This window comes from Callionymus lyra, chromosome 17 (assembly GCF_982586985.1).
Source record: "Callionymus lyra chromosome 17, fCalLyr1.hap1.1, whole genome shotgun sequence".
NCBI lineage: Eukaryota > Metazoa > Chordata > Actinopteri > Syngnathiformes > Callionymidae > Callionymus > Callionymus lyra.
Genome location: NC_141834.1, coordinates 19476002 through 19620180, shown reverse-complemented (window position 1 = coordinate 19620180; position 144179 = coordinate 19476002). Strand labels below are relative to the sequence as shown.

Here is a 144179-nt window from a genome sequence, read left to right as displayed (position 1 = left end):
ATGTAAACACCCACACACACACATGTACAAACACACACACACACACACACACACACACACACACACACACACACAAAGACACGCATGCAAAAAGAAACTACATTCATGAAACAAAACAAAACATGAGTTTTATTTGTATTTTGACTTAATTCAAAGAAGTCGTTCTCAAGATGAATCTCCAGCCTTTATATCAACAAGTACCAATAAGTACTTTCCTACGATGTTATTGTTCGTTTTAAGTATCCAGGTATAAATACACCTCTGAGAGAAAATCACAGCGACATTTCAAAGTAGCATTTACCTGTTCAAATGTTACATCAGCGGGAAAACGTGTTCCTGGAACAGAAGGAAATACAAGTTTATAAAGCGAACTGTAGCCTGTTTGGATTTTAGGTTTTGAACCTTTTATCGGGAGAAAAAAAGTGAATTAATGTTGAAATACTGTCACTGAAGAGCAGGAGAATAATTGATGGTCGACGACGACGAGCTTCGCCCTCGAGGATGAGTTTCTGTTCAAAGTCGTCATGATCTCATCAAGAAGAAGAACAGATGCTATATTAGTTTACTCTCTTTTTTTCTCTGTTCACCTCTTGGCGTGAAGCTCTGCTGATGCAGTGTTTGGTATTCCTGCAACCTTGCTGTGCAAATATTGACGCAGCTCTGGCTGCAGGTGATAAAGAGCGAGAACACGGAGAATGTTAACACTCGCGTGAATCTAAAGCGGGGATTTGCAAGAAACATTTAATGGACGACCACAGAACACTCCGACGAAAAGGTCAGACTTTGCCTCGGCGTCTTCGGCGCCTGCAGCCTCGTGCTAATGGAGTCCAGTTGTGTTTAATGCTCGTCCGTTCATCAGCGTTAGAGCTTCACGTCCAATATCTTTGTTGCTGACTCGACGCAGTTTTGGCGAGTAGAAGGAAATACTTTTGTGTTTCCCTCTTCGTCTCTTCGCTCTCTTGTTGATGTGGCCGCGATGGTTTGTGATGCGATTCTTTATTTTGAAAATGTGGTAAAACTCAAACTCAACTCTCAGTTATTTGAAGTGTACTTTATGAGTATATACTCTGATATACTAAGATATAAGTAGTATACTACGATTATTTTTAATATATTTTCGCACAAATAAGTATATTCAAGTGTACTATATGAGTATACTTATGATATACTAAGATTATTTTTAATAGTCTTAGCGCATATAAATATATTTAAGTCTACTATATGAGTATACTTATGATATACTACATTTATGTTTAATATATTTAAGCACAATTCATTATATTCAAGTATACTATGAGTATACTTACTTTATACTAATATTGAAGTAGTACACTTGGATTATTTCTTATATATCTTAGCACAAATAAGTATATTCAAATGTACTATATGAGTATACTTATAATATACTACATTTATGTTTAATATATTTAAGCACAAATAAGTATATTCAAGTATACTATGAGTATACTTACTTTATACTAATATTGAAGAAGTACACTTAGTTTATTTGTAATATATCTTAGCACAAATAAGTATATCCAAGTGTACTATATGAGTATACTTACTTTATACTAATATTTAACTAGTATACTAAGATTATTTTTAATATATCTTAGCACAAATAAGTATATTCAAGTATAATATGTGTATACTTACTTTATACTAATATTTAAGTAGTATACTTAGTTTATTTCTAATATATCTTAGCACAAAGAAGTATATTCAAATGTACTATATGAGTATACTTATGATATACTACGTTTATTTTTAAGATATTTTAGCACAAAAATGTATATTCAAGTATACTATGAGTATACTTATAATATACTAAGATGATAGTAGTATACTAAGTTTATTTCTAATATATCTTAGAACAAATACGTATATTGAAGTGTACTATATGACTATACTTTGATATACTAAGATTGAAGTAGTATACTAAGTATATTTTTTATATATTCCAGCACAAGTAAGTATATTTAAGTGAACTATATGACTATACTTATGATATAATAAGATTAAAGTAGTACACTAAGTATATTTGTAATATATTCTAGCACAAGTAAGTATATCCAAGTATACTATAAGTATACTTAATTTACTACTAATATTGAAGTAGTATACTAGTTCTATTTCTAATATATCTTAGCACAAATTAGTATATTTAAGTGTACTATATAAGTATACTTATGATATACTAAGATTGAAGAACTATACTAAGTTTATTTTAAATATATCTTACCACAAATAAGTTAATTCAAATGTACTATGAGTAAACTCATTTTTTATAATAGAATTGAGGTAGTAGACTTCAAGTTTACTTTTTACACCCCTTATAAAATATATATAGAGTATATTCAAGTATACTATGAGTATTCCAAACACTTGCTTTATACTCAATTTGAATTTGTATAGTAAGTAATTATACCTGACTATACTATTGACATATTACGCATCAAAATAGTTCACTGTACTCAACTTGTACTCAAAGTTGCAGGTTTGCTTCCTCCGGAAATCTTTTAAATGTAGTGAAAAACACGTACTAGAAGTATATGCCTAGTTAATTTGTAGTATAGAGAATAGAGTACTTGGGTATATCATAAGTGTACTTCTGTAAACCTAACTATAGACCTATGAGTATACTTATATTATACTATGATTGAAGTAGTACACTAAGTATATTTTTAATATATTCTAGTACAAGTAAGTATATCCAAGTATACTATGAGTATACTTACTTTATTACTAATATTGAAGTAGTATACTAACTTTATTTCTAATATTTCTTAGCACATATTAGCATTTTTAGCATTAGCATCAAGTATTTTCAATTGTACTATATGATTGCTGATTTACAAATGAGAATCTCATTTCACAAACATAATTGTTGGTTTGAAAAATGTATTACAAATGAAAATCCTGATATAATGATATATATGTATATATAAAAGTCTTTATATTCGTGGAGATCCAACCATTGACACTTCAGTACATTTACAAATCCTAAAGACACAAAATGAAGCTGAATGAAAATGAAAGATTACAGTACGAGTCGCCGTCACGTCATCTGTGAAATACAGTTTAATTCTTCCAATTAGAGGATAAAAGTGAAGGATCCGTGCTTCTCCGGAGCCGCGAGCATCTTCGGACGGTGATGGAGGCGCCGATGTCGCCCCGTATTAATCCATCCTCCTCCAAATCCCCGGCGTGGGAACCATTGTTCACGTCTCGTGTCGATACCGTTTTCATTTCACATATGAAAATGTGACAGTGAAGAACGAATCGATAAATACGTCAGTCTGCTAACAACCCCCCGGGCGCCCGTAACCACGGTCCACTGACTTAATAGTTCCATCGCTAATGTGAGCGCTAAGTGCAAAACTGGAGTCTCGGCCGCGGAAGTGAAGGTTATTCAAAAGACTCTCAGGTGGCGATAACATCTCCGCGGGAACAAATGTGTGTCTTGAGCTTCGTATACGAGCGTCTTTACTCTCTGTGTGAGTTGAACCGTGTCAGCGTCGGCTCTGACGCCGCCGGTTTCATTCATGCGGGTCAAGAATTTGGGATTTTGGATCCGAATTAGTTTGAATCAAGGACTAAATATGTTTGGCTCAGCACTTTTTGATCAAATGTTGTGAGATCCGACAACTTTACTGTAATCGATCATCTAGATCTAACACACATTTCAAATAATCACTTGATTAACTGACAATCTTTCATGTTTAATTCATATTAAATCATCATTGCCTCTTTAGAATCCACTTGCTCAGCGATTCTTCAGGTCAGGTCAAGTCAAAAATCACACTGAGATACAAAACAATCTGTAGATGATGCCAGCTAGTCTGGTTCCAACATGGACAAGGACAGACATCTGCGTAAGTCAAGTGATAAACAGATTCTCTCTAGACGACATCAAACTGCGGTAAAATTCCTCACCCAACATGTGGCACGGCCATCTTAGAAGTGTTTAGAGTATCTGACCAATCATACGTGCACAAATTAGGCGTTTACCTGCATATTCGTACTATAAAAGATCCGCAATTTCGTTAGAACTTTGCACTCAAAGACGTCTCTGCGATAAATCTCTGCTTTGCTAAGAGCTCATGATCATGTGAGTAGTTTCTCTGACTTTGTAAATTTCACCAAAAGAGCATTTTCTCTTAAACTCAATACTGTGTCCTTCTGTACCACCACTACGTATCAAGACTAATATGATGTGAAAACTTAAAAAAAAAAAAGGACATAAAGTGTGATGACTAGATAAGAGTCTGATGACTCACACCCTGAGTGAGGCAACAACAAAAACTCGCAAAAAGGGAAAATACTCACAGGTTTTGAGGAGTTATTTTCCAATTCATAAAAAAGCTTCCAAGACGTTTTATCACAGTCGCAATACTTAAAAATGTGTCGCTAACCAGGTGGAGATCAAATTCAGGACAAAAAACTCAATCACTCAAGAAAAAAAAAGGCACATGCACCAGGTAAAAATGAAAAATCGGTAAAAGAATTGTAGATGATTTCAGGCGGTCCAGTTTCCTGGTAGGGTTTTTGTTTTCTTCTGACAGAGGTTGGGGTTCACCGGCTGCAGGCGATTCCAAAATCAGCGCTGAGCAATTCGAGCTGTTCCTGTACTCAGCGACAGAGGATCCTTTCTTCAGAACTTACAACAGTCGTTTATTATGCTTGTTTCTTTGGTTATTCGACTTTCTAGGAATTGCCAGTTTGAAAGTTACCGTTTTTTTATTGTTCACTTTTTTTTCCCGTCTGGATTTTACTTTACTGATCGATCAGTTTTGGATTTTATCCTTTCGCCTGTTCGTGTTTGGAGTATTATCAACTTGTACTTGTACTTGTAATGAGTTGGCTTTATAGTCGGCAGCTGTTGTGTTGATTATTTGAGAAGAGGCAGCTACAGGCACAGCAACAGGCGCCAAATCAGGGAACCAAAGGGAAAGTAGTGTACATAGGACATGATGTCATAGATATAAGATCCTCAATGAAAAGAAAATGTTTGCGAATTCCTTAAGAAATATTTAGTAAAATGTCGAGATAAAATTGTGTCTGAAAAGGAGAAAAAACACTTAAAGGGAAAAAAAAGGAAAATAAAAAACAAGTAGAAAATGCTTTATTTAGAATGGAAACTGTTTGTCGGCTGCACTTTTTCCTGGCCTGCTTTTAAAACAATACAAATAAGTTTATTAACGAAACAAAACTGTTGAAAGGGAAACCATGTTTTGTTAAATATTCAAAGTAATTTAAAGTAAGTCGTTTTAAAAGGATACAAAAGGCTCCTGAGTGAAAGAATGAGTCTCAAAGTCTTTCCGAAAGAGTGGCCTGCCTCACGGTGACAGATGGCTGAGGGAGGTGAGGGAATATTGGAGAGCAAAGAGATCAGACCTGAATCAGGAGTGAAGGATTGGAGGATGGGATTTTTTTTGGCTCCCTGGGTGAAAAATGGACGACGGGAACTTGATTCATTTAAGTTTAATGGCAGATCCGTGTCTTAAGGAACGTGACTGGTTTCATTAAAAAGCTCTTTTTGTGTTTTGTGATGAACAGTTTCAATGTTAAATAAAGTTCACCTTTTAATACTTTGTTTTATTGTTATTTGAGAAAACATTTATTACTGTCACTAATTATTATTGTCACAGAGTAATACCTCAGTGCCTCAAGGAGTATTAGCATGGCGCCTAACGAAGTAATACCGCGGTGCCTCATGGACTAATACCAGGATGCCTTGTAGAGTAATACCACGATGTCTTGCATAGTAATACCGTGTTGCCTTGCAGAGTAATACCACAATGCCTTGCAGAGTAATACCATGATGCCTTGCAGAGTAGTACCACGATGTCTTGCAGAGTAATACCACGATGACTTGCAAAGTAATACCATGATGCCTTGCAGAGTAATACCACGATGCCTTGCAGAGTAATACCACGATGCCTTGCAGAGTAATACCAGGATGCCTTGCAGAGTAATACCACAATTCCTTGCACAGTAGTACCGCCATGTCTCGTGGAGTAATAACCATAGCTCCTCATGAAGTAATACCATAGCTCCTCATGAAGTAATACCATAGCTCCTCATGAAGTTATACTATAGCTCCTCATGAAGTTATACCATAGCTCCTCATGAAGTAATACCATAGCTCCTCATGAAGTTATACTATAGCTCCTCATGAAGTAATACCATAGCTCCTCATGAAGTAATACCATAGCTCCTCATGAAGTAATACCATAGCTCCTCATGAAGTTATACTATAGCTCCTCATGAAGTAATACCATAGCTCCTCATGAAGTAATACCATAGCTCCTCATGAAGTTATACTATAGCTCCTCATGAAGTAATACCATAGCTCCTCATGAAGTAATACCATAGCTCCTCATGAAGTTATACTATAGCTCCTCACAAATTAATAGCACAGCTCTTTGCTGAGTAATACCATAGCACCTCATGGAGTAATACCATGGTGCCTCAGGGTTTAATACAGAGGTACTGTGGAGTACTACCACATCGCTCACAAAGTAATACCAGAGCGCCTCATGGAGTCATTCAGCAAAGGCAAACTCCATTATAAGACACACTATAGATCTTTGAGAACATTAAAGGATTTAAAATGTGCCTTATAACCCGAAAAATAAAAATGGGCGAAGTCAGCCTCAAGTAGCAGTGGAAATCGTAATTCTCTGGGAACTGGTCTGATACATTTTGCTCTACAACTGATCATCCTTACAAGTCTTATATATTCCACCATGATGGCCCATTTTGAACCCAACAACACACTGATCTTTTCCTTACCTTGTTATCCGAGTGATGTAACGTATGATCAACCAATCTGTGGGAGTGCGCGGCATAAAGGAAATGGATTTTTTCTTATTTGTTGGACCAATATGTCTCACACAGCTGAGGAACCTTTGTCTTGTTTCTCTCACAACAGGAAATGCGATTTTCAATTATAAAAGTTCCACCTCCATCCGTCAAGTACTCACAGCAGGTCAGAAAAATAAAGTATCTGTACATTCGCTAGTTCTTTATTTGACACACTCTTAATAAAAACTGTCTTCACTGAATGTTCCTCTTTTTCTTCCTTGGCAAATGAATCTTCATCCATGAGCCAGACTTAATGAGTTTCCTGATTTATCTGTTTTCCACATCCAACACTTAACGCCATCTGTTGTTCTCAAGCACAATCAACCCTCAAGCCCAAAAACTCGCGACCTGATTCTCCAGCCAAACCGCGGATCTACCCTAATTTTCTACTCCGACGTCCTCAGGGACCCTCGAGTCTGAATGGATCCGGGAAACTAATGTGCTTAAACTTTCTTTCTCTTGCACAGATGAAAACCTTGTGGACATTTTTAATGTAAAGCAAACATGTGTTAAGCTACACATGCGGCTAGTTAACGAATCAAACATCTGGTTAGTTAAATATTAGTCACTGAGATGACTTTATTTAACTATATTTAAGAAAAGAAACAAATGAAATGCTGGTTCATCAGTGACGATTCATTATCTGGGGAAACATAAGGAACTCTTGCAAACTCACTCCCGGGCAAACACTTGGCAACTGTAGCAAGAGGAGGAACGAAAACTCCCTTTAATCGAAATTGGGCGGGCGGCCATCTGCCTCCACCGGTCCGGTCGAGTGAAAAGCAGTCGATGGTGTTTGTTATTAGGATTTTAGTGCATTGAAGAAGGAAGGAAGGAGGGAGAGGATGAGTAAAGAGGGAGTCCATGGAATGATAATCATTTGTGTTCGGAGCAATAAGCTGTAAATAACAGGTTAAAGCTACAGTAGACGGGAACAATGGGGTCTGACTCGGGCTGGAGGAGCGATTGGAAAACCATGATAGACGGAAACCACTCACACATTCAATCCTAGTGAGAATTCATCAAGGAGTCTGTGTGTTGGAGGAGTGCCAGGAGTAAACCTGGAAAAAAAAACACTTTATTATTTAACAGCTTCCAATTAAAATATGATCAGCCAAAGTAACAAATTCACACGTTGGCACATTTTTTTTTTGCTTCAGTGAAAATCAATTACAGCAGAACTTCATAAGTTACTCCAAATATATTTTTTCATTATACTCGATGGGACTGCAGCTAATTTGTTCTCAAATTGTTCTTCAAACGTTTTTATATTCCTAGAAAATAGAAAAGTCTACGATCAAAATCAAACTCTCAAAACTCAAAGGACTGACTGAAAAAGCACAAGTGCAGAGGATTAAACCATGAAGGAATTTGAAAATCATACCAGGCAGTACTGATGACGAGCTGACGCCGGTTCCCAGTGAAGCTGGCGTGTATGAAAGGCGAAGTGTTTTTCCGAATTGCCAGCAGCGATGCGCCGTGAGGAGAAGATTCTGAAACCACCTGCCTGTCAACTGCACTTGTGGTTCTCAAGACGGGTCCCAAGTCTTTTTCTTGGTCTTGTCTCTGTCGCAGTATTTCATGGCTTTACTCTGACACAGTTGTCCAGAAGAAAGTATTAGGAATTAAAGCTGATTGTTTTGATACCAAGTTTTTAAAATAATGGACTCAAATAGTATTTTCTATAACCTTTTAAAATGTTTTATTCTGGAAAGTCTTGGTCTTGACACAAGCTATCTTGGCGTTGTCTTGGTCTTACTTAATCTTCAAAATACCTCCATAGGTAGAGGTGTCTTTTTGGACGAAGACAACTGAGCTACAGTCGCTACATTAGAATGAACAAAGTGCGTCACTAAGATTTTTGTCTATAACTCTAAAAAGAACAGATTACTCTGAAGATACTTCCAGACCTCCATGTTTGACCAATCACAGCAGAGTAGGTGTGGTTATGGCCAACAAGATTTTATCTCCAGAAAGTGTTCTCAGTGGGCGGGGCTTAAGATCATTTTCTAATGTCAATATTTTAATGGAAAGAGAGTTTTGTACAAACACACACTTATGATACAATAGAGTCACACACAACAACACAACACACATACACACTTTAGTTGGAAATAAACCAGTTTAAACAGTGAGTATATCAGTGAAAATAGGGCTTCATGGATTGAAGGCCTTGAGAAGCCACTGATAAAAGAGGTTAATACTGGTTCTTATAGAGAGATCAACACTGTTCTGTTGCTAGAATAGCAAGTCTGAACCCTGGTCAGAAGATCCCGGGGTCAGAAAGATCTGAATCAATGCCGTTTTTCACATCACGGTACGAAGGACTCCGCCAACCCTGGACTCTGAAAATCTAGCATCAAATCCATTGACCTTCTTCGCCGAAGCCATCCGAGTCGTCCGCGAGGCGACCACCGCCGCTATTCGTCAAAACATAAGCGATTATTCTTCCCTTTACGTGACTCTGACCTCAGTCCCGGGAGATTAAAAAGTCCAGCACAACATTTACAATCCTGCCATCAGTCAAGGCCCTCGATTAGTCGCCATAGAAATGTTACTTCTCCAACTGGAACACCACCTCCTACACACATCACCAACCTCCAACTGTTGCTCAATAATCCCGGTTTTACTACAAAAAAAAAGACGTTTCTTTAAAAAAAAATGGTTTCCAGTTTCAAGCGGCTCTTTAGGTCTTTGGAGATGACGAGCGAGTCTATTCAGGGCGGCTCAGCCGATGCTTCTGGTCGCACCGTTTCCTTTCATCGTCTTTCGCGCCCCCCGAATAAAATCATTTTAACACTTTCCCTGCTAATCCTCGCAATGGATGTAATCCTTGAAGCCACAACAATATGAGAGGCACAAGCCAAGAGTTTTATTCTGAGTACAGGAACTCTTCCTGGATCCTTTGTTGCTCGCCATTCTGACATTGAACTGATGTTTTTTTAAACTAGTGACGCACTTGTTTCAGTCGTAAGATTTAAATCACTGCCAAACTCTGAGAGTGTCCTTAATACTGCATAACATGAGTTACAATTATTGATAGTATAGTAACAAGGATATATGTGTAGTATTGTCCAGTACTTGACTCTAGTGTTGCAGTATTTATAGACCACATGACTCTCGACGAAGTCTTAACTGCTTTCATTTGTTTTCAAACCAAAATATGTCCAAACATCAGCTTTAAAAGCAGCTTGACTCACTGTATCCTCTTGTCCTCAGTCATCGCCGGGATCAAAGTTAATTTGGTATTGTATCAATACTGCGATGTTTCTTGGCAAGAATCTAGCAATACAATACATATCATGATACAGGGGCAACGATACAATATTATAGTGATACTGTAGTAACAAGTATATATCTGTAGTATTGTCCAATACTTGACTCTGGTGTTGTAGTATTTACAGACCACATGACTCTTGACAAAGTTTTAACTGCTTTCATTTGTTTTCAAACCAAAATATGTCCAAACATCAGCTTTAAAAGCTGCTGGAGTCACTGTATCTTCTCGTCCTCAGTAATCAAGCTTTAAAAACTGCTGGAGTCACTGTATCCTCTCGTCCTCAGTCATCGCCAGGATATAGTGGGATTTCTTTCTTACCTTGAGGACGTAATGACTGCTGCGATATAGAGGCCAGATGTTTATTAAACACGAAAATGAGCTAACGCTGTAATTATTTGAATGGTAATCATAGATAAGCATCAAATTAATTTATTTTACACGCACTTTATATAAAATATAAGTATGAAAAAAACATGAAATGTAAGTAACCATGCAATATACATTTGCCTGTTGATTGTATAAAGAATAATAACAATTACAAACATTTTTTTAACTATAATAAATAAATATGGTTAAATTATTTGGAAACAAAAAAAGTTTAAAAAATATATAAATATATTTATTTGGATTTTTCTTTATACATATATCCTTTATTACCATATATAAACAGACTTAACATCAACTGAACACACACTTACATCAACACATTAGTTGAACTTTAAAATCCACAGAGAAGCAAAGAAACACACAAACCAATTTGTCTTTGAAACAAACCCTGTTAGAGGGTCGAGTATGTATGACATAGAACTCATTTTGCAATGTAAACAAACACACAAAATACGTTTTTATTTCTATTATTATAGAACAAATCACAAAACTTTTACCGTCTACCTTATACCTTAGGCATCATTTGCTTCTAAGCGGGGTACGCACTATGGTGGCGGTACTATGTCATTAGCACAACAACAAATAAACTCATTAGAAACTGCAAAAAACCCAACAAAACCAGTAGAAGTTTGAAAACGAAGTGTTTTAATTCGTAGCGGCCGATGCTCCCCTACGTTCAACCGTCTGCACAAACAGCCTTCTGAGCTTTATCTGCAGGTGAGGGGGTCAAGAGGAGGGAATTTATTATCCTGGAACATCGATGATCTTTGGCGAGAGGCGAGCGACGCCTGGAGACGACTCGCCAGCTTCAACCTGACCCGCTATCGCCGCAACCATCGCGTGATGAATTGGACCGATCAGCGTGTCGGGCTCATCGGCGAAACAAAGTTAAGGAGGACAAAGACGTAGAGGTGGCGTACACGCAGGATGGAGGTGTTTCTGTTTGAGATTAATTATGTTTGAAGTTGATCCTGACAACGTTTGAATAATATATAAAGGCTGATATTAATGGCACCGAAGTTGTAATGATCCAGACATGATTAATCGTCATGAGAGCGAGGATTGATTCACTGGGTCTTATGAACATGAACAGTCGTTCTCTTGTACTTATTAAATAATGCATGAGTAAATCCCATGTGTTTATATCAGCAGGAAATCTTCTGATTCTTTTCAGTTAAAAAGGTTTTCACTCACTTCCCGATTATTGACGGTTGTGTATTTTGAGGCTTGATATTTATGTTTGTCTTATTTTTTTGTTTGTCAAATAGTTTCTGCTCAGTTTGGTTCCTTTTTATTACCGCTAACTTGCTAGCCACGTTAGCTTGCTGGTGAAGCTAAGTTAGCATGTTAGCTAGTTGAGTTTTGGGGATTTTTTTTCTTGACTCTGGTGTTGTGATAGTGTAGTAACAAGTATATATGTGTAGTATTGTGGAGTACTTGACTCTGGTGTTGTGATAGTGTAGTAACAAGTATATATGTGTAGTATTGTCCAGTACTTGACTCTGGTGTTGTGATACTGTAGTAACAAGTATATATGTGTAGTATTGTCGAGTACTTGACTCTGGTGTTGTGATAATGTAGTAACAAGTATATATGTGTAGTATTGTCCAGTACTTGACTCTAGTGTTGTGATAGTGTAGTAACAAGTATATATGTGTAGTATTGTGGAGTACTTGACTCTGGTGTTGTGATAGTGTAGTAACAAGTATATATGTGTAGTATTGTCCAGTACTTGACTCTGGTGTTGTAGTATTTACAGACCACATGACTCTTGCTGAAGTCGTAACTGCTTTCATTTGTTTTCAAACCAAAATAGGTCCAAACATCAGCTTTAAAAGCTACTCGACTCACTGTATCCTCTCGTCCTCAGTCATCGCCAGGATCACAGTTAATTTGATATTGTATCAATACTGCGATGTTTATTGGCAAGAATCTAGCGATACAATACGTATCACGATACAGGGGCAACGATAGGATATATAGTAATACTGTAGTCAGTTTGGTTTCCTTTTTATTTACCGCTAACTTGCTAGCCACGTTAGCTTGCTGGTGAAGCTAAGTTAGCCTGTTAGCTAGCTGAGTTTTGGGGATTTTTTTTCTTGACTCTGATGTTGTAGTATTTAAAGACCACATGACTCTTGACGAAGTCGTAACTGCTTTCATTTGTTTACAAACCAAAATATGTCCAAACATCAGCTTTAAAAGCTGCTGGACTCACTGTATCCTCTCGTCCTCAGTCATCGCCAGGATCACAGTTATTTAGGTATTGTATCAATACTGCGAAGTTTATTGGCAAGAATCTAGCGATACAATACATATCATGATACAGGGGCAACGATACGATATATAGTGATACTGTAGTCAGTTTGGTTTCCTTTTTATTTACCGCTAACTTGCTAGCCACGTTAGCTTGCTGGTGAAGCTAAGTTAGCCTGTTAGCTAGCTGAGTTTTGGGGATTTTTTTTCTTGACTCTGGTGTTGTAGTATTTACAGACCACATGACTCTTGACGAAGTCGTAACTGCTTTCATTTGTTTACAAACCAAAATATGTCCAAACATCAGCTCTAAAAGCTGCTGGACTCACTGTATCCTCTTGTCCTCAGTCATCGCCAGGATCACAGTTAATTTGATATTGTATCAATACTGCGATGTTTATTGGCAAGAATCTAGCGATACAATACATATCATGATACAGGGGCAACGATACGATATATAGTGATACTGTAGTCAGTTTGGTTTCCTTTTTATTTACCGCTAACTTGCTAGCCATGTTAGCTTGCTGGTAAAGCTAAGTTAGCATGTTAGCTAGTTGAGTTTTGGGGATTTTTTTTCTTGACTCTGGTGTTGTAGTATTTACAGACCACATGACTCTTGACGAAGTCGTAACTGCTTTCATTTGTTTTCAAACCAAAATATATCCAAACATTAGCTTTAAAAGCTGCTGGACTCACTGTATCCTCTTGTCCTCAGTCATCGCCAGGATAACAGTTAATTTGGTATTGTATCAATACTGCGATGTTTATTGGCAAGAATCTAGCGATACGATACATATCATGATACAGGGGCAACAATCCGATATATCGTGATACTGTAGTCAGTTTGGTTTCCTTTTTATTTACCGCTAACTTGCTAGCCACGTTAGCTTGCTGGTGAAGCTAAGTTAGCCTGTTAGCTAGTTGAGTTTTGGGGATTTTTTTTCTTGACTCTGGTGTTGTGATACTGTAGTAACAAGGATATATGTGTAGTATTGTCCAGTACTTGACTCTGGTGTTGTAGTATTTTCAGACCACATGACTCTTGACGAAGTCGTAACTGCTTTCATTTGTTTACAAACCAAAATATGTCCAAACATCAGCTCTAAAAGCTGCTGGACTCACTGTATCCTCTCGTCCTCAGTCATCGCCAGGATCACAGTTATTTAGGTATTGTATCAATACTGCGAAGTTTATTGGCAAGAATCTAGCGATACAATACATATCATGATACAGGGGCAACGTTACGATATATAGTGATACTGTAGTCAGTTTGGTTTCCTTTTTATTTACCGCTAACTTGCTAGCCACGTTAGCTTGCTGGTGAAGCTAAGTTAGCCTGTTAGCTAGTTGAGTTTTGGGGATTTTTTTTCTTGATTCTTCTTAATTTGGTATTGTATCAATACTGCAATGTTTATTGGCAAGAATCTAGAATATTTTTCTTTTATATGAATAGTTTGATGATGGAGACGACAGTCTTGAGTTTTGAGCGAAATAAACTTGAGGAAACTTCGTCAGATGATGATACGACCTTTACTTTGAGCCACTGAAGTTCTGTAAATCCTGTCGCTCTGGGAACATTCAAAGCGCTTCACGAAGTGCGTCGACGTGTTTTGACACTTCCCCGCTGAGTCTGCGTTCCGTTATGAGTTATGAAGACGGCGAAGGATTCCATCTTCACTTGCTGCGGTAATTCGGCGTCGTGTCCGGCTGTGATTACATCCCTCATAACGCAGACAATTCCCTCGGATGTTTGCAACATAATAACAAAAGTACCAGAAAATGAAAAAACAACAGAAGAGATGAGAACAGCTGTCAGGTCGTGTTTACAGCAGCCTTGTTGTTGGATTCAATAATAAGTTGCATTAAATACAGTAATATTTTATTATATTTTCTACTTTCTAGTATTTTATTAAAAACAATTAAAACAGCAATAGTATTAAATAAGATAAAAGTCACATCTGATACCAGAAATAAATTCAATGTAATGGAAGTAACTTTCTTTGAATTAAAATTTCCAATGTAAAATAAAATGTGTAAAAAACAGTCATTTTAAACAAAATATTTAATTTTGATCAAATAAAATGTTGTTTTTTTTTTAATAATCTTGAAAAAAAAAGTACATTTGAAATGTTTCTTATTCTGAAATAATCAATAAAAATCTCATTTAAACTGAATCAAAAGAACAAGGTTGATTTTTTTTAAATACAATGTTTTAAAAGAACCTTCACCAAGTTGAAAAAAGGTCTTGATTTGATGACATTTTCCGCGACCTTTAAAACGAGAGTCACTAAGTGCTTTACTTGGATTCACTTTTTTTTCATTGGCAACAAAAATCCCATGTGTTTATATCAGCAGGAAATCTTCTGATTGTTGGTATTTAAAGAAGAAATATGCAGTTAAAAAGGTTTTCACTCACTTCCCGCCACGGTCGTGTATTTTGAGGCTTGACATTTATGTGTGTGTTATTTTTTCCTTTATCAAATAGTTTCTGCTCAGTTTGGTTCCTTTTTATTTACTGCTAACTTGCTAGCCACGTTAGCTTGCTGGTGAAACTAAGTTAGCATGTTAGCTATTTTTGATCTTTCTGGTGAGAGAATATTTGTTTTATATATGTATAAAACAAATATTCTCACCAGAAAGATATATTTTCTTTTGATTCGGTTTAAAATGAGGTTTATATCGATTATTTCACAATAAGAATTTACTTTTTTGCGTTTATTTATTCATTTTTTACATTCAATTGGATTAAAATATTTAAATATCTTTGCATTGGTTTTCTTTTTACAAGGATTTATTTATATGTATATAAAGAATTAAAATCAGATGGTTTTTTTTAAACATTTTCTCCCTTTTCTAGCTGTGAGAAGCAGGGACACCCTGGACAGCTAGCGAGTACCTCACATTTTATTTACTGCTAACTTGCTAGCCACGTTAGCTTGCTGGTGAAGCTAAGTTAGCATGTTAGCTATTTGAGTTTTGATCTTATTGGTGAGAAAATATTTGTTTTATTTATATATAAAACAAATATTCTCACCAGAAAGATATATTTTCTTTTGATTCGGTTTAAAATTAGGTTTGTATCAATTATTTCACAATAAGTATGTATTTAAATATCTTTGCATTGGTTTTCTTTTTACAGGGATTTATTTGTATGTATATAAAGAATTAAAATCAGATGTTTTTTTAATCGTTTTCTGTCTTTTCTAGCTGTGAGAAGCAGGGACACCCTGGACAGCTAGCCAGTCCCTCACATTTTATTTTGTCAACATCAGCTGTTGTGTTACAAACACACCTGTTACCACATTGTTCCATTGAACCTTTGATTTAAATATTAACAGCCATTATAATCCTGCAGAAGTACCAGTTGATTCCTTTAGTAAAGATAAAACCGTAAATAAACACGTGCTTTTAAATGTTATTTCCGAGTGAAAACAGTTCCTGGATCAGGGTAAGAGTTGAACATGTCGTGTCAGCCTCTGCCTCTGTGTCTACGTGATGGATTTTTCAAGGATATTTTTTTTTGCCAAAGATGATCAAATATTGTTCAACGATGATTTCTTCGCACAGCCATGCTGCCCTCTGCTGGCGCTCGTGTGAATAACAACAGTATTTTTATTATTATTTTTAAAGCATTAGATTTAAGAAAAATAAACGTTTATGGAAGATTTGATGAAGCGTTGTTTTTATTAGACTTTTTGTTTATACATTCTATTCCTTTTAAGTGTAAAAAAGGTTTCAGAAGTCGAGAATTGGTTGAAATTGTCTCTCAAAAATCATTATCATGGATCAGGATCATAACATTTGCAGCGTCGAACTGAAGGACTTGAAAAACTATTAAACCGTGTCAACGATCACTTGTGCTTCAGTGTAGCAGCTAAAAAAAAAAAAAGTGTTAAACTCAACATGTAAAAATGTAAATGAGGACAAATTAAATCCAAACAATTGAATGTTCCAACACTTACTTTCTATAGCATCAAAATCAGACTTTTTAAGTATTTTTTTGCTCTCTATTAATTTTCAATGTATACATAAATAAAACTCCATGTTTAAAAAGAATCAATTAAAAAAAATATTCAGTGTAAAAAAATCAATGTAAATAAAATTACATGTTAAAAAATGTAATGTCTTCTAAGTATTTTTTCTGTATTATTTAAAAATCTTTTAAAGTCCATTTTTGATTTAAAAAAAATATATATTTTGGGTTTTTTTATTTTAGACTTTTTATAAAAGAAATTGAAGAAAATAATTAAAGTGCTCGAAATTTGATGGTTTTTTTATTCAAAATCTGATTTTGATCCTGTGAAATGTCAGTGTTGGAAATGTATAATAAAAATCTGAGTGCACCTTCACTTCATGGACTGATATGTATTTGTAAAGGATCCAGATACTTCCAAGGAATGCTGACGAAAAAGTTCTCAGAGGTCTTGGACAAGTAACGCCTTTGATTATTAACTAACGAATTTGTTTTTATTTGTATTATTCATTCCAAATTTTACCAACACCATAATGTGTCTGGAGGAGTTTATTAAATTATTATTTAGTATTTATTTTTCCTCAAACTAATTTTAAAATAAAGTGTTGTACTTGTATTGCCTTTTGAACAAACTTTTTCATATTTGATATAAATCAAAATAGCAATTGTAGCATTTTGAGCCTTCTATAAAATAAGATTACATCATTTTTAAGTTGGTTGTATCTTTTGAAATCCTTGTGGTTTCATTTAGGAGTAATTCTTCTATTTTCCCCAAAAGATATTTAATATTTCTGAATCTTTTTTGTTGTGTTTTTAACACCAAATGTGTTTGTCGTATCCCTTTGTGTTGTCTCTGGGTCAAGGTGAACAACCTCCCTCACTTCCATAAATAAATATGCAGTGGTGAAGATCGTTCTCCTTGACCCTGAGATAACACAAGGGATACCACAAACTCATTTGTTTTCGAGCCTTCGGGTTACTTTGACCCTGAGATAACACAAGGGATACCAACAAAGTAATTTGTTTCCGAGCTTTCGGGTCACATTGACCCTGAGATAACACAAGGGATACCAACAAAATAATTAGTTTCCGAGCTTTCGGGTCACATTGACCCTGAGATAACACAAGGGATACCAACAAAGTAATTTGTTATCGAGCTTTCGGGTCACATTGACCCTGAGTTAACACAAGGGATACCAAGGGATAGAAGAATTATAAAAGTTAAGTTGAGTTATTCATCTAGTCTGTTGACTTTAAGCTACTTCCTATTGGGGTCTTCAAGAATAAAAAAAATAATGTCTGATAACTACTGGAAGGGCTTTGCTTTAATGGGATTAGGAGGTGCTTGAATGGAGACAGAATCCTCTAGTGGTTTTAAAAGCCTCGACCAATGTGTAGAAAAACTTGAAAATTCTGACATAGCTATTTTAAAGTATTAATAAAGCTTCTCTTAACCCTTGTGTTACATCAGGGTCAAGGTGACCCAGAGATAACACAAGGGTTAAGATATTTCTCCAGTTTCGGCTCCTAAACCACGGTCGTATTTCTTGTATCCTAGTTTCCCTCATAATTTAAGAGCCACTTCTAAAGATTTTCAAACACTTCTGAATTTTAGTCGATCAGATATAGCATCACAAGCAAGAACACGCCATTTGTCCTGGGTTTGATCATGTTTATACGTTTATATCATGTACATACGTCGTGACCTTCACGCATTTAAATCCCGACGAAACCTTGATTTTAAAACATGACGTAGAGAAACATCTCATTGTTTCTCCACCAACTGTCTGAGAGAAGCTGTCGAAAGCACTCGGGTGGAATTGTCGTAACACTTTATTTCAACGTAAATACCACAGAATATTAGTACAGTATCAGTCACACGTATGGACATTCAGGACCTCCTCGCGTCGACTTACATTCCCCCGGCACAGAAAGGCTTCCAGTCGACGCAGCTTTTTTCTCAGCGACGAGCAAACTTTGGGTTATGTGGAGCGCCACCTTCAGGGTCCTTCTGCTGAGGCTGCTAGAAACAGTACAAATCCACATGCGTGTAAACAAAAAAAACAGTATTTACAGAGTTCATTATGCAAAAGCGGAATGTTTTCCACGTCTCTTTTTTTCCCCGACGAAGACGTCGTTCGCCGATGCGTGGATTTTCGTTGGCACGTTAAACACCGTCATGGGAGACGCGAGAGACGAAAGTGTGGATGGTTGTCACCACGAGTCGTCAAACCGAAAACTGTGTTCCCCTCGGATTGAAAAGAAGACAAAAACATTCACACCTTCACATCCAGTGTATATTAAAACATGCGTCGAGGCACACACACATATTTATGTTACAAAATACCAAGTTGTTGTTGTTGTTTTTTTTAACAGTGCAATCGTGTGATGCAAACAAACGAAGAAAAAAAAGGCCAAAGCTGTCGGAATAAATAAAGTTTCTATGGCGCTCCTACACCAGTGAGAGCCCTTCCAGGTCCAAAGAACGAAAACATAACCTTGAACCGTCACATGTTTCCTCCACGAAAATTTAACTTTGGCAGATCAAGTCACAGAAGGATGACGAAGTATTTATAACCGGAGATACACAGAAGCATGTTGCGTTCGGTTGAGGATGTTTTTAATACAAAGAGGCACAATTATACACTTCTTTTTTTTTAACGCTAACATGGGGGTCACTTTTCGTCACTATGGTCACATGACTTTTCTTTCGTGTTCTGACATCAATCAAAATCATTTATCCGGGTTTATACACTTTTTTTGTACATTTAAAACACTTTTTTTTGTAGAAAAAAAAACAGCCAAATAGTGTCCAAGGGTTAAAAAATATAGAAAAAATTCCATTTATTTACTAACAAATTATCTAATTTAATTGATCAACCTTTTAAATTGAGAGTAATATGGTTTAATTTAAATTCTTATCATATTTAAGTTGTTTTTGGAAGTTTATGTAAATCCCCCCAAAATAGTCTTCATAGATTGTATCATTTATATCTTCATAACTGTGTTAAACTGATTAAATTAAATATATTTTCTCATCAGTTAGATTCATTTTGTATATATGATTAATTTAAAAAACAATCTGTTTGGATATTTAAATATATATATGCAGTATATACTGTATACAAGTATGAATTATATTTGCCTCTGGAGTTTACATAACCATCTGCGAGTTAGCAAAATAACCCGAGAAAGTTACTAATGTATTTCAATAAGATCAACAGGAATTGTTGATACTTACAGATTACCATCTGGATCCAGATATCCTTTGAAGGATGTGTCACTTAAGCTTAGTTTCTGCATTTTTTCTGTGTTTCTTGAGCAACTTTGGTTCATCAAATGCTCATTTACAATTGGATTTTTATATTTCAAATGCCAAAAAAAGTGTCAAATTCGACGTATACGACAAATATAGGGCACTCTGAGTTTCTGCGTCTGTTTTTTCGGGGTAACTTTTCAAGAGTAAAACTGAACCAAATCATCTGGAACTGCCTCGATTCACACAACATGCCTCCTGGGGTTCCCCTACTCCCTCTTCTCGGGGAGGCTGGAGCGCACGCGGTTGCGCACGTAGAACGCCGTCATGGCGCTGCAGCAGGTGGTGAAGATGAAGAGCGCCACGGCGTCGTGGGCGAGGTCGCCGTGCAGCCGCTCGTACAGCGGGCGCCGCTCCTCGAAGTCTGTTCGCAGCGCGTCCAGCTGCATTAAAGTGCACATCACCACGAAGACGTGGAAGATCTGGTGGCCCTGCCCGATGAAGTCGCACCACCCGGGAAACCAGCTCTCCGGGTGAGGGCAGGTGAAGAAGTAGGCGCCGATGAGGAAGAAGAGCACGTGGTAGAAGTGGTACGGCACCACCGGGTCGGAGCAGCCGTCCCGGTAGCAGCTGTAGATGCGGTGCACCACGGGGCTGATGTCCAGGCAGTACGCCAGGGCCGAGGGCACCACTTGGAAAAGCTTGTGGCCGAGTTTGGGCAGCTGAGGACTGGCGTACTTGCCGTAGCAGCAACCGAAGCAGGTGAGCCAGGACAGGAAGGCGGCGGCCGGTAGATAGAAACCCTGGACGCGGGTGTGCCAGCTTTCTTCGATGGCGTAATAGTAGTGGGCGAGGGCGCTGCCGTACTGGTAGACGGCCACGCCGATGTAGTCGAGGAAGTAGAAGGTGTAGTGCGAGAGCTCGGACTTGGCGGAGAAGAGGTGGGCGAGGGCGCTGAAGGAGAGGTACGTGAACGCCGACAGGAGGACGATGAAGAGCGGCTGAGCGTGGGGGTCGCGCAGGAAGTCCACCGTCTGCGAGATCTCCTGCCACTTGACCAGGATGATGAGCGCCGCCAGCAGGTGGGTCCACACGTTGAGGCTCTCGTTGTGCCTCTGGAAGAGGGTGAGGAAGTAGTAGCGCCAGCTGTGGTCCGGCTGGCGGTAGCCGCTGAGGATGTGGCGCTCCTGGAACACCCAGGGCACGTCGGACACCTTGACGGTGCAAGGCAGGGTGGGGAAGGCCGACTCCAGCAGCTGAGGGATCTGCCTGAGCTGCTGCGCGTTGATGAACAGGCGCCCGATCTGCTCCATCACCACCGTCGCCATGGCAATCTGGAGAAGACAAGATCGGCTTTAAGACTCTGATAACAACTGGTGTGTCGGCGAGAATCTGTTAAAAGGTACACGTCAAGATACAGGGTCAACAGTATGATATAGTGTAATACTGTAGTAACAAGGATATATGTGTAGTATTGTCGAGTACTTGACTCTGGTGTTGTGATAGTGTAGTAACAAGTATATATTTGTAGTATTGTCCGGTACTTGACTCTGGTGTTGTGATAGTGTAGTAACAAGTATATATGTGTAGTATTGTCCGGTACTTGACTCTGGTGTTGTGATAGTGTAGTAACAAGTATATATTTGTAGTATTGTCCGGTACTTGACTCTGGTGTTGTGATAGTGTAGTAACAAGTATATACTGTATGTGTAGTATTGTCCAGTACTTGACTCTGGTGTTGTGATAGTGTAGTAACAAGTATATATTTGTAGTATTGTCCGGTACTTGACTCTGGTGTTGTGATAGTGTAGTAACAAGTATATATGTGTAGTATTGTCCAGTACTTGACTCTGGTGTTGTGATAGTGAAGTAACAAGTATATATGTGTAGTATTGTCCAGTACTTGACTCTGGTGTTGTGATAGTGAAGTAACAAGTATATATGTGTATTATTGTCCAGTACTTGACTCTGGTGTTGTGATAGTGTAGAAACAAGTATATATGTGTAGTATTTTCCAGTACTTGACTCTGGTGTTGTGATAGTGTAGTAACAAGTATATATGTGTAGTATTGTCCAGTACTTGACTCTGGTGTTGTGATACTGTAGTAACAAGTATATATATGTAGTATTGTCCAGTACTTGACTCTGGTGTTGTCAGGCTGTTGCTCCTAAGCTTTGGAACAATCTTCCTCTCTCTTTGCGCTTGATGGATCTACTGACTCCTTTAAGAAACATCTTAAGACGTTTCTATTTGTTCAGGCTTTTCCTTGAATTTCTCGAACTCCTGTGTTGTTCTCGGTGTTGTCTTGATCTTTGAAGTATGTACTGTTTTGAGTATTGTTTTGATTGTTAAAGCGCTTTGTGACCCTGGTCTCGAAAAGCGCTATATAAATATATATTACTTACTTACTTACTTACTTAGTAACAAGTATATATATGTAGTATTGTCCAGTACTTGACTCTGGTGTTGTGATAGTGTAGAAACAAGTATATATGTGTAGTATTTTCCAGTACTTGACTCTGGTGTTGTGATACTGTAGTAACAAGTATATATGTGTAGTATTGTCCAGTACTTGACTCTGGTGTTGTGATACTGTAGTAACAAGTATATATGTGTAGTATTGTCCAGTACTTGACTCTGGTGTTGTGATAGTGTAGTAACAAGGATATATGTGTAGTATTGTCGAGTTCTTGACTCTGGTGTTGTGATAGTGTAGTAACAAGTATATATATGTAGTATTGTCCAGTACTTGACTCTGGTGTTGTGATAGTGTAGAAACAAGTATATATGTGTAGTATTTTCCAGTACTTGACTCTGGTGTTGTGATACTGTAGTAACAAGTATATATGTGCAGTATTGTCCAGTACTTGACTCTGGTGTTGTGATAGTGTAGTAACAAGTATATATGTGTAGTATTGTCCAGTACTTGACTCTGGTGTTGTGATAGTGTAGTAACAAGTATATATGTGTAGTATTGTCCAGTACTTGACTCTGGTGTTGTGATAGTGTAGTAACAAGTATATATGTGTAGTATTGTCCAGTACTTGACTCTGGTGTTGTGATAGTGTAGTAACAAGTATATATGTGTAGTATTGTCCAGTACTTGACTCTGGTGTTGTGATAGTGTAGTAACAAGTATATATGTGTAGTATTGTCCAGTACTTGACTCTGGTGTTGTGATAGTGTAGTAACAAGTATATATGTGTAGTATTGTCCAGTACTTGACTCTGGTGTTGTGATAGTGTAGTAACAAGTATATATGTGTAGTATTGTCCAGTACTTGACTCTGGTGTTGTGATAGTGTAGTAACAAATGTATATGTGTAGTATTGTCCAGTACTTGACTCTGGTGTTGTGATAGTGTAGTAACAAGGATATATGTGTGGTATTGTCGAGTACTTGACTCTGGTGTTGTCATAGTGTAGTAACAAGGATATATGTGTAGTATTGTCGAGTACTTGACTCTGGTGTTGTCATAGTGTAGTAACAAGGATATATCTGTAGTATTGTCCAGTACTTGACTCTGGTGTTGTGATAGTGTAGTAACAAGGATATATCTGTAGTATTGTTAAGTACTTGACTCTGGTGTTGTGATAGTGTAGTAACAAGGATATATCTGTAGTATTGTCCAGTACTTGACTCTGGTGTTGTGATAGTGTAGTAACAAGGATATATCTGTAGTATTGTTAAGTACTTGACTCTGGTGTTGTGATACTGTAGTAACAAGTATATATGTGTAGTATTGTCCAGTACTTGACTCTGGTGTTGTGATAGTGTAGTAACAAGTATATATGTGTAGTATTGTCCAGTACTTGACTCTGGTGTTGTGATAGTGTAGTAACAAGTATATATGTGTAGTATTGTCCAGTACTTGACTCTGGTGTTGTGATAGTGTAGTAACAAGTATATATGTGTAGTATTGTCCAGTACTTGACTCTGGTGTTGTGATAGTGTAGTAACAAGTATATATGTGTAGTATTGTCCAGTACTTGACTCTGGTGTTGTGATACTGTAGTAACAAGTATATATGTGTAGTATTGTCCAGTACTTGACTCTGGTGTTGTGATAGTGTAGTAACAAGGATATATGTGTAGTATTGTCGAGTTCTTGACTCTGGTGTTGTGATAGTGTAGTAACAAGTATATATATGTAGTATTGTCCAGTACTTGACTCTGGTGTTGTGATAGTGTAGAAACAAGTATATATGTGTAGTATTTTCCAGTACTTGACTCTGGTGTTGTGATACTGTAGTAACAAGTATATATGTGCAGTATTGTCCAGTACTTGACTCTGGTGTTGTGATAGTGTAGTAACAAGTATATATGTGTAGTATTGTCCAGTACTTGACTCTGGTGTTGTGATAGTGTAGTAACAAGTATATATGTGTAGTATTGTCCAGTACTTGACTCTGGTGTTGTGATAGTGTAGTAACAAGTATATATGTGTAGTATTGTCCAGTACTTGACTCTGGTGTTGTGATAGTGTAGTAACAAGTATATATGTGTAGTATTGTCCAGTACTTGACTCTGGTGTTGTGATAGTGTAGTAACAAGTATATATGTGTAGTATTGTCCAGTACTTGACTCTGGTGTTGTGATAGTGTAGTAACAAGTATATATGTGTAGTATTGTCCAGTACTTGACTCTGGTGTTGTGATAGTGTAGTAACAAGTATATATGTGTAGTATTGTCCAGTACTTGACTCTGGTGTTGTGATAGTGTAGTAACAAATGTATATGTGTAGTATTGTCCAGTACTTGACTCTGGTGTTGTGATAGTGTAGTAACAAGGATATATGTGTGGTATTGTCGAGTACTTGACTCTGGTGTTGTCATAGTGTAGTAACAAGGATATATGTGTAGTATTGTCGAGTACTTGACTCTGGTGTTGTCATAGTGTAGTAACAAGGATATATCTGTAGTATTGTCCAGTACTTGACTCTGGTGTTGTGATAGTGTAGTAACAAGGATATATCTGTAGTATTGTTAAGTACTTGACTCTGGTGTTGTGATAGTGTAGTAACAAGGATATATCTGTAGTATTGTCCAGTACTTGACTCTGGTGTTGTGATAGTGTAGTAACAAGGATATATCTGTAGTATTGTTAAGTACTTGACTCTGGTGTTGTGATAGTGTAGTAACAAGTATATATGTGTAGTATTGTCCAGTACTTGACTCTGGTGTTGTGATAGTGTAGTAACAAGTATATATGTGTAGTATTGTCCAGTACTTGACTCTGGTGTTGTGATAGTGTAGTAACAAGTATATATGTGTAGTATTGTCCAGTACTTGACTCTGGTGTTGTGATAGTGTAGTAACAAGTATATATGTGTAGTATTGTCCAGTACTTGACTCTGGTGTTGTGATAGTGTAGTAACAAGTATATATGTGTAGTATTGTCCAGTACTTGACTCTGGTGTTGTGATAGTGTAGTAACAAGTATATATGTGTAGTATTGTCCAGTACTTGACTCTGGTGTTGTGATAGTGTAGTAACAAGTATATATGTGTAGTATTGTCCAGTACTTGACTCTGGTGTTGTGATAGTGTAGTAACAAGTATATATGTGTAGTATTGTCCAGTACTTGACTCTGGTGTTGTGATAGTGTAGTAACAAATGTATATGTGTAGTATTGTCCAGTACTTGACTCTGGTGTTGTGATAGTGTAGTAACAAGGATATATGTGTGGTATTGTCGAGTACTTGACTCTGGTGTTGTCATAGTGTAGTAACAAGGATATATGTGTAGTATTGTCGAGTACTTGACTCTGGTGTTGTCATAGTGTAGTAACAAGGATATATCTGTAGTATTGTCCAGTACTTGACTCTGGTGTTGTGATAGTGTAGTAACAAGGATATATCTGTAGTATTGTTAAGTACTTGACTCTGGTGTTGTGATAGTGTAGTAACAAGGATATATCTGTAGTATTGTCCAGTACTTGACTCTGGTGTTGTGATAGTGTAGTAACAAGGATATATCTGTAGTATTGTTAAGTACTTGACTCTGGTGTTGTAGTATTTACAGACCACATGACTCTTGACAAAGTCGTAACTGTTTTCATTTGTTTTTTCAAACCAAAATATGTCCAAACATCAGCTTTAAAAGCTGCTGGAGTCACTGTATCCTCTCGTCCTCAGTCATTCACAGGAATTATTTGTTCCTTTAGCTGCAGAGGACGTTATGACCTCTGCCATCTAGAGGTCGGAATTGTAATTGCAACAAAAAAATTAACAAATCCTGTAAATATTTTCACGTTAATTGAAAATGTTTAAATTATCTTATTATTTGAGGAAACTTAGTCCTTAATGAAATAATTTAAAATGAATGAGGCCTGATATGACATCATCATCTCATTTACTTATGTTATCTTAAACATGAGCAAACAACATGCTTTGCACACGTTCATTTGCTTGGCGTGTAGAATTCGAGTCGACAAACCACATGTAAATGTACACGAACACACGCACACGTGTTATAAACCGGTTCGGAGACTCGTCACTTTGCATAAACACAAACTAGCGTTAGCAAGACTAGCATCCTGGCTAGTCTGAGTCTAGACAAGTGTTGACATGTTCAGAGAAGGAAGTTGTCCAGATGCCAGTAGTTAAGTAAGTACGGTGGCCCTGGAGGGCAAAGAGTTGTATAATCATAATTACATTTTTTATAATTGTTACTGTTTTGTTTTTGTGGTTTCATAGTCACCGTATAGAGGTGATGAGTTTGTTTGTTTTGTTTCTTTTACAAGAAGACATTTTAAGTTCTAATTAAATAAAAAAAGTTGAATAGAAAATAAAAACATTAAATTATTGTGACATGTTTGTCTAAATATAAAAAAAGAAAATGTTTAATACATCTACAGATCAAAACAGTGTATATTTGATTATCCATCATTATACCACATTAGTTTAATCTATACCACCTTTAATAGTTTATATATAATTTAATAGTTACCAGATTTGTTAGCAGGCCACACATTAAGAAAAAAGCATGTATATTATTTATCTTCTTTTCACTTCATTTATCTATTATTACTGTCTGAAAGGTGTTTTGTTCGGACCAGAGATGACATTTTCTCTAGTTTGTGACGCATTTAAGTCAAGTTCACTTGAAAAAAATAAACCTGTAAACTAGTAAAAGACAAACTTTATATCCATTTGATTGTTAAAAACAATAGAAATGTTTCCGAGGCTCAGCTGTGGACGAACCTCTGCGGGCGAGTCTCGGTCTCACACTCCAGCGAACACTCACAACTTTTGTCTTCTGCCCCAATTAAATTAATGTTCAGTCGTCGGGATTTAATCGGATCCAGCTTCGGGACTCGTACAGACATGCCGGTCGTCCACCGGGTTTTCAGGGTTCGCGGAGGTTCACGGGGAAGGAGGAAGCGCCGGAATATCGAAGGTAACGACATAATAAGAAGCGTCTGGATCATCATTAGCAAGACCTTGATTAACATGTTCATCTTTCATGACCAGTTCAAGACCAAGACGGTATTAAATAAATAAAAAACAAGACTGAAATTCAGCTTCAGTCATTTTATTGTTACTAGTTTGACTCGTGATTAAAAACGCAAGCAAAGAGAGTATTTAAAATATATATAAATGTAAAGGTTTAGAGTTGGCAGCGTATACATGGTACTGATGGGGGTTAAAACAAAGATTGTGGTAGATTTAAAAAATTGTGTGAGTAAATAAAAAGTGTTGGAGACTCAAGTGTTTAAATGATGGTTTAAAATAGAGACTGACATGAGATCAATCCATCTTTAATATAATATTCATCCACTGTAGCTCAAACAAATGCTGTGTCTTAAAATACTGCTCTTAGTGCACTGGTTAGTATGCATCAGGATAGTGTACGTACTAACTAGTAACTAATTCTCCACAGATAGTATGTCTCAAACACACTTCTCTTAGTATACTAGAAGTTAGTATGCATCAGGATAGTGTACGTACTAACTAGTAACTAATTCTCCACAGATAGTATGTCTCAAACACACTTCTCTCAGTATACTAGAAGTTAGTATCATCAGGATAGTGTACGTACTAACTAGTAACTAATCCTCCACAGATAGTATGTCTCAAACACACTTCTCTTAGTATACTAGAAGTTAGTATGCATCAGGATAGTGTACGTACTAACTAGTAACTAATTCTCCACAGATAGTATGTCTCAAACACACTTCTCTCAGTATACTAGAAGTTAGTATCATCAGGATAGTGTACGTACTAACTAGTAACTAATCCTCCACAGATAGTATGTCTCAAATACTTCTCTTAGTATACTAGAAGTTAGTATGCATCAGGATAGTGTACGTACTAACTAGTAACTAATTCTCCACAGATAGTATGTCTCAAATCAAACTCTGCTGCTACACACTAACAGGAAATGACGCAACAGCTTCTTCTTCTACTTCTTTTTAACGATGATTTCAACCAGCTGTAAGAACACTAGCGACACCTGCTGGCAGCACGTTTGGTTTGGATCAAGAAATATGAGAAACTAAATATTGGCGAGATATTTATCAGCACTGAAGACGTGTCGTCCTCCTACTGCTGCTGAAAATGCACCTGTAAGTATATGTATATGTATATATATATATATATATATATATATATATGATGTAACCTCCGTTTACAAAGTCAACGTCACTAAGATGGAGCCGTTTAGTGTAGAAAGTGTCCATCGATCCATACTCAGTTATCTGGGCGTTTTAGTGACAATTTAGTGTGTATGGAGCACTACATTTCACATACTAAGAATTGAGACACACTTATGCACTAAAAATACTAAGTTTAAGTACGCAAGTATATGATTTGAGACACGGCTAAAGTGTGTATCACAGACACCAGAAGAACCTTTAGACATTACCGTTGATTCTTGTGTTTTAATAATGTATGAATATAAAGATGAACATTTTTTCCTTCGTTCTTCCACAATAACTGCAGCCATCTGTGCACGAATACAAATGCGTTCAGTTATTTTTGTCGTGGGCTAACTTAAAAACATAATTGGATGAGCTGGTCATGTCGAGCTAAGAAGCTAAAGATTTAATTTAATTTTACCTCACACAGTCTCATGACAATAGAATGTCAAATAATACTCAATAATAGAGTTTGTATTGTCGAGAATCTGTTGCTGCGATACCAGGGTCAACGATAAGATATATATCTTGATGTTGTAGGAACAAGAATATATAGAGTTCTACATTATATTTGTATTTCACAAGAGAAGGAATACAAATATGTGCAGTACATTTTTAAATAAATAAATAAAAAGAAGGGAACAGATTTCTGTTGGGTGTCATTTGTAATTTTGTAAATAAGAAAAGAGGAAAAAGAAGGTTCCAGAAAATCTCAAAGGTGATGAAAGAAAATGTTGCTTAAAACAGGCAGAAACCTCGAGCGGAACTAGACTCTTTGTGGACAGTATTCTACAGGGACAGGCCGAGAGGGAGGACAGAGATGGGGGGATGGAGAGAGAAGGAGAGCGGGGGAGGAGAGACAGGAAGAGAAGGAGGTGTAGAGCACAGATGGAACTGAAAGAACCTGCCGTACAGAATCTAGGAGCCTCGTTCTATCAAGTGTTCTGGAAGCTGGTGTTGAATCTGTTGATTCATGATACAGGGTCAACGCTACGATATATTATGATAGTGTAGTAACAAGTACATATGTGTAGTATAGTCCAGTACTTGACTCTGGTGTTGTGATAGTGTAGTAACAAGTATATATGTGTAGTATTGTCCAGTACTTGACTCTGGTGTTGTGATAGTTTAGTAACAAGGATATATGGGTAGTATTGTCCAGTACTTGACTCTGGTGTTGTGATACTGTAGTAACAAGTATATATGTGTAGTATTGTCCAGTACTTGACTCTGGTGTTGTGATACTGTAGTAACAAGTATATATGTGTAGTATTGTCCAGTACTTGACTCTGGTGTTGTGATAGTGTAGTAACAAGGCTATATGTGTAGTATTGTCCAGTACTTGACTCTGGTGTTGTGATACTGTAGTAACAAGTATATATGTGTAGTATTGTCCAGTACTTGACTCTGGTGTTGTAGTATTTACAGACCACATGACTCTTGACGAAGTCGTAACTGCTTTCATTTGTTTTCAAACCAAAATATGTTCAAATATCAGCTTTTAAAAGAGAGTCACTGTATCCTCTCGTTCTCAGTCATCGCCAGGATCTCGCAGGATTACATTCTTCCTTTAGCTGCAGATTACGTAATGACTGCTGCCATCCAGAGGTCGGAGGTTTTATTTCAACACAAAGAGTGTTTATTGTTATTCCAATTCCAATAAAATCGAATTACTTTATTTTATTGACACTTGATTGAAAATATAAACCATAGAATAACTATGATAAAAATTAAATATCAAAAAAGAGAGCAAAAAACGTTTCTGTGTTGTTATATTAATATATTTGCAGTATAGGAAAATAAAAAAATCTGATATTTTAGTATATCGATTGATATTCAAAGCATCAAATCATAACAGATACTTTTGAGTTCATATAAAATAATAATAAGTCATATAGTGACGAGGAAATGCTTCCTTTTAACAGGCAGAAACCTCGAGCAGAACCAGAACTCAGCAGTGACAGATGTGGAGAAGGAAGATGGGGGGATGGAGAGAGAGAGAGAGAAAGAGAGAGAGGAGGCCACCTTCGATCAGACAGTAGCAATCGATCATTGATCAATAAGTATTTGAATATCAACGCATTATTCGTTGTTACACAACAGCTTCATCCGAACCGAACCGAACCAGGGGTTTATGAGCTTTAGATGTTTTTTTTTGGATCGAGGTTCTGGAGCAGAAGCTGTGAAGTGATGAATGGGAAGTGATTACGTAACATGGCCCGGTCCGTCCACACCCAGTTTTCCCAGCAGTGGATCCGAACCCAGTCCAATAAATATGAGCAGGAGGATGAACCACAAAAAAAACAAGAACCGGTTTTTTAAAATTCTGCATGTGTTCCGTCGGGCCTGTGACGGGCCTGTTGCAGCAGCAGCACCTGATCCACTGCTCGCACCGGGACGGAACCATCCAACACACACACGTCCATCTTCCATCCGAACCCTATTATTTTATCATTTATTGATCATTTATTTATCATCCTCGACGTCACCGTCTCCGTCCATCCCCTCCGTTAACGTCTCCGAATATCACCGCGAAATGATGAATGAAAAGCCACGAACCTGAAGATGGCTGACTCGGTTCCGAAGCCTTTACACGCGAGAGTCGAGTGCGGTTCGGGAGCAGAGCATCATTTTGACCGCGAGATACGTGAAGATCTGGAGCGAGGATTGACAGGTCGGTGTTCTGATGCTGCGAGGAGGATGCCGAGGCGTGTGAGTGACACTCGCCTGCGGCCAATCGGAGCGCGGCGACGCTCCTCGAGTCCTCGCCCGAGCGGCCAATCGGTGCTCGAGCAGCAGCAGCGATGGTCCCGCCCACTAGCGTCAGGGACTCTTCCACCGTCGAGAGGAAACAAGTTCCTCTCGAAGTGTTTCTGGCAGAAGAAGAACGACGTTATTTATTAGTCGAACATTTATTTTAATAATCTGGATTAGTTGTTTCTTAAATGTCAACGTTTTAATTATACTTTTATTATCAGCAACTTTTCTTTTTATTTCTGAAATAATCAATTCGTTTATTTACGTTAGTTTTAAGTTTATTTTACCAAAAGCAGCCAATTTATTAAATATTTAAGTTGCCAATCCCTTTCTCTTCAATGTTATTGTCTTCATTTATTTATTTATATGCTTTCAAAGCAAAACTAAAGGAGCGAAAACATTCAAATAAGGCATAAAATCCAGCTTTATATGCTAATATTTTTATTGTATTTTATAGATTTTTTAAAATCTCATTTAAAAGCTTTTTCTTCCTAAATTATTTTTATTTACAATATTCATTCACTGGTATTAAATTATAAAAATACTAACTGTGAGTTTCAGCACATTTCAATTAGTTTATTTGTGAAATTTGTGACCTCGAATGAATTTAAGTTTAATTATCCTTTTTTTTCAGCAACTTTTTGTCTTATTATTTCTGAAATAAACAAGTCGTTTATTTACGTTGGTTTTTAGTTTATTTTACCAAAAGCAACCAATTTATTAAATATTTAAGTAGCCAATCTCTTTCTCTTCAATGTTATAGTCTTTATTTATTTATGTATATGCTTTCAAAGCAAAACTATAAGAGAAAAAACATTCAAATAAGGCATAAAATCCGTCTTAACATGCTAATATTTTTATTGTATTTTATAGATTTTTTAAAATCTCATTTAAAAGCTTTTTCTTCCTAAATTATTTTTATTTAAAATATTCATTCACTGGTAATTAATTATAGAAAATACTAACTGTGAGTTTCAGCACATTTCAATTAGTTTATTTGTGAAATGTGTGACCTCGAATGAATTTAAGTTTAATTATCCTTTTTTTTCAGCAACTTTTTGTTGTATTATTTCTGAAATAAACAAGTCATTTATTTACGTTAGTTTTTAGTTTAGTTTACCAAAAGCAACCAATTTATTAAATATTTAAGTAGCTAATCTCTTTCTCTTCAATGTTATAGTCTTTATTTATTTATTTATATGCTTTCAAAGCAAAACTAAAGGAGCGAAAACAATCAAATAAGGCATAAAATCCAGCTTTATATGCTAATATTTTTGTTGTATTTTATTTTATTTTTTTCATCTCTTTGCCCAGGTCTCATTTAAATCTAAATATTAATGATGATTATCAAGAATAGATTTATATTATGTCAACATTTCATTTTCACTACATTTTAATAGTTGTATTTGTACTGACTTGACACGTCAATAACAGATCAACCCCCAAAAAATTGAAGAAATCTGATCAAATGATAGTTTTACATTTCAAAATAGAGCCAATGCTAAATACATTATAGACCTAGTGTGTACAACGTTCTTAATCACAGTAGCATGGTAGTAGCACAATAAGTAATAAGCACAAAACTAATGTTAACAAATAAATACAGTTATAAATGAGTTATTTTCTTGCATTAGCATGGACAATTGAATCTGAATTAGGCTATGTTAGGTTAGGTAGAACTTTATTGATTTTTTTTTCCAATTAGACACTGCAATACAGCAATTATTGACTCCTGTTTTGTTACAAAGATAAAAGAGTAAAACCTTTCCTAAAAAGCAACTTTAACGTTTAAGATTTTAGCACAACAATACTATATTTATATCGTCAATATCGTTCTCTTTAATGTTATTCATTTGTATTTTTTTATTTAAATATGTTTATGTGACTTGTGATTGTGTTACTGTGAGTTTCAGCACATTTTTATCGTTTTAATTGTGACGTGTTGAATGTAATTGAGTTTATTTACTTTATTGGTTAAACTTTTCAAACAGTGCTTGTTGTGAGGGTCATTAAAAAATAAAGCAACAAGGAGAACTTGACTTTAATTGTTTTATTTGTAAAATATATGACTTCATAAATGTAAAAGAGTACATTTTTTCACAAACACAACATTTACTGAAGATTTTAACAGACATTAACTATAAGTAAATTTCCAAAATCCAAATTTCTCTTTAATGTGATTTTTTTCTTATATAAATCACTTTTCTTACAAATTTGTATTTTCATTTGAATTCCTTTAAAGGGCAATAAACACACAAGAAAAATGACAAAAGTCCAAATAAATAATTTCCATACAATACAATATTTAGAGATAAGTGATAAATAATAGAAGTAAATACAAAATAAATGAGTTTCTACACAATCTTTGACCTCACAGGAGCCACATAAACACAGTGAAAGGGCCACACTTTGCTCGGGTCTTAAAGTAAACAGGGAAGAATTCAATAATAACACAAGAACTGCTTCGGGCTGAGAAAAGGTTGTTGGACTGAAGCCAGTCTTTGTCCTCTTTGACATGCAGAGACACTGCAGGACACAGCAGTGCAGCAGTTTCCTTCCAACAAAGCCTGCGTTGTTTTCTCCCGAGAATGAAGACGTTTGTTATAGTAAAAAAAAAAAAAAAAAGGCATGTTGGACGTGTTTTCAATTGTGTCTTGTGAAGAATTTAACAGTCGATCAAGACTGAGATGATATGAATTGATGGAATAAATAAATAAAAGGTAACTTTTCAAAGGCTCAGGCAGCGTGACAGGTAAAGGATTTCCTGAAGGGTCTCTGGTTTCCTCCCACAGGCCAGAAATATGCATGATTTTATGGCCATACGTCAAGGATGGAGCCTTGAACCCGGTCCAGGTCGAGTCCCGCCTCTCAATACATCAACTGAATTGATTCCTGCGACCCCGACCTGTCAATCAGAGACGCTGATAGAAACATGGACGTGAGACAATGTTTGTGTCTGTCAACGTGCTGCAGAAGGTTAATGGACTTGGAAAGAGCATCGTAAATATATTCCAGTACACAGTGGCTTGCAAAAGTATTGATACCCCTCAAATTTTTTCCACATTTTGTCACATTACACGCCACAAACAAATCTTATTAGAATTTAAGACCAACACAAAGTGTCACACAATTGTGAAGGACAAAGAAAATTATAGATGATTTTAAATCCTTCATTCAAATAAAAACTATTCGAAGTATTCAGCCCCCCTGAGTCAATACTTTGTGGAACCACCTGGAATTACAGCTGCAAGTCTTTTGGCGTTTGTCTCGACCAGCTCTGACTTCAAGAGACTGAGATTTGTGTCCATTCTTCTTCGCAAAACAACTCAAGCTCAGTCAGATTAGATGGAGAAAATCAGATCTTGCCACAGATTCTGGATGGGATTTAGGTCTGGACTTTGACTGGTCCTCCTGGCTTTATGTTCAGGGTCGTTGTCCTGCTGGAAGGTGAACCTCTGCCCCAGTCTCAAGTCTTTCCCAAACTCCAACAGGTTTTCTTTCAAGATTGTATTTGTCTCCATCCATCCATCCATCCATCCATCAATCCATCCATCCATCCATCCATCCATCCATCCATCCATCCATCCATCCATCCATCCATCCATCCATCCATCCCTCCATTCATCCATCCATCCATCCATCCCTCCATTCATCCATCCATCCATCCATCAATCCCTCCATTCATCCATCCATCCATCCATCCATCCCTCCATCCATCCCTCCATTCATCCATCCATCCCTCCATCCATCCATCCATCCATCCATCCATCCATCCATCCCTCCATCCATCCATCCATCCATCCATCCATCCATCCATCCATCCATCCCTCCATTCATCCATCCATCCCTCCATCCATCCCTCCATTCATCCATCCATCCATCCATCCCTCCATCCATCCATCCATCCATCCATCCATCCATCCATCCATCCCTCCATCCATCCCTCCATTCATCCATCCATCCATCCATCCCTCCATCCATCCCTCCATTCATCCATCCATCCATCCATCCATCCCTCCATTCATCCATCCATCCATCCATCCATCCATCCATCCATCCATCCATCCATCCATCCATCCATCCATCCATCCATCCGTCCATCTGTCTGTCTGTCTGTCTGTCTGTCTGTCTGTCTGTCTGTCTGTCTGTCTGTCTGTCTATCTATCTATCTATAGATAGATAGATAGATAGATATATATACAGTATATATATATATATATCTAAACACTGAAAATGTCCTTGCAATATAATACAAAACAAATAAAATATACAATACAATATATAAGAATATACAATATAATCTGAATTTTGTTCAAGTTCTTCGACGAGAGTAAATGAATAAAAACGAGAAAACTGGTTGCATAAGGATTAAAACAATTCTCTGTTGCTTGAGATTCTTCTTTGAAAGTCTGGAATTATTTAGAGTAAAGTTTTACTTTCTAATTGTTCGAATGTAACATGTCACTCTGCTTATCTACCACTAGATGTCGGCATCGAGGTGATTGACTGATTGACATTTTATTAGTTACAGCAGAACATTATGAAGGACGATAAATTACTTATGTATAAATACTTGAGAAAATGTTTAAATACGTAAGAAAATTTATAAATACGTAGCAAAATGTATAAATAAATGTTTGGATAAATATCAATATGTCACAATAAATAAATGACTTCTGATTTAATTTTTGTCAAAGAATGGTGCTATTTTACGTATAAATACACATTTTGTCATTAATACATTATATTGATATTCATCTATACATGTATTTATACATGTATACTTTGTGTTACGTATTTATACATCTTGTTACGTATTTACACATTTATACATTTATTTATTCATAAGTCATTTATCGTCCTTCATACACATATTGGGAAATACACTACACGTGTTGAAAACAATAATAATAAAAAACAAGAACTAAGTTTTAATAATAATAAAGATCATGATTAAATAATAATAAAAAATAATAATAAAAAACAACATATATGTCATATATATATATATATATATATATATATATATATATATATATATATATAGACATGGTTTGTAGGAAAACATTGAGATAAAAGAAAACTGCTGGTTTGAATCAACTTTATTGATACATTAAAACTGGTTTGAATCAACTTTATTGATACATTTAAACTGGTTTGAATCAACTTTATTGATACATTAAAACTGGTTTGAATCAACTTTATTGATACATTAAAACTGGTTTGAATCAACTTTATTGATACATTTAAACTGGTTTGAATCAACTTTATTGATACATTAAAACTGGTTTGAATCAACTTTATTGATACATTTAAACTGGTTTGAATCAACTTTATTGATACATTAAAACTGGTTTGAATCAACTTTATTGATACATTAAAACTGGTTTGAATCAACTTTATTGATACATTTCAACAACAACAACAATCCTCCCTCCATTAGATCCTGTAGCCCGCGCTGAGTCAACAACGCGCTCTGATTGGCTGGCGTCGACCAACCGTGGCGCTGGACGCGTGTGACGTTTGCGGCCCCGTGGGTTTTCTCGCGCGAAGCTGCAGAGTTCGTTAGTGGAGAAGAACCCGGGAGACCTGCAGCACACTTGACGGTGAGAACAATAGACGCGTGCGAACACTGCAGCTCGAACACAATGGAAGGTCAACTTTAATGTTGGACTTTGATCAAATGTCTGGCGAGTCTCCAAAGACTTCTGAGCGTCTGTGAAGGCAACTCTTCTCTTTGTTGACGCACAGCATGCTGGTCTAACTTTGATAAATGTACACAAATAAATGTGCAATAAATCTTAAAAGCCTTTGTTGCGGTTAATAAATTACATAAATCACGCTGTTAATACTTTAATAGTGAAAATAAAATGTATTTTGTTGTGTAACGACCACACTTTCACCCGCCTTCTCATTAACCTAATTGTCTTCTGCCTCTTAAACTGTTTGTTTTTTATAGTTTTTAATTACATAATCTTTTTAATGCATTTAAATCGAATTTGAATTCATTTAACTCAATCACTTCTTTTTTCTTTTTTTTTTAAAGTTCATTCACAGATTTTGCAACAAACAAAAAAACATGTCATGGTTTTATTGCCTGAAGCAAAAACCGCCAGAACTCGACTTGATCTACAACTTCAGGAAACCTTTCAGGATCTAATGTTTTGTTGAGACAAGCTTTAGCCGCATGGTTGATCCATTCCTTGTCTAAATATTTTCTGGTCCTCACTGAGCAGCTCTTGAAAGTTTTTTTGTTTTCTTTTGTGTGATTCATTTCCCAAGCAACTCGTGTATATCTATAGTTTTTACTCTTGTCTCTGCAGGAACAAGAGTCGCAGCTTTTCATTCAAGATGGAAGTTCGTGAAGGTCTGTGCACGTTTGAAAGAATTGTCTTGTAAAAAAATGTTTTATGGATTAGCACTGTGTCGTCGGCAATTGTTCTGCTCTGACCTGTGACAAATCGGGACCCCCGGGGGCCACTTTAACCGCCGCTGAAGTCGATTAATCTAATTATCGTCGCTATTATTTAATTAAAACTAACCTGCGTCGGATTCTGTCGCTAACGTTTCAGCTTTGTTTCCGTGGTAGTCATGCAAGTGAAGGAGCTGTACAAGAGTGAATCTGGTCAAGCTTTCGAGGTGATCCTGGACCCGTCTTCCCCCGAGCCAAAGTTCCCCATGTCTCCCATGAAGAAGGACGTGTCTCTGGATGAGATCAAGAGGAAGCTGGAGGCCGCCGAAGAGAGACGGAAGGTATGTCTGCGGACGCCACGTTGTCGTGACGGGGAGGTTTTGACCACTTGTTTCCGTCAGAGCATGGAAGCCGAGACCCTCAAGCAGTTCGCGCAGAAGCGCGAGCACATGAAGGAAGTGGCGCAGAAGGCCTTGGAGGAAAACTGCAACTTCAGCAAGATGGCACAAGAGAAACTCAACCACAAGATGGAGGTCAACAAGGAGAAACTGGAAGCCAAGAAGGCCGCCTTCGAGGAGAAGATCAAGAAGAAGGTAAAGTTTTTAACCGTGTGAAACCGTTGGGGAAACATTAACTGTTTGTTTTCTTGCAGGAAGAACGGTTCGAGGAGGTGAAGAAGAATAAGGAGGCCAAAAAAACTGAAGATTAATAGTATTCTGGCCATTAATCGGGGACTATCCCATCATTTACTGTTTTCTGTGGTTACATTTCTAGTTGGCAGCTGAAATATATTTTTGTAGTTTAAAAAAAAAAAAGCTTAGGTGGCTTGAACTGCTTTTCAAGATGTTTCGTACATGTTTGATATACTGCACGCATGACTTGTTCTTCCAATAAATTCTACTTTTTTCATTGCGTTTCCAAAGTTGATTCACTTTTAAATGGTTTAACTAGTAGTTTACTTTGAAACTAAACACCCTCGTGACCCTGTCAAGAAAAGGCCCTGTTTTTACAACTTCATTTTTGCAGAACTATAAACTAAAAACTATGCTCGGAACCAATTTATAAAAAGTCTTTGATTTAAAGCCAATTAATCTTTAATGCATCACTTCCTGTACAAGGTCAAGGACAGCAGTTTCACACCTGAACCATTTGATGGCTATAAAGGTTGAGCTAAAGCGGTTTTAAGTGAAGTTAAAGGAACTAAGCGTAAGGATTATGAATGAATACCGTGATTTAAGCTTGACTTTACATGGTAACATAACGTAAGTTAACTTTTTTTTTTGTTTTGAGCTCATTTAAAATTATATAGCTAGTTATATATTAGCTTTTGGCTCCAATTCTGAGGTGAACGTTTTTAACTGCCTCACAACGTTGTGGAATTAAAGAAAACATGTTGCACCCATTTATTTTTAAGTCAAACATTGCGAGTTAATTTTATTTAAATAACCATGTTTGTATAAATTAGCTTTCGGCTAAAAGTGGGTGCAGTACTTCCTTTTGGCCACTTGGGAGTAGTGTAGCGCCACCGAACCTCTTAGCTCGTAGAAGAAGAACCGTGTGTTTATATTTCCAGGGTTCGACGGAAAAAGAACAACCACTGCGTCAACTAGTCTCTGATCGGAACCGTTTCGAGTGTCATCATGGGAGCTTGTATGGCCTTGTGTTCTCTGGCCAGCTGCGTAAGTACCTTCTTTGACCCGGTTCTGTAGCGGGTCCGTGTGTTTTTAACTGTTTTTTAATCGAATATGAAACGACGTTAAGCTCTTGTCATCCGACATACGAGCGAACACTGACTGTTTAAAACTGACATTAGCTCTTCAACCTCGATGTTTACTTTATTATTACACTAAAAGTAGTAAATTCTCAGTTAAAATGGAATATAATGCATAGTTGACGCTAAGGAAGTTAGCTTAGCAAACAAGGAAGCGCTAAAGTAGGCCGTCGATGTCATAAAGCGTTAAATGAGGTCAAGTGTTTATTATCAGACAAACACCCTTTATTATACAACAATGACCTATATTTCATGTGACAGTGCGTGTTTATTTCTCTCCTTATATTGAATTACACAGGGCGGTGTCGCTGAAATTCGATCTGTGGATTTAGTTTGTTTTTCCTGATTTGTCATGTGACCAAAAGAATCACGAGGCAATATTTTGAGACAATAAAACTTCTAAGGTGATTTTTTTTTCTTGTAGTTTTATTGTAATAATAATCTATATTTCTAAATAAATAATACTAAAATAAACTCATTCATTTGTATACCATATTTTTCTTTCATTGAATCAAAGTATTTTGATATTGAGAAGTAAAACGGGATCATTGCACATTCAAGTCAAGTTTTTTTATATCTTCAGTCAAATGCAGCTTTGCTGATAAAAGTATACATTTTAAGTTAAGTAATAATCAATTATAATGATAAAATATAAAATTACTTCTTGCATTATTTCTTAAACATGTTGAATTTTCTTGAATAATTATAGGTGTATCTTCCATATTCAAGGGAAACAAAGCAAATCAGCAACAATTAGAATAAGAATTAAATCTTGTCTTATTGCCCCCATTAAAAATTCGTACGTCACTTTCTTCCGAGTTGTTAATTTACAGCAGATCTATTTCCTCCAGACTTCGTGACTGATCCTTTCCCTTCAGACTCCAGAGTCATCATATCGCAGCCGTCGAGCAAGGCTTGGTCCGGTGTTACCTTCCATGTCTCAGCTAAACTTTTCTTTGCTTGTCGAGAAACACAAGTTCAGAAAATTAACCTTGTCGTTATAAGTTATAATATTGAATCACGAAGTTCATGTTCTCATTGTAATTTTTAATAATCAACATTTTTTTCTCGATTTCCATCACCACACTTTTGAAGGATTTAAGATCTTCTGCACGTTTTCAAATACAATGAAAGAAAATCAGACCTTCTGCACATGTATAGCAGACACGTTTAAATGTATGTTATTTTTATGGTGTTATGTACATTCTCATTGTATTACGGCTTTTAATCTTTCTGCGCCGTTTGAGAATCTAGTGGCTTTTTACAAATTGAAGGCTGAAAATGAAAATTGTTTTCAGGAATTTGACTTCGGACTCTATCGGAAAGTCTGAAAGTTTTTAGTCAGTGATCTTGTATCTTTTAAGTACATAAGAGTATTAGCTAAATGTTTGTCAACTTTCTTTGAAGTTTTTTTCCACAATTTAATTTTCTCCTGCGAATCTGTGTTTCTCCCTATTAATTTAGACTCGGTGGAAAAAAAGTTTCGGGTCATATAAATGTCTGAAATCAGGGTTATTAGAAAATATCAAAATGGTGATTATATCACTATATTGTTTTGTATTACGATATTACTGAATCAATTATGTTTTTGGCTTGCAAATCCTATTTTATGTGTTAGTAACATGTGTGTATATATATATATATATATATATATATAAATGCTGTTCAATTTTTGGTTGCAATTTAACATCCAGCCGCTAGATGGCAGCAGTCACTAGTTTAGTTTATTTATTTAAAAGGACTATGTGCAGTTACATTAAAAAGATGCTGCACCAGATTTAGCGCAATGCTACTTTCCATCTGTAGTCCTCAACAAAGATGCAGACAGTTTACATCATACATCAACATACAAATAAAGCAAAAACACAATAATATGTAAGGTGCAGTACAAATAAGTGCCTTCTGTTTGAAAGTGCGACAGTTCTTCCTCCGCAGCTGAAGAAACGATGAAATCCAGTCGGATTCCGTTGATGACTGAGGACGAGAGGATGCATATTTTGGTTTCAAAACAGTAGAAAGCAGAGTCCAAGCAAACGTACTGGAACAATACTACAAATATATCCTCGTTCTTACAGTAATATTTAATCTAAAATAGACGGCGAACGTCTCCTAATTTCCGACCGATCTTCTCTTATCTGTAGGTGGAATATTAATGCTAGTTCTTAGATCCATCTGATGATGAACAAGGATTTGGTTTAATTGAATAAATGTCAACTGAGACCTCAGCATCTGATGGATCGTCCCTCTGGTCTCCGCAGGCCTCCTGTCTCTGCGGCTCGGCTCCATGTCTTCTCTGCGGCTGCTGTCCGTCCTCCAACAACTCCACCGTCACCCGGCTGGTCTTCTCCTTCTTCCTGCTGATGGGCACGTTCGTCTCGGTCATCATGATCCTCCCGGGCATGGAGACTCAACTTCGCAAAGTGACTATATTTTACTGTCGACCAGGAGTTTTCGAGGAGAGACCTTCACGTCCTTCATGTCCTTCATGCTTCTCAGATCCCCGGCTTCTGTCAGGGAGGAACGTCCATACCGGGGGTGGAGAACCAGGTGGACTGCGACATCCTCGTGGGCTACAAGTCCGTCTACCGAATGTGCTTCGCCATGACCTGCTTCTTCTTCCTGTTCTCCGTCATCATGATCCGCGTCCGCAGCAGCAAAGACCCTCGCGCCGCCATCCAGAACGGGTAAACCACGTCCACCGACCACAAACTCGCGTTCCCGGTTTCATTCTCGGCGGCTTCTTCTCCTCAGGTTTTGGTTTTTCAAATTCCTCATCCTGGTCGGCATCACCGTCGGAGCCTTCTTCATCCCGGACGGCACCTTCAACACCGGTACCGTTGAGACGAAAAACCAATGTTCTGTTTGGAGTTAGCACGTTAGCTAACGGAGGCTCCCACCTTCTTGCAGTCTGGCATTACTTCGGCGTGGTGGGCTCCTTCATCTTCATCATCATCCAGCTCATCCTCCTCATCGACTTCGCCCACTCCTGGAACAAGCTGTGGCTGGAGAACGCTGAAGAAAGCGGCTCCAAGTGTTGGTACGCAGGTACGAGGTCACACACACCTGTGGGTGGAACCTTCTCGTTTGCTCAAGTCTCGGCTCGCAGGTCTGCTGTCCTTCACCGTGATCCACTACGCTCTGGCGTTCACCGCCGTCGTGCTGTTCTACGTCTACTACACTCAGCCGGACGACTGCGTCGCGCACAAGGTGTTCATCAGCCTGAACCTGATCTTCTGCATCATCGTCTCTGTCGTGGCCATCACGCCTAAAGTCCAGGTGCAGACCAGTGTTTGAACGCATGTTTATTATTATCCTCCTTATACTTCATCCTTCTCTTTTCTACATCTTCTCCTCCTCTTATACTTCATCCTTCTCTTTTCTTCATCCTTCTCTTTTCCATCATCTTTTCCTTCTCTTCTACTTCATCCTTTCCTTCTCTTTTCCATCATCTTCTACTTCATCCTCTCCTCTATTCCATCATCTTCTCCTCCTCTTTTCCATCAATTCCTGCTTCTCTTCTCATTCATCTTCACCTTCTTCAACATCTTCCTGTCTGTTTCATCATCTTCTTTTTCTGCGTATTTCCATTCGTCTTCTCATCTCCTTCGTCTTTCCTTTTCCCCCCCATCTTTTACTTGGTCTTGTTGATCGTGTTTTTTCTCATCCCTTCTTCTCATCGTCCCTTCGTCTTGCTTTTTCTCCTAAACTTATTTTTCATCTTCTCCATCATCTTCTTTTCTCTTTTACTTTATTCCCCTTCTTGTATAATTAATCCCCTATTCTCCTTTTCCTTTCTCTTCTCCTTTGTCTTCTACTTCTTTCTTGTACTTCATATTCTCTTCCCATCTCCTTCCTCTCCTTTTTTCTTTAATCTTCTCTTTTCTCTTTTCTCCAACATCTTCTTGTCTGCTTGATATTTTACTTCTCCTTAATCTTCGTCTTCTCCAACTTCTTCTCATCTACTTCATTTTTTTTACATCTTCTTCTCCTTCCTCTTATCTCCTTAAACTCCTCCTTTCCTTCATCTTCTCCAACATCTTGTCATCTTCTCCATCTTCTCCTCTCCATTGCAGGAGGCCCAGCCACAGTCGGGTCTGCTCCAGGCTTCCCTCATCACCCTCTACACCATGTACGTCACCTGGTCCGCCATGACAAACAATCCAGGTAAATACTTTCTCTCATCACCACTTTCTTGTTAAGGTCAGAACTCGAGTCTGACAATAATATTTACTCAACGTCTCACGGCTCAGCCGAGTGTAAACGATAGTTGGTCGGTGTTAACTTTGGCTGCAGGTGAGCCGTCATTTTTACTGCCTCATAACTTTTGAAATGGATAAAAAAACATGTATATTGTGTCAATATTTCTGTTGCTTTGGAGATAAATTGCATCTTACGTTAAGTTAAAAACAATGTAATGGTCAAAAGTGAGTGCAGTACTTTCTTTTAACCACTATGGGGCAGTGTAGCATAAACAAATCTCTCCGCTCGTAAGTAAGAAAATTATATTTGTAGAGTGCTTTTCCAGACCAGGGTCACAAAGCGCTTAAACAATCAAAAACAAAACTCAATAAGATAACTCCTTTCCTTTGGCTAAGTGGATATTTAAATTGTCATGATTTTTTGAGTCTGAGGAGTTAAATAAGTGACCACCCACCACAAGACTGGTTCTGTTAAGGTTTCTGCCTCTATGGGGCAGCAGGTCGTCGTCGTGCAACAGTTGAGAATTATTCAGAATTGCGGGTTTGTATTGTCAAGAAACTGTTGATACTTTACATATCACGATACAAGTGCAACGATACAATATATCGTGATAGTTTAGTAACAAGGATATATGTGTAGTATTGTCAAGTACTTGACTCTGGTGTCGTGATAGTGTGGTAACAAGTATATATGTGTAGTATTGTCCAGTACTTGACTCTGGTGTTGTGATAGTGTAGTAACAAGGATATGTGTGTAGTATTGTCAAGTATTTGACTCTAGTGTTGTGATAGTGTAGTAACAAGTATATATGTGTAGTATTGTCCAGTACTTGACTCTAGTGTTGTGATAGTGTAGTAACAATGATATGTGTGTAGTATTGTCCAGTACTTGACTCTGGTGTTGTGATAGTGTAGTAGCAAGTATATATGTGTAGTATTGTCCAGTACTTGACTCTAGTGTTGTGATAGTGTAGTAACAAGTATATATGTGTAGTATTGTCCAGTACTTGACTCTGGTGTTGTGATAGTGTAGTAACAAGTATATATGTGTAGTATTGTCCAGTACTTGACTCTGGTGTTGTAGTATTTACAGACCACATGACTCGTGACAAAGTCGTTACTGATTTCATTTGTTTTCAAACCAAAATATGTCCAAACATCAGCTTTAAAAACTGCTGGAGTCACTGTATCCTCTCGTCCTCAGCCACCACCGAGATCTCACTGGATTTCATTGTTCCTTTAGCCGCGGCTAGTAATGACTGCTGACAACTAGTGGCCAGAAGTTTAATTGCAACACAAAAATGATCAATACATTGGGAATTTAAAAAACCTAAATACTTTATATCAATACATGAAATAAATATGCTCAAAAGAAAGTTGCTTCTTGGTTCCAGACCGCAAGTGTAACCCGAGCCTGCTGAGCATCGTGTCCAACGTCACCACCACCCCTTCACCCTCGGGCGACACCACGCCCGGGCAGCTGCAGTGGTGGGACGCCCAGAGCATCGTGGGTCTGGTCATCTTCCTCTTCTGCACCCTCTACGCCAGGTTCCTCCTCCGCCGCCGCCGTCTCTCCAGCTCCTGACCCGTCGTGGGTCCATGTTGTCTAATCCCGTCCGTCTTCTCTCCCGCAGCATCCGCTCGTCCAGCAACACCCAGGTGAACAAGCTGATGCAGACGGAGGAGGGCGAGGGTCTGGGCGGCGAGGGCGAGGTGGGCGAGGACGGCGTGCGCCGGGCGGTGGACAACGAGGAGGACGGCGTCAACTACAGCTACTCCTTCTTCCACTTCCACCTGTGCCTGGCGTCTCTGTACATCATGATGACGCTCACCAACTGGTACCAGTAAGTTCACCTCCACTCCCATGATGCACTGCAGCGGCCGAACCTCTCCAGCGGGTCCGAAGGGTTTATTAGTCGAGGATTTATGCTGCGGGTTTAACTGCTGGAATATTTATCTTATCTAACACCCACTGGAAGTCTGTCATGGATCATTACATCAGCAGCTTTACGGATGAGTTCACGGAGAGGGTGTGAGAAGAGAGGGAGAGGAATGAGGTGTAAAAACACAAGTTGTGTTTTTGGAAATGGAAAGTGATTATTTTATTTTAGTTTACCGTATAATACACCCGGTGTTTACCGTATAATACACCCGGTGTTTATCGTATAATACACCAGGTGTTTACCGTATAATACACCCGGTGTTTACTGTATAATACACCAGGTGTTTACCGTATAATACACCCGGTGTTTATCGTATAATACACCAGGTGTTTACCGTATAATACACCCGGTGTTTACCGTATAATACACTCGGTGTTTATCGTATAATACACCAGGTGTTTACCGTATAATACACCCGGTGTTTACTGTATAATACACCCGGTGTTTACCGTATAATACACCCGGTGTTTACCGTATAATACACCCGGTGTTTACCGTATAATACACCCGGTGTTTACTGTATAATACACCCGGTGTTTACTGTATAATACACCCGGTGTTTATCGTATAAAACACCAGGTGTTTACCGTATAATACACCCAGTGTTTACCGTGTAATACACCCGGTGTTTACCGTATAATACACCCGGTGTTTACCGTATAATACACCCGGTGTTTACCGTGTAATACACCCGGTGTTTACCGTATAATACACCCGGTGTTTACCGTATAATACACCAGGTGTTTACCGTATAATACACCCGGTGTTTACCGTATAATACACCAGGTGTTTACCGTATAATACACCAAGTGTTTACCGTATAATACACCAGGTGTTTACCGTATAATACACCAGGTGTTTACCGTATAATACACCCTGTGTTTACCGTGTAATACACCCTGTGTTTACCGTGTAATACACCTGTGTTTACCGTGTAATACACCTGTGTTTACCGTGTAATACACCAAGTGTTTACCGTGTAATACACCAAGTGTTTACCGTGTAATACACCAAGTGTTTACCGTGTAATACACCAGGTGCTTACCGTATAATACACCTGTGTATTATATGCTTGTTTCACGTCTCTGGTGTGAAGCCGAGTCCGGCCACTAGAGGGCCCACAAGCCAGGTTATGTTTTTTAATGACTTGAGTGATGACGTCACACAAACTCTGTGCCACAGGCCGGACGCCAGCAGGCAGGTGATGGAGAGCACGATGCCGTCCGTGTGGGTGAAGATCAGCTCCAGCTGGCTCGGTCTGGCCCTCTACCTGTGGACCCTCGTGGCCCCCGTGGTCTGCTCGGACCGAGACTTCAACTGAAGGTCTCTCGCTTCGCTTCGCTTCGACTCACGTGACTTTTTCAAGAGCCGTCAAAACACGGCCCTGGGACCTGCTGATTAGACGTGTTGCTCAGGCTGGAAGGGGAACCTCTCGTGGAGCCTCAGGACTGTGTCCAGGAGATAAGGGGTCACACGCCCACCGACCCACGGCCGGGGTTTCCCTTCCGCCGCATGTGGCCACCACCAGAACCATTTTGATGACATCACAGCAGGTCCTCCCCTCCACCACCCCTCCCTCATCTGGTTTTATTTTTTTTGTATCTGTCAATCATGACTATAAAGTGCCTCTTTCTACATTCATCCTGTCAATCATTAATACTAGTGCTGTTGATTGTTAATCTTGTTTTAATAAAGTTGTTTTTAAAGGAGCTTTTCTTTTGAGTCTTTTAATCTAATTTGTTATTTTTTATGTAAAAAGTTGGAGTAAAAAAGTAAAAAACTATTTTAACATTTAAAATGCTACAAAAAATAATTTTGTTATCATTAAAAAAACACAAAGAAAGTCATATAAAGTAACATTTTAAATGAAAGTGGTTTTGGATAAATAACTTGAACATAAGAGTTTTTTTTTTTTTTAATAAACAAGAAAAACATGAAGTCATTACAAAAAGCCAGTAGAATATTTTCTCCAAAATACTTCGACTAAGAACTTCAATCTAGACCAAACTTTGTGTTTATTTAACATTTAAATTAAGTTGTTTTTCCTTTTGCTGCCTTAAGTCATTTGCACTTGAGGAACTTTTATTTTATTTGTTCTTATTTGTGTACTTTCTTTTTTGTCCCAGTATGTCACACAGTATGTCACAATAATCACAACTGGCTGGAAATAATAAAACATTTACTCAAAACTCTTAAAAATACACAAAGAAAAGACAGAATATAAATATAAATACACTATAAAGCAACATTACTAGTTAAAGTGGTTGTCAGACTAATAACTTGAAGTTAGACAATACATGTTTAATTTAAATAAATGTCTTTTTTTATAAAGTTTTTATTTAAATCTAGCTTTGTGTTTATTTCAAATTTCAATAAAGTTATTTTGCACCTTTTTTTTTTCTTTTTGCTTCTTTAATTTAACCTTGAGTAAAGTTAATTTAATATTTGTTATATTTATTTATGTATGTATTCAGGTATTAAGTGACACTTTTTTTTAGATAAAAAAATCAAATAGTTAAGATAAAACTTCAGTTTTTTCAATAAAGTTCTTTCAAATGTGTGTGATTAAAAAAAAAGAACAAAAAAAACAGAAAATAGCGTATTTTCTGCTCAGAAAACGTAAATGTATTAAAAACTTTGCGTTGAGTGAAAAAAGAAGATGATGCAGAAACCAAACTGTTGTCATGTCTCCATGAACTCAATCCCAGGTCAGATTATCGACTCTCATCGTGTCACAAATCACTTCCTGTGTTGTGGTTTTGTGACGATGATTATTGGATTAAAGCTCTTAGCGACTCGTGCTCCAACATCCGGGACGTTTCACGTCAGATTGAACGATCGCTCGTTATCCCTGACCTTAATCTGCTCCGCTCTTTTTCTCTCAGATTATCAACAATCTATTGAATTGTGGGATTAGATTCGCAAATGAACATCCATGTTTTATCTTCCTGATCTTCTCGGGAGGGAATTCTGAGGTGTTCCCCGGTCAGAGTGTCATAATCCCCCCCTTTTCTGCTAAATACAAAAACACATTTTCTATATTTTCTTTAACGTTTTTTTTATTTTAAATCCTAAATAAAGAATGAAATATTTATCTTTAAGTTTTAAAATGCTTTCTTCTTAAGAATGTTTTAAAAACAATAATGTCAAACTAGTTAAAAAAAAGGTTTGAAATTAGCTTTAGCATGGTAGCTTTAGCATGTTAGCATGCTTTAAATAATCCATGCCTTTATAACGGTTCAGTCTTGTGTTAAAGTCCTGAAACAAAAGTTGGTGTAAAAGTTACTTCCATGTGTACACAATACATTTTTTCATTAATTTAAAAAAGGTTTAAAATTTGCTTTAGCATGGTAGCTTTAGCATGTTAGCATGCTAAAACTAATCAATGCCTTTATAACAGTAGAGTCACCTGTTAAAGTCCTGGAACAAAAGATGTTGTAAAAGTTACCTCCATGTTTACACAATCCTCTTTTTTGTTCATTTATAAAAAGGTTTAAAATTAGCTTCAGCATAGTAGCTTTACCACGGTAGCTTTAGCATGGTAGCTTTAGCATGGTAGCTTTAGCATGCTAAAACTTATCCATGCATTTATAACGGTTCAGTCTCCTGTGAAAGTCCTGGAACAAACTTTTTTGTAAAATGTTTTTCTATTATTTAAAAAAAGGTTTAAAATTAGCTTTAGCATGGTAGCATGCTAAAGCTAATCCATGCCTTTATAAAGGTTTAGTCTTGTTATAAAGTCCTGGAACAAAAGTTTTTGTAAAACGTTACTTCCATGTTTACACAAAACACTTTTTCGTTAATTTAAAAAAAAGGTTTAAAATTAGCTTTAGCATGGTAGCTTTAGAATGGTAGCATGCTAAAGCTAATCCATGTTTTCATAACGGTTCAGTCTCATGTTATAGTCCAGGAACAAAAGTTTTTGTAAAACGTTACTTCCATGATTACACGAAACACTTTTTCGTTAATTTAAAAAAAAGGTTTAAAATTAGCTTTAGCATGGTAGCTTTAGAATGGTAGCATGCTAAAGCTAATCCATGTTTTTTATAACGGTTCAGTCTCATGTTATAGTCCAGGAACAAAAGTTTTTGTAAAACGTTACTTCCATGTTTACACGAAACACTTTTTCGTTAATTTAAAAAAAAGGTTTAAAATTAGCTTTAGCATGGTAGCTTTAGAATGGTAGCATGCTAAAGCTAATCCATGTTTTTATAACGGTTCAGTCTCATGTTATAGTCCAGGAACAAAAGTTTTTGTAAAAGTTACTTCCATGATTACACGATAAACTTTTTCCGTTAATTAAAAAAAAAAAGCTACATTCTCTCTTCTATGAAACTCTTTCTCTTCCTAAAAAAAAAAACAACCTTCCGAGGCGACGAAAAGGGAGGAGAGACTGGCGAGAAAAGCAAGTGATAGACGGAGCGAGAGACGGAGCGAGAGACGACGGAGGAGTGAAGGGGACTCGTCGTGGAGCGAGAGCTGCTACAATATGACTCTTATGTAAGTCGTCCTGGCTCTCGTCCCTCGGCAGACGCCGGCCTTATATAAGAGCATTAGCTGCTGCTGTGCCGCCGCGCACATGCGCACAACACACACACACACACACACACACACACACTCACACACACACACATGCATCACCCTGCAAACCAAATAAACCAGTGGAGGTTGTTTTTTTTCCCCAACTTCCCGTCTAACAAGTCTTCCTCCTCATTAGGTCCTCATGTCTCCAGCAAGTTTTCCAGCTCAAACCCAATCAGCTCATAGGATCGAGGCCCGTAATTTAATGGACCTGGAACTCACTGGTGAGAACCTGATTAGGCCCCCCCTGGACCTGCACTTCCAGTCAGAGAGGTGGCTGAGGATGAACCCACAGAGAGAGAGAGAGAGGGAGGGAGAGGGAGAGAGAGAGAGAGAGAGAGAGAGAGAGAGAGAGAAAGGGAGAGGGGGAGAGAGAGAGAGTCTGGAACGTGAAGCAGGAAGTTCTCCATGAGTCATGAGATCCAGGTCCTGTATTGCGAGACCCTCGGACCTGCAGATCTAGATCTCTACGTACGAGTCGACACATGTTCCTGGTCCGGGCTGGAAGGATTCATCAAGGATAGAACTCTCTTAAGAATCTTACCAAAAAAAAAAAAAAAGAATTCATGTCTGTGCTAATGGCTACAGAAAACGAATGATGAAATCAATCTAAAGAAAATATATGAAAATGATATAAAATAGCATTTCCTACCAAAAACGAATGAATCAAATACACAGGAGCAACAATACGATATATATTGATACTGTAGTAACAAGTATATATTTGTAGTATACATATAAAAGATATACAAAAATTTCGCTAAATTAAACCAAAAGAAAAATGATCACTAAAGATGTTTTCAAATTCTACCAATGATGATGTTGTTATACAAAAAATACTTGTGATAAATGTGTGTTGAAAATATTAAAGATGTATATTTTGGAAAAACCATAATAAAGCCCATAAATTGTATTTACAAGTAAAAAAAAGAAAAGATTCAAACAATAAAAAATTATACTTACTAAACTTAATAAATACTATCATAAGAAAGATTATTATGTTGTAATGTTAAAAGGTTGTGTTAATGGCTACAGAAAAAAACCTATGGTTTAAAACGAAAAAAAAATGCGAATGAAAATTTCTCACAAAAACACATTCATTAGTATTTATTTAACAACATAAAGTTAACCCTCATGTTATCTCAGGGTCATAGTGACCCAGAGGCCCGCTGGGCATTGACCTTGACCCAGAGACAAGAGATACCACAAGATTTGTTATTATCAAAGTACTGTGTTTTACTACACCATATGTTATACAATTAACAATGATGAACGATGAAGAAAATAATAATCATTAAATATATATTTTTGAAATATGATGATTAAGTACAAAATCTTTACAGTTAAAAAAAAAAGTACTAAAATGCAAAATAACTGACAATTAATAATAATTGTTTTCTTTTCTACTCACTTTTCACAACTATGTTTTGGATTCTTTATAGTGTGTAGAAAGAATAAATAACTTTGAATAAACACACCTTTTTTTTTTCTTCATTGTATTACTTGAAAGTTATTATTATTAATATTATTACTATGTTTATTTTACTACTAAACCACTATATAATTGTAAAATACACAGGTGCTAAATAATTAATAAATAGAACACTGCAGCTAAAAATGCTAACCATAATTATCCTAGAAATTGCTAACCTTAAAGTAGCTTGTTTAAAAGATACTTATATCTCTATATGCTAGTACTGATGTATATTTGTTTTGGATTTTTCCATAGTGTGAGAAATAAGTATATAACTATCAGTAAATACCATTTAAAAAAACAACAAGTACACAGACGTTTATGAATAAAATTCTACAGTCGAAGATGATAAATGAGTTGATAACCTTGAAGAAGCTAATTTTAAAATATGCTTATATTAATATATGAAAATACTGTTTTGGATTCTTTACAGTGTGTAAAATAATTAAATTATTTTCAATAAATACAATTATAAATGAATAACTACAAAATAATTAATAAATAAAAAATAGTAAATAACAGTATACAATCAAAAAGGCTAACCATAAATAAATTGCTAACCTTGAAGAAGCTAGTTTTAAAATATTCATATATTTATACATGTAAATACTGTTTTGGAGTCGTTATAGTGTGTTATATAGATTAATAACTTGCAATAAATACAATTGTAAATGAACAGCTACAAAAGACTGAATAAATAATATTCTACAATAAAAAATGCTAATCATAAATATTTTGCCAACCTTGAAGAAGCTAGTTTTAAAATATTCTTATATTTATACATATAAATACTGTTTTGGATTATTTATAGTGTGTTATATAGATACATCACTTTCAATAAATACAATTATAAACGAATAACTACAAAAGAATGAATAAATAAAAATAATAAGTAAAACTCTACAATAAAAAATGCTAACCATAAATATTTTGCTAACCTTGAAGAAGCTAGTTTTAAAATATTCTTATATTTATACAGTACATGTAAATACTTTTTTGGATTATTTGTGTTATAGTGTATATATAGTGTATAGTGTGTTATATAGATAAATAACTTTCAATAAATACAATTGTAAATGAACAGCTACAAAAGACTGAATAAATAATATTCTACAATAAAAAATGCTAATCATAAATATTTTGCCAACCTTGAAGAAGCTAGTTTTAAAATATTCTTATATTTATACATGTAAATACTGTTTTGGATTATTTATAGTGTGTTATATAGATACATCACTTTCAATAAATACAATTATAAACGAATAACTACAAAAGAATGAATAAATAAAAATAATAAGTAAAACTCTTTTTGCTAACCTTGAAGAAGCTAGTTTTAAAATATTCTTATATTTATACAGTACATGTAAATACTTTTTTGGATTATTTGTGTTATAGTGTATATATAGTGTATAGTGTGTTATATAGATAAATAACTTTCAATAAATACAATTATAGACCAATAACTACAAAAGACTGAATAAATAATATTCTACAATCAAAAATGCTAACCAAAAATAAATTGCTAACCCTAAACCCTAGCTAGTGCATGCTAACGTCACGTGACGCTCCCCAGCTCCTACTGTAAAACAGGAAGCGCCGTCGTCACCTCATGCATATTGATGAGCAGTGGGCGGGGCCGGGCGGCCCTACTGGCGGAGTGGCGGAAAGGGGGCGTGGCCCAGCGGACCTGCCGCGCGGGTGCGGAGCCGCCGTGTCCGTGTGTGTGTTTGGCGTGAATGTTGTTGTGTTGTTGTGTTGTTGTGACGCGAGACACCGCCGTCAACACCGGAGACATTCTTTTTTGTTGACCCTCCGGTTTTTACGTGAAGCCCTCGCCGCCGACGGAAGCCCGTCACGATCCAGGAAATGCGGACTTGAGGCTCCCGTCAGTGAAGCAGCAGCTCCAGCTCTACGGTAACGTTTCTCCTCGTTTCTCCTGCTGCTCCAGGATCTTCTCCAACATCTCGAGGCGGGTTTGAACGCGAGCGTCTCGGTGTCTTTTATTTTACATTTAATTGCTGCCAAGAGTGAGTGACAGCGCATCCTCACCTATTGTGCCTGTGAGTGACAGATGGACACTGTTGGAGGTTCAGGCCTGTGAGGAGGACTTTCTTCTTCTTCTTCTTCTGTTTCTTCTTCTTCTTCTTCTACTACTGTGGCGTTTTTACCGGATGACATCATTGTTTTCTCTCGCTCATGTGGGTCACGCTCAGTTCACGGGAGAAAATACCTGCAGGTTGACTCAGGTGAGTCCAGCAGAGGAACCGTTGAGGGTTTTGTTGGATCCAAGGTTGAGAGACACATGTGGCTCCTTCAGGTCCTCAGATTAAATCCTTCTCAGGGGCCACATTTGTATATACAAATGCTCTTGTAACGGAGTAAAATCAGGGTAAATATGATACAAGAAGTAAGTAATTTATATATATATAGAGCTATTATACTATAGTATTTTATTTACCTGTCTGTTGTTATTTTATTTAATTTCTTAGTTAATTTATGAACTATTTATTTAACGTCATTTCCTTTGTAATTTTTAAAGCATGTAGGTACGTCCAAAAAAGTTTTATATAAATATGATGTAATATTATTATTATTTAAAAAGTCTCCCATTTAATTTTATTGTATTTCCTTTATCTCATTTGAATTTATTTATATATATTTAATTATTTTATTCAGTACTTTAAACACCTTAAAGAACATCTGTGTGTATGTGTTCACTTGCATTACACAGTTTCTGATACTTCTTTTTTATTTTGAAAATCCATTTTATAAAGCATTTGCCGTTTTATATTAACTTAACCCTTGTCTTATCTCAGGGGTCAATGTGACCCGCAGGCCCTGAAAACAAATGTACTTGTTTTATCCCCTGAGATAACATAAGCGTTACATCTTTTTGAGCGGCAATAACAGTCTTTAAACAAAAACCCTATATTCATATTCAGAGACTAGTATAATAAATTCTTAATAGACTCGTTTCTACATGACCTTTGACCTCATGAGGGGTACCATAAATAACCAAAAAGAGTTCCCTCGGCTGGTTCCGTTCAGCTGAAGAACCCAGAGAAGTATCGGCTGTCCAGGTCTGATCTTGTCGCTGATAGTATTCAGTATTTATTTAAATTATTTGTTTCTCTCTTGTTGTAGCGTTTGTTCACCTCAACATGTATTTCACTGTAAGGGTTTTTTTTAGGCTTTTGCTTAAATTTATTTTGGATTATTTTCATAATTTGTTAAATAAAAAAAAATGGCCTTATCTTTTCTAAATATTTGATCATAGTTTATTATAGTTTCTTTCCCAAATCTTTTTAAAACATGTATTTCTTTCGTATTATCTATTATCTTCTTGCACTGTTGTTTTTTAATTCTACTTTTTTTTTTTTGGTAATTTGAACTAAGTTCGAGGTGAAATGTGAGAAAATATCAATTCACTTAAATATAGGGATATTTCTTTCATGGTACTTTATCCATATTATTTATTTATTTTGTCTTTCAAACCATATTTTATTCTTTATCATGGGTCTTTAATGGTTTATATTTCAATAAAATGTCTGTTATATAAAGTAATTGAAAAAAGAACTACAATTAACATGCAAAATCTCCCTGCGTTTTTTCATGTTTGTGTTGCAATTAAACCTTTGGCCACTAGATGGCACCAGTCCTTACGTCGCTGGCAGCTAAAAAAACAATAAGGAACAATGTGAGATCTTGACGATGACTGAGGACGAGAGGATACAGTGACTCCAGCAGCTTTTAAAGTTGATGTTTGGACATATTTTGGTTTGAAAACAAATGAAAGCAGTTACGACTTCGTCAAGAGTCATGTGGTCTATAAATACTACAACACCAGAGTCAAGTACTGGACAATACTACAAATATATCCTTGTTACTACACTATCACAACACCAGAGTCAAGTACTGGACAATACTACAAATATATCCTTGTTACTACACTATCACAACACCAGAGTCAAGTACTGGACAATACTACACATATATCCTTGTTACTACACTATCAGAACACAAGAGTCAAGTACTGGACAATACTACACATATATACTTGTTACTACACTATCAGAACACCAGAGTCAAGTACTATACAATACTACACATATATACTTGTTACTACACTATCACAACACCAGAGTCAAGTACTGGACAATACTACACATATATACTTGTTACTACACTATCAGAACACCACAGTCAAGTACTGGACAATACTACACATATATCCTTGTTACTACACTATCAGAACACCAGAGTCAAGTACTGGACAATACTACACATATATCCTTGTTACTACACTATCAGAACACCAGAGTCAAGTACTGAACAATACTACACATGTATACTTGTTACTACACTATCAGAACACCAGAGTCAAGTACTGGACAATACTACACATATATCCTTGTTACTACACTATCACAACACCAGAGTCAAGTACTATACAATACTACACATATATACTTGTTACTACAGTATCACTATATATTGTGTCGTTGACCCTGTATCGTGTTACGTATCTTATGCCAGATTCTTGCTAATACACACCGTAGTATACCGTAGTATAATGAGTAAAAGTGTGAAGAACGACACTTTCCAAGGTCGCTGTGTTACATGCCTGGAAGTTAAGGTCATGTCGGAGGTGACTTCATGGTCGCGCTGCAGAAGCTAATCATGATGGATGGAAGGTGACAGAGCAGCTGGAGGTGCAGCTCAAGTCTCTGGCGACCGCGGGTCACGTTGTTTAGATCGAAACCACGGCGACAGTAACCGATAAGAACCCAGATTTAACCATAAGGACCCACAGATGAGGGCGTCAGCTTCATTCTTTTGTTTTTTTCTTCCAATTCTACTTCGCTTTTCCGCCATTTTGACTTTCACCTATCGTTAGACCAGTCCTGAGCTGACAACCTACTTTTTGGTTTCAATTTTAAATCCTGTGTGAAGGTGTTTCTCAAGACCAGATAACTTGTTCAAAGACTCAACTTGGGAAGTGTCTTGAAGTGTTAAAGGAATGTTCAACTGGTCCAACCCTAGTATCTTTTATACGTTTATAACTCTCTCCATTGGGCTGAGGGGGCGTCATCTTCACCAAGGATACAAATGGCCATTTTCCACCGGCTTTTCCGAGGCCTACTCGACGCTACTGGACTTTCCCTGCTTATGTACATCCAAGCCAACATTTAAGCTAGCACCACAAATATGTCATTAACCCTAAACCCTGAACCCGGAACCCTGAACCCTAAACCCTAACCCCTGAACCCTTAACCCTTAACCCTGAACCCTAAACCCTGAACCCTGAACCCTAAACCCTAAACCCTGAACCCTGAACCCTGAACCCTGAACCCTTAACCCTGAACCCTTAACCCTGAACCCTGAACCCTGAACCCTGAACCCTAAACCCTGAACCCTGAACCCTGAACCCTTAACCCTGAACCCTAAACCCTAAACCCTGAACCCTGAACCCTAAACCCTAAACCCTAAACCCTCAACCCTCAACCCTCAACCCTCAACCCTAACCCTAACCCCAACACCAACCACCGCCCTAACCACAACTCCGGCCCGAACCCCAACCGTAATCCTAACCCTTACTCAACCCTAACTCAACTACAGCGAGTGACGTCATGAATGAAGACAAACACAATAAACAAACCCGCCATTTAAAAGTAAAAACTGCGTGGAGTAGTTTGGTATGCAAGACTGAAAAGTCGTTCCGTGGTCCCTAGACAGGGTCCAGACCTTTATGTGTCTGTTAACGACATCATTTCCCTCCATAGTTTCGTAGCGTTATGCGAGCCGTGTCCGACACGAGTAGGTATCACGCCCCGGTGGAATCACAATAGAGTAGAGTTGACTCGTGAGTAGGAACTGTGTAGTGGTTTAGCGCCAAAAGACGTCGTCTTCTCCGGTCACGTATACACCAACTTTTACTGGGAGAAAGTTGAGATCGTCGCTGGACGAAGTGGAGTTGAAATCACTTGATCCTGGTCCTGGTCTCTTCCCACCTGGAAGGCAAAACGCCCCCATTGAAAGTCATCTTTAATCACCAAAAACCACCAAAACCAACTCTACTTTAATAACCAAAACCAACTCATTCCTGACTCGGAAAAGTAGCAGCTCTACTGGGAATCCCCGGTGAATGCTGGAACTCCTTACCCTGTTTAAAATAAAGGGCAGCTACCCGTCCCAAAAGACCGTCCCCCAGGTCCTGGTCTTGAATGGTATTGTACCAAAAAGTCAATGACTCTCAGCAGCTAACGGTCTCAAGGGTTCATCTCCTCCTCTCCTTCAACCCCGGTCACCTCTTCACTGGACCGTCGCCCTCGTCTCGTAACAATCGTGGACACAAGAGTGTGTCGACGCACACGTTCGGCGTGAGAATCACTGGGCAGCGCCGGGTCTCGGTAGAAAAGCAGGCGCAGTAAAGAAGTGTCGGCCGCGGTCGGTTCAGCCGGACGACCGTTCAGAGGCCAACGTGCAATTACTTCTCCCCGAGTCAGCACAAAGTGGCGTCCTTGTGCTCCACTCTGGTCTGGATCGGGACCACTTGTGGTGCCGGGGCTGAAGGGAAGGTGCTAAGTCAGCAGGCACCCAAGGAGAGTCCCACCCCTGTCGGCCCGCTCGCTTCCAAGAGTCTGACATCATAGAAGGGTTTGATCGTCGGCGGTTCTGGATTACTGCCATTTTTTTTTTTGGTTTGAAGGTTTATGAGGATGAAGGCGTTGAACGCTCGCCACCTTCGGTGCGTTTGATCGTTGGCAGAGACGCTCGACTCGTGTTCGAGATAATGACTGAAGTTTGGACGTGTTGTCGTCATCGCTGCTGGTTCGACCGGTTCTCACAGCGACCATCCAACGCACGCTTGTTACCGACACAGTCGTGGTTTTGTATGGAAGTAGATCCTCAGTGTATTCAGGGTTGAATTCAACACTTTAAATGTGAAATTTTGAGATACTTTAATTGAAAATGTGTTGTTTTGATTGTTAAACATGTTTTATTGATTATTTGAATTCAATAGTTTGAAAATCTTAAGGTTAAATTTGTGTTTTTTTTTTTCATAATTTAATTTAAAAAAATCTAATATTTATAAAATGAGTTTGGTATTCTAATTCCAATAATTCCAAAATACATTTTTTTTATTATATTTTCTAAACATGTTTTATTCGTAGTCTTTTAAATTTAATATAAAAATGTTGGTATTAAAGTGACACCAGACATTTTGGAGCTACTTTTTCAAACTTTTTAACATTTATTCATCTAATTCATTAGTTTACTTGTCTAATTTCAACCACTTTATTTTGAAGGTATCTATATTTGGATAAAAATAAAATAAAATAAAACTGTGTCAAAACATTTTCTTCGCCTTATGTGAGTTGGTGTCGGGGGGGCAGCCATTAAAGTAAAGAGGCCCAGACTTCCTTGTATTCAGAAGGCTCTCCTTCTCTATACAGAGGTGCTAATGCTTATGCTAATGCTAACGATTCTCAAGTTCTGTCGGTCGAAAACACAAATTTCATCGTCCCAGGTGTGAGTAGGAACAGGTGCCTTTTGGCTCAGCTCTTTATACACATTGCGAGGAAGGAAATTCCCTGAAAAGCACCATGGACTCAGATTTAGAGGAGCTTGAGTCGTACATGATTAGGTTGAAATCCAGATGTTGACTCTGAATCAATTATAGTTACTAACAATATATATTTCTTTAAATGACTGAAGATCTCAACAGAGTCTTCAATCCGACACAAAGATCGAGTCTTCAATCCGACAAAAAGATCGAGTCTTCAATCCGACAAAAAGATCGAGTCTTCAATTCGACAAAAAGATCGAGTCTTCAATCCGACAAAAAAATCAAGTCCTTCATCCGACAAAAAGATCAAGTCTTCCATCCGACAAAAAGATAGAGTCTTCAATCCGACAAAAAGATTGAGTCTTAAATCCCATAAAAAGATCGAGTCTTCAATCCGACAAAAAGATCAAATCAGACAAATAGATCGAGTCTTCAATCTGACAAAAAGATCAAGTCTTCCATCCGACAAAAAGATCGAGTCTTCAATCCAACAAAAAGATCAAGTCTTTCATCCGACAAAAAGATCAAGTCTTCAATCCAACAAAAAGATTGAGTCTTCAATCCGACAAAAAGATCAAGTCTTCAATCCAACAAAAAGATCGAGTCTTCAATCTGACAAAAAGATCGAGTCTTCAATTCGACAAAAAGATCAAGTCAGACAAAAAGATCAAGTCTTCAATCCGACAAAAAGATCAAGTCTTCAATCCGACAAAAAGATCGAGTCTTCAATCCGACAAAAAGATCGAATCTTCAATCTGACCAAAAGATCAATTCTTCAATCCGACAAAAAGATCAAGTCAGACAAAAAGATCAAGTCTTTCATCCGACAAAAAGATCAAGTCTTCAATCCGACAAAAAGATCGAGTCTTCAATCCGACAAAAAGATCGAGTCTTCAATCTGACAAAAAGATCAAGTCTTCAATCCGACAAAAAGATCAAGTCAGACAAAAAGATCAAGTCTTCAATCCGACAAAAAGATCAAGTCTTCAATCCGACAAAAAGATCAAGTCAGACAAAAAGATCAAGTCTTCAATCCGACAAAAAGATCAAGTCTTCAATCCGACAAAAGGGGCGTGGTCTATAATCTCACTGGCACTCGTCAAATCCTGCAACGGTTTGATTAATCCTGCAGGAGAAGAATGGAGTCTCTGTCACACACACACCGAACCAGGAACTACAAACGTAGGATACACACTCGACAAACACAAAACACAAGAGATTAAAAAAAAAAGTTTTTGTACGACGACACCGCCCGTGTGTTTGGCTCGTATGTTTTCCTTCTGTCATTCGTGACCTTGAAATCACCTTGAACATCTCAGTTAAGAAAATATTTACTTTAGATTGACTTGGTATTTGTTTTGAGTTCTTGTTGTAGCTTTTAGGGGTTTAGTGCTTGTGGTTTACAAATGGGGTTAGTGGCGGTGGTGGGAGGGGGGGGGTTGATTTCTCCACCACAGAAACACAAAACAAACAACTAACAACACAATTACTGTTTATGTGAGATTAGACTTTGCAAATACTGCGTGCAATGGAAACCTGTGGTTGATTATAGTGTTTCTCTTGCCCGGTAAACTTGAAAAAAACCTATGTTTTCATATATTTCATCCAAAATAACTATATTTATGTTTTTTGGGGAGTAATTTCAAATTTGACAAACCTATAGTAAAAACTACCAAATATTTGTGGTTCCTTCAATCTTTATCTACAATTATGTTTGTGTATTGGCAAGAATTTTAGGATACGATATATAGTGATACTGTAGTAACAAGTGTAAGTATATGTGTAGTATTGTCGAGTACTTGACTCTGGTACTGTGATAGTGTAGTAACAAGTATATATGTGTAGTATTGTCGAAATACTTGACTATGGTGTGTTGATACTGTAGTAACAAGTATACTGTATATGTGTAGTATTGTCCAGTACTTGACTCTGGTGTTGTGATAGTGTAGTAACAAGTACTGTATATATGTGTAGTATTGTCCAGTACTTGACTCTGGTGTTGTGATAGTGTAGTAACAAGGATATATGTGTATTATTGTCAAGTACTTGACTCTGGTGTTGTGATATTGTAGTAACAAGGATATATGTGTATTACTGTCGAGTACTTGACTCTGGTGTTGTGATAGTGTAGTAACAAGTATATATGTGTAGTATTGTGCAGTACTTAACTCTGGTGTTGCAGTATTTACAGACAACGTGACTCTTGACGAAGTTGTAACTGCTTTCATTTGTTTTCAAACCAAAATATGTCCAAACATCAGCTTGAAAAGCTGCTGGAGTCACTGTATCCTCTCGTCCTCAGTCATCACCGGGAACTTGCACTATTTCTTTGTTCCTTTAGCTGCAGAGGACATAACGACCGCTGCCATCTAGTGGACGGAGGTTTAGTTGCAACACAAAACGACAAACTTGATTAGAATATGAACCATTAAAGACACTTAACAAAAATCAAACATGCTTTGAAAACAACAAACAACATGATTTATTTTTTTAAATAAATACAGTGCTGTTGAATATTAACATGGTACCATTAAAAAAGTATCTCAAATAGTAAGTGTGTAATTATTTTATTTTAACCCCTAGTAGTGTTTTCAAAGTATAGAAAATAATTTTATTTATTTATTTATTGCACAACATCAGACCTGAAACTTGTTATTATAGTTGTTTTTCTATTATATATATATATATATATATATATAACTTTCAATTGTGACATGTTGCAATTGATGTTTTGTTTTTTTTGCTTTTGCTAAACTGAGGGTCTTATTTGAATCCTTTTGTTCATGGAAAATAGTTTTGCGTTTCAAATATTGGAGTATGGTAAGAATGCTAACCGCTAGCTACAATGCTACTTGGCTGAAGCTAAGTGTTAGCGTTGTTAGCTAACAATTGTTTTCATATCCAAGAACCACAAGCTCGACACTGAAACCTTATGTTCGTCTGCACTACACACATCGTCGTAGAACAACGTTGTCGGCCAGCTTGATCTAGTGTGTGTCGGTGTGTGTGTGTGTGTCGGTGTGTGTGTGTCGGTGTGTGTGTGTGTGTGTGTTGGCCTGCTCCCCTGTGTGCCAGCAGGTTATGTAAAGCTATATGTGGACAGTGATGCACAACCTCGGAGACACACACACTGTCGAGGGTTTACTCATCCAAACACACTTTCCTGGGAGTTAATGATTGGCTCAGCAAAGTTGCCAGAAAGAATGTTCGTAACAACCTCCTTAAAATCCTCTCTTGTTTCCTCACACGTGTCCACTTTCTATAGTGTGTGTCTGTGTGTGTGTGTGTGTGTGTGTGTGTGTGTGTTGACTGTCCACGGTGTTGTGTAACGGCAGGTATGTTCTCGAGCCATAGTGAAAGTGTGACGTTGACGACTGACACACATTGAAGCTGCTGAGGATTCTCTTGTTTCTGGAGCAGTAATGACGACTTGTGTGTGTGTCTGTCTGTGTGTGTGTGTGTGTGTGTGTGGTTATTGATCAGAGCTGTTGTGGTATTAAATTTCAGGGTCTGGTCTAACCCTCCATGCTGACCACACCCCAGTATCACACTGACCCGACACCATCTATTCACTTTATTTTCACTGCATTTGTGTATTTTACACAATAATGTATCGATACACTTCGATGTTGTGATGTTATTGTCATGATGCTGTGTCAGTATTTAACACTGTTGTGTTGTTTTTGTTGGGCTTTCAAATCATATTTTATCATTGTTTATGGTTTATATTTTTAATTCAAATTACAATTAAAATTCAAATATTCAAGGTGTTTGTTTAGCTTAATTTAATTCAATTTAACAGAAAAAATATATTTATTTCTTGTTGTTTTAACCTTAATTTATTTGGGACATTTTGATCTTTTCATTTTTTACTAAATGTTTCTTTTTAATTTCGCATTCAAATGCTTTTTAAAATAATTAAATTTGATTTTTCCCCCCCCATGTTGTTTTGGTAATTTAAACTAAGTTTATCGTTTCTTTTCCAGTCACTAGGGGAGTGAAAAGTATTGATACACTTATATGTATTATTATATATATTATATATTATTTCTTCATGAGTTGATATTCAACAGCATTGTATCTTTTTGGGAGGGGCCTTAAAATCATATTTTAGCATAGTTATTTTATGTTTTTATTTCATAAAATGTGTGTACATAAAAAAAGAAACCTGAAAATTGTGAATATTAAAGGTGTTTGTTCATATTTGTGTTGCAATTTAACTGAAAAAATACCAATTTAAGCTCTTTAACCTTCATTTATTTGGTACATTTTGACTTTTTTTTGTATTAAATTGTCTTTTAATTTCAATTTCCTAATCACTTTTCCTAATTTGATTTTCTTTTTTCCCAAAAACATTTTAAAAAATATATAGGAAAGAAAGAAAATATGTAATTATTGACTTATGAACTTATTGTGTAAGTGTGTGTTGTTGGGATGTGTGACTCTATTGTATCATCAGTGTGTGTTTGTACAAAACTCTCTTTTCATTGAAATATTTACATTAGAAAATGATCTTAAGCTCCGCCCACTGAAAACACTGGGGATCAAATCTTGTCGACCATAACCACGCCCACTCTGCTGTGATTGGTCAAACATGGAAGTTTGTCACCGCGCGTCATCGATCCCGGAAGTCTCCACCTCCAAGTGACTCGTTGTATAAACAAAGCTGGGCGTGATTACAGCTGGAAGAGGAGTGAAGCCATTATTACGTCATAATGGACTCTCGTAACCTCTCGTTCGTCCAGATTTCAGAGCAACTTTATAAAGTAATAAGTGTAAAACATTGTCATGATGAGGAACTTAATGCATCTTGAAGATGAAGAACGTTTACTACATGTAAGGAGAGTTGGGTTTCTACTTTGGTAGGATGTTACAGCGCGTCTTGTTGAGTTGTCCTGGGCAAAATATCCTACCCTGCTCTTCCCTACATCTACTTCAGAAGTCCGGTACAGAACCCGGCCTCTCCGAGAAGACCACGAGGGTTGTTTTGTTTTTGTCCACATCTTAGATTTGTTTAGAGCAAAACTCATTCAGATTTGGGACATGGTTGGAAGTATCTAGCGCCCCCTAGATGATGTCCGTGAGGGTGTTCTTCAGGGCCATCGGTGAGTTATAGAACCTGTAGCTCTACTTCACAGGAGCTGAAGGTCTGACTCAGTAGATACTTCCATTCTACACGTGGAACCTCAAAGAAAAGTCGTATTTGTGCGACAGAATGTCGTCTCCAAATACGTCCCGCTCACCGAGCGTCCTCATCTGTGTCAGCGAGGCTGCGGTAACTCTTTCTGGGACGCCAGTGGAGATTGGAGGGGATTTCTGCTCCGTGGGAGGGTGAGAGAGCTTTGGGGAAAATCCTTCCAACCCTGTCGAGGATCTGCCAAGCAAAGCTCAGGCCGAGTCACCGGAGCGCCGCGGTCCGGCTCACCACGGAATCCTCCTGCACTTTTTTTTTTTAGATCCCGGTGGAAAGTTGCAGGATCCAGACGAGGTTTTGTGTCGTCGTGTTCTCTCACCTGCTTCCTCCCCCTGCAGGAGCTTTGAAGCATAATCCTTATCTTCTATATAAACCCAGAGAGATCCAATAAACAAACGTTACGTAATCCTAAATATCTTCACCAGATAGAAACACACGTTCAACATGTGACGGCTTTAGTCGCTGCTCGTCCTCCAACAGAACCTTTGACTCGAATAACATCGTCCTTCGTTTAGATCTTCATGAAGCAGCAGATCTGACGTCACAAGAGGTCGACATGTTGAGAAATACATGTTACAGCCAGTCAAGCATCCATCCATTCATCCATCCATTCATCTGTAAATATATTCATCCATCCATTCATCTGTAAATATATTCATCCATCCATCCATCTGTAAATATATTCATCCATCCATCCATTTGTAAATATATTCATCCATCCATCCATTTGTAGATATATTCATCCATCCATCCATCTGTAAATATATTCATCCATCCATTCATCTGTAAATATATTCATCCATCCATCCATTTGTAAATATATTCATCCATCCATTCATCTGTAAATATATTCATCCATCCATCCATCTGTAAATATATTCATCCATCCATCCATTTGTAAATATATTCATCCATCCATCCATTTGTAAATATATTCATCCATCCATCCATTTGTAGATATATTCATCCATCCATCCATTTGTAAATATATTAATCCATCAATCTATTTGTAGATATATTCATCCATCCATCCATTTGTAAATATATTCATCCATCCATCCATTTGTAGATATATTCATCCATCCATCCATCTGTAAATATATTCATCCATCCATTCATCTGTAAATATATTCATCCATCCATCCATTTGTAAATATATTCATCCATCCATCATTTGTAAATATATTCATCCATCCATCCATTTGTAAATATATTCATCCATCCATCCATCCATCCATCCATCCATCCATCCATCCATCCATCCATCCATCCATCTTTAAATATATTCATCCATCCATCCATCATCCATCTGTAAATATATCATCCATCCATCCATCCATCCATCTCTAAATATATCCATCCATCCTTTTTTAAATATATCCATCCATCCATTTATAAATATATCATCCATCCATCCATCCATCTCTAAATATATCCATCCATCCATTTATAAATATATCCATCCATCCATCCATCCATCTCTAAATATATCCATCCATCCATCCATCCATCCATCCATCCATCCATCCATCCATCTTTAAATATATTCATCCATCCATCCATCATCCATCTGTAAATATATCATCCATCCTTCCATCTGTAAGTATATTCATCCATCCATCCATCATCCATCTGTAAATATATCATCCATCCATCCATCCATCTCTAAATATATCCATCCATCCTTTTTTAAATATATCCATCCATCCATTTATAAATATATCATCCATCCATCCATCCATCTCTAAATATATCCATCCATCCATTTATAAATATATCCATCCATCCATCCATCCATCTCTAAATATATCCATCCATCCTTTTTTAAATATATCCATCCATCCATTTATAAATATATCATCCATCCATCCATCCATCTCTAAATATATCCATCCATCCATTTATAAATATATCCATCCATCCATCCATCCATCTGTAAATATATCCATCCATCGATTTGAATATATATCTATTCATCCATTTGTAAATATATCCATCCATCTGTAAATATATATCCATCCATCCATCCATCTATCTGTAAATATATCCATCCATAGATTTTTAAATATATCCATCCATCCATTTGTAAATATATCCATCCATCCATCTGTAAATATATCATCCATCCATCCATCCATCTGTAAATATATCATCCATCCATCCATCTGTAAATATATATACAGTATATCAATCCATCCATCCATCCATCTATCTGTAAATATATCCATCCATCGATTTGTTAATATATCATCCATCCATCCATCTGTAAATATATCATTCATCCATCCATCCATCTGTAAATATATCCATCCATCCATCTGTAAATATATCCATCCATCCATCCCCACCCATCCATCCATCCAACTCCATTTCTATCCATCCATCCAACTATACATCCATTCATCTTTAGATCAATCCATCCATCTATTCATCCATCCATCTTTCGATATATTTATCTAAAAATCCATTAAAGCATCTATCCATCCACCAACCTATTCATCCTTAGATCAATCCATCCATCTATTCATCCGTCCATCTATCCTTCTATATATCATTATATCTATCTATTCCAATCCATCTATTGATCTACACATCCATCTATCCATGCATACATCTATCAATCTATACATTCATCCTTCCATCTATTAATCTATCCATCTATTTAACAATCCATTTATCTATCCATCCATCCATGTGTCTCTTCATCTACAAATCCATTAAAACATCCATCCATAAATGTATCTAATCAATCATCTATAAACCTCTTTTATTACAAATAACTAAACGATGGATTTATTTCCATCAATAAAGATGATCTGGTCCAGACGAAGACTGTAGACATGTTTAATGTAAATCAAGAGATGGTGTTTGGACAGTCAAGGTGAGTGACAGCACGTCTCCTGGCGAGGGCGTCTCTGTCACCGATGGAAGGTCAATATTTGCATCCAACCACGTCTTCTCCGAGTCTAGACGGATCACATGCTGATCCTCCGTCAGGTCTGCACACGTGACGAAGACCTGGATCAGGAAGACACGACGACATTAAAGCAAACAGTGACAGTGAGAGTTCCCTCCTCCTGCCCCCCCACCCCGGGTCAGAGCTGCTGACACAGACCGGACCATTGTCACCCAGGAAATAAACAGAGGATGGAAAAAAAAAAAGAGGGGGGACTCGTCACAGGACGTCCCACGTCAGTCAATCAAAGAATGGAATTATTCGTCGGAGTTTGATTGACAGCAAGTGTCCTCTCCTGTGACCCACCAGGACCACGTCAGCAGGATCTACTCCAGGTATTTCCCACCTCCTCCTCCTCCTCCTCCTCCTCCTCCTCCAGCTCTGCCGAGTCAGCGAAGTCACCGCAGGGTTTGATTTTTCATCAACACTCTGCAAGTCTAATATGCTTAATAGCATTAGGTGCTTCGCTCCCCGGGACCCTCGGCTGCCAACTTTATTGACAGCCAGCGCGGTAGACAGCGGGAAGAAGGAGGTACGGCGCTCGCCTGCGGCCATATTTCAATCCGACATCCGCCCCCCACAGGGGCACCGGGACCCGGGGTCTGGCTCCACTTTGTCCTCTCCTTGTTCTTAGGGACTCTTGTGTTGCTCAGGGTGTGAGGAGAGACTCTAGACTCAAGGTCCTGAATCTGAAGGGTCTTTTTAGGATCTTGCATGTCGGCATAGCTTGTTGTAGGGGTGTGTGTTGTTAAGGATCTGTTATGGTAAGTATCACGATACAGGGGCAACGATATGATTTATAGTGATAGTGTAGTAACAAAGATATATTTGTAGTATTGTCGAGTACTTGACTCTGGTGTTGTAGTATTTACAGACTAGATGACTCTTGACGAAGTTGTAACTTCTTTCATTTGTTTTCGAACCAAAATCTGTCCAAACATCAGCTTTAAAAGCTGCTGGAGTCACTGTATCCTCTCGTCCACAGTCATCGCCAGGTTCCCGCAGGATTTAATTGTTTAATTTAAACATCTATATTTTTGTTTCACAGAAGTGTAAATCAAGGGAGCTTTTGAATATAATATAAGAATAGTTACAGTGATTTTAGAAATCTGTACAGTGTCGTAAAAAATACAAAAATGAAGTGCAGCGATGTTTTCTTACAACTTTAGCTTGTAGCTGGTCTTACGATTGGACAGTTGTTTGCTAGCTAGCTTAGGCTATCATCGTTTAGCTAGAATAGTTTTGACTCTTGAATTATTTGATTATTATTTATTAATTTTTTAAATAAGGTCCTTGGCAGAGGTATGCACTCTTTTAGTTGATGCTTTTTATAATACCAGGGTGAAACAAATACTTGAGTTCTTGATTAGAAGAAATAATCACTGCTTTGAACTTAAGATGACTTTTCTCTTTAATACTCTCAAATATGCTGAAAATGTCTTTATAAAGCTGAAAAAATTTTAAACTCTTAATAATGCTGTCGTGTGAAAAGTGAAAGTTTGTTTTTCCTGGAACTTCTAACTTTTAAATAAAACATTGTTTAGTTTCTTTACGACGGTATTTTATTTTAATAAATACTTAAATGAGATATTTATCTGTTGTTAAGTTTTTATTTCGTGTTATTCAAATTAATTAGGTTCAATTGACTTTACTGTAGCATTTAAATGAGTTTAATGAACAAAGGAAGGGTAGGTCAATTACTTTCCAGGAACTTCCAACACAAAAATAAAAGTTTCTTATCGTAATAAATATTTTTTATCTGTTATTAAGTGTTTATAATTATGATTTGTATCAATTGTCTGCATTAGGGTTAATTGTCTTATTTTTTTAAGGTAATTCTTTTTTACTGTTGCCTTAAAATAGGCTTTGGAAAAAATGTTAGCTCATTAAAGGAAGGGTAGGTAAATTTGAACACAAAAAAAATAACATTTTTGTCAAATGTATAATAAATAAATAATTTATTAAGCACTTTATCTGTTATCTAATGATAATAAATGATATTTCTCTTAATAAAAACATGTTTTTTTTATACTAATCCACGTATTTAGGTTTAATTGTTGTATTTTTCACTGCGAGTGTGACAATGTTCACACTATTCTCTCTCGAACTTGATGGAATGTTGAGTTTCCTTCACTTCCTCGCTCACAGTTCCTCGCCAATGAAAGTTATCCGACTCGCCCCGCCGCAGATTAGATTTTCCTGCTCTTTAGATTCGATTTCCTCCGAGTTTAGCTCCTCGCTGGCAGGCGCATCTCGCCATTTGTCCACATTTCCAGAGTCTTCCAACTTCCTCGTCTGTTCTTTAAACCATGAGCAGTCGCTCTGTTCGTACTGTAAAGCATACGTGTTGAGAATAATCCGTGTTAATAGAATATTTTAAAGCTGTATAAGTAGATGCGGCGAGATGGTGGTGAACCCGAGGAAACACCAGGTCGACACAATCATCCAAGTCTTACATAGACAACATCCATGCATCGTCGTCTTCGTCTCTTCTTCTCTGGAACCTTTAAAAATCACCGCTCGGCTCAGACGAGTGTTGGGAGTCGGGTTTCTATTGACGGGCTTCTGGTGAGGTGACGACAGCCGGAGGTGATTCCCACAGCGCGGGTCACATGGTGCTCGGTTACCGGAGGAACGACCACCAGCATCAGGAGACGTCCATCACGTCATGGTCTGTCTGTAGAGCAAGGATTTAAACAGTTAACATACTTGTTAATTCAGAAATTAAAGTGAGATGAACTTGATAGAGCTCGCCAAGATGGATGGATGGACAGATTTTCCCTTTATTAGTCTGACAAGGAGACATTTTAGTTCGTTTTTATGTCCTCTAAACATCTTAAACCACCAATTAAATACTAGTCTATACACACCGTTGATATCCATGACTCATCATTACACGCCGTTCAATTGCTTAAAAATGTCATAGGTTTTGAAAACCATAAAAGTAAAAAGAAAAGGGTGATTTTTAGTTTTATGTATTAATTTGAGGATAAATTGTCTGCTGTTTTTTTATTTTGTTTTTATTAAGTCTGCAACTTGGAGTGAGTTAAACAAAGACATTTTCTCTTCTATGATTTGTCGTGACAAATTGTTATCCTGTACACGATCATTTTGTCAAAGTTGGTAGTTTGTTTGTTTTTGCCTGGAACATTAAATCATAGTTTATGTTATATTATCCTAATAAATACTTTACTGAGATCTTTATCTGTTATGAAGTGAAATGTGTACACATAGCGCACTACAACAAGAACTGACGTCATTTAATTCTGTTTAAAACTGAAATGCTCTTTTTAATCAAATGATTTCTTCAACGTGATCATTTAAAATTGTGATGAATTTAGCCGATGATTTTGTCAAAGATGTCTCATTAAAGGAAGGGTAGGTAGACCCCCCTCCCCCCTCTCCTTCAGGATCATCATGAACAGAATAAAACAGATATAGGTGGTTTTTTGAAAGTATGCTATTTTAATAATTTCTCAATTGAGAAGCTTTACATGTTGTCTTAAAGAAATTGCTGTAAAATCAATATATATACTTTTTTTTTCAAATTTCCCTGCTTTTTTAACGTGATGAGGTGATGAGGTGATGAAGTGATGAAGTGATGAAGTGATGAAGTGATGAAGTGATGAAGTGATGACGTGATGACGTGATGAAGTGATGACGTGATGACGTGATGAAGTGATGAAGTGATGACGTGATGAATTGATGAAGTGATGAAGTGATGACGTGATAAAGTGATAAAGTGATAAAGTGATAAAGTGATACATGAACTTTATTTGTGTGCACATGTTGTTTGAGTCGCTGGTGAACTTGAGGAGGAACAAGCTTGAGAGAAGCGTCAGTGAGGAGGTGCCGAGCATCAACTGTGGAGTGAATGGAGGTGTTTGTCACTTCAGGCTCCTGAGTAAACTCCCGGATCAGCAGGAGGCCCAGAAGCCACAGAGAGATGGTAGCTTGGTGTTTACACTTCGTCCAGGCCGGTCGTAATGTCTGATCTGTTTCCACCTGTTGACTCCATGATGCTCTCGAGTCGACACTGATGCAGGGAGAAGAGTCACAGTGGAAGTGTCGAGGAGGAGGAGAGGAGAGAGAGAGGGGGAAGAGAGGAAGGAGAGATGAAGGAAAGGGGAGAGAGAGAGAGGATGGATAGAGTAGAAAGAGAGGAAGGAGAGAGATGAGAAAGAGAGGAGCAAGAGCAGGAAGAGGGGAGGAAGAGAGGAGGGATAGAGGAAGAAGAGGATGAGGATAGGGGAAGAGGGCAGGAAAAGAGCAGGAAGAGAGGAGGAAGAAAGGAGGAGGAGAGGATGAAAAGAGGAGGAAGAGAGGAGGAAGAGAGCGGGAAGAGAGCAGGAAGAGAGCAGGAAGAGAGGAGGAAGAGAGCAGGAAGAGAGCAGGAAGAGAGGAGGAAGAGAGGAGGAAGAGAGCAGGAAGAGAGCAGGAAGAAAGCAGGAAGAGAGGAGGAAGAGAGCAGGAAGAGAGCAGGAAGAGAGCAGGAAGAGAGCAGGAAGAGAGGAGGAAGAGAGCAGGAAGAGAGCAGGAAGAGAGGAGGAAGAGAGCAGGAAGAAAGCAGGAAGAGAGCAGGAAGAGAGGAGGAAGAGAGCAGGAAGAGAGCAGGAAGAGAGGAGGAAGAGAGGAGGAAGAGAGCAGGAAGAGAGCAGGAAGAGAGCAGGAAGAGAGCAGGAAGAGAGCAGGAAGAGAGGAGGAAGAGAGCAGGAAGAGAGCAGGAAGAGAGCAGGAAGAGAGCAGGAAGAGAGGAGGAAGAGAGCAGGAAGAGAGCAGGAAGAGAGGAGGAAGAGAGGAGGAAGAGAGGAGGAAGAGAGCAGGAAGAGAGGAGGAAGAGAGGAGGAAGAGAGGAGGAAGAGAGCAGGAAAAGTAAGTCTGGGACTCTTGTCTCGTGACTTGACCTTTAATTATTGTAAGAAGTTAAAAGGATTGAAATATTTTCCTCCATTAACCCATAGTTTTCTAAATATGTTCCCAGTCGTATGTTTTGTTATCATCACTTGATATTCTCTGGTGTTTCTTCTGGTAAACGTTGACAACATGTTGAAGCAAAAATGATCAGAGTTTTACTCTCATGTATCCAAAATTATAAGACTTTTACTCTCATGTATCCAAAACGATCAGAGTTACTCTCATATATCCAAAATGATCAGAGTTACTCTCATGTATCCAAAATGATCAGAGTTACTCTCATATATCCAAAATGATCAGAGTTACTCTCATATATCCAAAATGATCAGAGTTACTCTCATATATCCAAAATGATCAGAGTTACTCTCATATATCCAAAATGATCAGAGTTACTCTCATATATCCAAAATGATCAGAGTTACTCTCATATATCCAAAATGATCGGAGTTACTCTCATGTATCCAAAATGATCAGAGTTACTCTCATATATCCAAAATGATCAGAGTTACTCTCATATATCCAAAATGATCAGAGTTACTCTCATATATCCAAAATGATCGGAGTTACTCTCATATATCCAGGACGCTCTGGCTTTAGTATCGATCCACATTAAACAACAAGCCAGACTCCATTAGCTGGTTACATAAGAGCATTAGAGCATCTGTTCAAATGATGTTTTGAAAGTTTCAAGGATTACATTCATTATTTGTATGACTTTTTCAACCAAATTTTTTTTATTTATTTTCATTTAAAAAATCTAAAATGTTACAATTCATTCATTTATTTTCTACAACTTATATTTTATATATATTATATAATTCCAAACTTTATTTATTTTGTTTATCTATTGTAGAAAAACAATTCTGTTTGAATATTTTGTTTATTTGTTTCCAGAATTATTATTATTATTTTTTTAATTTTATTTAGAAAGAAAAGTACATTTTCAACTAAATATATATATATAATTGTATTTAATCATAGTTTTATGGTTTATTTTTCAATTAAATTTGAAGTGTTTGTTCATTTTTGTGTTGCATTTAAACATCTGGCCACTAGATGGGACCTTAAGAAACAATGAAATCCTGGGAAATCCCGGCGATGACTGAGGACAAGAGGATACAGTCATCAGCTTTTAAAGCTGATGTTTGGACATATTTTGGTTTGAAAACAAATGAAAGCAGTTACGACTTCGTCAAGAGTCATGTGGTCTGTAAATACTACAACACCAGAGTCAAGTACTGGACAATACTACACATATGTACTTGTTACCACAGTATCACAACACCAGAGTCAAGTATTGGACAATACTACACATATATACTTGTTACTACACTATCACAACACCAAAGTCAAGTACTGGACAATACTACACATATATACTTGTTACTACACTATCACAACACCAGAGTCAAGTACTGGACAATACTACACACATATACTTGTTACTACACTATCACAACGGTAGAGTCTAGTACTGGACAATACTACACATATATACTTGTTACTACACTATCACAACACCAGAGTCAAGTACTGGACAATACTACACACATATAATTGTTACTACAGTATCACAACGGTAGAGTCTAGTACTGGACAATACTAAACATATATAATTGTTACTACAGTATCACAACGGTAGAGTCAAGTACTCGACAATACTACACATATATACTTGTTACTACACTATCACAACACCAGAGTCAAGTACTGGACAATACTACACATATGTACTTGTTACTACACTATCACAACGGTAGAGTCTAGTACTGGACAATACTACACATATATACTTGTTACTACACTATCACAACACCAGAGTCAAGTACTGGACAATACTACACACATATAATTGTTACTACAGTATCACAACGGTAGAGTAAAGTACTCAACAATACTTCACATATGTACTTGTTACTACAGTATTAATATATATTGTATCGTGATACTTATCAACAGATTCTTGACAATACACACCAGAAAAAAACAGTTCAAGTATTTGTGGTGAACAATCATAATTAAAGTGCAGAATAAAGTGAAGAAGAGAGTGCAGACAGGGTGGAAACTACTTTGAGAGTTGATTTGAGTTCAAGGCAAACGTTGACAGTGACTATAGCTGAGGCCACAGGAAAGTACTGATGACATCATCAGAACGAGTCAAATCCACCACAGTAATCATGAGTAAAAACTTTAGTTCTGCTGATGAAATTTGGGGCGAAATGAGCTTCTGACGCGTATTGATGATGTCACGCGGCTCCAGCTGGAGTAATGAACCCATCTCTAAGTCTGACCTCATGTCCCTGGACGCTCGGGAGCCACGAACAGATCCATGTTTGTGGCTCTAGTTTTTCCTGCAAGTGTATTCTCGCTCCGGACCATATTTGAAAGTGGCTGCTCGCTATCATAACACCACGGGTTTGAGGTGCACCAGGTTTACTGGAAGTGAAATAATGGCGCCTCACAACAACACCCTCTCTGTGAGGCGTCCACCTCCTGCCAGAGCGTCACCGGCGCGAGTCTGCCGGAGGTTTAAAAATATGTGGAGTCTGCGTGGACAAGAACAAACCTCTCATTGGGTCCAGATTACAGTCCGTGGTGTGTTTGTGTTTGAGGAGCTGCTGCTTGTTACACCGAGTTACTGAAAAACACGGATTGAACTTCAAAAAGTATGAATGTACTTGTGTTTGTCTCGGTGTTGTCTTGACCTTTTTAAGTATTTATGTTATTAAGTATTGTTTTGATTGTTTAAGTGCTTTGTGACCCTGGTCTAGAAAAGTGCTCTATAAATACTAATTACTAACTAAATCACTCACTTACTTTTTTTTAAACTTTCATTCCTGGTGTGAAAAATTGTTGATCACGATATGATTCATGATTTGATATCTTTTGAATTTCACATCATTTTTTATCATAGTTATTTTACGCTTCATATTTTAACAATGTGTGTTTTTAAAACCAAAAAAAAATAATTTTTGATTAAAATTAACACGCAACAATTAACCGTGTTTGTTCACTTGTGTGTTGTAATTCAACGTTTGGCCGCTAGATGGCAGCAGTCATTACGTCCTTCGCAGTGTAAGTAAGAATGAAAATCCCACGAGATGGTGATGACTGAGGACGAGAGGATACAGTGAGTCCAGCAGATTTTAAAGCTGATGTTTGGACATATTTTGGTTTGAAAACAAATGAAAGCAGTTACGACTTCGTCAAGAGTCATGTGGTCTGTAAATACTACAACACCAGAGTCAAGTACTGGACAATACTACACATATATACTTGTTACTACACTATCACAACACCAGAGTCAAGTACTGGACAATACTACACATATATACTTGTTACTACACTATCACAACACCAGAGTCAAGTACTGGACAATACTACACATATATACTTGTTACTACACTATCACAACACCAGAGTCAAGTACTGGACAATACTACACATATATACTTGTTACTACACTATCACAACAACAGAGTCAAGTACTGGACAATACTACAAATATATACTTGTTACTACACTATCACAACACCAGAGTCAAGTACTGGACAATACTACACATATATACTTGTTACTACAGTATCACAACACCAGAGTCAAGTACTGGACAATACTACACATATATACTTGTTACTACACTATCACAACAACAGAGTCAAGTACTGGACAATACTACACATATATACTTGTTACTACACTATCACAACAACAGAGTCAAGTACTGGACAATACTACAAATATATACTTGTTACTACACTATCACAACACCAGAGTCAAGTACTGGACAATACTACACATATATACTTGTTACTACAGTATCACAACACCAGAGTCAAGTACTGGACAATACTACACATATATACTTGTTACTACACTATCACAACAACAGAGTCAAGTACTGGACAATACTACACATATATACTTGTTACTACAGTATCGCTACACATTGTATCTTGCTCCTGTATCGTGATATGTATCGATTCTTGCCAATTTGTTTGTTTTTGTCTGAAACGTTCAACACGTTCAATCGTACTTAATATCCAGTAAACAAGTTTTTATACTCACTACTACAACGATAGTTGATGACATCATAGAAAGAAGATGACATCACTCAAACCGTTGCAGGAGCCAAGCTCCAAAGCAGGCAAATAAATCATATATTCAATTTGATTTATTAGCCTGCTTTGGTATTTGGTAGTGAAGTATATCAGTGCCAAAATGTTGGTATAATAGTACAATGATAGGCTGAAAGTTTGATCCAGTAGCTCGGTCTGTTTGTAATGTCTGGTGACACTATTATATAAATTAAATATATATGATTAAATATTTCATATTGAATTTAAAAGACTAAAAATAAAAACATATTGAATTAAGAACATTTATTTTTGAATTATTGGAAATACAATATCATACTGCATGTGTAAAATCAAATTAATTGAGTTTTTAAATATTCTTTTTTTTTATTCAATTATATATTTATATAACATATTTTAATACACCTAAAAAACTTTAATTCAATTATAAAAAAAATGTATTTATAAAAAAGAAAAACAACATTTGTAATGTTAAAGTTGAACCGTTCAAAACACTGATGTCATTGATATACTTCAATGTTGTTGTTTGTTAATCTTAACTTACTATAGTACTATATAAAGTATTACTATATAGACAATAATCCTGTTTAAAGTAATACTTTTGGCACTTTTTCAAACCCACGATGATGACTCCACCAGAGCCTGAGGCCACTTGGACTCATGGCATCTGTTCGCCGACTGTACATCCGCGGTCGTGCTGGATGTTGCGTCCTCGCCGAGCGACTCTCCTGTCAATCATCGCCACAGTGGCGGTTCTGTTCGCAGTCTTCGGCGCCACCTTCCTGTCAGAATCCCTCCGTCAGAGGAACAGAGGACAAAGGATGATGGACGGCTGAAGGGAAGTACGAGGTGTGCGCTGGTGAAGCACGACAATGAGCACATTCACACGCACACAATGCGCTGGAAAAGCAGAAGCTTGGAAGCGAAGTTCAGCGTCGGGACGACAGAGGGAGCGACTGGAAAGCTCTTCGCTTGTTGTGAAATACAGGGGAATCCGATCAGAGGAAATCCGAGTGAAGCAAAGAGGAAACTGTAGTTATATTGGGTGGTTTAGTTTCTGGGAAGTGTATTGACAAAGATCTGAAGATACGTGTCACGATGCAGGTTTCAATATGTTGCAATACACTGTAGTAACAAGTATATACTTGTAGTATAGTCCAGTACTTGACTCTGGTGTTGTGATTCTGTAGTAACAAGTATATACTTGTAGTATTGTCCAGTACTTGACTCTGGTGTTGTGATTCTGTAGTAACAAGTATATACTTGTAGTATTGTCCAGTACTTGACTCTGGTGTTGTGATTCTGTAGTAACAAGTATATACTTGTAGTATTGTCCAGTACTTGACTCTGGTGTTGTGATACTGTAGTAACAAGTATATATGTGTAGTATTGTCCAGTACTTGACTCTGGTGTTGTGATTCTGTAGTAACAAGTATATACTTGTAGTATTGTCCAGTACTTGACTCTGGTGTTGTGATACTGTAGTAACAAGTATATACTTGTAGTATTGTCCAGTACTTGACTCTGGTGTTGTGATTCTGTAGTAACAAGTATATACTTGTAGTATTGTCCAGTACTTGACTCTGGTGTTGTGATTCTGTAGTAACAAGTATATACTTGTAGTATTGTCCAGTACTTGACTCTGGTGTTGTGATACTGTAGTAACAAGTATATATGTGTAGTATTGTCCAGTACTTGACTCTGGTGTTGTGATTCTGTAGTAACAAGTATATACTTGTAGTATTGTCCAGTACTTGACTCTGGTGTTGTGATTCTGTAGTAACAAGTATATACTTGTAGTATTGTCCAGTACTTGACTCTGGTGTTGTGATACTGTAGTAACAAGTATATACTTGTAGTATAGTCCAGTACTTGACTCTGGTGTTGTGATTCTGTAGTAACAAGTATATATGTGTAGTATTGTTGAGTACTTGACTCTGGTGTTGTGATTCTGTAGTAACAAGTATATACTTGTAGTATTGTCCAGTACTTGACTCTGGTGTTGTGATTCTGTAGTAACAAGTATATACTTGTAGTATTGTCCAGTACTTGACTCTGGTGTTGTGATACTGTAGTAACAAGTATATATGTGTAGTATTGTCCAGTACTTGACTCTGGTGTTGTGATTCTGTAGTAACAAGTATATACTTGTAGTATTGTCCAGTACTTGACTCTGGTGTTGTGATACTGTAGTAACAAGTATATACTTGTAGTATTGTCCAGTACTTGACTCTGGTGTTGTGATTCTGTAGTAACAAGTATATACTTGTAGTATTGTCCAGTACTTGACTCTGGTGTTGTGATTCTGTAGTAACAAGTATATACTTGTAGTATTGTCCAGTACTTGACTCTGGTGTTGTGATACTGTAGTAACAAGTATATATGTGTAGTATTGTCCAGTACTTGACTCTGGTGTTGTGATTCTGTAGTAACAAGTATATACTTGTAGTATTGTCCAGTACTTGACTCTGGTGTTGTGATTCTGTAGTAACAAGTATATACTTGTAGTATTGTCCAGTACTTGACTCTGGTGTTGTGATACTGTAGTAACAAGTATATACTTGTAGTATAGTCCAGTACTTGACTCTGGTGTTGTGATTCTGTAGTAACAAGTATATATGTGTAGTATTGTTGAGTACTTGACTCTGGTGTTGTGATACTGTAGTAACAAGTATATACTTGTAGTATAGTCGAGTACTTGACTCTGGTGTTGTGATACTGTAGTAACAAGTATATACTTGTAGTATAGTCGAGTACTTGACTCTGGTGTGATAGCGTAGTAACAAGTATATATGTGTAGTATTGTCCAGTACTTGACTCTGGTGTTGTGATTCTGTAGTAACAAGTATATACTTGTAGTATTGTCCAGTACTTGACTCTGGTGTTGTGATACTGTAGTAACAAGTATATACTTGTAGTATAGTCGAGTAAGTAAAGTCGACTCTTGACGAAGTCGTAAATGCTTTGATTTGTTTTCAAACCAAAATATGTCCAAACATCAGCTTTAAAAGCGGCTGGAGTCACTGTATCCTCTCATCCTCAGTCATTGCCGGGATCTCGCAGAATTTCATTGATCCTTATTAATAAAAATAAATCAAAACAGTTGAATATCTATATGGTATAGTGAAATAAATATTGCGATTTTTAAGTGTATCAATATTTTATTACACCACTTTAGAAGTAATCCAGTATATGTGTATGTATATATATATATATATATATATATATATATATATATCGATAAACTACCTAAATGAATACAGTGTACATAAATACCAATCCCACTTGCATGAACGCAGTACATATATATATATATATATATACAAATATTGATAATATACTTGCATGAATACAATGTATATATATATAAATATATATATATATATATATATATACAAAACTACATACATGAATACAGTGTACATAGTATCGATAAACTACTTACATGCATGCAGTGTGTATATATATATGTATATACACACATATATTTTTTTATTTATATATAAAGTATATGTATGAAATATCGATAAACTACATACATGAATACACAGTTGTATCAATATATCAATACATCTCAATAACTCGATATTCAACAACATTGTATTAATTTTATATACACAATAAATATAAAAAATATTAACTGCATTTGTTCATTTTTGTGTTGCAATGTACCCTTCATATTTCAACAACTTTGTATAAAATTAAAATATTTAAAATATTTTTTATTTCATAATCCATTTCCAAATAACATGCAAATATTCACAGCGTTTGTTCATTGTTGTGTCATTTCTTTCAATAGATGGCAGCAGTTATTATGTCCTCCGCAGCTAGAGGATGATATCCCATGACATCCTGGCTGAGGACGAGAGGATACAGTGACTCCAGCCGCTTTTATAGCCGACGTTTGGACATATTTTGGTTTGTAAATAAATGAAAGTACGGTAGTTACGACTTTGTCAAGAGTCATGTGGTCTGTAAATACTACAACACCAGAGTCAAGTACTGGACAATACTACACATATATACTTGTTACTACACTATCACAACACCAGAGTCAAGTACTGGACAATACTACACATATATACTTGTTACTACACTATCACAACACCAGAGTCAAGTACTGGACAATACTACACATATATACTTGTTACTACACTATCACAACACCAGAGTCAAGTACTGGGCAATACTACACATATATACTTGTTACTACAGTATCACAACACCAGAGTCAAGTACTGGACAATACTACACATATATACTTGTTACTACACTATCACAACACCAGAGTCAAGTACTGGGCAATACTACACATATATACTTGTTACTACACTATCACAACACCAGAGTCAAGTACTGGACAATACTACACATATATACTTGTTACTACACTATCACAACACCAGAGTCAAGTACTGGACAATACTACACATATATACTTGTTACTACACTATCACAACACCAGAGTCAATTACTGGGCAATACTACACATATATACTTGTTACTACAGTATCACTATATATCGTATCGTGATACATATCGACAGATTCTCGCCAAATCAACCTCTGGTTTAAAGTCATACTTGAGAATCTAACACACATCACAGCCGGTGAGAAACACGTCAACACTCTGGCGAACACGGTGGAAACTACACACAACGAGCGCTTCTGTGCGACAACACGGTGTGCGTCCGCAGCAGGCGACCACGTGCGGACGAGCCGCTCGGGTCCTTGTGTTCCTCTGATGCGTCGCCCGACCATCCGTGTGTGGACCCGTCGCTGCGTGAGTGTGTTTATTTTAGAGTGTGTGACTCACACTTCCTGTGCTCTGCCAGCTCTGTGGAGCTCTTCATTCTCAAGTCCCTGTGCCTCGCTGCCATTGGCTGGGAGGCCTCGGCCCCGTGCGTGGGTCGGACTGAATGGACGACGCTCTGGAATGCCAGCATCTACCTGGCGTGTCGCAGCTTCTTCTTCGCCCGACGCTTCTTCTTTCTTTTTTTTTTTTTTCGAGGGGGTGATGACGACCGATAAGGAGGTGTCGATTCGTGGGATCTAATCCCCGGGTGTCGTCTTGCAGGGGGGGGAGGCCGCTCCTCACTGTAAATGACATCATCACACCTTCATTTTTCTTGAATCACTGGTCGTACAGTGGAAACATTCATTTAGTCTCTCTCTCTCTCTCTCTCTCTCCGACACGCTCGCTTCTGCCTCTCCCCCACCTCCTCTCTCACTCTCTCTCTCCCTCTCTCTCTCGGCAACACACCCACTCAAACAGTCATATCCGCTCTCGCCGCTCGTCTCGCAGTGGCTGCGAAGTGTTTCCGAGGGGGGAAGACCAGACCAGCTCCGTCAGGTAATCTCAACGCCTCCTCCTCCTCCTCCTCCTCCTCCTCCTCCTCCTCCTCCTCCCCCTCACCCTCTCCTCCTCCGCTCTGGATCCATCTTTCCTTCTGGGGCTCCCACCCACCTTCTCCCCATACCTTGACTTGCCAGGTGAGTTATTTAACCGCTGCTTTCACGCCAACAACCGCTCGTCGTTCAAGTCGTTCTACGTCTGCTTGACTTTATTGATAAAGTTTATTTTCATTCATCCTCGTGCTGTTGTCAACTTTCCTCAAGTGTGCAGTAGTATTTTATTGAGTCAGCTTGTGTTTATATGACGAAACAAGCTGTGTTTTGATTGATGTGTGTTTTGAACAGAGATTCTGTTTGTTTTCAAGTTGCTTATGTTGTTAGAAAATATGTCGAGGGGTTTGAAATTCAGAGCTTCATTGGTAGCTTAAAATTGTGTGTGTGTGTGTGTGTGTGTGTTTAAATCCTGCAGTTAAGTCATTTCATGGGAGTGCTTGGATAAAAAAAAATGTATACATTTTCAAAGTACAACAAAAACTGCATCATATCAACAATCCAGCTAAAAAAAACAATATTTCGACGTATGCTTGTACAAGAAGTCAGTGCTATGCTAACATTAGCATTTCATATTTGATGTTATATTCTGTTTTGACTCTTGTTTCCCGTTGAATAATGGCATTTATTGACCATTTAATTTATATAAATGCCCAGTATTTGTCTGTAGTTTAGCTCTCAATTGACTGTGTGAGTCTGTGATAGACTTGTCCCTGTGGAGCTGGGACTTTAAGGGAATATTGGAAGTAAATAAATGGTCAATTCATCATCGTCCTTACTTTTTAACTTCAATTAAGTGGTCTTTCTTTAGTTCTACTTCTATTTTTGTCTTATTTAAGCCTAGCCTCACCTAGCTTAGCTTATCTTATCCTAACATCATCTTATCTCAGTGTCTTATTTGGTCTCATTGAAGTAATCATTTTGACTCTTAAGTGCATCTTTGTTTTCTTAGCCTCGTTCTCTCGGAGAACATCTCCTGTTCTTGACACGTTTGTTTGATATTCATCTTGGTTAAAGTCACTTTCACTGCGTCATTACTTCTAGTTTTGTGTGATTTAAAAATATATATATATTGTTAATTATATATGATATTAAATATATATATATGAGTGAGTTTTTTCAGAAAAGTGAATCAACATATGTTGGTTACTTTGAGCGGCACCGCATCATGCTAGTACACAACCTTATAGCTTTTACTTGTAAATCTGTGAGTACAAGAAGAAGTACCAGGGGCTTCGTTGAGGGTCAGTGATGCTAACCCTACACCTAGCTTAACCCTTTTCTCGCCCTCTGGGAGGAGAACACGGGTCAAACCCAAGTGTACTTTTTGCATCTGGTGTCAGAGCTTAAGATGCTAATGGTTTGTATTGTCAAGAATATTGCGATACGTATCACGATACAGGGGTAACGATATGATACATTGCGATACTGTAGGTACAACTATATTGAGTTTATTTTTAAATAATTTACTAGTAGTTGTTACTGTTGTAGCATAGAAAAACACACAGTGTTGTTACAACTAACTGAATTCAAACCCATAAATCTATATTTATGTTTTTCGTATTTAGAAATACAAGTGAATATTTGCATTGTATATTTACATCGCGAAGTGTATGTGTTTTCTTACACACCCACTGTGCGATGTTAATGCTTCAATCAAGGTTTTCTTGTAAAAAAAACTCTAAAGAAAGTACAAGCCTTCAGGACGTCTTTACGAGGCAGTACTGAGCGTCCGCTCACTTGTGTTCAAGCGAACGCTGAGTCGGGTTTTTAACCGTCTTTATCAAGTCCAAGTATGAGTCAGAAACACTCGTTCTCTTCGCTCGCCCGCCGCGGATCCATTCACGGCCTGACGACTTTTGATTGACGGCTTCGATATCGTCGCCGATGCCGCCCGACTCTCCCGTTCCCGTCAGCGCTCGAGACAACGACATCCGTGTCAAAGGTCATGCCATCTTGTCAATGTGAGTGAAGCGCTGGCCCCCCCCCCCCCCCCCCTCCCTCCTTCCTCACTTCCTGCTGCTTCTGTAGTCAGAGAGGATGCTGGGAGATAAATTTAGACCACCAGCTCCCTCTCCATCTGCCGTTGCTTAGAGTAGGCTGGTTTCCATGGGAACCTGCACCAGGATACCACCAGTAAGAGAGAGTCAGGAGAAAGAGGTGAATGTGCTCGTGGATTTTTTTTTTTTCGGGGCAGGGCGGGATAGACTGACAGCAGATATTTGAGAAAACACTTCAGAGGGTTGGTAGGATCTCCAGGCAGGTTCATGTGTGGCCCGAAGTCTCACCCCGTCATCACCACGGGCACGGATACGTCTGGGGGTTTCTAAAGATATTAACACGAGCCGCCATCCTCAAGGTAATGACTATTTCCCTCTAAGTGTCATAAACCACGTTGTGTTTCCAGAGATGATTAATATTACACTTGTGTTGTGAGCCCGGACAAGAAGCTGCTCCAAGAGTCATGTGGAGAAGTTTAGGAACTGAAGTATGGAGGACAGGTGGAGAGGAGACTAGAGCGTCTTGGACCAGGAATTTTGGGAGGTGGACTTGAGGTTTATAGACGTGGTGAACGAAGGACTGACAAACACTGAGTACTTTATGATGAAAGAAGTTCAGAGACAACAACATTTTGCAGGAAGCTTGTTTTTATATCATACACACCAGTCAGTGAAAGTCCCTGGACTTACACCACCAAGAAATATTCCTCGAAATAGGAGGTACTATTAGAAAATATCACGATGATATCACAATATTTTATTTCAAGGATACTGTTTCCATCTTTTGACTATAGTTGTTTAATGGTTTAAAGTTCGACAATTCTGTTTAAAACAAAAATAATTGGATTTTTTATTTACAACTAACATGCAAATGTCTTTACTGTGTTTGTTTATTTTCGTGTTGTAATTTAACAATCTTGACAATGAATAGAAGAAGGACAAGGGAGTGTGCAGGGTATTTTGTCCACTATATTCTTTATTAATCGTAACTTTTCTAGAATTATTATTATTATATATCATCTGTTTTTCCTTTTCCCATAAAGGTTGGGATTTTTTTCAGAGTAATCTGTTTCTTTTTAGAGTTATAGACAAAAAATGTTTGTTCATTTTAATGTAGCGACTGGAGCTCAGTTGTCTTCATCTTCGTCCAAAAAACACACTTCAAAACATCCAAATACCTCCGTACTAATCATGCGACGTCCATCTAGTATTTTTATTGTTTTTAGCGGAAGCTAATCTCAAGAGGCTTCAATCCAAGATGGTAGTTACAGACGAGTACGGAGGTATTTTTTGATGTTTTTAAGTGTGTTTTTGGACGAAGATAAAGACGAAGACAACTGAGCTCCAGTCGCTACATTAAAATGAACAAACTTTTTTTTTGTCTATAACTCAGATTAATCTGAAAATAATCCCAACTCTTAGTCGACATGTGATGATTATGAAATGAGTCAAGTTTGAATTTTGTGTGAATTATCACGTCAAGATTTTGTGCGATTCTGTCGTTAAAGCCATGACTCGTCATTTTTCAAGAAGGTTTGTTAAGACGCCAAAACGGCATTTTCAGGTCCGTCCACTCCTGGGATGTGTTTCAAAAAAGTAGCTCCAATGATGCGTGTGGACGAGAAGCTTGTGTGTAAACGTCCATCGACGCTTCACTAATAATCCTTTGTGATTCAGTCTGAGGCAAAAAACCCCCGATATAAAAAAAAAAACAGGTGATTTCCTTCTTGTGTTTCTAAAAATAGCTCCGAGAACACGCCCCCCCCTTTCCCTGCCTTCACTGAACGCGCAAGACAAATAAAACCCTGAGGATCAACCACCTCAACCAAGTGAAATAGCCTCGGCTGAAGGAAATCCTCCCGTGCTCTCGCAGGCTGGATGAGCGGAGGTCGCCTCAGGACACCGACGCCGCCGATTGGCCGCTCGAATCCATCAGATTCCGGGCTCTGAGGCGCCACCTCTGGACCCGACAGCATGTGTGTGTGGAGTGAACACACGTGTGCTTCTGGATCCATGGACGCCGAAGACATTCCTTTCCCTCGTCTCTCTGGCAGGACCCGAGTGTTTCCCGCCCGTCTCTGGCTCGTCTAGACGCCCATGAATAATGGAGGCTGAGCTTCTCCTCAACCTTAAAACGCTCTAATCGCTCTGTTCAGCGTCCGCATCGACAGCAGCGCCAGATATCGTTAAACGTACGCCATTATTACCAAGCATATCAAAAGACATTTACACCCCCCCCCCCCCCGCCATTAATCATCTTGAGCTCGGCACAGAATCCTTGTTTAGGAGCTTTTCAAATGTGCAGTTTACACTCAGGCGGTTCTTACTGGAAATCGGTCCGTTCTTTTGGCAAAAGTAGGGATGGGTTCCGATGGTGGCCATATTTATGACCGAAAATCTACGTCCTTTTCTTACAAAAAAATCTGTACAGGTTTACTCATCAAAAAAGATTTTTGAAAGCAAGTAAGAACCATTTCTGTCCCATTATTTCAGTTTGGCTACTTCCTACGTGATGACATCACATGCTAACGCTATGCTAACGTATTTTTAAAAAAACTTCTTTGTGAGCGAACGAAAGCAGTGCTGTGTCTCAAATCGAATACTTAAGTAAGTAATATTTATTTATATAGCGCTTTTCCAGACCAGGGTCACAAAGCGCTTAAACAATCAAAACAATACTCAATAAAGTATATACTTTAAAGATCAAGATAATACTGAGAACAACACAGGAGTTCGAGAAATTCAAGGAAAAGCCTGAACAAATAGAAACGTCTTAAGATGTAGTATTTTTAGTGCAAAAGTGCTCAATTCTTAGTATGTGAAATGTAGTGCTCCATACACACTAAATTGTCACTAAAACGCCCACAAAACTGTGTGTGGATCGATGGACACTTTCTACACTAAACCACTCCATCTTAGTGACTTTGTAAACGGAAGTTACGTCATATATATATTTATATATTCATATACTTACAGGTGCATTTTCAGCAGCAGTAGGAGGACGACACGTCTTCAGTGCTGATAAATATCTCACTAATATTTTGTTTCTCATATTTCTTGATCCAAACCAAACGTGCTGCCAGCAGGTGGCGATAGTGTTCCTACAGCTGGTTGAAATCATCGTTAAATAGTAATAGAAGAAGACGCTGTCACGTCATTTCCTGTTAGTGCGTAGCAGCAGAGTTTGATTTGAGACAAACTATCTGTGGAGGATTAGTTACTAGTTAGTATGTACACTATCCTGATGCATACTAACTTCTAGTATACTAAGAGAAGTACGTGATTTGAGACACAGCAGTGAAGTGAGCGATTAAAAGACATTTTCTACCAACGTTAAACATCAATTTTAACAAAGAGACTTCCTCACAGTTCGGCAAAGCAGCGTCGCCGTCGCTCGGACATATTCCGTAGTCGTGAAAGTTATGTACTTCGTGTCATTGACGAAGATGGTCTTTTTTGTTAATATAACTTTTAAATGTGTACAAAGTTTCCTTTAATAGCCCCGTTGAAGTTCTGTTCTGTTCACTTAAGTTTTGTAGCGTGTGGCGTCATCACGTAGAATAAAAAAATAGTAGGAACTATACCCGAAATGGTGCTTACACCGGTTAACCCCTCTACTGTTATTCCCTGTTGAATTTTAGGCAAACAGATTAAGAATAGATACACAACGTTATAAATCATTTAGCACTTGTGTTTTCAATGAGCAACAGATGACGTTCGACTCCTTGTTGACAGACAGAAATCCTCTGGCATTTGATTTGTCTGAACATTTTTCAGTCCATTTGTCGTTTAAATCTTCTGTTTCCGTGTCAACCTTACTTGGCTTTGTAAGAGCCATGTTGCATTATCTTAAACTGAAGCTCTTATGCTTATTGTGAAACACCACGTTTGACGAAAAAGTGCCGCAGACTATCGCAAAGTGTATCCATAATTCTTTAAAACATAGCCGGTGGAGTTAGATACATCTTTGGTGCGGTTTTTCTTTTGGCAATACCTAAGTTGTGCCGGCGGGTGAAAGACTGTTATGTGACGAGAGTGTTTACAGACAAACAAATGGCTGTTAGTTGTCAAACATAAGTAATTTGCATCTTTGCTTATCTATTTGTTTGTTTCTCCTGCGTTTGGCAAGTTCAGACGAGGCTTTTTGGAGAGTTTCACCATCTTAATAGCTATTTAGTCCGGGCAGGACTGCTCTTTTCTTTTTTCTTTTTATTCATTCATTAACACATGTCTGTGTGCAGAACCTCTGAAGACTTCTGGACCTCTATGGCTATAAATCAGCACTTTATTAAGTGAAATATTGTTGGTTTTAAATCCATATATTTCAGAATATTAAACAAACGTGATGGTTTGATGTACATTTAAAGTTTGGTGTCATTAAACATCAACTAGTATCGACTCTGGTGTCTTTTAAACATCAACTAGTATCAACTCTGGTGTCATTAAACATCAACTAGTATCGACTCTGGTGTCTTTTAAACATCAACTAGTATCAACTCTGGTGTCATTAAACATCAACTAGTATCAACTCTGGTGTCTTTTAAACATCAACTAGTATCGACTCTGGTGTCTTTTAAACATCAACTAGTATCAACTCTGGTGTCATTAAACATCAACTAGTATCAACTCTGGTGTCTTTTAAACATCAACTAGTATCAACTCTGGTGTCATTAAACATCAACTAGTATCAACTCTGGTGTCTTTTAAACATCAACTAGTATCAACTCTGGTGTCATTAAACATCAACTAGTATCGACTCTGGTGTCTTTTAAACATCAACTAGTATCAACTCTGGTGTCATTAAACATCAACTAGTATCAACTCTGGTGTCATTAAACATCAACTAGTATCAACTCTGGTGTCTTTTAAACATCAACTAGTATCAACTCTGGTGTCATTAAACATCAACTAGTATCGAATCTGGTGTCATTAAACATCAACTAGTATCAACTCTGGTGTCATTAAACATCAACTAGTATCAACTCTGGTGTCTTTTAAACATCAACTAGTATCAACTCTGGTGTCTTTTAAACATCAACTAGTATCAACTCTGGTGTCTTTTAAACATCAACTAGTATCAACTCTGGTGTCTTTTAAACATCAACTAGTATCAACTCTGGTGTCTTTTAAACATCAACTAGTATCAACTCTGGTGTCTTTTAAACATCAACTAGTATCAACTCTGGTGTCATTAAACATCAACTAGTATCAACTCTGGTGTCATTAAACATCAACTAGTATCAACTCTGGTGTCATTAAACATCAACTAGTATCAACTCTGATGTCATTAAACATCAACTAGTATCAACTCTGGTGTCATTAAACATCAACTAGTATCAACTCTGGTGTCTTTTAAACATCAACTAGTATCAACTCTGGTGTCATTAAACATCAACTAGTATCAACTCTGGTGTCATTAAACATCAACTAGTATCAACTCTGGTGTCGTTAAACATCAACTAGTATCAACTCTGGTGTCATTAAACATCAACTAGTATCGACTCTGGTGTCATTAAACATCAACTAGTATCAACTCTGGTGTCTTTTAAACATCAACTAGTATCAACTCTGGTGTCATTAAACATCAACTAGTATCAACTTTGGTGTCATTAAACATCAACTAGTATACACTCTGGTGTCTTTTAAACATCAACTAGTATCAACTCTAGTGTCATTAAACATCAACTAGTATCAACTCTGGTGTCTTTTAAACATCAACTAGTATCAACTCTGGTGTCTTTTAAACATCAACTAGTATCAACTCTGGTGTCTTTTAAACATCAACTAGTATCAACTCTGGTGTCATTAAACATCAACTAGTATCAACTCTGGTGTCATTAAACATCAACTAGTATCAACTCTGGTGTCATTAAACATCAACTAGTATCAACTCTGATGTCATTAAACATCAACTAGTATCAACTCTGGTGTACTAGTATCAACTCTGGTGTCATTAAACATCAACTAGTATCAACTCTGGTGTCATTAAACATCAACTAGTATACACTCTGGTGTCATTAAACATCAACTAGTATCAACTCTGGTGTCATTAAACATCAACTAGTATCAACTCTGGTGTCATTAAACATCAACTAGTATCAACTCTGGTGTCGTTAAACATCAACTAGTATCAACTCTGGTGTCATTAAACATCAACTAGTATACACTCTGGTGTCATTAAACATCAACTAGTATCAACTCTGGTGTCATTAAACATCAACTAGTATCAACTCTGGTGTCATTAAACATCAACTAGTATCGACTCTGGTGTCATTAAACATCAACTAGTATCAACTCTGGTGTCTTTTAAACATCAACTAGTATCAACTCTGGTGTCTTTTAAACATCAACTAGTATCAACTCTGGTGTCATTAAACATCAACTAGTATCAACTCTGGTGTCGTTAAACATCATCTAGTATCAACTTTGGTGTCATTAAACATCAACTAGTATCAACTCTGGTGTCTTTTAAACATCAACTAGTATCAACTCTGGTGTCATTAAACATCAACTAGTATCAACTCTGGTGTCTTTTAAACATCAACTAGTATCAACTCTGGTGTCATTAAACATCAACTAGTATCAACTCTGGTGTCATTAAACATCAACTAGTATCAACTCTGGTGTCGTTAAACATCAACTAGTATCAACTCTGGTGTCATTAAACATCAACTAGTATCGACTCTGGTGTCATTAAACATCAACTAGTATCAACTCTGGTGTCTTTTAAACATCAACTAGTATCAACTCTGGTGTCATTAAACATCAACTAGTATCAACTTTGGTGTCATTAAACATCAACTAGTATACACTCTGGTGTCTTTTAAACATCAACTAGTATCAACTCTAGTGTCATTAAACATCAACTAGTATCAACTCTGGTGTCTTTTAAACATCAACTAGTATCAACTCTGGTGTCTTTTAAACATCAACTAGTATCAACTCTGGTGTCTTTTAAACATCAACTAGTATCAACTCTGGTGTCATTAAACATCAACTAGTATCAACTCTGGTGTCATTAAACATCAACTAGTATCAACTCTGGTGTCATTAAACATCAACTAGTATCAACTCTGATGTCATTAAACATCAACTAGTATCAACTCTGGTGTACTAGTATCAACTCTGGTGTCATTAAACATCAACTAGTATCAACTCTGGTGTCATTAAACATCAACTAGTATACACTCTGGTGTCATTAAACATCAACTAGTATCAACTCTGGTGTCATTAAACATCAACTAGTATCAACTCTGGTGTCATTAAACATCAACTAGTATCAACTCTGGTGTCGTTAAACATCAACTAGTATCAACTCTGGTGTCATTAAACATCAACTAGTATACACTCTGGTGTCATTAAACATCAACTAGTATCAACTCTGGTGTCATTAAACATCAACTAGTATCAACTCTGGTGTCATTAAACATCAACTAGTATCGACTCTGGTGTCATTAAACATCAACTAGTATCAACTCTGGTGTCTTTTAAACATCAACTAGTATCAACTCTGGTGTCTTTTAAACATCAACTAGTATCAACTCTGGTGTCATTAAACATCAACTAGTATCAACTCTGGTGTCGTTAAACATCATCTAGTATCAACTTTGGTGTCATTAAACATCAACTAGTATCAACTCTGGTGTCTTTTAAACATCAACTAGTATCAACTCTGGTGTCATTAATCATCAACTAGTATCAACTCTGGTGTCTTTTAAACATCAACTAGTATCAACTCTGGTGTCTTTTAAACATCAACTAGTATCAACTCTGGTGTCTTTTAAACATCAACTAGTATCAACTCTGGTGTCATTAAACATCAACTAGTATCAACTCTGGTGTCATTAAACATCAACTAGTATCGACTCTGGTGTCATTAAACATCAACTAGTATCAACTCTGGTGTCTTTTAAACATCAACTAGTATCAACTCTGGTGTCATTAAACATCAACTAGTATCAACTCTGGTGTCATTAAACATCAACTAGTATCAACTCTGGTGTCTTTTAAACATCAACTAGTATCAACTCTGGTGTCATTCATTAAACATCAACTAGTATCAACTCTGGTGTCGTTAAACATCAACTAGTATCAACTTTGGTGTCATTAAACATCAACTAGTATACACTCTGGTGTCTTTTAAACATCAACTAGTATCAACTCTGGTGTCATTAATCATCAACTAGTATCAACTCTGGTGTCTTTTAAACATCAACTAGTATCAACTCTGGTGTCATTAATCATCAACTAGTATCAACTCTGGTGTCTTTTAAACATCAACTAGTATCAACTCTGGTGTCTTTTAAACATCAACTAGTATCAACTCTGGTGTCTTTTAAACATCAACTAGTATCAACTCTGGTGTCATTAAACATCAACTAGTATCAACTCTGGTGTCATTAAACATCAACTAGTATAAACTCTGGTGTCTTTTAAACATCAACTAGTATCAACTCTGGTGTCATTAATCATCAACTAGTATCAACTCTGGTGTCTTTTAAACATCAACTAGTATCAACTCTGGTGTCTTTTAAACATCAACTAGTATCAACTCTGGTGTCATTAAACATCAACTAGTATCAACTCTGGTGTCATTAAACATCAACTAGTATAAACTCTGGTGTCTTTTAAACATCAACTAGTATCAACTCTGGTGTCTTTTAAACATCAACTAGTATCAACTCTGGTGTCATTAATCATCAACTAGTATCAACTCTGGTGTCTTTTAAACATCAACTAGTATCAACTCTGGTGTCTTTTAAACATCAACTAGTATCAACTCTGGTGTCTTTTAAACATCAACTAGTATCAACTCTGGTGTCATTAAACATCAACTAGTATCAACTCTGGTGTCTTTTAAACATCAACTAGTATCAACTCTGGTGTCATTAAACATCAACTAGTATCGACTCTGGTGTCTTTTAAACATCAACTAGTATCAACTCTGGTGTCGTTAAACATCAACTAGTATCAACGAAGCTACTTTAAAATATCCGGAGATGTTTTCATTGTGATGTATTTATTTGTTTACACACTCATCTCCATGTATGGATGGCTTCTAGTGTTGCCGTCAACTGTCAGTCAAGGTGCTTCTTGCATGTTTTTTCTTCCCAGTGTAAACTGGCTCTAACGAAGGTTGGCCGGCTGACTGAAGTATTTTCTCAAGCATATGGAGGGAGCAGAAGTGTGTCTCATTAAAAAAAAAAACCCTGTCATTTCTGTCGTAGCACGACTGCCAGCGTCAGCTGCAACACTCTCCCGAGACAATCCTCTCACCCACTGGATCACTGAGTCACCCTCCTCTATATTTCATGTGTGCTGGCGTATCGCTGTGTATTAATGGGATTCATGTATGTGACATACAAGTGGTTACGTAACGTACGAATGAGAAGAGCAGGGCGGACTGGATTCTTAGGAAGGGAGTTTTTTTATAGAGGCTTGCCCTGGTAGTATTTGGGAATCTCCGGGTGAAAGCGTCATTGTGTAAATAAGGAAATGGTTGGTGATAAAAAAAAGTTGTCATCATAAAAGATCTGTGGTCCAACAATAACACAACTGTGTTGCGTATTTGATGTCACTGATGTTTATGGACTAGTGTGTTATTTAAAGGGGAAGTATTGCTTTTTTTTTCCTTTTATGGTTGAATCCTCAACATCCTTAAGTATATTTACATTTAAAAATATTTAAATTGTATTCATAAAATCATATTGAGTTAAAAACCAACAAACCCACTATTCTTTTTAAATTAAAAGTGTCATTAAGGTCATTTATCTCATTACTGAGATTTGAAACACACAATCAAACACAAAATGAACGTTTTATTTTTATTTTTGGAAACATGTCCAGAGTAAACTATTTCCTGCATAGAGATTGTTTGGTATAACTTGGTACTTGGGGACATTTTTGGCCCTTGAGCAGATGTCATGCGGCCTGTTATAAGCTGTATTATTCACCTTAAAACATTATAAATGGGCTCCATTTTTTTCTATGGAAATGATCACACAAGCATTTTGTGACAAGGATTTGACTGAAATGTTATTTCTGAAACAGACTCTTGGTATTGTTTCATCGTTTATCAAATGTGCTATTCCGAGGGGAAACATCTAAAAAAGCTCTTATGTCTTCTTCAGGTCCACCATAGCAAGAGTTGACGTGAGCGCCCGGGATCAACTGAATGCAGAGCAGAAGAAGAAACTTTATAAGGACTATTAGAATGTCTGAGGCTGGACATCGACGAAGCTACGCCATTCTCAGTCACGATCGACATTTACCTGCTTCCACAAACCTTGAGGGCAACTTTGAATAATGACTCATTTGCTCGCCGTGGAATACTCCAGGCCAACAGTGAAAAAGGCACTTTGTTATGATTTCCAAGTGGAAATATCAATGAACTATCTTCTCTGACCTCCCAGCTGCCATGCCAACAGCACCATGAGGCTCCTGGAGCCCTTCCTCGTTTACCTGTGAGGCCTCCTCTCCACTCTATGGAGGCCGAGCCCGGCCAGTCCGCTGAAGGGAAGCGCTCTGGAAGGCAGGAGCAGCAGCCTGTCGCAGCTGAACCCTCGCAAGGATCTAGTCAATCTCAGCAACCCCGGCAGCTTCCCAATCCTCGTCCCGTGCACAGAGCTTTGGGTCGGCTCCAAAATCGACAACCCAAACGCACCGATCTTTTGCTTCGTTTACAGCAGCAACAAGCAGTAGCATGGCAGCATTCAGACACATCAGGGCCCTCAGGAGGCAGCTTCTTTTCTCCAGCCACGCCGTCAACGTCCCTTCCCTCTACTTCCTCCACCCAGGGTGAGCAGAGTCAGGCAGGCCCTTCCCAATTGAGCCAGGACAGCAAGGACAGGGTCAGCTCACCCAGAAGAGAGAAGAAGCCCCAAAAGCCAGGTAAATATGTTTGCACTTACTGTGGCCGTCCATGTGCCAAGCCTAGCGTTCTCCAGAAACACATTCGCTCCCACACCGGTGAAAGACCGTATCCATGTGCACCTTGTGGTTTTTCATTCAAGACCAAGAGCAACTTGTACAAGCACCGGAAGTCTCACGCCCATCGAATTAAAGCAGGCCTGGCCTCCAGCCATGAAGAACCTAGTTTGAGTGGACAAGAGGGTAGTGGTGTCGGAGATGAACCAGAGGAACACACAGAGGGGGAAAGTACTGAATCAGAAGAAGAGACGGGTCAACACAAAAAGCCTTCTTCAAAAACTATGGGCTACCCACCGAAGAAGGGACCAAAAGAGCACTTGGGAGAAGACAGTCAGAGGCCAGAGGACTCCCAAGCTGTCAAGCAAAGGCTTGCATTAAGACTGAGTGAAAGAAAAAGAGGACCGGTGGGCTCTCAGGACGATGCCCCATCTTCACTCTCCACGTCATCTTCTGTTGGCCCTGGTAGTAAAGGTAGCACAGAGTCTGGCTACTTTTCATCAGGCAGCACTGAACTTTCCCAAGTCAGCCCTCCCAGTGCCAGTGCCAAAACATATGCAGAAATCATACTTGGGAAATATGGACGCCTGGGAGGACAGCAGCGCAACCCCCATCCGCACCAGTCTCAATCTCCTCTTTGCACATTATCGGATGAGAAGAGCGTCCCTTTTGCTGTGCCTAAAACCCAAGTCATAGAACACATAACCAAGCTCATCACTATCAACGAAGCAGTCGTGGACACCAGTGAGATTGATAGTGTCAAACCGAGGCGCTCTTCCATTTCCAGAAAAAGCAGCACAGAATCTACGAAATGTACTCCCCAAAAAGATCCGTATGCATTTGACCCCAAAACGGACGTCCCTGGCCCCAGTGGTTTGAGGCAACTTCGTACTCCTCAAACGGACTCGCCTGGAAAACAGATGTTGTCAACAGTGCCTCTACTGAGAAGCCACTCGATGCCGTCATCAACTAGCCAACACGAGTCCCCCAGAGCCGGAATAATGTCTCAGAGGGGTTACCGGCTCTGCCAGTCTTTCGATGAGCAGCAAGCGGTGGTGGCGGAAATGAGGGTCGGACATACCCACCGCATGCTTAGGCGACAGCCTGCCATAGAAGTTCCTCTTGGATCCGAGCAAATTTTAGAGGAGACAAGTCCAACCTACTCAACTAGAAGCACTGAACCAGCAAGGATTCCACTGCAGCAGCAGCAGCAAAAGAGCGTTTTTGAATGTGAAACATGCAGGGCTCACTTCCAGCACAATGATGGATACAGGACTCACAGAGGCATCTGCCCAGGGAAGCAACATCTGGATCAGGAGAGCAAGGAGATGAGTCAAACAGGCCACGAGGAGCGACCGCCTATGATGATGCATCACAAGTTCAAGGCATTAGCAATGGCTGTGAGGAAAAGAAGGAAAGAGGAGAGTTTGGAGGAGGATCCCCCAAGTCCTGTGTCTGCTACAATGACCGGCAGCCCCATGGGCCTCATTCCAATGACAGGCAGACACAAGGACAGCCAGAATGTCTCAGGTTGGTTTCATTTTTTTTACATTTGTGTCAGAAAAAGTGCATGTTTTTTTTTAATTCATCAGTTAGTTTTTTTATTGTTATTTTTGGACCTTGCAAATGTAGGTAATAAAAACACATCTTGTATGTCACCAGAAAAATCCAGTTATAACAACTAAAGTTCCTTATCCCTTGATCTGCTGTTAGATAGCCAACACACTTGCTCATGGGTTCTCTTTGTTCGTAGGTGCATCTTCACAGGCTCAGCCAAGGCAGCAGGAGCAGCAGGACAGAAAAGGTGTGTCCGTCATCCAGCACACCAGTTCATTCGAAAAACAGGAGAGTGTTTCAATGGAAGCCCATGAGCCAGACGTCAGGGAGGGTCAGCAAATACACAGCCCGGAGCCAAAACCTTCACCCTCTACATCTCGCCTCATTCGCCAGCATAACATCCAAGTGCCAGAGATTCTTGTGACCGTAGAGCCGGATGCTGATATGCCATCTGTGTCACTGCAAGGGACACCCACCGCACCAAAGGTAGCAGTCTTGTGTATTTTTGTTTTTGAAATATGTTTTTTATTCAGTGTAATCATTTTGTCCTTTTTTAAATTTCTATCCACATTCAGCTGCAGTACGTTTGTGCTTTGGCTTAAGAACAACCTTATTCTAATTCTTAACCAGTGTATGAGCATAATTAAAGTACCCTTGTATGTTTTTGACCTCTTCTTGCTAAGGTTCATTTCCATATATGGTCATTTCTCCATTAATTCTTCCTATTACCGTGAGGTTTTGACCCCTTTTATCAGGTTTCTAAAAGAAAAATACATTTTTAAACGTGACTATATAACTGTTTGAAATATTGCTTAAAGCATGTGGATTTACAAACAAACCCCTGCTTAGAGTGCTTATGTGTTATAACCAACAACGTTTATTTACGTCGTGTTTTCATGAGTAATCCAATTTTTTTTAAAACCTCAACTTCTCCAGGAGGCCGAAAAAGTGGAGGAGTTCCAGTGGCCTCAGCGAAGTCAGACTCTTTCCCAACTACCTGCAGAGAAGCTTCCACCAAAGAAGAAGAGGCTGCGCTTAGCGGAAGCAGCGCAGTCTTCTGGGGAGTCAAGCTTCGAGTCGGTATCTCTGCCCCGCAGCCCCAGTCAAGAAAGTAACATCTCGCACACTTCAAGTATATCTGCTACCTTTGAGGATACTTCTCGACCAGACCCTTCTGCCTGGGCCTCCAGCAGCCAGTCCTCCCAGATGTTAATGGTACCTTCATCTTCTCATCAATCCAACCAAAGCTACAGAGAAATGAGGCGCTCTGCCTCCGAGCAGGCCCCATCCAGCCACCAACAGACGGAGCAGGTCTCAGAAACCAGAAGCAAGTCCTTTGACTATGGATCCCTGTCCTCCCAGCAGTCTTCTTCGTCGTGGAAGGAACGGAGGAAGTGTCTTCTTGTGAGGCACGCCACTTTAGGGGAACCCGATCAGGAAGAAGGTTTGAGTACGGTCCTTCTGAGGGCAGATAGTCCAAAGCCAGGGCCGTCTCACTCTTCCCACCCACCAATGATTTCAGATGAGGCTACAGGTTCAGACTTGAGCAGGCTACAAATCCTTTCTCAGGATCAATTCCCTTTACAGCTTAGAGGCCAGCAAACTTTCCTCCCTCAGACCCCGTCACTCCTACGTCCAGTCACCACCACCACCATCTCCGATATTCTGTCTAGTCACTTCATTCAAGGAAATCCCTTGGACTCGCAGTCTGAACAGGTGCATCAATTACGAATCGGCAGAGCTAAGCAGCTCTCCCTTCATCCTGATCTGGTTTCTGAGCTTTCCACCGGGACCAGAGGCAATGTGTATTTTCCTGCTTCCCCTTTACATGCCAAGCGTGATCTACCCGAAGAAAGATCCACGTCAGTATCCTCCGCTATCACGCAGTCCTTTGTCACCTTATCATACGCTCACCCAAGTCCCGTTATTGCAACATGCCTTGCACAGTTTACACCTGTAGGGTCTCTTGTTGTGCCAGTGCGCCTTCACACACGTATACCTGCCTATGCCAGTGCCATGTACACCACCTTATCCCAAATGGTTGACTCAGCCGGGTCAGCGCAGCCCGTCTCATGCACAGCGATGGCCGTAATCAGCTGCCTTGAAGAGGACAAGATGCAAAGATCGTCGTATTTGCAGGTCCCGATGCCAGATATTAAGGGTCTCCTTCCTTTGTCTTTATCCTCTGAGCTGGCCTCGGGATCGGGAGAAGGATGTGGATCATTTGGGGCAGGTGGAAGTAAGCGTATGCTCTCACCAGCTGCCAGTCTGGAGCTCAGCACGGAGGCCCAACGTCAGCAAAAAAGGGTGAAAGAAGAAGAGGAGGAGGAGAGGGAGCCACAAAAAGCAGACAAGGAGAATGTAAAAGAAGGGGCACAGGAGGAAGAAAATAATTCCAATCGATTGCTAGAAGGGGATCGGAAGAAACAACCGCAGATACTTGAATTTACAAATGTGAAAACCGAAGGGGAGCGAGCGCAGAAGGCGGATATGGAGGGGGAAGGTGAGGCGTCAGCGATGGCTGTGAGTCAAAAGAAGCCTGAGACGCTCGTCAAAAAGGGAATTGAAACACCATCAACCAAGAAATACCCAAGCCTCAACACTTCCACATCTGTCAACTGGTGCTACCTTAACTATGTTAAACCCAACCCGACTGCGGAGAGGGACCCCTGCAACTCCGTGTACTCGTCCTGGAGTGTCAGTGCCCACAACCCTAATTTACCAGGGCTCAGCACGAAGGTGGCTCTGTCTCTTCTGTGCTCCAAACAAAAGCATAGCCAAGAGACGTACACCATGGCCACCGTCCCGATACCTGCCAATATGGAGTTGACCCCAGCAAGAAGCAGCTCCCATGTCTCAGAGGTAAGAATATAAGCTCTATAGAGCGCTGTCAAACTGTACATTTAACTTTGAACGGCACCTGATGTGCTGATTTAAGTGTGTCTTAAATTGATCTAGGACCTCTATTATACTCATCAGTTTCTTTTTGCACAAAACTGTCATTTAATAAAGATATTTATATTAGAAAATCACTTAAGCCCCACCCACTTAAAATTCGCTGTCTGAGCTGAGACAAATCTCGTCCGAAACAACGCCCACTCTGCTCTGATTGGCTACAAAACCACAAGTTGCATTCAAGGACTCACGTAAATTCAAACTTTGCCCTGAAACTCCCGTTTTGTACATTAAAAATAAATAACAAAAATAAGGTTTGCTGCTTAATGTACTCATTACAAAAACACCTAAAGGCAGAAGTAACTCTCACCATGTTTACATAAATATTTATTTAGTTTATTAACATGTAGGTACTTAACCGATTTAGGGGCTTCTAGGGGAGGACACCTGCACCAGAGTGATGTCAGAATGTTTAATTTAAACCATAATCTCGTTTGGCGAGATTTCAGACGAGAACTTTATTAAGTAATAACTTCAAAACGGAGTAAAGTCATTATAAATGAACTACTGCATGTTGAAGACTTCAACATTTACAACATGTGAATAAGTCAGGAGAGTTTTCACATTAGGTGCCCTTTAAGTAAAAACAAACTATACAGAACGGCGTATGCTAGCTCTGCCCTGCGTGATGATATGGATGGAATAATAGGTGTTTCTTCTTGGCAGTTGTTTGAGGCGATTTCAATGGCTATTTTTCTTTTCCGTCTCTTGAGTGTAGGTACCTGCCGTCCAAGCCAGCTCCCTCGTCGAGGTGACGGATCGTGTGAAAGAAGAGAACAAAGACATGACGGAGGATGAAGAAGCCTCAACGTCGAAAGCCTGCGACGCGCCACGTGTTCGCATCTTTGAAGGCGGGTAAGAGCGTTTTCAAGTCCTATGTGTAAAAACACTGCTCTGTCACAGATGATGCATCCTGGCGAGAAATGCAAATGACTGGAGCAGATGGTGGAGGGTGGGCTCCACGGGGACTTTTGTGTTTGTACCTGCAACCTCGTCCACAGATAGACGTGTTCGAGTCTCGAGCTGTTTTCCGCGAGTTATATAAGAGAGTTACTGTAACAGGCAATCTGCAAGCAATTAGAATTATGACCTTGATTGGCATGTTTAGCCGAAGTCTGTCTGCGGGTTTTATTTGGAAAACTGCTGGAGCGAACACCTCGCTGCTTTCACACTCCGAGCTCGTGCCCTTTTTTTTTTTTTCTTCCCATAAATACTGGAGCGTCGCTTTACAGTAACTCGCTCCCAGATTTCCGGCTTGTAGGCTGTGGTTCGAGACAAAGATCCTTCACAGAGCTTTAGGTTTTTATAAACAATGGAGTTTGAGGTTGTTGGAGAAGCTTCACGACTAATTGTATTTATCTGTTTGGATTTTAGCAGTAAAAATACAAACTAATAGATTAGATCTTCACTAATGTCGTCAAAAAGATTTTATTGACGTCCTACAAAGAGTTAAAACCTTCATACTTTACGTATTTTTAAGATAGAATTACAATTTATAGTTACTTATTTAGTGGAGGAAACTTTAAATTGACTGCTACACCTGCTAGCTTAGCAAGTTGATAACAATGCCAACTGCTCTGAGGTTAAATTAACTACCTTTGAAAGACTTTATTCGTATGTATATATTGAAGATTCAATTAGAATTTTCTAAAAATATCCACTGAAACAACAGTTCTATATTTTAGAATATCAACATCATAATTGTCACTGAAAAACATTGAACATTTTGAGAAGAATTGAAGGTGATATAAATGGATGTAATAGCTTTTGAACTTTTTATTTCCCTTAAACCTCATCCATAGCTGGTCTATAATACCAATTAAACACAGAATACTGTTTATCCAAGTCAACTACCAGCTTAGTACCAAATACAAAGGCGAATAAAAAGTACTTAAAAACCTTCATGTTGAGACCATTCGAGCTAAAAACTAAGCAGACAGTCCAACAGTATCTGCTTTTAAATGTCGTATAACTGAATAATTCGAAACATTCAGACCAGGTAGACAGTTCCCTGATGTGTCCTCGGACAACATGGTAATTGTCAAAAATAATTCTATATCGAAGGCCTTTTTATGGAGATAGATTCACATGTAAATCTGCTGAACATCTTATCAAAAAAAACAATTTATTAAACTCAGATTATGACGTGAATAGTCACGCCGTGAGTCCAAACGAAGCGGCACCATAACCAGAGTTTCCCATCATGCCCACCTCCACAGCTGCGATTACCCAGCAGGGGTCACCGTGGACGCTCACCGTTTCACGAGGCCGTTTACGGTTACGCAACAACTGGTTATAAATCGCTGCCGGTGCTGAACAAGTGTGTGCATTGACGGTCCCGTGATGAAACCCAGACCGTCGTCCCGACCCAGGACGGGTCAAAGACGTGTTCGGAAGGTCATCATAGACGACAATTCATTCAGAAATAAATCCTCCGCGGTCGACCCGGGTCCGCAAATAGAGTTTCGTAAACAAGACGATTGCACACAAACAATGTTTTTTATAGAGCAAAGTTTCTCCCGGATTTGTATATTTAGAGGTTATTTTGGGGTTTTGGCCGAACGCAGGTTTCCCTCTCGGGCTGTTGCTGTTGTTGGCTGGAAACCCTCGAGTCGCCACAAACCCAGCGAGTCTCTCTCAGGTGGAGTCGCCGGCCGAGAAAAGCCGGTGGCTTTGTGGGGGCTTCCCCAAATGTCCCGATGGTCTAAACTGGAACTGCAAACACGGTCAAGTGTTGTGGAAGAAGTTGTTTAAATATATATTCAACATTTTAGTCTGAACTTTAGGAAATATTTAGGGGTGTAACAGAATAACGTAAATATCACAATACTTTTTTCCTCGATACTGTATCAATATTCAACAGCATTTTAAAGATTTTAATGTAATATATTTGGTTGTTTTTTTATTATTTATTATGTAATACATTTTCGCCTTTTGTATTTATTTAATAATAGCTTTTTATGGTTTTAAATTACAATTAACATGCAAATATTCACAATGAAAAACAACAATCAAATACTGCAAGATCCTGCCATTGACTGAGGACGAGAGGATACAGTCGATTCCAGCAGCTTTTAAAGCTGATGTTTGTAAATATTTATGGTTTCAAAACAAAAACAAGAGTCAAGTACTCGACAATACTACAAATGTATCCTTGTTCCTTACAGTAGCTTGATGGAGTTTTCCTTGATTTTCTGGAACTCCTGTGTTGTTCTCAGTTTTATCTTGACCTTTAAAGTTTATAATTTAGTGAATATTGTTTTGATTGTTTAAGCGCTTTGTGACCCTGGTCTGGAAAAGCACTATATAAATACAAATTACTTACTTACAATATATTGTATCGTATTGACCGTTTATCGTGATACGAATCGTATCAACTGATTCTCAACAATACACACTTCTAGTTGGATCCTAAATCGTTAATAAAATCGTATGTCATTTTCATATTTAACTTTCTCTAACCACCTCCAAGACACATTTTAAATATTATTGTATTAAAGTGTGTGGCTGCCCAGGTGCAATAATAATAATAATAATAATAATAATAAATTACCCCTTTAAATACTTAATTTCCATGCAGATTTCCTGGGTTTATGTCTAATTTCTGGCTTTAGAATATGAGTTTTTTTGGTCTTTTTCAACAACTTCCAGGTGTTGTTAGCTGGTGTTTCCTCAGTCACATGGTCTTTAACTGCCCAACAAGCCTCCTTTCATCTCACTCCCTCTCAGGAAACTCAGCACTACAGTTTGCGAGGTTGTTATCTTACCAGGAAATATCTTAGCATCAAAGATATCTGTAAATAATTGTATAACACGGTGAGTTAATAAGGAAGACGCCCAGGTTGTTTTGAGAAAAATAAACACGCTGTAACCCATAAAGTAAACGCGAACCAGACGTAAACAAGACTAAATATGGATTTGTGGTTCAGGTCGCAGAAGAAAAAACTATTTTGAGTTGTGGTGCAAAACTATTAATGCTTTATACTTTGGTGAAGATTACATTTAAATAGTATGACCTTCTTCCGACTCTCACCAGGCCTTTATTAGACGTGTAAGAAAGTATTGATACAGCAAATATTGAGCTTTTTTTTCACTATACCGTGTCGATATTCAACAGCACTGTATCAAATCATTTAAAATAAAGAAAGAAATTAAAATTGTGAAATCAAATTTCATTATAGATTTGGATCATGTTTCTGTAATGGTTTATATTTCAATGAAGTTTGTACAAAATAACATTTTTAAAACATTTTATTTACAATTAAAAATAAAAATGGTTACGTTGTTCATTTTTGTGTTGCAATTAAAAATCCGGCCAATGACTGAGGACGAGAGGATACAGTGAGTCCAGCAGCTTTTAAAGCTGATGTTTGGACATATTTTGGTTTGAAAACAAATGAAAACAGTTACGACTTCGTCAAGAGTCATGTGGTCTGTAAATACTACAACACCAGAGTCAAGTACTGGACAATACTACACATATATACTTGTTACTACACTATCACAACACCAGAGTCAAGTACTGGATAATACTACACATATATACTTGTTACTACACTATCACAACACCAGAGTCAAGTACTGGACAATACTACACATATATACTTGTTACTACACTATCACAACACCAGAGTCAAGTACTTGACAATACTACACATATATACTTGTTACTACACTATCACCACACCAGAGTCAAGTACAGGACAATACTACACATATATACTTGTTACTACACTATCACCACACCAGAGTCAAGTACTGGACAATACTACACATATATACTTGTTACTACACTATCACAACACCAGAGTCAAGTACTGGACAATACTACACATATATACTTGTTACTACAGTATCACAACACCAGAGTCAAGTACTTGACAATACTACACATATATACTTGTTACTACACTATCACAACACCAGAGTCAAGTACTGGACAATACTACACATATATACTTGTTACTCCAGTATCACAACACCAGAGTCAAGTACTTGACAATACTACACATATATACTTGTTACTACACTATCACAACACCAGAGTCAAGTACTGGACAATACTACACATATATACTTGTTACTACACTATCACAGCACCAGAGTCAAGTACTGGACAATACTACACATATATACTTGTTACTACAGTATCACAACACCAGAGTCAAGTACTTGACAATACTACACATATATACTTGTTACTACACTATCACAACACCAGAGTCAAGTACTGGACAATACTACACATATATACTTGTTACTCCAGTATCACAACACCAGAGTCAAGTACTTGACAATACTACACATATATACTTGTTACTACACTATCACAACACCAGAGTCAAGTACTGGACAATACTACACATATATACTTGTTACTCCAGTATCACAACACCAGAGTCAAGTACTTGACAATACTACACATATATACTTGTTACTACACTATCACAACACCAGAGTCAAGTACTGGACAATACTACACATATATACTTGTTACTCCAGTATCACAACACCAGAGTCAAGTACTTGACAATACTACACATATATACTTGTTACTACACTATCACAACACCAGAGTCAAGTACTGGACAATACTACACATATATACTTGTTACTCCAGTATCACAACACCAGAGTCAAGTACTTGACAATACTACACATATATACTTGTTACTACACTATCACAACACCAGAGTCAAGTACTGGACAATACTACACATATATACTTGTTACTACACTATCACAACACCAGAGTCAAGTCCTGGACAATACTACACATATATACTTGTAACTACACTATCACAACACCAGAGTCAAGTACTGGACAATACTACACATATATACTTGTTAGTAAATTTGTATGAACGGATTCTTAACAATACACACCCCTAGCCTTAATGTGACCATCCCACTTGTGACACCACTCGTGTAAGCGAACGATCGGTTGAAAGTGAAGGTCGAAGATGTGGTTTTGATTGTTTAAATACTGTGAGGTTCGACTTCACGAAGGCAGATGTTGAGCCTTAAACACTCTTTGTCTCTTTCTGTTTTTTCGATACCATCCTCCCTTGTCCTCCTCCCCCTTCAACGCTCCATCTTTCCTTCCAGGTATAAATCTAATGAAGAGTATATTTATGTTCGAGGTCGCGGCCGGGGGAAGTACATTTGTGGCGATTGCGGCATCCGCTGTAAGAAGCCCAGCATGCTGAAGAAGCACATCCGAACACACACCGACGTCCGTCCGTACATCTGCAAGCACTGCAACTTTGCCTTCAAAACCAAAGGTGACTTCCAGCGTCTTCTCCTCGACCGCAAACCCATGAACCGTTTCCTCCTCGCGACACAGGGAACCTTACCAAGCATATGAAGTCCAAGGCTCACGGGAAGAAGTGCCAGACGGCGGGAGTGTCGGAGTCGTCGCTGGACGAGCCCGAGAGCGAGGAAACAGGTACTTTGGCCACGGATCGGCTTCGTTGAGGAGAAGTATTGTTACTTCACGGAAACATGTTCGAGGAAGGGAAGCTGCTGAGGGTTGACAGCTTATGCAACACCGTGTTCTGTTCGCCCAAGAAGTACGAGGGGATGAATTAATAATCCGTCTGTTGTCGCAGACTTGAGGAGGAGGATTCTGGGAAATCCTGAGGTGTCAGCGGCGACGGGGAATAAAGACGAACACAATTATTGTTTATTAGCTGAAATTGGGTCAAATAGAATAGAATACGTTTATTCCTCCCCAGAGGGGAAACACACTTTTACAACAGCACAATGAGAATAAAGTGCAAGGAAAAAAAATAATAATAAAAGAGATAATAAAATAAAACAATCTTGTGTGTTTTTATTTTATTTTAATTTTATTTTATTTTATTCTGTTAATAGTGTTAATTTTGTAATATTGTAAATAATTTGTATATTTTTAAGATCGTTTTATTGTATTATCTCTTTTATTATTTCTTTATTTCCTTGCACTTTATTCTCATTGTGCTGTTGTAAAAGTGTGTTTCCCCTCTTGGGATGAATACACGTATTCTATTCTAAATAAACATCCGATCAGTCATTTTTAAAGTTGATTCTCAAATATTCTTTTATTTATCTGGTCCTGCACGATATCAAACTATTGATTATCACGATTACAAACGTGGCCGTCAAGTCATGTTCTGTGGCCCGATGGATGAGTCAGAATCAACGTAGATTATTGTTCTTGTTGACATTGTAGCCTATGAATCAATAGATGTTTAAGATAAGATAAGGAACTGACATTATCGTGGTCAATAATTGAATAGAAAATTGCTGGTTGATTTCTTAGAAAAGTTGTTAAAGGAGGAAATGTCCAGATATAATTGGTACAGTTTGGTAAATATTATTGTCCTGACAGTTTGGGGGGGGGGGGTTGATTTCTCCACCACAGCAACACAAAACACTTTCGTTTTTGCAAAGTAGTTTTTTTTTTCAAGAACACAGTAGCTGGTTTATTTGTTTGGAGTTCTTGTTGTAGCTTTTAGGGTTTTAGTGCTTGTGGTTTACAAATGGGGGTGTTAGTGGCGGTGGTGGGAGGGGGGGGTTGATTTCTCCACCACAGAAACAAAACACTTTAGTTTTTGCAGTTGTTGTTTTTTTTAAAAACACAGTTGCTGGTTTGAACACCTTTAACAAACAACAAACAATACAATTACTGTGTTTATGTGAGGTTAGACTTTGCGGAATTTAGTGGAATGTAGGGGTGACTAAGCAAATATGTTTATCCAATGGAAAACTGTGGTTGATTATATTGTTCTGTTGCCGGGTAAACTTGTTCTGTTTTTTATATGATTAGTAAGAAAGTTCTTTGTTTTAAAAAACAATAAAACAACCCAAGATTTGTGGTTCCTTCAATCTTTAGCTACAATTAGGTTTGAGTATTGGCAAGAATCTGTTGACACGATATATAGTGATACTGTAGTAACAAGTATATATGTGTAGTATTGCCCAGTACTTGACTCTGGTGTTGTGATAGTGTAGTAACAAGTATATATGTGTAGTATTGCCCAGTACTTGACTCTGGTGTTGTGATAGTGTAGTAACAAGTATATATGTGTAGTATTGTCCAGTACTTGACTCTGGTGTTGTTATACTGTAGAAACAAGTATATATGTGTAGTATTGCCCAGTACTTGACTCTGGTGTTGTGATAGTGTAGTAACAAGTATATATGTGTAGTATTGCCCAGTACTTGACTCTGGTGTTGTTATATTGTAGTAACAAGTATATATGTGTAGTATTGCCCAGTACTTGACTCTGGTGTTGTGATAGTGTAGTAACAAGTATATATGTGTAGTATTGCCCAGTACTTGACTCTGGTGTTGTTATACTGTAGTAACAAGTATATATGTGTAGTATTGCCCAGTACTTGACTCTGGTGTTGTGATAGTGTAGTAACAAGTATATATGTGTAGTATTGCCCAGTACTTGACTCTGGTGTTGTGATAGTGTAGTAACAAGTATATATGTGTAGTATTGTCCAGTACTTGACTCTGGTGTTGTGATAGTGTAGTAACAAGTATATATGTGTAGTGTTTTGCAGTACTTGACTCTGGTGTTGTAGTATTTACAGACCACATGACTCTTGACAAAGTCGTAACTGCTTTCATTTGTTTTCAAACCAAAATATGTCCAAACATCAGCTTTAAAAGGTGCTGGAGTCACTGTATCCTCTCGTCCTCAGTCAGCCCCAAAATCTTGCGGGATTTCACTGTCCTTTGGCTGAGGATGACGTAAAAACTGCTGCCATCTATTGGCTGGAAGTTTAGATGCAACACAAAAATACTGTATATAGTTGCATCTTAATCGATTTTAAAAAATGAAACGGAATCATTTTATTTTATAATGATTACGTACATTTTAAATAAAGCTTTTCTATTCTATTCTATTTTATTTATAAAGCGTCTTTCTATCTATTGAAATATGAACCATAAAAACTATAATAAAGAATAGAATATAATTTTAAAACAAAAAAATAAAATCTATACAGTGCTGTGGAATATCGATACAGTATCCTTAAAAATGTTCAATCTAATTTGTATTGCCATGTTTAAGTATATTGATATTATTAGTAGTATATAGATGTATAGATAAACTTTATTGAGTTATATACGTTGAGTTTAGCGTCCTTTATTCAATTTGTCTCTTTTGTCCCCATTTTTAAACTATTTCAATAAAAGTCTTGCATAAATAAAACTGCAAATGTTTCATTCCGGGTCACAGTGACTCCTTAAGTCTTGGAGTGGTACTGCTCTATAATTTAACATGCGTCAACATACCGTGAGTGACAACAATCGTACCAACACAATCCTCTGAGAAGATGTGTCTCCAGCAGGAAGTGAAGATCACGTGTGCGGGTCAGAGGAACAGGAAGAACATCAGTTCTCAGACGTGGACGACTCCGAGGAAGACGACGACGACGACGACGAGGACGAGGACGAGGAAGACGAGTCCAACGAAGACCCTCCGTCCTCCTGCTCGTCAGACGCCCGTCCGCCGGCGAGGCGTCGCTCCAAATCCGGTGCCCACTCCCGACACAGCACCCCCGAACCCGACGCCCCGGGTCCCGGTCCCGGGTCCACCCTGGAGCCGGGCCACAGGGGGGCGTGGCGCAGCAGACGAGCGGCGTCGCCGGGCAGCAGGAGGGCGCTGTTCTCCAGGCGAGGCTGGAAGGCGTCGCCCAGAGCGTTCTCCCCCAGCAGCGACAGTTGCTCCCCCAGCCACAGCCTCTCCCCCCGCCTCGACCTGTCCTCCCCCCTTCACAGCCTCTCGCCCAGGACCGACCTGTCCTCACCTGGTCGACATGTCTCGCCCTCGCCCGAGAGAGGACCCTCTCCCATCAGACCGCTCTCCCCTCTTCGTCCCGTCTCACCCAGCTGCTACAGACCATCAAAAGGCCGGACCCCTCCCTCACCCCTGGGACTGCAGCACCGGGTCCCTGGATACCTCCCGTGGGAGAGTCTCGGTCCAGAGAGAACTGTGAGTCCTTTCAGTGTCTGTAGTTTCCTCTCAAACCTGATCCGTCTTTGTTCCAGTCTGGTACTTTTCTTTTAAGGTGAAAGTAAGAATTTCATTCTAGGAATCAAAAAAGTAATAAGGTTTTGTATTGTAAAGAATCTGTTCACACGATATATAGTGATACTGCAGTAACAAGTATATATGTGTAGTATTGTCCAGTACTTGACTCTGGTGTTGTAGTATTTACAGACCACATGACTCTTGATGAAGTCGTAACTGCTTTCATTTGTTTTCAAACCAAAATATGTCCAAACATCGGCTTTAAAAGCTGCTGGAGTCACTGTATCCTCTCGTCCTCAGTCATCACCGGGATCTCACGTGATTTCATTGTCATCACTGCCTGAAGTTTAATTACAACATAAAAATGCAGTTTATATTTTCAAGGTAATTGTTTTCTAAAAATAAAATCGAATTACTTTATTTTATACACACTCATTAAAACATAAACCATAAAAAAAACTATGTTCAAAACAAAGTAGATTCAGTGCGTTTGAATATTGATACACTATCAAGAAAAATGTATTGCAATATTTAAGGGTATTGATGTCTATCTCTAATATTTGCAGGAAATTACAACATTTTAAGAGATTTCCATCCATTTGGGGGTATTTTCTATGTTACACAAGTCTTTAAATAGTAACTAAACAAGAAAACCCGGTACTCTGGGAATATTATACTTCTGGTCTAGCCTGGTCAAGTCAAGGTACTATGACTAATAGGCTAAACAAACTTTTTTCTCATGAAAAAAGCGTTAAACCAACACATTTCGAAAGTGTCGAGTCATCTTACATCATATCTGTGACCCTCGCGTGACCTTGTTACTCATTCTTGACACTTATTTGTCAGTTTTTCCATCAGTCATCTGATCCAGGAAGGCAAATACTGTGATTCACACACAAAACTTTAGCTCATAGTCTCTTGTTTACTGGATGATTTTTACACACATCCAAAGTTTAATTATAATTAATGTTTAAAAGACATTCCCATCAGTCTAAGCTTCTTTTAAATCACATTTTTAGAGACCGTTTTTTTTCTGTGATGTCATCTTGACGGTCATTTTATTGTCGCAATTTTATTGCTTTATCTACTTTTTATCACTTTTTATTTGTGGTCCAATTTTAATTCCAAGCCTGTTATGTCATCTACGTCTTAATGGCACCACGTGAATGATTACCTCCGACAAGGAGTGGCAGAGGTTACGTCACCCGTCGCGAGTTTGTTTTGTTTGATAACAGAGTCGCTCTGGTCGACTAGAATAAGATTATGTAGAAATGTTTCATCATTTTTTATTTTGTACTTTTTTTTACTGTCCATTAACAGTTGAACGTATACTTAATATAACTTATTCAATTTCAACTTGTAGTCCTTTAAATTGTGAGTATTTATTTTCCCTCAATGTTATTTGATTTAAAAAATGCATTTATATAATATCTTTAACCATTTTATCAGCTTTTCTCTGCTGATGGTTTTTATGTTTTAATGATGTCTTCATGTGTTTTAATGTGGTTTAAAAAAATACATGTATAGTGACCTTCAATGTCATGTATTTATTTACAAGGAAATTAAATAATTTACAATAGTATAACAATCTTAGCTGTTACGTTAGCTTAGCATTATAACTACACTTGACCTTTGTTGTTCCCTGTTGCTGCTTTTATAAATCGTTTTATTGACAAAACTTTGTTTTTCTCTGTTTGATGAAAGTTCAGTTTGTAAAGAGGTCTCTTCTCCCCCTGCAGGAGAAAGGCGGTGGTGCAGGAAAAGGTCAAACCAGCTGTCTGTTCCCGTCTACGCTCCGTCTCTCGTCCAGCGACAGCTTCCCCGACCACACCTTCAGTCACCTGCCCATGCACTCCCAGCAGCCCCAGGTCCCGTACCTGATGATCCCCATCGGCGGGATCCAAATGGTACAAGCCCGCCCGAGGTCCCAACCCACCTCCCCCCTCTCCCTGACCTCCCCCTCCTCCGTGGGCGGGGCCGCACCCTCCTCCTGGTTCGGGTCGCACTGGACTCCAGACGGTCTCAGGACTCCCGGAGACCGGCAGACGGCGGGAACCAGCCGGTCCGGTGCGACCCCCCGGACGCCGCCCGCCCAACTGGAAGAGACAGACCTAAAGCAATATGGCAGCTCGTCTAGCTCCGCCCACACCAGCCGGGGTCGTCCCGAAGCCTCCGTTGCGCCGCGCGGCTCCGAGGCGGCCGGTCCCGGGAGCGCCGAGGAAGACTCTGCCGGACCAAAGCCGAGCACTTAGAAGTGTCTTCACTTTGATGCACCGATGCATCCCTTTGTTTTGCTTTAATGGTTGCTATGCTAGTCTTGTTTTTTCAATTGTTTTTTATACCGTTTTCAATACAACTGTTGGATTCAATGTTCATTGGCAATATTCAGGTTTGTTATAAAAAACAAAAAAAAGATGCACTTTTTTTCTTTGTGGAAATAATGTTTCTGTAAATCGATATATAAAAGTCATTTATGAATATATCCCTCGTGTATCGCCGTCGATACCGGTTATTATTGTCTGTTAAATACACGTGAAAACCTTTGTAAATGACCAAAATCTTTCAAATCGAATATAATTCCACTTTTCTTTCTCCAGACCTTGTCCAGTATTACTAAACCGTAGTTACTTGTGCCTTTTCTGTCCATGGTTTTGTGTCTTGAGGTCTAAAAAAAAACGAAAACAAAGAGAAGGCTGTGAATTTCTACAGTATATTTGCTTTCTATTGAGTTTCTCTTCATGCCAGGGTAAAAGCGAGGGTTGAATCAGAGGCGACGGCGGAGGAGAGGAGCAGATCTGTCAATGGAACAATGCACTGACGTTCTATTTTTTAAAGTACACGATGATTTAGAGTAGAACACGTCTCAGTACAGGGAACAATGCTCCTCATTTATTGTTATTTGATGGCGACGATTTTATACCTTGTTTTTTTTTTTTCTTATTTTGTTTTCATCCGTCTTTTTTCATGATGTTTCTGCAGTTCTGTCCACACGGAGGAGGAGGCTGGAGATAAAGTGCAGTTTCCTAAAATGATCTTGTCATTGAAAAACAATAAAGATGCACCTGAAGCGACTCTTTTTGTCTTCACTCCCAAACGCCAGTTTACCTCGTTGGTGTGGCGGGAAAACGATGATGCAAATGTGTGTTATGGATCTTTAAATTAATAAAAGTGAGCTTGGAGAAGTTTAATCAATCTTTATTATTTAACTAAAAAGTCAAATTAATAATATGTGGTCGCCATTTAAGACGTTTGATACAACTCAAGCCCTGATTGGTCCAGTTTAGAGTTGCTTTATTCTGATTGGTTCTGCTTTCTGTCACTCTGCTAGTAGCTTCTTCTGTGAGCAGCTTGTAGTTCGTAGAAGTATTTTTTGTGATATAAATTTAATATTCGCGTCTTTGCTGCGGTAATTGGTTAAAATATTCGTTTAAGAATGTTTTTAGGGCTACTTGAGAAGTTTGTTTAGAGATGCAGCAAAGTAGCATCACCTGCCACTCAGAACTAGCTAGCAGTGCTAAATTGCTAACAGCGGCTGACGTCATGAAGAAGGCAAATATTTATTATTATTATTATTATTATTATTATTTCCTGATTTACAACTTTTTCTTCTGGCCCTAGAGTTGGCATTGAAGGATTTTTCTATGCAAACAATAACGCGATTCAACAACAATAAGAGGTAAGTTATGAACTATTTACTTCTCCTGGTAATAATATTTATCTTGTTTAAATAGTTCAAAATTGTGGTAAAAAAAAATAATTACCGTTTTATTAATGATTACCAAATTAAATAAAGTTTTATTTAAAAATATATATATATATTCCGAATGAATAGTTGAAATACATAATTTTAATATGTTTTGCTCACGTTTTCCATGAAGTGTAAGTTCGTAGTCCAACCACTAGATGTCATCTTTGAGTCACAGTTCAGGTTTGCTATTCCTTGAAAGGAGGAAAGAAAGGATAGAAAAAGACCGGATGTGAGGATGAGAAAGATGTTACAAGATTCTGGGAAGTTGTTAACTTAAGATAAGATAAGATAAGATAAGAACTATCACCATTGTTAAATTTTTTTAGAATCCCTTATTAGTCCCGCGAGGGGAAATTCGGTAGTGCTTTTTACAGCCATTCACACATACTGTTAATGTATAATCCAGTAGTATTAGTCATAAAGTATATACTTTCCTTTTAAAATAAGTACTTGAATGTACATACATGTATATACACAGAGTCAAGGTACATTCAACTGAGCTTTTCAATGACTTTTACACACTATAAACTGAGCGACTACTTTCATTGCTCGTCCTATAACTGTTTACAGAACTAATTTACAGAGCCTCAGAAATAAAAAGCAGTGAACAAGACAACCTTTGCTTTTTGTTATCACCGTCGGTTCCGCGAAATAAAAAAAGCGTCCGCTGTGATTAAAAGATAAGTATTCAAACTACTTTTTTACTGCACGAGAGTAACACAGTAGACTTTCTTCTGTGAAACTACAACATCTACAACGAAATCTAGTTTTTCAAATATAGATCTTCATTTTACTAGAGAAAACTTTATTGACAAATTGTTTAGAAAAAACCTAAACAAGTCTGTATTTTAAGATCATTTGTAGCACAGGTTTAAATGTTAGCATTTAAATGCTAACATTTAAGTGCTAAAATGCTACACAGACAGTAGTTTTTCCTGAAGAATTCCTCATGTCGAGGCTTCAATCCAAGAGTTATAGACGAGCAGTACGGAGGTATTTGAATGTTTTTAAGTGTCTTTTTGGACGAAGACAACTGAGCTCCAGTCGCTACATTAAAATGAACAAACATTTTTGTCTAGAATTCTAAAAATAAACAGATTACTGTGAAAATAATCCCAAACTTTAGCCAACATGAGGGCGAGTAGAACATGAGTGATGTGTTGAGTTTTGGGTGAACTGTCACTTTAAGACGTCTCTTCAAGAAAAACATGTTGATATTCTCGTGTACTTTGGACATGTACTTAAAAAGTGACCCACGAGCATCACTTGAACCATCACACAAACACGGCTCGAGGCAGGGAAAGGATCCAAATTAAACACAAACAATGGAACAGTCGTCCATCTTCACTACAACACTTGTCACTGGGATGAACCATCAGGACGAAGAGCAGGTTTTGAAAGCATGTCAGAGACGCTTTATATCTATGATTCCATCGTCATGTCATCACCATCCCTTGTTTGTTTTGGTTGACTTGGCATCTTCTTCAAAGCTAACGCACGCCTTCCCAGCGAACCGGTCTTATCAAACCTTATCTCAGGTCCATAAAACCTCGAAACCGTGATCGATAACTTTTAATGGAATAGTTTCCATCAAAAGTACATTTCTATATACGTCCACGCACTTCCTTGTTGACGTTCCTCTGGTGTTTTGTGAGCAGAAACTTGAGAACGAAGTCGTGTTTTAAGCCGAAATATAAAGTTTAGTTTCTGGGATGTCGGGAAACACGACTGCGCTCCGGAGGAAACTCAACTTTCCGACCTCCGGGGCGAAGAATGCGACGGAATCAAGACGTTACGCGGCGACGTCGCACATTCCAGCGATTTTCTGAAGGCGGGAAATCGACCCTTCCTCGACCCGCCCGCCGCCCTGGAGCCCAAATGAATGATAGAACGAGGGTTGATTAAAGTGTGGCCCCGTGAACAGAAGACTCGTCTTCATCGAAGTGAGATAAATGGTTAAAACACGGTGGGATTGATTCGTCACGACGACGTCGATTGATCCAGACTCTCCTGAGGAGTCGACGACCCAGAGATACGAGACGAGAGATGAAGAATATTGTTAAAAAATGCAAGTTACATCCACGAAATTTCATATCTTTAAGCCTGATGATGTTCCGTCAGTAAAAAAGTCTTAAAATGTATCATTATATTTGTATTGAGCAGCGTTTAGCTTCCTTTAGCATCATTAGCTTAGCATGCTAATGTTCAAATTCTATTACAACATAAAAGTTTCTAATGTAAAAAGACCAGAAAAAAAATATTAACATGTTGTCTTAAGATTTTTTACCAAATAAATGTCTTAATTTTACTAAAACATCACTTTTTCCTGAAAGTAAAAAGTAATTTAAATCCACATAAGTTGACATGATGATCTTCTCTGGCTAAAATGGTTTTAAATGTATAAATAAAATTTGTATTTAGAAAAATATTCAATATTTTAAGCATCTTTAGCTAAGTGTGCTAATGGTCAGACACCACGCAACAACACTTTTTAATATTCAAAAAAAGGAGACACAAAAATGTTTTTTTTACCCCTGAATCATTTTCTGAAGTCGTCCAATTACAGCTTTTTAAAAGTAAGTCAATGCTAGGCTAACGTCATTAGCTCGTTTCTATTTTTAACTAGTCGTATCCAGTTGCTTTCAAGTCAGTTAAACATGATGTAACTGAAATAAATCCACTGTTTTTTCACTTTATTTTGAATGTGATATTTGTGTTAACTAGCGTGAAAAGTTGACCCTGACAAAGAATAACTACGTTTTAAGCTAGGTAAGGAATGCTAGCAACAGCATTTAGCTATCATAGCATTAGATAGCATTAGATAGCATTAGATAGCATTAGATAGCATTAGAAAACATTAGATAGTATTAGATAGCATTAGATAGCATTAGATAGCATTAGAAAACATTAGATAGCATTAGATAGCATTAGATAGCATTAGATAGCATTAGAAAGCATTAGATAGCATTAGAAAGCATTAGATAGCATTAGATAGCATTAGATAGCATTAGAAAGCATTAGATAGCATTAGATAGCATTAGAAAGCATTAGATAGCATTAGATAGCATTATATAGCATTAGATAGCATTTGTTAGCATTAGATAGCATAAGTTAGCATTAGATAGCATAAGTTAGCATTAGATAGCATTAGATAGCATAAGATAGCATTAGATAGCATTAGATAGCATTAGATAGCATTAGATAGCATTAGATAGCATTAGATAGCGTTAGATAGCATTAGATAGCATTAGATAGCATAAGTTAGCATTAGATAGCATTAGAAAGCATTAGATAGCATTAGACAGCATTAGATAGCGTTAGATAGCATTAGATAGCATTAGATAGCATTTGTAAGCATTAGATATCATTAGATAGCATTAGAAAGCATTAGATAGCATTAGATAGCATTAGATAGCGTTACATAGCGTAAAATCACGTTTATTGTCAGTGTTGTTCACACTGACTAGCTTGTTTGTGGTGAAGACAGTTTAGGATTAAAATCAATTAAATCAGATTAATAAAATACAATAATATCAGCAACGTTCCATGGTAAAGATAATCCCAAAAATTATGATTAAAAATTATAAAATGACACAATCAATCAACAGGAATGCGAAAAGCTAACGGTGGTAAAAATAAATTAAACTTATTTCAAAATACATTCAATTTGAGTTTGTCAAATATGGGTAAATATTGTTATAAGAAATTCCAAACAATGTTTATGAACCTACATATGACCTCAGAAAAGCATTGTCATGGTAATATAAAAGTTGACCTTTATTTCATGTTTATTGCCTGATCAGGTTATGGACACAAACGCTTCACTTCTTATCTGCTTCATCGGCTCGTCGTCCGTGATCTTCTCCCCCCGACGTCTGATTCATGACCCGGGAAAGACTGGCACAATAGAAACTCACTCCGCAGGTGAGCAAGCATCCCAGGAATGTGTCGCGGGTTCCGACGGTGGCCGAGCGGCTCGGGGGGGTAAAGAGAGGTGTGGGCGGAGCTTGAGCGCTGACATGGTGGGAGAATAAAGAATCGATCTCAGCACCTGCAGCTCTTCTGCGTGGAATCTTCAACATCCCATCATGTCCTGTGCAGCCGCCATCTTCCTGCTCATCGCTCTCTGGGCTTCGCTGCAGGACGGTGAGTCTTTGCATTTAATACACGAGTGGATTTAGATTTAAATCGTTTCTTTTTAATGTCATATAATAACAACAATCAGATGCTTTTTTTGTAAAGAAAAAGTTTGGTTTGGTCCTCGATTGCTTGAAAGACTTCTTGTTTGATTCACTTTGACAGCCGCGTATTTTTGAAGAAAAAAAAAAGCTATTGGAAAGAAAAGTGAACCTGGTTGAGTATTATGTAGTTTTTCATCTCTTAATTATATAATAATTACAACGTTTTTTTGTTAGTTCTGAGAGTAGTTTTATGCAACAACGAACATGTTTTTTATAAATAAATGTATTTAAAAAAACAAACATAATTATATAACAATTATAATGTTTGTTTGTTTGTTGGTTCTGAGAGTAGTTTTTAAGCAACAACACTCATAAAAAAACATGTTTTTATAAATAAATATATTTAAAAAAACAAACATTATAATTATATAATAATTATAATCTTTGTTTGTTGGTTCTGAGAGTAGTTTTTATGCAACAACGAACATGTTTTTTTATAAATAAATGTATTTAAAAAAACAAACATTATAATTATTGTTTGTTTGTTAGTTCTGAGAGTAGTTTTATGCAACAACGAACATGGTTTTTTATAAATAAATAAATTTAAATAAAACTAGCCACGTTTAAAATGAGTACATTTACCAGACATTCATTGGGTTCCCATCCCAGCTACCTGGGGTGAGAGGCAGGGAGTCCTCTTTCCATATATCAATTGAACAGTATATATACGTTAATATTAAGTTTATAAGTTTAATTTGCTGACTTGTAAGCATTTAGCTTCTAGTATTGTTTTGTATTACAATTAAAAAACATGAGAATTTCTATCATTTTTTACATGACATTTGGTTCTTCTCTGTCCAGGGTTTGGTCTTCCACTGCTGGGTCAGCAGGACACGGGGGTCAGCGTTTCTTCGTCCAGGGCGAGGACCAGACGCTGCGCTTGTAGCAGCTTGATGGACTCCGAGTGTCACTACTTCTGTCACCTGGACATCATCTGGGTCAACACGCCCGGGTACGTCTGCATTATAGTAGTTCAAGTTCAAAGTGATTTGTTGTTTGAAACTCTGTGTCTCTGCAGCAAGACCACCGTTTATGGTCTGGGCAGCTCTGTGTCTCGACGCCGCCGCAGATCCACCTCCCGCTGCACCTGCAACAACCCCGACGACCTCACCTGCACCGGCTTCTGCCAGCACAGGTGAGCCGTCGGCCCACGTTTGTCGAGAGGTTTTTTCTTTCCTGGTGAAAAAACCTCTCGTGCTATTGTTAGCTCTGGATGTGCTGAGGGTGAGACGAGCAGAACAAACCAACGCCAACGCCTGAGGGAGGAAAGAACATCAGACGCAGAGTTGTGTCGCTTTTACTCTCTCGGGTGGAAGAGACGAAACCGTTCATTACGTGATGAGATGATGAAGCTCGTCCGGCATTAGAACTATCTTTTAGATTCCATACAAACGTCTTTACGTTTTATGTTAGATTTGAAAGGCTACAGATAAAATAAAATAAAATAATTATTGGGATTTGACAATTTTGGATCAATCAAATTATTTTAGAAAATGTTGATACAAGATTAAAGTACTAAAAAAATGCATTTATTACCAGATTTAAGTCGTACAAAATGTTTTTATTACGAGATTAAAGTCATACAAAAATGTATTTATTATGAGATAAAAGTCGTACAAATTTGCATTTACTACGTGATTAAAGTACTACAGAAAATGCATTTATTATGAAATTAAAGTCGTACAAATTTACATTTATTACGTGATTAAAGTACTACAGAAAAGGTATTTATTATGAAATTAAAGACGTACAAATGTGCATTCATCACGAGATTAAAGTGCTACAAAATGTTTTTAATACGAGATTAAAGTCGTAAAAAAAAATGTATTTATCACGAGATAAAAGTCGTACAAATTTGCATTTATTATGTGATTAAAGTACTACAAAAATGTATTTATCACAAGATTAAAGTCGTACAAAAATGTATTTATCACGAGATAAAATTCGTACAAAAATGTATTTATTACAAGATTAAAGTTGTACAAAAAATTAATTTATTACGAGATTAAACTCATACAAAAATGTATTTATTACGAGATAAAAGTCGTACAAAAATGCATTTATTACGAGTTTGAAGTACTACAAAAATGTATTTATCACGAGATAAAAGTCGTACAAAAATGTATTTATCACGAGATTAAAGTCGTACAAAAATGTATTTATTACAAGATTAAAGTTGTACAAAAAAATGTATTTATTACAAGATTAAAGTCGTACAAAAAAATTAATTTCATACGAGATTAAACTCATACAAAAATGTATTTATTACGAGATAAAAGTCGTACAAAAATGCATTTATTACGAGTTTGAAGTACTACAAAAATGTATTTATCACGAGATTAAAGTCGTACAAAAATGTATTTATCACGAGATAAAAGTCGTACAAATTTGCATTTATTATGTGATTAAAGTACTACAAAAATGAATTTATCACAAGATTAAAGTCGTACAAAAATGTATTTATTACAAGATTAAAGTCGTACAAAAAAAAATATTTATTACAAGATTAAAGTCGTACAAATATTTTTTATTAAGCTCAATTACAATAGACAATCTCCATCAAAATGATCAATCTTGTAATAAATTCAAATAAAAACTAATAACTGTCATATCTTCAATCTTTTCAATCTCTGTGTGTAAAAAAAAAAAAAATCCATTCATTTGAAAACATCCGATTTTTATTGAATTATTTAAATTACATTCAAACTTTTAATGAAATGATTGAATTAAGTTGTATATTTCAATGCTTAAAAAACCCCCATGATGCCTTTCAACACACTGCTTTAATAAGTGACGAATCATTGGTCGTACAATAATTTATTTAAATTCTACGTTGACATGTCAAAAATGAGCGACAGCTGTGATTGGTTGGCTGGGCGGCAAAGCATCATGGGAGCTTGTGTGGCATCACTGGTCACACAACCGGTTGGTTTAGACAGCAGAAAGTGGGCGGGGCTAAGTAAAGGGAAATTTGAGAAGATTGTTCAAAATACTTTATCACTTTTACATGATTTATGCGACGATTATAAGAGAAATATTTAGTGATTTTATCCTCTTCACAGACTCACATCCTTGAAGAGCGACACGAAAACACGACCAAACTTACTGAACATCCTGAGGTGAGTTTTACAACGAAAATATGACGCTTTTTAAAAAAAGAAAAAGTCTTAAAAATCGTGTTTGTGTTCAGGAATGTGGCGAGAAGACGGATGGACGACGTGACCGAGTCGAAGGGAAAGACTGTTCCTGGAGGACGGAGGTGAAGAGTCGAGCAGAAAAAGGAGGAAGATCCTCGAGCGACTTTGATGCGATGAAAGAATGTAAAAAAAATAAAACGACAGAAGCAGACGTGAAGTTTGTGTCGTTGGGGCCGAAAGAGACGATTCCTGTCGAGAGTCCAGAGCTCACGTCTGTCGGAGCGAGATCCAGAAGAACGAGAGAACGAGAGAGAAAGAGAGAGAGAGAGAGAACGAAAGAACGAGAGAATGGAGAGAGAGAGAGTCTCTGCATGCAGTCCATGACTTAAGGATGTTTATTCGTGGCTACTTTCATCAAACGATGATTCCCTTCCTGACGTGTTCTACCTCTTATTAAACGTTTGTTTTACTGATGTGAAAAGAAGAAATTCATGATGAACTTTTGTTCATTTTTTTGTATATTTAAAATCTTCCACAGTTTACTGTTGTAAGTCTTCATGTGTTTGACATTAAATGAACCAAATAAAAATGTAGTTTTTGGTAGTTTTCTCAAAATGAAAGTAGAAGAAGATATAACGTCGAACTCTGTGCTTCAGAAAGAAAATGGGACACACATGTAAACTCTGTGTCGTTCTCACATGTACAAGTAAAGCGAGTGACTTTAAACCAGATCTGATTTCTACTCTTTGTTTAAGTAAAACTGTCAAGTCAGTCATAAGCAGTTTTTGGAGATTATTTATTTTATTATTTAGCAGTTTAAGTGCTTTTAAGGATCAGAGTCAAACATAGTATATGTGAAGTTTTCTGAATCTGGCCTGTTTTCAATAATAACTTTTCTTTTAAGATTGACTTAATACAACTAACTAAAAATATATATTTGTATTTATTATGTCAAACAATAGAGGGATCAATCCCGAAAACAATGGATCAAAATAAATGTATTAATAAAGAGAAAATTTACAGTGGTATGAAAATGTTTGGGCACATTTTCATGATTTTCCTTTATAAATCATTGGTTGTTTGGATACATTCCAGTTAAATATATCTTATAGGAGACAAACACAGTGATATTTGAGAAGTGAAATAAAGTTTATATGATTTACAGAAAGTGTGCAAGAATTATTTAAACAAAATTAGGTATGTGCATAAATTTAGGCATCACAAAAGAAAAGTTACTCAACATCTTGTGCATCCTACTTCTTCAGAAATAACAGCCTCTAAACACTTTCCTATAGCTTCGGGTCTGGATTCTGGTAGAAGGTATTTTGGACCATTCTTCTTTACAGATCCTCTCCAGTTCAGTCAGGTTTGATGGTTTCATGGACCGCCCGCTTTAAATCACACCATCAATGTTCAATAATATTCAGGTCTGGGGACTGAGATCATTCCAGAACATTATACTTGTTCCTCTGCATGAACGCCTTGGTAGATTTTGAGCAGTGTTTCGGATCATTGTCTTGTTGAAAGATCCAGCCCCGGCGCGACTTCAACTTTGTTACTGATTCCTGGACATTGTTCTCCAGAATCTGCTGATATTGAGAGGAATCCATGCGCCCCTCAACTTTAACAAGACCCTGGCTGGATGATGGAACCACCACCAAATTTTACTGTAGGCAGCAAGTTCTTTTCTTGGAATGCTGTGTTCTTTTTCCGCCATGTATAACGACAATTTTATATATAACAATATTTTAGTTTCATCAGTCCACAGCACCTTCTTCCAAAATGAAGTGGCTTGTCCAAATGTGCTTTAGCATACCTCAAGCGACCCCGTATGTGGCGTGTGCAGAGAAAAGGCTTTTTCCGCATTACTCTTCCATAAAGCATCTCCTTGTGTAAAGTGCGCTAAATAGTTGAACGATGCACAGTGACACCATCTGACATTGGACTCACCTGTGTATGGAGGTCAAGGGTCACCGAGGTTACCAAACCAATTTTGAGTTCCAATAATTAGTGCTAAAAGTATTAAAATCAATAAGATATAAGGGTTCCTAAATTTATGCACATGCCTAATTTTGTTTAATACATTCTTGCACACGTTCTGTAAATCAGGTTAAGTAAACATGAGAAGGTTAGAAACCATAAATTATTAATTATTTAATTAACTAAGATAGATAAATGTAATAAAATACAAAATAAAATTTTATTGAGTATGATTAAATGGATACAAAATGTATATATGTCATATCAATTTAATTACTCGTTTATATGACAACATGCAAAAGTATTTACGTTTTTAAATAAAAAAAGGAAAAAGGCTAAAGGTATTGCTACATTTTCTTTGTTAATATATATAGATATTAATTTAATAGGTTTATAGGTTACTATCCCTTATCTTTTACAACAACGTCACATGAACATTTGACCTGATAACAACTGAAAGAAAATCCTAGTCATCGTCAGACGTCACTTGATGATAGTTAATATGTTTTTAATTTAGATAGTTAATATTTTTTTAAATTTTAGATAGTTGATATGTTTTTATTTTAGATAGTTCATATGTTTTTTATTTAAGATAGTTCATATGTTTTTATTTTAGATAGTTAATATGTTTTTTATTTAAGATAGTTCATATGTTTTTATTTTAGATAGTTAACATGTTTTTTATTATAGATAGTTCATACGTTTTTTATTTAAGATAGTTAATTTGTTTTTAATTTAGATAGTTAATATGTTTTTTATTAAAGATAGTTCATATGTTTTTATTTTAGATAGTTCATGTGTTTTTTATTTAGATAGTTAATATGTTTTTATTTTAGATAGTTCATATGTTTTTATTTTAGATAGTTCATATGTTTTTTATTTAGATAGTTCATATGTTTTTAATTTAGATAGTTAATATGTTTTTTATTTAAGATAGTTAATATGTTTTTAATTTAGATAGTTTAGATAGTTAATATGTTTTTTATTTAGATAGTTAATATGTTTTTTATTTAGATAGTTCATATGTTTTTATTTTAGATAGTTCATATGTTTTTTATTTAGATAGTTCATATGTTTTTAATTTAGATAGTTAATATGTTTTTTATTTAAGATAGTTAATATGTTTTTTATTTAGATAGTTAATATGTTTTTTATTTAGATAGTTCATATGTTTTTATTTTAGATAGTTCATATGTTTTTTATTTAGATAGTTCATATGTTTTTATTTTAGATAGTTCATATGTTTTTTATTTAGATAGTTCATATGTTTTTAATTTAGATAGTTAATATGTTTTTTATTTAAGATAGTTAATATGTTTTTAATTTAGATAGTTTAGATAGTTAATATGTTTTTTATTTAGATAGTTAATATGTTTTTTATTTAGATAGTTAATATGTTTTTTATTTAGATAGTTCATATGTTTTTATTTTAGATAGTTCATATGTTTTTTATTTAGATAGTTCATATGTTTTTAATTTAGATAGTTAATATGTTTTTTATTTAAGATAGTTAATATGTTTTTAATTTAGATAGTTTAGATAGTTAATATGTTTTTTATTTAGATAGTTAATATGTTTTTTATTTAGATAGTTAATATGTTTTTTATTTAGATAGTTCATATGTTTTTAATTTAGATAGTTAATATGTTTTTTATTTAAGATAGTTAATATGTTTTTAATTTAGATAGTTTAGATAGTTAATATGTTTTTTATTTAGATAGTTCATATGTTTTTTATTTAGATAGTTCATATGTTTTTAATTTAGATAGTTAATATGTTTTTAATTTAGATAGTTTAGATAGTTAATATGTTTTTTATTTAGATAGTTAATATGTTTTTATTTTAGATAGTTCATATGTTTTTTATTTAGATAGTTCATATGTTTTTAATTTAGATAGTTAATATGTTTTTTATTTAAGATAGTTCATATGTTTTTATTTTAGATAGTTTAGATAGTTAATATGTTTTTTATTTAGATAGTTAATATGTTTTTTATTTAGATAGTTAATATGTTTTTTATTTAGATAGTTAATATGTTTTTTATTTAGATAGTTCATATGTTTTTTATTTAGATAGTTCATATGTTTTTTATTTAGATAGTTAATATGTTTTTTATTTAGATAGTTAATATGTTTTTTATTTAAGATAGTTAATATGTGTTTTATTTTAGATAGTCAATATGTTTTTAATGTATATATTTATAGATAGTTAATATGTTTTTTATTATATATAGTTGATATATGTTTCTGTGGCACTTCAAGCAGGATGTCGAGGAAATCAAGAGTCAGGAAAGAGGAAGTAACAGGAAGTAACAGGAAGTAACAGGAAGTAACAGGAAGTGGGTCATTGAAGTGAAACTATGTGAATAAAAGAATACGATGATTCATCTTAAGTGTCAATAAATCACAACAATCTCACTCACAGATGTTTATTAAAGGAAATGAAAGAGTTCGAGCTACACGGTCATCCTTAACATCTTTTAATAGACGATCTTTGGTCTCTACACGTGTTGCAGTTCATTCGTGTTTTCATCCATCAGGAAAAAACATCTACAAACATATATGTTCATCAAAAATAGACATTTTTAAATAAATAAAATATTTTCAAGTGTGTTTCGCCAATATTTTCTAATGCAATATTTATAAATATTAAAGTTAATGTTAAAACTATGTTTAAAATCCAGATCCAGAAGCTGTAAATCACCTTTTATCAGTCTGTAAACACAAACTATTTAAACTGTCATAGTTTTTGTTATTTTGTGAATGTTTAGACAATAAAGTTTGACTCTGACTGATTAAAGTGAACACTAGGGGGAGCTCTACATTAACTCATTGCTTTTAATTGTGTCGTGTTATTACTGTGTAGCGTTTAATTGTTAAATTAACAAAAGATTCGAAATGTCAAAAATCTAAATCAGAATTTAAGTTTCAAGATCAAATAAAATGTAATTCTTAAAAAAATAATAAAAATGTTAGAAAGTTTGAGATCAAATAAATTGGTTTGTATATTAAGATGTTTTATTTCAATTACATTAAATTAAAATTGAATTCTTAAAAAATAATACAACATGTTAGACAGTTTTAGATCAAATACATTGGATTATATATTAAGGTATATTATTTCAATTACATAAATTTTAATTTTAATTCTTAAAAAAAGAATAAAAAATGTTAGAAAATTTGAGATCAAATAAATTGGATTGTATTTTAAGATGTATTATTTCAATAACATAAAAGTAAAATTAAATTCTTAAAAAAAATAATAAAACATGTTAGAAAGTTTGAGAAAAAATACATTGGATTATATATTAAGGTATATTATTTCAATTACATTAAATTAAAATGTAATTCAACTCAATATTTGTATTAATCCAAATATATGTATATATATAAATCTAAATCACAATCAACCAATGAATCTATTTTGTAATTTAGTGTAAATCCCGATCTAAACCTAAACATAAACTACTATAATAACGATCCTGATCTTTCTTTCGTGAGTATTTCTCGAGTATAGTTGTATATACTGTAGTAGATTCTTGACCACCAGGGTCTTGTTTCAGCTCATGAGCAGCTGTTCTCGCTGTTACCGTAAATACTCGAAACACATGCGCGGGTGTCGAAATAATCCTCGACACTGTGTGAAGAACGGATGTGTGTGTGTGTGTGTGTGTGTGTGTGTGTGTGTGTGTGTGTGTGTGTGTGTGTGTGTGTGTGTGTGTCAGATTACACTCATCTGTTGTCAGGCTCGTCCAGTTCCTGCTTAATACTCTTTAATTTGATTATCTGCTGCTTCCAGGTCCAGTGCTGTTACGGTCTCTGGCCGATAGGGGGCGTCTGCTCAGAGATGGAAAAACATATTTGACCCTTTTTATTAATTTTTCTATCAGCAAGATCGCAGATTGACAAGACATATAAGCAACAATCTAAAGTAAAGATGGTTCAGAGGAGGATGTGTTTTTGCGTGTTTTTTTAAAAAGTATTTATGATCTAATGTGACAGCCGAGAGGGTCTGGATCAAATCCCACCTGACATAAGGTACTTGTTTATTGCATCAAGCCCAGGATGCAACACAATATGAAGCAGCTGAGAGCATGAATCATGTCCAGGGTTGATTTATTATCTATTATTTAATATATATATTTCACTTTATTCATTGTTGTTTATATATACAGTTCATCCAAAACTCTGCAGCCAGAATTCTGACCTGCTATAGTAGAAGAACTCGCATTTCCCCCGATCCTTCAAACACTTCACTTGCTTCCATTTTCTTTCAGGATCAACTTTAAAACATATATTTTATTGAGTATTATTTTGATCGTTTAAGTGTTTTGTGACCCTGGTCTGGAAAAGCACTCTAAAAATATGACTTACCTACTTACTAACTTAGATAGATAACATTTAACATGCAAGCATTCACGATGAATGACAACAAAGAAATAACGCTTTACAAATAACCTTTACTTACTTACCTACTGCAAGATCCTGATGTTGACTGAGGACGAGAGGATACAGTTGACTCCAGCCGCTTTTGAAGCTGATGTTTGTTTCAAAACAAAAGGAAACAAATTGAATGTGTGTTGAATTCATACTTAACATAAGATGTTTTCCATATTAGAGAAAATAATAATTAAATTGATCGTCAAAGAATCGAACATTGTTATCCGACAAGTGCTGATCAATACATCTATACACACAAAAATGGCAAATAATGAATACACACACAATAAACATGTTAAAATTTGAATTTTTAGAATGACACCGATAAATGAATGCATATAATAATTCAATAAATATCCCAAGAAAATAAGTACATACAAAATCGTATTTATTATTATAATTATCAAAACATAAGTAAGTAAGTAAGTAAGTCATTTTTATTTATATAGCGCTTTTCCAGACCAGGGTCACAAAGCGCTTAAACAATCAAAACAATAAACAATAAAGTAATGTATATACTTTATAATGTTGATTATTTAATTTTAAAGGTATTTTCTGCGCACTCTTCGTCGTTATCATTGTTATTTATCATTACATTATTGACTCGAACATTTACTATATATTATTTGCAACAATATAATCAACATTATATTTTAATATTTGGTAATTGATTTTTTTTGGGAGTATTTGCTTTATTTATTTATGGAATTATTCTTATATATATATTTATTTTTTTATTTTAATTCTAAAATCCTCTCTCTATATATAAAAAGCACGTTTGTTATCAACCAGTAAAAAAAAAGTTATTGATTTAAGGAACAACAGCATAATAGAGGGATCGATCGATTGACCGCGGTGCCTTGTGGGAAGTGTAGTCCCCCCAACACAAAGGAGTGCGGCTCCGTGACGCCCACAGAGGCGCTGCAGCCTCCGGAAACTACCGGTACCACCATGCCCAGTTCGGGGATGGTTTCCGGTTGTAATGTTTGGACCTGGATGAGCGGATCTCGGCGAGAGGATCAGAGGAGGACTTACAGAGGTGAGCCCAGAACTACAAGTCTGTTGTCGCTCATGTTGGCGACATGTTCGCGGGGTTCACGGGGGGCTGAGAGCAGGGGGAGGGAAGATAATGGAGGGAAGATAATGGAGGGAAGATTCCTCACAGACAATAAGTTGTTCCGCAGCTCACTGAGCGCTTTGCTCAAAGGAACTTCTGCCACAATCTTCGGTTGTTGGTGCGATGCTCCTGCGGGGATGCAGTGCGCAGGCGCAGCCCCTCAAACAAAGGAGGTGTTTGTTATCAGTGGAGCATCAGTGTTGACTCACCGATGTCTCCTCCACTCCTTCATCTTTGTTTCCCAGCCGAGGCTCCCACTGATGCTGGGGCCTGCGAGCCTTCACTCTCGGGGTGACTGTGGGGGTGAATGTGGGGGTGCAGTTGTCACGGGATTTCACAATAAAAGCCGTGACTTTAGAGAGGAGATGTGGTGGAATTCCAGATTTCTCTAGATTTATGTCATGATTTCTTACCCAAAACAATAAATAAATCGATCTTTTTTAACATATACAAATATGTTTTGTGCAAGAGGACACACTTGGATTCTTACAATACACAGCAGAATGTAGTTTTTAATTCTTTAATACTTATTTTGCATCAACTCTAAAACTATTTTAAATGTCTCCCTTTTTATTTTTAAACATTCATTCAGAACCTTTGCATTTCTTACTGACTTTCTTCTCAGTGATTCTCCAGTTTATCCTCCTGTTCTTTAGTTGATGCTTGTTTGTTTTGAAATGTTTATTCTAAAAGATTGACGCCGTGAGGAAGTCAGGTACTTCTGGGAGGAAGTTTAGTTAATCCTCATCATCAGGTGCGTTTAAAAAGCAAAAGTACATGTTGACATAGTCTTTACATAAAATAAATCTTAGTAATTTGACAAATTAATTAAATTATGAGTTTAAATGACCATCATCTGAATTGTCTATGGAAATTAATTATTTCTCATAATTCATCAAATCTATCTTACACAGAAAATAAACTTCTTAAACTTTTTTTGTCTCATATTAAATAAAAACAATACGTCTATATTTGCTTTACAGGACAGAACATTTTATGGAGCTGCTGAACTGTGAATTTCTCTGTGAGATGAATAAAGTATCTATCTATCTATCTATCTTATCTAATCTATCTATCTTATCTATCTATCTTATCTACAGTATCTATCTATCTATCTATCTATCTAATAACAAAGCGAGACCACAAGACCCTTTAAAAAACGTGGGATTTATTGCATTTGAGCAAATAGTTCTTCAAATAAACTTGCAGGAGGGAATCAGAATGTAAAAAGTGGCTTTTAGCAAAAATATTAATTCAACAATAATCCTCCAAACGTTTAGAATTAACAGTTATTTTATAATAACGTGTTATTTATAATTTCCTATATCGTTTTTATTCATTTCCAACGATCGTCACTATTTGTCTAAAAAGGGGGTGATTATAATAAACCGCATTCTTTTTTTAAGATTTATTAAAGGCGAATTTTTATTTTTTAATATACATTCCAGTTGGAGCTCCCCCTTTTATTTTGAAAAGGTGACCGGAAGTGTCCGTGTTTACTCCGGTCAGCGGCTCGAGCTGCTGGCGCGAGGTTCGCTCGCGGGGACAGGAAGCGAGAGGCAGGTCTGTGCCCCCCATAGATGTCCCCCCTCAGGCAGGAACAGACTGAGATTCCCCGCTGAATGGAAGACCACAGAACGCGTCTCAGGTACAAACGTTTCTCTTCAACTGCGTCAATAAAAGTCGTCAAGCGTCTCTTCGCGCGCGGCTCGTTGAACGAAGATGGAAAAAACAAACGCAGACTATTTCACTTTAACTTCTACATTTGCATTTATATCAACCATTAACTCAGTTTTTTTTTAAATCTTAAATCATCATTTATCACCGCGTGGAATTTTAATCCAGGTGAGCAGGTGCGATGACGTGTTATTAGCGCGTCCGTTTCTTTCAATTAAATGTTTTTATTTTTTTTAAAGGGAATTATATTCAAGGTTTTTAACCATCTCCAGACCCCCAGTGTGACCCTTCACCTCCTGTAGCTCTCACCGTCCACTTCCTACTTTAATGGACCATTAGGAGGCGAGCATTGAGCTGTCAATCACTTTGATTGATTGACGGAGGCCACAGATGAAACTGCGGCTCCTTCTTCTTCTTCTTCTTCTCCTCTTCCTCCTCCTCCTCTTCTCCTGCCTATAGAGGTGGAGAACCATCATTAAAGCATTACATCAGGGGTCTTTAAAAAGAAGAAGGAGCTTCTTCTTCTTCTTCTCAGATGGAGCTTCTCCTCCTCCTCCTCCTCCTCCTCCTCCTCCTCCTCCTCCTCCTCCTCCTCCTCCTCCTCCTCCTCCTCCCCCTCCTCCTCCTCTTCCTCCTCTTCTTCTCCTGCCTATAGAGGTGGAGAAAAAACATTAAAGCATCACATCAGGGGTCTTTAAAAAGAAGAAGATGGAGCTTCTCCTCCTCCTCCTCCTCCTCCTCCTCCTCCTCCTCCTCCTCCTCCTCCTCCTCCTCTTCCTCCTCTTCTTCTCCTGCCTATAGAGGTGGAGAACCATCATTAAAGCATTACATCAGGGGTCTTTAAAAAGAAGAAGAAAGAGCTTCTTCTTCTTCTTCTCAGATGGAGCTTCTCCTCTTCCTCAACCTCCTCCTCCTCTTCTTCTCCTGCCTATAGAGGTGGAGAAACACCATTAAAGCATCACATCAGGGGTCTTTAAAAAAAAAGAAGAAGAAGGAGCTTCTTCTTCTACTTCTCAGATGGAACTTCTCCTCTTCCTCCTCCTCCTCCTCCTCCTCCTCTTCCTCCTCCTCCTCTTCTTCTCCTGCCTATAGAGGTGGAGAAACACCATTAAAGCATCACATCAGGGGTCTTTAAAAAGAAGAAGAAGAAGTAGCTTCTTTTTTAAAAACGGGGTCCCTGCAGTGATGCTACTTTTCTGGGTCACAGGCTCATTTTTACGAGGCGTGCTGACCTGGATCCAGACAAAGTGGCGTCCGGCCCACTTTGACGAGACTCGAGCAGGCTGTCGTTCCTCCTCCTCCTCCTCCTCCTCCTCCTCCTCATCCCTCCATCCATTCTTTTTTTTTAAAAGGATAATTAAAGCGGGTCCTGACGCACCGAAGGTAAACGCTTCAGCCGCTGCCGTTTCCTGGTCCAGGGTAATTGAGTCGGGGCGGCGTGGAGGGGGGGGGGTGCGACCCCGAAGATGACCGTAAAGTTCTGATCCGTTCGTCGGTGAGTCACGGATTGAATGAAGGTGCATTAGTCGCACGAACGGGGTTGAGATGGATTGAGTTCTGGAAAATCGTTTTTTGGCTCTTGTGACGACGCTTCGCTGACGTCTATGAAGTATTTTATGCATTAAGTTTTAATGGAAAATCGTAGCTTCGTGTACATTAAACTCTTGAAGTGGTTATGGATTATTATCGATGTCGTGACCTATAAAGAAGCTTGTGTTTAAGGTGACGTAAGATTTTGAAAGAAAATCAGTTCGATGGGTTTGATGTCGGACGAAAATCAAGGTTCCAAGAATGACTTCCTGTTTTGGTGAATAATCATTTTGTTCGGCCCTCGATCAAGTCTGCTGGAAGATTTTTGGCCCCTTGTGTCCTTGAGTTTGAGACCCCTGTTGTTTATACGATAAATGATGGTCAAGATAATAAGATTAGATTTAACTTTGTTAATATCACATTATTATCTTCAATTCTCAGTTTATCTCGATCATCTCTTTTTTCTTTCTTCACCACGTTCTCGTCAACTTCCTTTCCTTGGACGTCATTGAGAGTCTCTGTATATTTGTTGACGTCAGAAATATCTGTTCCTTATCGTAAAAAAAACGATTTGTGTGTATTGGCAAGAATCTGTTGAAGTATATATGTGTAGTATTGTCCAGTACTTGACTCTGGTGTTGTGATACTGTAGCAACAAGTATATATGTGTAGTATTGTCGAGTACTTGACTCTGGTGTTGTGATACTGTAGGAACAAGTATATATGTGTAGTATTGTCGAGTACTTGACTCTGGTGTTGTGATACTGTAGCAACAAGTATATATGTGTAGTATTGTCCAGTACTTGACTCTGGTGTTGTGATAGTGTAGTAACAAGTATATATGTGTAGTATTGTCCAGTACTTGACTCTGGTGTTGTGATAGTGTAGTAACAAGTATATATGTGTAGTATTGTCCAGTACTTGACTCTGGTGTTGTGATAGTGTAGTAACAAGTATATATGTGTAGTATTGTCCAGTACTTGACTCTGGTGTTGTGATAGTGTAGTAACAAGTATATATGTGTAGTATTGTCGAGTACTTGACTCTGGTGTTGTGATACTGTAGGAACAAGTATATATGTGTAGTATTGTCGAGTACTTGACTCTGGTGTTGTGATAGTGTAGCAACAAGTATATATGTGTAGTATTGTCCAGTACTTGACTCTGGTGTTGTGATAGTGTAGTAACAAGTATATATGTGTAGTATTGTCCAGTACTTGACTCTGGTGTTGTGATAGTGTAGTAACAAGTATATATGTGTAGTATTGTCCAGTACTTGACTCTGGTGTTGTGATAGTGTAGTAACAAGTATATATGTGTAGTATTGTCCAGAACTTGACTCTGGTGTTGTGATAGTGTAGTAACAAGTATATATGTGTAGTATTGTCCAGTACTTGACTCTGGTGTTGTGATAGTGTAGTAACAAGTATATATGTGTAGTATTGTCCAGTACTTGACTCTGGTGTTGTAGTATTTACAGACCACATGACTCTTGATGAAGTCGTAACTGCTTTCATTTGTTTTCAAACCAAAATATGTCCAAATATAGGCTTTAAAAGCTGCTGTATCCTCTGGTCCTCAGTAACTACCGGAATTTGGTGTGATTTCATTGTTCCTTTTAGCTGCGGAGCACGTACTAACCGCTGTAGTCTTTTACATGGGAAACTTTAAAATAACCTATTCTCATTATCATTATTATCGTTATTAACTCACTAACTGTAGATAAAAGCTGCTGGAGTCGACTGTATCCTCTCGTCCTCAGTCATCGCCGGGATTTGGTGCGGAGGACGTAAGACTGCTGTAGTCTCTTACAGAGAAAACTTTCAAATAAACTATTCTCATTATTAGACATGACACATGCATGTCAGAAAGAAAAACCCCTAAAAACAGGTTAAACCTCAAACTAACTGTAGAAAAAAGCTTCTGGAGTCGACTGTATCCTCTCGTCCTCAGTCTTTGCCAGGATCTCATGATGTTTCAATGTTCCTTTAGCTGCGGAGGATGTAATGACTGCTGCCACCTAGCGACTGGAAGTTTAAATGCAACACAAAAATGAACAAACACTGCTAACATGTGCATGTTAATTGTAAATAAATTATTGATACAGTGCCGTTGAATATGGATTTGTTATCGTGAAAAGCACGTCGTGATATTTAATTGTTTTTTTTATAGCTCATTAACTTGAACATTAATCTACTTTGGTTCAACCATGTGACTTGTGGTTTATACACCAACGACGCCATCAGTCGTAGCTCAGGTGTGCAAGGTCGTGTCACACCTGTGTGCGTCGGGCACAGATTGACGGGCGAGAGAGAGAGAGAGAGAGAGAGAGAGAGACAGAAGTGCTGATCGACTCCGACGCTTCGTATTGATCCGCCGGCGAGAGGAAGCGAGTTAACGGCCCGAGAGGGAAGTGGAGACGTTAACATCCTGTTTTCATGGCTTCGTTTTGACACTTTCCCGTCAGGCGTGAGCGAGGCGGCGAGTGGCGATGTGCAGATGTTGACACGCAGCGACGCACGCGAGCGTCATGCATGTATAATGTGACACTATTATGCTCACGGACGCTGAACATCACGAAGCTTCTGTGATCACTTCAGCAGCTGCTCTGGTGTGAGTCGTGAAGGCCGACGTCCACAGAAGATCCTTCAACGACAAACATCAGCTGCAGGTTCTAAACATCTCTGCTGAGGAGTAGAAGTGTAACATTGACAAGATACAATGATATTATATATGATAATTATGATACAGGGTCAACACTATGATATATGTTGATACTGTAGTAACAAGGATATATGTGTAGTATTGTCGAGTACTTGACTCTGGTGTTGTGATAGTGTAGTAACAAGTATATATGTGTAGTATTGTCGAGTACTTGACTCTGGTGTTGTGATAGTGTAGTAACAAGTATATATGTGTAGTATTGTCAAGTACTTGACTCTGGTGTTGTAGTATTTACAGACCACATGACTCTTGACGAAGTCGTAACTGCTTTCATTTGTTTTCAAACCAAAATATGTCCAAACATCAGCTTTAAAAGCTGCTGGAGTCACTGTATCCTCTCGTCCTCAGTAATCGCCAGGATCACAGTTAATTTGTTATTGTATGATACTATGATGTTTATTGTCAAGAATCTAGCGATACAATATGTATCACAATAAAGGGTCAATGATATGATATATAGTGATACTGTAGTAACAAGGATGTATTTGTAGTATTGTGGAGTACTTGACTCTGGTGTTGTGATACTGTAGTAACAAGGATATAATTGTAGTATTGTCGAATACTTTACTCTTGTGTTGTGATAGTGTAGTAACAAGAATACAGTATATGTGTAGTATTGTCCAGTACTTGACTCTGGTGTTATGATAGTGTAGTAACAAGTATATATGTGTAGTATTGTCCAGTACTTGACTCTGGTGTTGTGATAGTGTAGTAACAAGGATATATGTGTAGTATTGTCCATTACTTGACTCTGGTGTTGTAGTATTTACAGACCACATGACTCTTGACGAAGTCATAACTGCTTTCATTTGTTTTCAAACTAAAATATGTCCAATAATCGGCTTTAAAAAAAATCGACTGTATCCTCTCGACCTCAGGCATCGCCAGGATCACAGTTCATTTGTTATTGTATCGATACTATGATGTTTATTGTCAAGAATCTAGCGATACAATATGTATCACAATAAAGGGTCAACGATATGATATATAGTGATACTGTAGTAACAAGGATGTATTTGTAGTATTGTGGAGTACTTGACTCTGGTGTTGTGATACTGTAGTAACAAGGATATAATTGTAGTATTGTCGAATACTTTACTCTTGTGTTGTGATAGTGTAGTAACAAGAATACAGTATATGTGTAGTATTGTCCAGTACTTGACTCTGGTATTATGATAGTGAAGTAACAAGTATATGTGTGTAGTATTGTCCAGTACTTGACTCTGGTGTTGTAGTATTTACAGACCACATGACTCTTGACGAAGTCGTAACTGCTTTCATTTGTTTTCAAACCAAAATATGTCCAAACATCAGCTTTAAAAGCTGCTGGAGTCACTGTATCCTCTTGTCCTCAGTCATAACTAAGATTTCACTGTTCCTTTGGTGGGGAGGACGTAACGATTGCTGCCATCCTGCGCCTGGAAGTATAATTGCAAACGCAAATATTTGCGTTTTAAATGAATACGAATTCGAATTATTAAAAAAAATCGTTATTGAACTGTAGCATAAAAAAACATAAAAGATCTATTGTAAAAATAAAATGGGATTTGAAACTCAAAAAAAGATGGAAGTGCCGTCAAGTGTCGAGTATTTAAAAAGAAATATGGCGACGTATTTCTTGAACCTTCACTTGTGTTTTTCAATTCCTAAAAAGTCACTTTAATCAATTCAAGTTTATTCAATTTAATAAAGACGTTTTTTAAATCCGATTTATTTTGTGATTGAAGTGGGATATGATTGAAGTAGTTTTAATTAATTTTATTAATGAATTAATATTGATAGTGAAGAAACTAATCTACCTCCATACACCCCTCATGTTTATTCAATTAAATATTTCACATTATCTTTTTTTTGGTGTGATTTCTGACTTTATACAGCATTAAAAATACACGATAACGCTTCTTTTATTTATAGATAAAACAATATAAATGTTTGCTAATCACTTATCCTCATAAACTTATTGTTATATATTCAATACCATTTAGCCTCTTATTTTCACGAATGCTTTAGAAATGCTTGCGAAACAACATTGGAATTTCGTTTTATAAAGTTTACTAAATAATTAATTGCGTTATCAAAACGCAACCAAATCAGACCCAACGAAACCCTTTACTTTTCTCAGCTCCTGAAATCATATTCCGATTAAATAATGCATCTTAAAAAACGTTGGCCCCTCGTGTGATCAAGCGTGAGGCCCTTAAAACCAGGAGCATTGATTCTTTTTGTTATGACGAAGATTTTAAAAACATCCACTCAAAGCTCTTTTACCACTGATGGTGTTTTCTACTGAAACCACCCGAGGTGAGCGACTCTTGACCAAATAATGATGAAGCTGCAGATTTATTTCGGGGTCTTTTAAAATCGAATCAAGGAGCCGCCGATCGATCCGTTATCACTTGGATTGACTGACGGCGCTTGTTAGCGTTCGTTAAAGTGCGATCCCGACACAAGCGTCGCTCACTCGCCGCCGCCGCCCGTGACGAATGAAGTCCACGAGGATTGAATTTATACGTGTTTGGTTCAGTTGAGTTACTTCTCTTCCACTTTCTTCTTCCTCTTCCTCACGTTCACGGCCATTAAAGTCTTCAAACACAAGTTATACTGTTAGTAATAACATGATAATGTACCTCCAGACATTCTTGACGTAGAAGGAAGATCTAAGTCAACACGCTTTGGTGCGTCCGCATCTATATATGGACAGTGTTTTCTCATGTGGTCTTCTTCTCTCCAGGGGAGAAACGATGGGCGGCGTCTGCTTCGGTGACCTGGTGACCTGAGGATGGAACGCCCACACCACTGCTGAGGACCTTCACCTTCACCGCCCACGACAATAACCATGTAGGTTCAGTCGTCGCCGCCTGCCTCACGCTCTCCAGTGCACCGAGAGCCTCTCCGCCATTTTGTATGTCGGAGAAAGACAGAAAAGTGATGCAGCTAGAAGATGATTTAGGAAGTATGTTTGAGTCGACTGTGAGGTACTTTAGCATCTAGTTGACCAGCATTGTTACTTATACTGTCTGGTGGATTAGTTTTACTTTTTTTGGAACATAAAGTCATTATTAGTCGCGGTCTGGGTCGTGATATTACTCCAGGAGGATCCTGACTACGAAGCCTTGTGGGTCGTCAGAGCATCATAGAGTAATACTACATTAATACTACTAAAATTACAGAGCCACTGGAAGTAATACGACTGAGCCTTGCCAAGTGATACTTCGTAGCCTAGCGGAATAATGCTAGGTAGCTTAGCAGAGTAATATAACAGAGTCTCTGGGAGTAGTATGACTGAGCCTTGCCAAGAAATACTACGTAGCCTAGTGGAATAATGCTGGGTAGCTTATCAGAGTAATATTACAGAGTCTCTGGGAGTAATACGACTGAGCCTTGCCAAGTAATACTATGTAGCCTAGCCGAATAATGCTAGGTAGCTTAGCAGAGTAATATAACAGAGTCTCTGGGAGTAATACGACTGAGCCTTGCCAAGTAATACTAGGTAGCCTAGCGGAATATTTCTAGGTAGCTTAGCAGAGTAATATTACAGAACCACTGGGAGTAATACGACTGAGCCTTGCGGAGCAATACTGCAAAGTCTGATGATATTATACTAGGTAGCTTAGCAGAGTAATATTACACATCCTCTGGGAGTACTACGACTGAGCCTTGCGGAGTAATACTACGTAGCCTAGCGGAAAAATAGTAGGAAGCCTAGCAGAGTAATATAACCGAGCCTCTGGGAGTAATACGACTGAGCTGAATAATACCATGAACCCTCACAGAATAATATGATGAAGCATTGCAGAGTAATACTACGGAGCTTTGCTAAACAATTCTACAGAGACACATGGAGTAATATGATGGAGCCCTGCAGGATAATACTACAGAACCTCGTGGGAATATTTGATGGAGCCTTACAGATCCTCCCGGAGTAGTACTCCTGAGCCTTGCCGAATAATATGACAGAATCTCACAGTATTACTACGGAAAGCTTTGCCGACTTGTGATTGACTTAGACACCTCTGGTTTAGAGACTAAGCAGAGTTAGAAGAGTCAGAGTTGAAGATTTAAAAAAATAAAAAATAAATTAGAGGTGGACATGCTTAAGACAGAGCCAAGGTTTGGCCAATGATAACCCATTGTGTTCATGGGTTTAGTATATTTAGCTGAGGGCCACAGTTCTTAACTATTAATCCTACCTATTGTACTCATGGGGTCTTTGAGAACCACTGTTTCTTTGGTCCCTTGTTGACCTGTTTACCACAGTTCTCTCAGAAAAAACTGTTGGGAATAAACCAAATAAAACGTTCGTTTCTACAACACATTTAAACTTAAATGAGCAGTATCTCAGTTTAGATGTTGGTCGACCTCTGGAATACGTTTCCTGATCTGGATATTGTTCATTTTATTGTCAAACTCACCTGAAACTAGAGTCATCAGGACCTTGTACCATGAATCCTCCATTACTCTCTCCACAGTCTTTGAACAGATCACTGATGGTTCCTCTGCTGTCTTTCAGGAAGCGTTGACCGGTGCGCCTCAAACCCTGTAATGGAAAATCGTGGTGAGTACTGCTTCGAGTGCCGCGGTTTGTAAAGTGCCGTACATATATACTGGCTTTATGAGCTTTGTGCAACCACAGAACATTTCTTGATGACACCCTCGCTATAAATCCAACCCCAGCAGGACCCTTAAAATATGTTAAGTTCTAATAGATTCATGGGTTTTATTGCTGCTCCGTGGTGCGTCTCGTAGTGTTATCTATAAACAGAATGATGTCCCTTCAATTTAGCTGTTTTGATGGATAAGAGCTTTTATTTTGAAAATATGTTTCGGTTGATTGTATTCACATTATCCAATGATAAATATCTATGTTATTTGTTGGATTAATGTTGTTTGTGGTCATAAAAATCTTTAGTACTGTAAAATGAAATTTGTGTGTCGGACCAATATTCTCAATCTAGCCAGTAGTAGTTCACCAGTTGAAGTAAGTCAATCATTTGCTGCAAGATTGAGTGAAATCCTTCACCTCTATAAAGTAGCCAGTAGGTGTCGCTATAAATCGTTCAGCTCTAATTCGATATCCCGACACATGTTACAGAACATTTGCAAAATCCTAATCACCGTTTTCCTTTTGCACCATCTCTCTACCTCGCCGTTAACTTATTCCTGCAATGTTGACCAATTCCCACTAGATGGCGCAGTCCAGACTAGGGAATAAAATATCATTACACGGACGTTTTCATTATAGTGTATCAATATTTAATAGTATTGTATCGAGATTTTAAGATATTTGGTTTAATATCCTGTTTCAACTTTCAAATAATATATATAATACATTTCTTTATTAATGATATTTCAATAAAGTATGTATCAAATATATATATATATATTTTAACTTACAATGAACATACAAATCTTCAAGGATAATGTTCATTTTTGCGTTGCCATTAAACTTCCGGCCACTAGATGGCATCAGTTATTAAATCCTCAGCAGCTAAAAGAACAGTGAAATCTTGGGAGATCCTGGTGATGACTGAGGACGAGAGGATGCAGTCGACTCCAGCAGCTTTTAAAGCTGATGTTTGGACATATTTTGGTTTGAAAACAAATGAAAGCAGTTATGACTGAGGGCGAGAGGATACAGCGATGACTAAGGATGAGAGGATACAGCGATGACTAAGGATGAGAGGATACAGCGATGACTAAGGACGAGAGGATACAGCGATGACTAAGGACGAGAGGATACAGTGACTCCAGCAGCTTTTAAAGCTGATGTTTGGACATATTTTGGTTTGAAAACAAATGAAAGCAGTTATGACTGAGGGCGAGAGGATACAGCGATGACTAAGGATGAGAGGATACAGCGATGACTAAGGACGAGAGGATACAGCGATGACTGAGGACGAGAGGATACAGTGACTCCAGCAGCTTTTAAAGCTGATGTTTGGACATATTTTGGTTTGAAAACAAATGAAAGCAGTTATGACTGAGGGCGAGAGGATACAGCGATGACTAAGGATGAGAGGATACAGCGATGACTGAGGACGAGAGGATACAGTGACTCCAGCAGCTTTTAAAGCTGATGTTTGGACATATTTTGGTTTGAAAACAAATGAAAGCAGTTACGACTGAGGGCGAGAGGATACAGCGATGACTAAGGATGAGAGGATACAGCGATGACTAAGGACGAGAGGATACAGTGACTCCAGCAGCTTTTAAAAGCTGATGTTTGGACATATTTTGGTTTGAAAACAAATTAAAGCAGTTATGACTGAGGGCGAGAGGATACAGCGATGACGAAGGATGAGAGGATACAGCGATGACTGAGGACGAGAGGATACAGTGACTCCATATACTGACATATTTTGTTCTGAAAACAAATTAAATCAGTTACGACTTCGTCAAGAGTCATGTGGTCTGTAAATTCAATTTTCGAAAGCTCAGAGGGACAGCAGATGGCAGTAGCGTTGTGGAACTCGTATGAAATATGATTGAAAGTTATTTTTCGGGTGATTTTTGAAAGAAAACTGATTAACCGTTATAAAACCTCTTCGGCACTGACAGTTATATTCAGACTCTGAGAGCTGAAAAACTTTCAACGTGGTTCTTTTTTTTGTGTGTTTGCACAAACTCTTCTCCAACCATCTGGTCCGGTTAGTGAAATTAAAAAAAAAAGCCCTCGTGGCCTTTTAGTCAAACAGTTTCTGGTTAAACTCTTTAAAATTCACAATTTTATCCCATTTTTAATTAAAATGAAAATCTGAGCAAAAATTGTTTTGGGTTTTTAAAAACCGGTGGAAATTCCATATCGATTTATAATCTCCCCACTCACCCGTGTGTGTGTGTGTGTGTGTGTGTGTGTGTGTGTGTGTGTGTGTGTGTGTGTGTGTGTGTGTGTGTGTGTGTGTGTGTGTGTGTGTGTGTGTGTGTGTGTGTGTGTGTGTGTGTGTGTGTGTGTGTGTGTGTGTGTGTGTGTGTGTGTGTGTGTGTGTGTGTGTGTGTGTGTGTGTGTGTGTGTGTGTGTGTACCTGCTTTCCTCAGTCGCTTCGCTCTGGCCCGGTCTTTTATCCAGGTCAGGCCAACAGGTTCTGGGCTCACACAGATTGGCCGGGCTCTCTCTCTGGAAGCCGGCCCGGCGTGGAGCCTGTATGTGGGGCAGAAGAGAAAGCTGTTCTCTCTCCACACACTTGCTCTCCATCTTTAGAAACCCAGCAGATGCAGCTAAACGCTGGAAGAAGAACAGACCCGTCTCAGAAATAATGACACAGCTCGGCGCTCCGGATTCCTCCCAGCCGGCGGTTCTTTGACGAAGCTCCATAGAAATCAAAGCTTAATTCAGCAGGTCCTGTCAACACTCCCGGAGTCTGCCAGAGTCTGTCAGAGTAGTCTTGTCGTCTTTAGGGAAAACTAACTTTAGACGCTGTTTTCAAGCATTTCAATATACCATATACATGCTTAGAAAGACATGAGTTGCTGATAAATATACAGAGATTGTTAATTATAAACTCTATTATTCATCATTATATTTTAAAATATTTCACAAACAAACTTAATTCCAAATAAATAATAAATGTTTCATCAGTCAATTACTAAAAACTGAAAATATATCTTTTTGTACTTCATTAACTCAACGTTTTTAAAATAAGGTTAAATGTAAAAAATATAAAAGCTTGTTGCTTAAAAAAGGACCATTTCAAATATATTAATTGCTAACTGTTAGCATCACAGGTAAACTCGCATATAAATAACAAAAGTTAATAAATAGTTGAACTTGAAAAAAGATAGCTTAACAAGCAATCTAATTGACATTTTATAATTAAAAATGTTAGGCTTTGCTAGAAAAAGGACAAAAGCTGATTTAAAATCAAATACAATTATTAAAATTTAGAAAAGACCAGATCAATGTGTTGCATCACTGTTAGCATTACAGGCAAACTCACAGATGACTAGCAAAACTTATTAAACAGTTGAAAAACTTCAAAGATGCCAGCTTTACTAGAAATATAATAGACATATTAAATTAGATATTTAGCAAAAGAGAAAAAAAAAGAAGTCAGCAAGCTAATAACAAACTCCACGATCTGTTAGCATCACTGTTAGCATAGCTAGCCTTATAAAAATAGAAAACTAAAAATCAAATAAATAAAAAACTGCTTAGAATATGAAGCACATATACAGTACATCACCAGCTAGCGTTATGCAAAATATAAATTATATATTTATCTGCAATTTAAGAGGAAAAGAAAATAGCCTCATTAATATGAATGGGTTATCAATAAAGTTTTATGTTGACATTCAAAATGTAGTTTAGAAAACATTCAATATGTTTTTTGTCAACTTGTTGGCATCCTGGTCATCAGAATGAGAAACTTTACCAGTGTTGTGAACACAACAAAGGAACTTTTTGTTGTTCATGCAGAGGTAAACAAAAAATTGCTTAGAACTTGTAGTTAGTATAGCAACCTAAATTATTTTAACATTAAAAAATCACAAGAGAAGTTGGAGAGGTTGTTGAGAGAAAGAGTTTTGGGGTTTATTTATGTTTTTAAACTGTTGTACACCAAAGTAGGGGCAACGATGATTTAAAAAAAAAATGGAACTTTCGGAGTCTTGGTGAAGATTTAAGGAAGTTTGACTTTACTGTTTCTCCAAAGCTGTTGTTGGTGCTGAGAAACCATGTCTGTGGAGCTGCTGGACAAGTGTGAGAAGAACTGATGTTCTGTTGACGTTTGATGAAGAGCTGATGATTGAAAACATGCCTCCACCACAGACATACCAGCGCGTCCACGCTTCACATGGAAAACATCTCTTTTCTCCCAGGAATGGTTGGCATCTGTCAGTGAACGCTGACCTGTGCCGAGAGCCAAGGAGGGGAGGGTCAGCGAAGGGAGTCCGGCTCCTGGAGGGAGGGAATTTCTTAAGGAGATTGATAGAGGGAGGGAACGAGGGAGTTTGGTAGGCTCCGAGGAATATCTGGGAATAACAACAGAGAGAGAGATCCAGACGGGAGAAGCTCACCGGCTGCAGGTGCGTCTGCTTCTTAACGGTCCTGACGGGGGGGGAACAGGTAGAGAGGCCCCCGGGGGGGCTCTATCATGGGCCAGAGTCTGCGGACTGACGGGACCTCGGCTCAGGTCCCGCAGCGGAGCGACGGCGGCGGCGGTGAGTCCACGCTCGCTTGTTTTCTTTGTCAAATCACTTTTAAAAGTGGATTTTTTTTTTTTTTTTTGAAAAGACATTCCAGCACCGTGAGCGAGACAGAGGGCTGGCTGTACTACAATCAGTTATGCACCCCCCCCCCTCTCTTCCTCTCCCTTCGCTTCCCCTCACTTTTGCACCACAGTGAGGAATGTTAAATCACCGGGATCATGTGGAGAAATCTCAGCTGTGTTGCTACATACTGATGCCGGAGCTGCACGTTCTTTTTTGTTCTGCTTTAAGTTCTTTTTTCAATTCTCGACATCGAAAAAAACCTCCGTTCGTGTCGTCACTCGAGGGATTGGATTTCAAAATATGGCTTCCAGGAGTTAATACTGTGGTCGGAGGTATTTCCCAACTGTGGCCCCCCACAGAAGAGGGATTATTACGTAAGCGATAAGGACGGCTCGGAAGGGAATATTCTTTAAATCCCACCTGACTCTGTGACCCGACGAGGGGGAACACGGTCCCTCCAGGAGGGTTTTTTTTTGGGGGGTCAGAGGGCGTCGTTGACACGCCTCCGTGTTCCAGACATTAATTATAACATGTAGACGACACAAGATACTGTACGTCTGTTGCTAACTGTTGGAATTATAGAAAATGGCTAAATATTTAAAAAAGATACGTTAAGAAAACCCTACATTTGTTTGTTGCTAACTGGTAGCATTATTGTTAGCATTAGCAGCAATGTAAATTAAAAAAAAGAAACTAAAAATCAAAATATCAAAACTGCCAAGTTAATGCTAACCTTATAGAAATTGGAAAAAACTGATGATAAATTTAGAAAAAAGCAGATATGTTTGTTGCTAACTGTTAGCATTGCTCTTAGCATGGATAGCAATCTAAAATTTAAAAGGGAAACTGAAAATCTAATTATGAAAACGGCTTGAAACTTGTAGTTGGGATCAATCGTACTCTTGTGGAAAATAAAAACAAACAAATAATATACAATTTGATATTATCGGATATGTTCGTTACTAACTGATGGCATC

The 144179-nt window shown here is 37.6% G+C and overlaps 6 protein-coding genes across 12 annotated transcripts in view; 5 read left to right on the top strand and 1 right to left on the bottom strand.

The window, feature by feature from the left end:
- Positions 1–18581: 18581 nt before the first annotated feature.
- paqr7b (progestin and adipoQ receptor family member VII, b) lies at positions 18582–31336 on the bottom strand. Its single transcript, XM_087778734.1, has 2 exons — positions 31221–31336; positions 18582–21356 (listed from the first exon to the last, which is right to left on the bottom strand). The coding sequence occupies exon 2, from the start codon at positions 21348–21350 to the stop codon at positions 20292–20294; it is 1059 nt and encodes a 352-aa protein (XP_087634860.1). The 5' UTR covers positions 21351–21356; positions 31221–31336; the 3' UTR covers positions 18582–20291.
- Positions 31337–36955: 5619 nt separating this feature from the next.
- Positions 36956–38739, top strand: stmn1b (stathmin 1b). The gene is made up of 5 exons (XM_087812379.1): positions 36956–37024; positions 37742–37785; positions 38008–38171; positions 38232–38423; positions 38483–38739. The coding sequence occupies exons 2-5, from the start codon at positions 37770–37772 to the stop codon at positions 38537–38539; spliced, it is 429 nt and encodes a 142-aa protein (XP_087668505.1). The 5' UTR covers positions 36956–37024; positions 37742–37769; the 3' UTR covers positions 38540–38739.
- Positions 38740–39384: 645 nt separating this feature from the next.
- Positions 39385–47452, top strand: serinc2l (serine incorporator 2, like). The gene is made up of 10 exons (XM_087812378.1): positions 39385–39509; positions 41860–42021; positions 42098–42285; positions 42353–42432; positions 42509–42646; positions 42708–42877; positions 43675–43765; positions 45195–45348; positions 45435–45644; positions 46926–47452. Exons 1-10 carry the CDS (start codon positions 39471–39473, stop codon positions 47062–47064), a joined length of 1371 nt encoding a protein of 456 aa, XP_087668504.1. The 5' UTR covers positions 39385–39470; the 3' UTR covers positions 47065–47452.
- A 6026-nt stretch (positions 47453–53478) lies between these two features.
- Positions 53479–112474, top strand: hivep3b (HIVEP zinc finger 3b). Of its 3 annotated transcripts, none has more exons than XM_087779110.1 (9): positions 53479–53712; positions 94065–96390; positions 96614–96903; positions 97354–99279; positions 100091–100227; positions 105481–105656; positions 105719–105820; positions 108721–109364; positions 111143–112474. In XM_087779110.1, the coding sequence occupies exons 2-9, from the start codon at positions 94419–94421 to the stop codon at positions 111653–111655; spliced, it is 5760 nt and encodes a 1919-aa protein (XP_087635236.1). In that variant the 5' UTR covers positions 53479–53712; positions 94065–94418; the 3' UTR covers positions 111656–112474. The 3 variants fall into 3 exon arrangements, with proteins under 3 accessions (XP_087635236.1, XP_087635234.1, XP_087635235.1); XM_087779108.1 differs by having other exon boundaries at positions 108718–109364; XM_087779109.1 differs by lacking the exon at positions 53479–53712 and adding an exon at positions 81903–82021 and having other exon boundaries at positions 108718–109364.
- A 539-nt stretch (positions 112475–113013) lies between these two features.
- Positions 113014–120877, top strand: LOC148062915 (endothelin-2). The gene is made up of 6 exons (XM_087813043.1): positions 113014–113079; positions 116955–117297; positions 118194–118344; positions 118411–118527; positions 120455–120511; positions 120583–120877. The coding sequence occupies exons 2-6, from the start codon at positions 117240–117242 to the stop codon at positions 120653–120655; spliced, it is 456 nt and encodes a 151-aa protein (XP_087669169.1). The 5' UTR covers positions 113014–113079; positions 116955–117239; the 3' UTR covers positions 120656–120877.
- Positions 120878–127677: 6800 nt separating this feature from the next.
- The window catches only part of phactr4b (phosphatase and actin regulator 4b), a 44232-nt gene continuing 27730 nt past the window's right edge, over positions 127678–144179 (top strand). For 2 of the 5 annotated variants that reach the window (XM_087813126.1, XM_087813121.1), the window contains exon 1: positions 142962–143151. In XM_087813126.1, the coding sequence (XP_087669252.1) occupies positions 143085–143151 (67 nt within the window). In that variant the 5' untranslated portion in view covers positions 142962–143084. Of the gene's footprint in view, positions 127988–129572; positions 129714–131192; positions 131238–136726; positions 136834–138505; positions 138551–142961; positions 143152–144179 lie in introns of those variants that run through there. The other 3 variants (XM_087813123.1, XM_087813124.1, XM_087813125.1) reach the window with 3 other exon arrangements.

Bases quoted from the DNA above. Each gene is read 5' to 3' on its own strand.
- paqr7b (XM_087778734.1), bottom strand. From the start codon at position 21,350: ATGGCGACGGTGGTGATGGAGCAGATCGGGCGCCTGTTCATCAACGCG.
- stmn1b (XM_087812379.1), top strand. The intron at 38,172-38,231 runs GTATGTCTGCGG...TGTTTCCGTCAG, and splicing joins CCGCCGAAGAGAGACGGAAG to AGCATGGAAGCCGAGACCCT. The intron at 38,424-38,482 runs GTAAAGTTTTTA...GTTTTCTTGCAG, and splicing joins AGGAGAAGATCAAGAAGAAG to GAAGAACGGTTCGAGGAGGT.
- serinc2l (XM_087812378.1), top strand. From the start codon at position 39,471: ATGGGAGCTTGTATGGCCTTGTGTTCTCTGGCCAGCTGC. The intron at 39,510-41,859 runs GTAAGTACCTTC...TGGTCTCCGCAG, and splicing joins TGTGTTCTCTGGCCAGCTGC to GCCTCCTGTCTCTGCGGCTC. The intron at 42,647-42,707 runs GTACGAGGTCAC...CTCGGCTCGCAG, and splicing joins CTCCAAGTGTTGGTACGCAG to GTCTGCTGTCCTTCACCGTG.
- hivep3b (XM_087779108.1), top strand. From the start codon at position 94,419: ATGGAGGCCGAGCCCGGCCAGTCCGCTGAAGGGAAGCGCTCTGGAAGG. The intron at 96,391-96,613 runs GTTGGTTTCATT...CTTTGTTCGTAG, and splicing joins GGACAGCCAGAATGTCTCAG to GTGCATCTTCACAGGCTCAG. The intron at 99,280-100,090 runs GTAAGAATATAA...TCTTGAGTGTAG, and splicing joins GCAGCTCCCATGTCTCAGAG to GTACCTGCCGTCCAAGCCAG.
- LOC148062915 (XM_087813043.1), top strand. From the start codon at position 117,240: ATGTCCTGTGCAGCCGCCATCTTCCTGCTCATCGCTCTCTGGGCTTCG. The intron at 117,298-118,193 runs GTGAGTCTTTGC...TTCTCTGTCCAG, and splicing joins CTGGGCTTCGCTGCAGGACG to GGTTTGGTCTTCCACTGCTG. The intron at 120,512-120,582 runs GTGAGTTTTACA...GTTTGTGTTCAG, and splicing joins AACTTACTGAACATCCTGAG to GAATGTGGCGAGAAGACGGA.